The following is a 123,531-nucleotide window of genomic DNA, read 5'->3' on the forward strand; positions in this document are numbered from 1 at the left end:
CATTACTTATTTACTAGGAAACCACATTACTTACTTACCAAACTCCAGTTTACGAGTAATACTAGAACAATGAATTTGGTGGTGCCGATACATTCATCCGCCTACTATGGACAATCAATGTTTGTGAGAGGCATTGTTTACTGGAATAGTTTATCTACACCTTTAAAATCAACTGAAAATGTCGTTAGCTTCCGAAAGGGTTTACTTGGGGAACTTGATCGCATGCAATGAAATAATAAAATAAATTGTAAAATGTAACGTAAAATCGATTCAGAAACTTGTAGTTATATACAGATATAAAATTAAACTTCCTCCATTGTGTAACAATTAAAAAAGGAAGATTCCTTAAGTTACATGAATTATAAATAAATAAATAAATAAATAAATAAAAAATAACGGTGAGTGTCTTGTCATTTCTCTAATGTATAGGTTCGCTACTTATCCCGAAAATGCATTTTGGCACATCGTGCAAAAGAGAGTGAGAGAATTCAAAAGGACTTTAGGTATAGGCAAACTCTCCGTGTTGTCATCTCTGCTGGTGCTTATTCTTGCCATTTCAGAGAAACGCCATCATCGGCATTTTTAACTTCTTTCAAACATTCTGCTTAAGAATAACAGTGCAAAATTTGAGGTTTTTGCAATAAATCAATTTCCTTGCCACTTTCGAAATCATTTGGGAAAACGTGTGTCAACTGAATCTATTCATTATAAGAAAACAAACTTGGGGGATGACATTTTAAGAACTTTTTAAAACATGAAGTTATCTCTTCGATGTCGAGCTACCTTTTAAAGTTTTGATTATCTTTAGTGTCATAATGGAGTGAAAGCACTTGAATAATAATTATTGTTAAACAATGCAGGGCATTTGAAGCAACTCAAAATAGCGGTGGACAGTAAAAGGTAAGCAATCAAAACTGAATGAAAAAACTTGCCAGTGTTAGGCGTGGAAGGTCAGGGCCGCTTATAACGTGACGACAGTTTCCCTGCCCCAAAAGAATATTCCCGAATGTAATGCATACTTTGAGATGTAGTATGTTTTTGCTGCTTGTGCCGGTCAGCCCCTACAGGATAATTCTTTATTTCAATTCATCTGCCATAAGTGTTTTGCCTTTCAATGTGAAAATGGTTGAAGATGTCAAGAGTTGAAGAGGTGAAAATGCCTGTCGGCGTTATTTGTCGCTTTACGCATGAAATTCATTGCATTGTATCTGGTGAATCAATTCTTTTTGTTAGTAGGTATATAAGATACATTATTAAATGCCCTGTAACTATAAATCTTCATAGTTCAGTTCTAATGGTGGTTTTAATGTCAACTTAAAAAAAATGAATTTTTTTTAAAGCTATTTGCTAAAAATCAGCATCCGTTCGGCCTAGTGAACGTTTCCAGATTAGTTGCAATGGAAATATGCAACCTTTTGTCATTTTGGCCAAACCTTAAATGTATATTCACTTTCATGAATCAGGTCGTTTGAAAACATCATTCAATCATTAAAAATAAACAAAAACATTAGATTTGTTCAAAACATTTTGCATATAACTATGACTCTGGTTTTATTCAAATGCATTCGGTTTCGCGAATAACTTCTGCGACAACAAGGTTCGCTATTGGCTGTTTCGGTTACTGATGATTTTTAGGGATGCACGAGCCATTTACGATTTTTATGTATATGACACATATTCTAATATTTATCTCTGTCAATTTATTCCTTGTACTACTTTTTCGTTATGCGTTTCACGCATTCGTTGTGCGAAGTCAGAGCAATTTTTGTGCGAATTGAAGAACACATTGAATGATTAAAGCTTGAACTTTTGCGTGCTGTAGCTCGCGGTTCATACGCTTGCACCACTCCCCGCTTTTGATTTGTACTCCACTAAATATTGTCCACAACTTTCCGTTCGAATGCAGCCAGTGCGCGTATGTTCTCCGTGAGCAGCGTTACGGTTTCAAGGACATAGAAAACTACTGGTTTAATTAAGGTTTTGTAAATCGTCAGTTTCGTGCGACTGCGTCACCCTAATAGACAGTCATTTGTATGAAAAAAAAGTGACCAGAAAATTTCAAGGAAAAACTCTATACAAAATGTTTACCAGCTTAAAAAACACCATGTGCAAAATTTCAGCTCAATTAGACTTGATTGAGTTTGACCTTTAGAAATCCGAAAAATCACCGAAGGGTTTTTTTTTTCAGATGACACCAGGTCTCGACATTCAAGCTATCTGACAAAAAAAAAAAAATCGAAGCCCGATATTTCATGGTGTTACCGGGTCTCTCCCTTTCATATATTTGGTTTTCGACGCATTTATTTTTATGCCAACTCTTATAGCCTCCGCTTTGAGACTGGCGTAAGTTGTAAAGTTTTTTTTGTAACAACGTTGAGGTCACCTGCGAAGCCTATGAGTTGACTACCTTTCCTGAAAATTGTACTTACCTTACCAAACAGTCCTAACTCGTGGTGTAGCCTTTGCTGTACGTAAGAGTCGTCTTCTTTCCACTCGGTCCATGACTTTAGTTCACCAGCTCGTCTTGCATCTGATCGAGCCACCTTTCCCGCTGTGCACTTGACGGATTGGTTTCAAGAACCATTTTTACCGGACTGGCGTCCGACATCCTTACGACATGCCTAATCCATCGCAACCTTTTGCAGGTCATGGTTCATTCACCTACTCCACGCTCCGTTCTTCATCTGCAGTCCACCGAAGATGGTACGCAACACTTTCCGCTCGAAGACTGCAAGGGCGTGTTGGTATTGTGATTGTCCTTGTCTCACGGCCGTAGAGGACTACCGTTATGATCAGTGTCCTGTAGATGGTCAACTTGGTGCGGCAACGAATTCTACTCGATCGGAGTGACCTCCGGAGACCAAAGTATGCGTGATTCCCTGCCATAATGCGCCGATAAATTTCTCTGCTGGCATCGTTGTCGGCAGTTACCAATGAGCCCAGGTACATGAACTCGTCAACCACTCCGACTTTATCACCACCAACTTGAACTCGAAGTGGGAGGTGAGCACTGTCTTCTCTTAAACCCCTTCCTTTCATGTACCTCGTTTTTGATGCATTAATGGCCAGCCAAATCCGTTTGGCTTCGGCCTATTCGCCATCTCCACAAAGGTCCGAACTACAATGTCGATATCGTCGGGAAGCCAAGCAGTTGGGCCGACTTTTGGAATATCGTGCCACTGCCAAGGCCAAGGCAATATTGAAGAGTAGGCACGAGAGACCATCACCTTGCCCTAAACCACTTCGAGTTTGGAAGAGGCTCGAGAGTGTCCCCGATACTCAAACTACACACATCATTCGATCCATCGTCGCTTTGACCAACCGCGTTAGTTTGTCCAGAAATTTGCAGTCGTGCATAATTTGCCATAGCTGGGTTCGATAGATTTTGCCGTATGCCAATTATAAATTGACGTATTCGCAGATTTTCTGCATAACCTTCCGAACCGCGAATACCTGATCCGTGGGGGCGCGGGCACCAATCGTCTATTTGTTTGGGAGAGTGTCTTGTAGGGGGCGTTCAGCAAAGTGATTACCTGCACTCCAGCTTGTCGCCCTTTTTTGTAGATGGAACACCCAAAACCTTCCATCCACTCCTCCGGTATTTGCTAAAAATCGTACCCCTCGTTTCGATGCCCGCTCGTCGGACTACACTCTCAAGAGCAATGTTGAACAGCCTGCAGAATAGCCTATCGCCATGTCTCAACCCTCTGCGTGCTTCAAAAACAAAGCTTGGGTTCTAACATTTCGCTGTCGATACTTGATCTTTCTGTTTATTGGACACAGACTTTGCAGCCAACTAATAATATCAAGGACAAATGTGGGTCCAGCGCTACGTAAAATCGTACCTGATACTGTTCTAACAGTCTCTCCGAGCTGGGATTCGAACATACGACGACTGGTTTGTTATGCCAGTATCGTACCTCGAGGTCAGCTAGGAGGGTACAAAAAACTATAGTCGTGTATTATTTGCCATAGCTGACCTCGATCGACTGTATCATATACCGCCTTGAAATCCACGAAGACATAATGTGTGGGCACATTGTACTCCTGACATTCCTGAAGGATCCTTCGGAGAGTGAAGAATTGATTCGTAGTAGCGCGTGTTTGCGTGAAGCCCGCTTAACACTGCCCTGCGTATCCTCTTGCTAAAGGCGGAGCAGAATCTGGCGGAGACATTTGTGGACAGCGTTTCTTTCTCCTGAAGATCATGATCAATTTGTTTCGAGCTCGTTGATGTTTGGCCGCGTTCTCGATGCTAAGATAGGCCAACCTCTTTTTTCTCTCCATTGCTTGCTAGCACTCTCCGTCAAACAAGCAATTTTGTTGACCCAACGTTACCTCACCTGATGCCGCGCTGTCTCTATCAACATAGGCGTTTATAGCTTCGATGATGATCTTGAAGTCCCGTGGTGAGCAGCTGCCGTAGGTTACTTCAAACTGCGCATAGAACGATTCCTCCTGGTCGTCCGGTCTGTCTTCGTGCAGGCAGTGCATATAGATGGTGTTGTAGTTGAAGAAACGCTTTTTAGTCCTCTGCAAACACATCCTCTCGTAGATCACCTTCCAGTTGATCACGCGACCCGGCCTTCTTCCCATCAAACAAAAACTTCTTCCCTGCTCGAGAATATTTTCTGGCTGCAGGAATGGTTGCTGATCATCGGTTGTGCAGGTTTTTAGTGAACATATATTCCTCGATTTAAAAAGTTCACGGTGAGTAGCATTTTTCTAACAACTCTCGATAGTTACTTCGGTCAATTAAGTATTTTTTAGGTAATTTCCATCAATCTGCAGAGCAACGTGGAAGCTCTGCAGGTTTATGGATCCATAGCTTATCAATCGTTCCTAACATCAACTTAAAAACCTCATTATATAAAAAAAAAGCTTTCAGTAATGGCACAGTTTTACTTCAAAGATAAGCACTTTCGGAAATCGTCGTTACATCAGCGTCAATTTGTGAAGATACTTGTTCTCAAGATTAATGCCCAAATTACTCTCAGAGGATACTATGCTCTCAAAGTTCAAGGATGTTGGATGGATTATGCCCTTAATAAATATCCTGAAGCTTTACATATGAAGATCCACATGTGATTAGGTACCTTTAAAGTTTTGAAAAAATAGGTCGGGAAAAAAGCGAAAAAAGAACTTTGCGGACTTTGTAAATAGCTACCAATTCACGGGAGGGTTGGGCGAAAATGCAGAAAAATCAAGCATAATGTGTCAATCATACTATTTACATATCTACAAACGGCGTTCCTTGGCTTGGCCATACACGGCAATATGGCACTACAGTTCGGAATCGTCGTTGCTGCTCGTGTATTAAGCCGAATGTTTTTGCTAAAGAGTGTAGCAAAAGGCGAAAGGAGCGATCTATACATGTTTATAGCCTAACATACCTCACATGGTTTCCGTTGGAAGCGTAGTGTCAGTGTTTTATTCGTTTGTAGTTTTATTTATTTCGTGTTTTAGCATCTCGTTCTCTACTATCCTTTCCCATCAAGCTAACTAGTGTAATTTAGTATGTCGAAACAAAAACATGACCGTGCTGCAATGGCTGAGCGAAAGTATAATGAAGCAATCTTTGGATAGTGTCCATGCTCAGTTTAGCTTCCTGCACAAATCATATAAGGAGTGACCCATTCGCCGCAGCATATTACATCGCTGTCAGTGAACCGCGAACTGTAAGCTGCAGCTGAGCCGAGATAAGTGACCGTTATGTGAAAAGATTCGATGCTACGGAAGAATCGGAGTTTGGCTGATCTGAAGGGGTTCGTATTTAGTTTATAGATCAAGTGTTGTCTGTTGTTATATAATTACTGAAAAATTTACATCGATTTTTATCCTTTCTGCCTACTCGTGTGTGCGTGGGGGTGGCTGGACTAAAATTCCAGCAGACATTTCGAATTATATACGAATGAAACACGCGAAGAAAATCTGTGATGTTTTTGTTTATAAGCGTCAGTTGTTGGATTTGTCACGCCTATGTTTTACAACACAAATAAAAAAATATGGGAATGCGGTTAGAGAATAAATGCGGCAAAATTGATATAATCGGTGCCTGAACGTTGATTTACATTCATGTTCAATCATCATAACAAAACTGTAAGAAAATAAAAGTCATGATGCAAAGGAAATAGTTTTTATTTGATTAAGTGAGTTATTAACAGTAACAATAACAACAGTAATAAAATCATGCAAGGACGCCGTTATCATAAGTAGCAGAACCAATTTAAAAAAGGGACTACGACGATTTGGGTGATTTGTGAAACTACTAATCGACAACAACAAAAATAGAAGCCATTGACTAGTATTTATATTTCTGCTTAACTAGGTATGTTGTGTTTATAAAAGCGTTACAGGATAGGGAAAACTAAAAACGCATGTATAGTCAAAAATCCATTACTGTGCTAAGTACTGAAAATCGTTTCAAGATGTTTTCTGTTATGAAAGCAACGATTAATAACTTTGGAAACGTTACGAAACATCTTTCACGTGTGCAAATAGAGTTACCTTCTGAGATAAATGTTTGTTAAATTGGTTGGAATTGCTTCTCAAATTTCCTATACCTATTCACATAACGCCGATAAAAATGTAATAAGGCAAAACATGAGACAGCTGCGATCAGCTGATTTCAGTTTGTTTACAAGTTTTGACACCCATTGGAATATTCAGACGGTCGCAATTTGGATACAATCCGGATTGGAAAAGTATGAAGAACAAATGTTGTTCGATCGGTTGCTCTAATATCGCGAGTGGCAATCCTCACAACAACAGAATATCACTTGGTCGGCGTGCAACCAGACCGAACCAAGCGCCAAAAACATTATTTCGAGTAATCGGCGATCGAAGTTTACTCACCCCGTATGCTTACTTCAAGCTGTTGCAGAGAACCTTTGTTATAATACCATTTTAAACTGTTCAAATGATTTCGTTTTTTTTTTATGAAAGATAGATTATCAATTTTACCATCCACTAGTGTTAAAAACTCAATTTTCAAAAAAATGGCGCTTGGTTCGGTTTGGTCGCACGCCGACCACTTTTGGTTCAAACAATCGTATAAACCGTGAAACGTTACGTATCAGGTGTGCAACAAAGTTCTCACTATTTGTCAACAGATGTCGCCAGTAGTAAGTGCTGGTCGATTTTCACATATTCAAATAGCATTGGGCGATGCGACGGAGAGTATCGATACTTCAGTATCGATACCCGAAGAACCAAAAGCATCGAGATACTTAAAATATCGGTCAAAAAGTATCGATACCAGAAGTATCGATACTATAGCTGAGATCATTTTTTGAATTTTTGATAAATACATTTACTCAGGGTGGCCACTTTACCGGAAAAACGGGAAAAGCGGGAAAAAGCCGGGAATTTTAAATCACCGGGAAAAAAATACGGGAAAATCGGTAAATTAGGCTTCACGCCGGGAAAATCATCCTCCTTCATGTCTGCCGCTTTATTTGTTCAACAGTTTCTGAGGAAATGTCAACATGAGATCTGTTTTTTATTATATTTACCTAACTGGCATAATTCTGCCGGATAGGGGAAAGCTGGTTGTTGGTTTCAGTTAAAGTCGACAGCGGCTTCGCAGCAAGATCTGCGTCAAATAAAATCAGGCTTGATCAGGTGGATAAATTTACTGTTCCGTAACATATATTATCAGATTTTAAAGAAGTCAAAAAGTTATCAGCGTCGCGGGAGGCGTATTGAAACTTCTTGTGAATAGTGTTCGACATCGCATCGGGGAGAATCCGGTCAAAAGTCAAATAGGACCGGAAACTTCGAGTCTCGATTTTATTTCGAACCGGACCGGAACGGAGCTACCCGGTTTGTACTTCCCGATTTTTGGTATGATTTTAACCACAAGCAGCAAAAAGCAGCAAAAAAAATTTTTCATTCTGTGTTGGACCTTTTGACTACTTGATTTTGTTGGGGAAAGACGCCACCTTGAAGAGCTATTTGTTAAAGATTTCTCAGATTTTTTCTATATCAAAAACAAAAAGTAGCTAAAATATTTTTTTTTTTCAAATTGTTTATTCAGAGTGTCAGTTGAATTTATTTTACGGACCATGAGAAAATTTCTTATACATTACATTGACCCCAGCTCGAAAATTTTAAAGTCCCAGGATCGAAGTTTTTCGAAAAAAAAATTGTTTTGAAATAACAGATCTCAACGTTTCATGCATTTTGCAAAATGCATCTAGAAAGTTTCATGTGCATTTTTTTTATTGGTCACTCTGAGGCTCTTCCTCCCAAAGTCCGCTTGAAGTTTTGCCTGAGGACATTTTTCTAGAAGACAAAAACTCTATGCCCCAACTCTTGAATTTATCCCACGCATTTCATTGGCATCCTGATACAGAAGCACTGCAAGCTCGAGAGAAGGTTGACAGAGAAAGATGCAGAAGGAAGCAAAAAAGCGCGAGAAGGCAAAGATTGTCAACGATTTGGAGATAAAGAGGGCGTAAATTGTGCAGCAGATCACCATGAAGGTACTTGCTAAAGTCGACAAACAGCTAAACACGATGAAGGAGGAATGTTTTTCATAGTTTTGTAACACTATTTTTGCAAGGCACAAATAAGCATGTGAAAATTGATTTTTTTCTCATATGTTTTAAAAATAAAACACCGGGAAATTTCACTAAATATCATCGGGAAAACCGGGAAAAAACCGGGAAATTGAAAATTGATATTGAGTGGCCACCCTGAATTTACTGAAAACCAGTAATCGATTCAGTGATTCGCGAAAATACAGCAAAACTATTTGCTGAACAGAAAACAGTAAATGAATGGTTGCTGGAATCCAGCAAAAGAATTGATATGTCAAAAAATTTACGTCAAGCTGTCATTAGTGAAACGCGCCAAATCGCTGTGCAGCTGGTACGGGATCATCGCTAAGCTCCTGATAGCGAATATGGGACCATAGCTAAGTCCTTGTTGGGCTAGAACTTAAAAGTTGAAATGATAATCATACATCTCTAGTTCAACAGTAATTTGCCTATGATCCGATGGGCGGATGGAATCTGGTTCCTGACGAAAACATGGTTCCCTTGAATTAACTGGTTAACCAGCAAATTGATTTATGCTTTGCTGAATGAACAGCAAACTGTCATAGCTGACAACCAGCAAGTTGTATTTTGTTTTACCGAACATGCAGCAAACGACCTGTCACTTTTATGCAATTGAGCATTACCGAATAATTAGCAAATTTCATTTTGCTGAACAGATTGCTGGAAGCACAGCACACCAAAAATCAGCAATATTTTGGTGGTTTCCAGCAATAAAAATTTGATGTGCCGACTTTTTGTTGTTTTTCTGGTATCTATCCGCATTCTCTAGAGCAGCATGAATCAAATGACTTCACAAACAAATACATACAGGTAATGCAGAAATTCTGAGCTTTGGCAAACAAATGAATTAAACAACTTATATCTTCAAGATTTGTATTCACTGGCCCAATGGGCTGTGAAGCTCCCGTCTTATTTGTACAAATTATTGACACACTTCCATATTAATTGATGAGGAAGTTGATGACATAAAAAAGTTATATATGTCAGCGAAAATAAGATAGTGAAGTCTACCGCTTAATTTTTCTAACTAATAAATATTGCAATTTTTTTTTTCACTTGTACTCTAACTTGTGTCGACGGAAAGCATGAGTTAGTTTCCGCTTGCAAATATTCGATCTGAACAGTGTAACCAGAAAACTTATATTTGTTTTTAAAATACAGTCAAATTTCGCTCGTTGGGCTGTGTTTAGTTGGGCTACGTTTTAGTTGGGCTCCCGCTCGTTGGGTTATAGCCCAACTAAATCGAAGCCAAACATCATTTCTGATAACGTTGAATTTCGTTTGAGGGGTTTGTGGATGCATTTTAACGCAGAAAGTAGAATTAATTGAAATAAAAACAAATGAAGCTGAGTATAAATGTAAACAAACAATATTTTAATCAATTGTCAGAGAAACAATATAAGTTTTGTGCCTTAATAATGCAACGTAGAGCTATGCCTATTTTTGAAAGTATTTGAGAACACGTTATTATTGAGCACTCCTTTTTGGCTTTAAATGTGTGGCTTAAGTAAAACAAATTTCGAATTTGGCCCTATGCTGCGTTTGGCTCAGATTTTGACAGTTCGTTTGGCTCACAACATTCTCTCTATCTATTTCTCCATCTAAAGCCTGTAGTACACTCTTTGTCTAATGATCAAATTTTTGACCTTCTGACATAATGGTCAAATTTATTTGACATCATGGTTGTTGTTTGCCCGTGTTTGCCTCATGTTAAAATTGGAGAGTGACAAATAATTATCTTCGACCAAATTTTTATCTGTCAAAAAGTGCCAAATATTTGACGCTTGGTCAAAGAGTGTAATACAGGCTTAAGTTTTGCTAGTGCAAATAGACTTGTGCGATACTTATACTGACAGTGGCAGCTTTTCAGTGGTTCCAGCTCGTATCAACTAGCTAGCATCTCCATCAGATTTGCTTTGCTTTATCGCAGCCAACATCGCAGCGGTTCTACGATGTGTGGGCTCCACTGACGCTGACAGACAGCATAACATAGCGTATCAAAAGTGGCGGTGATCTCGTGTACACATTGAGATGTTAGCCCTTGTAACATGTCAGCTAGCTGGTCCGTATGCATAAAAGAATATCGATACAAATATCGCGGTTTTCAGTATCGATACGGTCGAGTATCGGACGCTTGTGTATCGATCCAAAAAATCGAATATAGTCTCAAAAGTATCGATATTTCCGATACCGATACAATATCGCCCATTGCTATATTCAAAACGTGATGAACAAAGCTGTGATAGATGGTAAACAAACCGCTTTGACACCTTATTGATTTATTGCATTGCCGTATATTTTTAGTTGCGAGAAAATGCCTGAATTAGTGCCATCATATATGTATTATTTCTACCATTCCAAAGAAAACGGTGGCTGAAGCTCATCGAGAGTTAAAAAAGTTTATGGAAATTCTACTTTAATTAAACGTGCCATGATTTGTTATGTCGCTTCTAAGAGGCGAAATTAGAGGAATTGCTTGCTTTGGTATTAGAAGTTACTCTCCAAGCCATTGTCCAAAATAGCTTCAGTGGTGAGAAAGGAAGGGTTTTCTTCATTGCATCGTCGGTTCGGTCGAATACATACGTTGCAAAGGTTATGCTGAATGTTTGGTGGGACCAGGTCGGTATTATCCAGAATGAGCTGTTAAAACCTACCGAAACCATCACTGGAGAACGGTATCGACTTTGAATGATGCAACTAGAACGAAAAACAGAAGAGTTGATTGCAAATCCACGATCGCAAGGTTGACGTAGAACTACAAAAGGTTGTTTGTAACATTACTTGCATTGTTGTTATCGAGAGTGATCAATCACAATAACTTTAATCCAACACTAATGCAATAATTCTCTAGAAATAATGTTCTTGGATAGCCAAAGATGGCCAAAGACCAGCTTATATGAGTATTGCCTGAACCAGGAGGATATTATGGGCCGTAAATCGATTTCAGTTGCCATTTTAATTTTTTTCCAGGGCCATTACATTATTTCAAGAGATTTAAACCATATAAACTTAGTGTATATCATTCAAAGAATTGGCTTTCACTCCTAAATGCAAGTGTTGCAATAAATTGGTACTGCTGAAACCCGCAGCTGCTTACTTAGGACCCTCCTAGTGGCCATCAACTAGTAAAATGATTGGTTTGAACAGAAGCAGGCTTATATATGGCTCAAAGAGTGCATTAACGGTTTACTAGGTATCAAATTTGTCGATCATGCTAGAGAGAGCAAACATCAAGCGACCAATCAAAGGTCGAAATCAGCGTTGGCTTGACAATTTTCAATAGTACAATAGTTCGAATAATTAAACTACAATTTTCTGCATTTTGGCGGATGCATTGATGATTTTCCAATCTTTTGCTGCAATAACAAAAAAATGCATTTATAACTGATCGACTTATTAGCATTTGAAATTGGGCATCCCGTGTTCCCTTTTTCCGTTTTGAGATTTTTATTTTACGTCTGTATAGTCGACTTTCTCGAGAGCCGTAGTTCTTCGCCAGAATGGCCAATATGATTAGGGGCAGAAAAAAACAGAGTTCTATTGCATGACAAAGCTCGGCCTCATACTGTCAAAGTCATTAAAACTCATACAAAAACGCTCAAACGGGTAGTCACCGGCCTTACTTACTTTTATGGCGACAGATCATTAAGATCCTATGCCGAATCCAGAATACGTCTCCACAAAACTCGGTCTAGGGCTGCTACTCTCCAGTCTCCCCTTACACCCGCTGCTCTGGCATCCCCGTCGACAGCACACATCCAGCGCGTGCGTGGTCTGCCTCGAAGTCGTCGGCCTCTATCCGGTTCTCTACTAAATATTATCTTTGCCGGTCGCTCATCCGCCATCCGTGCTACATGACCAGCCCACTGTAACCTGCCGTGTTTCATCAGCTTGACAATATCAGCGTTTTTGTATACTTCGTACAGCTCGTGATTCATGCGCCTGCGCCACACCCCGTTCTCTAGTTTGCCTCCGAGTATTGATCGCAGGATTCTACGCTCGAAGACCCCAAGCGCTCGTCGATCGGCCTCCTTCCACGTCCACGATTCATGTCCGTAGAGCGCCACCGGGAGGATCAGAGTCCTATAGAGCGCAAATTTCGTACGGACCTGTAGGCTACGGGACCTAAGCTGGCTACGCAATCTGTAATAAGCCCTATTCGCCGCCGCAATCCGCCTCTTCACCTCGCGGCTCACCTCGTTGTCACATGTCACGAGAGTACCAAGATAAATAAATTCGTCGACCACTTCGAAAGTGGTCCGCAGCACCAACACCCGTAGAACTACTACGCTCTCTGCCAGCCACCATGTACTTTATTTTGGCAGTGTTTATGGTGAGTCCAATTCTTGCAGCTTCCCTTTTGAGAGCCGTAAAGGCCTCCTCAACTGCTCTACGGTTAACACCAATTATATCAATGTCGTCCGCAAAGCCCAGAAGCATGTGAGACTTAGTGATGATGGTGCCGCTCCTCTGCACACCTGCCCATCGTATCGCACCTTCCAAAGCTATGTTGAACAGCAAGTTCGAGAGCCCGTCACCTTGCTTCAGACCATCTAACGTCACAAACGCGTCCGAAAATTCGCCCGCTGTTCTGACGCATGATGTGAAACCGTCGAGCGTCGCACGTATCAGTTTAATCAGTTTAGTTGGGAAACCATGTTCTAGCATTATTTGCCACAGCTCGTTGCGTTTCACTGTATCGTACGCCTCTCGAAAGTCTATAAACAGATGATGTGTCTGCAGGTTGTGCTCTCGAAACTTGTCGAGGATCTGTCTCAAGGTGAACATCTGGTCCGTTGTAGATCGCCCCACTCGAAAACCGCATTGGTATTCTCCAACAAAGGCTTCTGCAACGGCCTCAGTCGCTGGAACAGGATACGGGAGAGAATTTTGTAAGCGGAATTGAGGAGGGTTATGCCTCGATAATTACTACACTCGACTACAGTCACCGGCCATATTCTCCATATGTTGCACCGTCCGATTATTACTTGTTCCGTTCGATGGTTGATAAGCAGTTCTTCTCATATGAAGACATCGAAAAATGCCTTGATTCGTGGATAACCTAAAAAGACGAACACTTTTATCGTAACGATAATCGAGCTCTGCTAGAAAGATGGAACAAAACTGTATCTACCGATGGGTCGAGGCCCAAGCACAATTGATACGTTGCGGCTTCATTTGCCGCTATTTGACAGTTAGCTCATACCATTCCATATTTGGAGTAATTTTATGTACAATTGCTTCAAATTGTAAGAATCTGTTCGAATATTAATGAAATTTCTCAGTTTTGAAACCTTTCCCCGGAAAATCGAATTCCGAATCTTTCGGGGCACCGTTAATACTGATTTCAAAGTAGATAAGTTGCAGAATCTCTTGGTGCTAAAACTATCGAAATCGTATGAAAATTGCAAAAGTTACAAGAATTTAAATTTTTGAGTGCCCCATCAAGCACGTAAGGGAAAAAATCAAGTATTCCCTATATTCCCTATATTTAAAGAACGTTACATATAAAAAAATGTTATCAGAAATTTTCTACTGATAAATTCTGTCACAGATTTCTGTCACTATCGATTGTGGTTAACTATGAAAATTCACCTTATAAAAACTAAAAAGGTAACCGTGAGCACATAATGGGGCCGTTCCTAAACCACGTGGTCATATTTTGATCACTTTTTATACCTCCCTACACCCCCGTGGTCTTTCGTGGTGTTTTGGCCAACCAACCCCTCCCACCCTTGCGACTTTAATCACGTGGTCTTTTCTTTTGTCAAGTGCCAAAAATTCGCTTAAATTTTTTACATTTCTATTATTAAACTTTCAATACATTCTAGATTTCTATAATGCAAAAAGTTCATTTATGAATTGGTGGCAACAATAAATTAGAAGTCAGGAAAAAAGACCACGTGGTCATTTCGTTAACCCTCCCACCCCCGTGCGTGGTCTTTCATGGTCTTTCTACAAACCTCCCCGTCCCCCTCTTTATGACCACGTGGTTTAGGAACGGCCCCTTGAAGGTTAAAAACAGCAAAAACTTAGTTGCGTACCTAATAATTAAAAGAAAAAGAAAAGCAACGTTTCCCAGGTGGTCTCGAGGTACGATGCTGGCCTAACAAGCCAGTCGTCGTAGGTACGAGTCTCGGCTCGGGAGAGACTGTTAGTGTCAGTAGAATCGTAGCGCTAGCCCCGCAATTGTCCTGTACACTAAACAATCGGCTGCGAAGTCTTTGTGTAAATAAACAGAAGGTCAAGTTCCGAATCGGAATGTAGCACCAAGGCTTTGCTTTCTTTGCTAAAGCAACGGTTAATGATGGTGAATTGCATTTTATTTTTTTTTTAAATTCGATTTAAAGCTGCTATTTTAACTATTCAAAATCGGCAAAGCAAGTAACTGTAAGCCGTATTACTGTTGCCCTAAAGCTCAAAATAGTTGCTTTTGAGAGAATGTAGCTTTTCAACCATTCATGTGAATTTTGGTGACCCTTGTGTATGCAGAAGTGCGTCAAAAGGTTGCAGAGTTATCACTCGCCGGGATCGTTGCTTCTACGTTTGCTAAGTTTCTGAAAAAGTTATCTTTCCTAGCTGTACCAAAATTCACAGGAATTATTGAAAAGCTCTAATCAATCATTTTTTCCAGTTTGAGTCATAGGGCAAAACCTGTGTTTACCAGATAGAACAAAAAGATAAAGCACAGACAAACAGACGTGCCTCTTCGAAGAAAAATCTTCGTCCTTATTCGAAACGATACACTCATGCGTCACCATGTGAGCTTATTGCCTACTATCTTATTTTCGTAAAACGGTTTTTGTCTTTACTAATAGGTGTGCACGCTTGCTTAAATAAGCACCTGCGGTTTTACTGACGGTTTTTGTCTTTGATAATGAATGTGCACGCTTGCTTATAGCGACACTAGCGGCATTACTGCCCACTAAGCAAAATTTCAAAATAATCGTTATTTTTCGGGTCGATGAAATCGTCATCGAGTGGTACGCCTGGTTGTCTCTGGATAAAGTTTCGACAGCGAAAAAAATGTTAGTGGGTTTGCTTTTAATTACTTTTTCTATAGGTTGCATTTAAATTATTTGTTGTTTGTGAATGGCCAAGTTATTATTACCTGTGCCATTTTTTGCCTTTCTCCTAGAAAGGTATAGCAATCACTGAAAAAACTAAAGGTATAAAAGTGCTCAAAAGGGCCGAATGTCGTATATCACTCAACTCAGTTCGACGAGCTGAGCATTTTCTGTATGTGTGTGTGTGTGTGTGTGTGTGTGTGTGTGTGTGTGTGTGTGTGTGTGTGTGTGTGTGTGTGTGTGTGTGTGTGTGTGTGTAACGCTCTCCCAATCTCACTCGATTTTCTCAGAGATGGCTGATCCGATTTCAATGAAACTTATTGCAATTGAAAGGTCTAGTTGCCCCATAAGACCCTATTGAATTTTATTGTAATCGGATTTTTAGTTTAGAGGTTATGTATCAAAATGTAAAAATCACGAAACATCAATATCTCAGAAACTACACAACCGATTTGAACAAAGTTAATTTCAAATGAACGGGCTACCTAAAAAACCCTTAACTTTTGAATTTTATGAAGATTGAACTTGTGGTTCAGAAGTAATAGAAAGAAACGTGTTCTGAAGACTATTTAATCTCACTTATGTTTCTCAGAGATGGCTGGACCGGTTTTCATGAAATCAGTGTCATATGGAAGGTCTTGTTGCCCCATAAGACCCTATTGATTTTTTTTGGAAACGGATTATTACTTTGCCTGTTATGTTTAAAAATGTGAAATCCAGCTATGAAAAGAAACATATTCCGAAGACTACATAAACTCACTCACTTTCCTCAGAGATGGTTGAACCGATTTCTACAAAATCAGTGTCAAATGAAAGGTCTAGCTGCCTCATAACACCCTATTGAATTTTGCTGTAATCGGACTGTAACTTCGTCTGTAATGTATTGAAATGTGAAAATCACGAAACTTCATTATCTTAGAAACTACACAACCGATCTGAACAATATTGATAACAGATGAACGGGCTAGTGAGGGATTAACTGATGAATTATGATTGAACACGTGATTTCAAAGTTTGATTGCTCTATACGTTCTCATTTCATTTGATTATAATCGAACTTAAGCAACCGTTATGTATTAGATTGTTTAATATAACAACGAAAGTATATTATCTCAAGTATTAAACGACTTATTTGAACATAACTAGTGTCAAACAACTGAGTCATCTCTCAAACTTACAAATAACAAACTTCATAACAATTTGATATGTGGTTCAAAAGTTTTGGAAAGAAAAGAAATTCAAAGACTATTTAAAACTATACCTGCTTTGATCAATATATATGGCCTCAACATCATTTAAATGTGGTATCGTACTATTTGAACGTCCCCGGTATCGCTCATGATTAAATTGTTCGAAATTGAGAGTCATTTCTATTGCTTCGCTATTTCTTAAGCAGTAACATTACGTCAAATTTCATATTTTATACTCCAATTACTACATCAATATTTTAGAACCCAAAGAGTGAATATACCTTCATTGGATTTTGGCATTCATGTAAATCTATTTTTACAAATAACAAGTTTGAATGAGAAAGGCTGAGTCTGACCGCTAGGTGGATTAACTAAGGCTTTAATGTAGAATTCATTTTTGCGGTGCAACTACCCCGGAGCTACACGGTCTACACCCGAAAAAAGGCGGTTATAGTTCGGACAATCAAAGCATAACTACAAGTGTTGTCTAATGTCATATAAAATCATGACAGTTACACCCTAATGCACATTCATCATTTCGGAGTACGTAAGGTTTTAGTGTAGCACCGTTGCAAAATCAAGTTAGGCACAAGTTTGAAGCCTGGATAATGAATGTGTCTCAGCAAAACCGTCGTAAATATCTCTTTCTTCTATATGCTGGAGACGAAGGAAGGGTAAAGTGATTTGAGATGTATATGGAACGTAGGATCAATGAGATTTGAAATTAACCGAACCACTTTTAGTTGATAACGTTAATTTATGGTTACATGGAAAAAGACAGGTTGTCCAGTGATAGCATGTGGCAGTCCCCGTTACATATCATAAACGGTAGATTATAAAAATGTCAAGAACATGACTGATTATCACTTCAAAAGCTGAAACCGGAAAAAATAAAAGGTTGTAGCTATTCAACCATTCATGTGAATTTTGGTGCAACCGTTACCGTTTTTTTTTTTCAGAGACTTAAATGAGTTTCCTCGTAAACCTAACGTTGAAGCGACGAACCCGGCGAGCAATTTCTATACGGCACTCTCACGTAAATTGACGCGTTTTGGTAATGGCTAGGGGCACCGAAATTCCAAATGGTTGAATAGCTATAATCTTTCGTTTTTTCCGGTTTGAGCTTTTGGAATGTACTTTTTTTCTATTTGTCAACCATTGTCATTCAATACGCAGTTAAGTATATTATGGGGAACCGCTCCTATATTCATATAAACACCTATATTCATATCATCGCTTTCATTTGTCCAGTTTACCATCAAATTTTTCTATTTTTCCGAAGTAAAAGTAACTATGATTTTACTTCTCGATTTAGTCGAGTGGTCGGAGGTTTTAGAAATAAAAAATGGAAGAAATAGTAAAATTAATAAATTGGACAAATAAGAGCAATAAGATGAATGTAGTTGTTGAAATGAATATAGGAGCGGTTCCCCTATACGTACTGTGCTTCAACTTAACTCTTTCACTTATACTTCGATATTTATGCTGTGCAGAAAATCGATAATGCTTTTGCCGATACGTGAAAAATTAGCAGTCAAAACGACGTAACTAAAGTATTTGTCCTCATTTAAAAAATATTATTTAAAATCTGATCGGGTTTTCTCGAACTGTCTGTTCAGGCATAAAAGACATGGGTACTCAGTTAGTTTTGAACGTTTGAGTGCTCTCTTGTGAGGGCAATTCTCAGTGCACTTTCCCGCACAAGAGATCTTGTTTTACCCAAATTTGCCTTTATACTTTTTGAAAATTGTTACCTGCTTTTTTCTGAATCACATTCATTTGGAATTATTCTGTAAGCTTCACTTGAAACATATCAAGTTCAGTTTTTGACCTACACCAATCAGAACAAAGGATTTGAGATCAGTAGTTGAGTATAAAACCAGAGTGCGTGCTATATATTGCCAAGCTAGTAAGTTTTATGATCCAAAATGCATTTTACAAGTAGTCAACCATAACTGGCCAGTTAGTATATAAACATGTATAAACAACTAAGCTGATAAACAAACGTGCTTACTCGTCACTAAAATATAGATTGCTTTGTTTACTATTTCAGATCACCTCGCAAAGGCATTGGACGAGGAATTCCCGGACGTGGAGGAATTGTTGCCGCAGAATGTGCCAGACTAGATATCGAAGGGTGAGTTACGAATCTGATCAAATTCAAACTTGAACTGTTTTGTTTTAACTCAAATAGTTTTAGTTTAGCTGTATTACATAGTTGAATTATTTAAACATAATTTGTCAATATTACAAAAGCGACCAAACTCTAGACCACCTGTGTTCGACGATTATGGGTTGTTTGTCTTATCTTGTACCAACAGGTACCACAGGCTGTCACACTAGTGGTTAATTGAAACAGGTGTTCAAAAACTGGAAAGCGTCATAATGTGGAACCCTCTTATCTATAGAGTGTAAAAGGTGTCAGTATCAATTGATTCCATATAGTCCTATTCGCGATTTCGTGGTCCACAGAAGAATAGTGGATTTTTAATAACGTTTATAATAACAGTTATTTGTCATGAGAAGCAGTTTATACGAGATGTTTGTGCTCCTTCAGCATTTGTAAGTTTTGAAAACTTTTTCTTCCATTCTCGCAAGTTTATGTTTCACTCGTAAAAGTTGCCAAGCTGGTTCAACTAAATGTTTATCGGTTTAACTAAATGGACGGGTTGAACGAAATAAATAAACTTATTTTACTCTAACTTCTACTGCTGATAGAAATGATTTTTGATTATTTTGGAATGTCATATCTAAACAAATGCATTCAATTTAGCTTTGGCCTGGTTTGAATGCGCAAAAAATAAAAGATCGCAGCTAACTTCATCAAAATTGACGTATAGTTTAAACAGCTTATCTACTAACAAAATAACTTTCTATTTAAGCTATATAGGCCATTTGAAGATATATGGAATACCAGAAAAGTACTTTTCCATAAACAAACCGTGAGCCACCATGTTGCTCCTTCATGATGGAAAGAAATCAATATGCGCTGTGTGACGCGCTGAGATGTTTTTGCGTGATTGATAAATGAAACTCATTGCCTAATAGAGAGCGCATGAATTTAGTAAGTTGAAATCTCCTAAATGTTTAAAAATTGTCTTATACTCCATGATCAAAACTAATTGGAATACACATAGTCAACTTTAAACATTGAATTTACCTTTTTTGAGTTTTAATTGTGAAGGTATTGGTAATTGCTGGTTGGGTCTTTTTAATTTTCGTATTACTTTTTATATTACTACAACTTGTTGTAATGGATCTAATTTTTCTAATTTTCTATTAGCATAGAAGAAGTTATTTCAACTGTTCTATAGCACAGTGTGCAGACTGCAGCGCCTTAGTTCATATTGGGTTGGTTTTTATTACTCATTGCAGACTAGTTTGTTAATCGTTTTTGCTGTTTAGTAATTTCGTGGTTATCGACATACATAATACATATGTAATCGATGGCATAGGCGCTTAAGTCAGTTGAGTCAGCAATGAACACACCTCCATATCCACTTATAAATCATAGCTAATCCAAAGTCAGCTGTTCGCGAGAGTACGACTGGTTCGAGCGCACGAACACAGACGCGCATAGCAACGGGTTCACTACTATCGAGTAGAGAGATCAGCAAAAAAGGGAGTATGTAAACTTTAAAACTCATCTGACTGCTTATAAGGTGGTTGTAATTATAATGCTCGTGTATCTTATCGCGTTCTACAGCTGGCCTGTAATTGACGCGGTCTGTCCAACAGCAACGCTAATGTTGATAGTCAGGCGTGCTCGCGTTCTGTAGGGTGTCTGAAAATTGAAACGTAATTGAGAGCTAAAATTTAAAAAAATTATCTTGAAAACAAATAAATGCAAAGTAAAATAATTTTCAATTAGCTTTATAATTTGTATTCAGTTTTGATATCACTGAGGATCTGGAGTCACCAGTTCTCGACTAACATCTTAAATTAGTTCCATTGATCACAAAAAAACGTTCTGTTGTTTAATGACATTGTTGTAGAAAAGATTTACATTGTGCCAAACATTTGCTTTCTAGTTTTAGGCCTTGTAATTTTAACCGTGCAAAATGGCGGCTTCCCAATTTTTATGGATAAATTTACTTTTTCCCAACAACTCTTCTTGTAAGGTCATCCTAACGCGAATAGTGTGAAGTCAATGCTCAAATTCTGCAACATCTGATGAAGGTGTATGTGTGAGAGAGTGCGTTTGCTGAACGGGAAGGAAACTTCAATTGAAATTCGCATAAATTTACTCGCAGCAGTATCGTATCGCGTCCCATCATATAAAATGCGTTTTCATTCGCGCTGACGTTGTTCCTCCGGTGATATTTTTGCTCACAATTCGTTCGTGAAATGGAAAAAACGTTAACCGCTGCCTGGCTGGTGAATGAACATTATATTTCCTTCACCTTCATTTTCCTGTATCACACAACTCGCACTATGATTTTCTCTCAATCTTAAGCCCGTGTGTTTCTCTGCCACAACGTGTCGTGTCGCTTTTCTCTCGCAGTCTGGCGCAGCACCATATTATCATCTATCATGCGGGAAAACATCGATATATCGCGCGGTCTAGTGGAATTTTGCAAAATAAAATCGTAAAGGTAATCGTCGAAAGTGTGTTCTATTTTTTGGCTGAGGTGTAGTTTTTCATGGTTTATGAGGAAAAATGAAAATTTAGTGGGTTATTTTTAGTGCTGAACTCTTTTAAATTCAACCTTAGTGGAAACGATGATGATTTTGTTTGGCTGTACAGATAGTGCTATACTGGAAAGTCTCTACGTGCGGTAGTGTTAGTGTACGGTTTGTGAATGTGTAAATCGATTAATAGATGGATATTTCTTGCTAATTTCGTGAAGGGTTCAATAGTTATACTTTTGGGTTGACATTTCTAATGCTCACGAGTATTGCGAAATCGTGAAATGTTTAATTCCACTCCATTGTATTCCTGACTTTGTCGTTATCAGCTTACTTACATGAACAATGCCTTTATCAAAGTTGATTCCTCTATCGGAACCAGTAGAGTCGAGCGACGATAATCCGAATTAACAATCAATGGTTATTATGAAACCTATTAGAAAGAAACATTCGATATTAAACATTTTTTGTGACATACTATTCTGCATTGATTAATGAGTGACGTGCCGAGTTCATCAATATATACATAATACTTATATTGAACCACGATGTTGCTCTGACTGTGTAAGCCTCAATGAAGTGAACTGACCTTATCAAGAACACGCCGTTTGGTCCCTACCCATTACACAGGAATATTTAAAATATACTTGCAATATTTTCGATCACATAAGACTAGGCCACTTCGTTGACACTTCGAGCAGGTAGTCTATTGTGACAATAATAAGATATTCAGATAACCTTTTTTCTTATATTAACGCATGACCTAATTTCGAGAAGACACACAAAAGAAAAATGGTACATACTTATTTTCGGATATCGGCGATTTTTTCATTCATTGGGTTATTTTTAGTGAGAAGTTCAATAGATTATTTCGACAACTGACAGGAGATAATTTATTTATTATGATATCAACATTATTTCGACGTGTTCTTCAATTGTGTTTTAATAAATTTCATTCATTGAATGAACGATTAAACGTTCTGAAACGGTGCATGTAATAGCCTATAACAGCGAGTAAAACAAACGTTCATCTATTGCAATCGCGTGTCTTTCTCACAAAAGATTTTAAAATGCTCAATCATTTCGTTGGCTTTAGTAGCTTAGCTTTATTGGAACGAAGCATTGCACATAGTTATCGAACACGATTTAAGTAATATTCTGTTGTAAAGACTTTTCATTTCTTATTATATTAACTACTGAATTAGTTTTGACAAAAACAATGAAGAATGATTTGAGACGAGTAAACCTGAATCGGGAATTATACCATATAATTCTTTAGGTATCATTCTATATGTACATTTTTTCTCTTGAGATATTTTCTGTTTGTTTTAAAACAAAACGCGTCGAATTCGTCGCCATACAATTTGTATGACGACGATTTCTGCGGTGAATATGGCACGTTTTGTTTTAAAAGAAACAGACAATATTTATGGACACAACAGAACGTTCGTCCGAAAAATTTTTTAGATCATAAATCGTTCAAATGAGCTCAACTCAACTCAACTCTGAGCTCTGGGGCTTTCAGCAGTAATACGACTTCTCTACAAGTTTTGATAAGAGAAGACTTCGTTGGTAACTTTTTCCTATTACTTTTATTATTGCAACGGATTCAAAATGCCGCAAATTTTAAACGCAAAAACATGTTTCGAATCAAAGTCAAAGGTCAAGGCTTGATATTTGTTTGTTGATGTTTGGGCCTTTGGCACATCTCGGCACATCTCGAGACTCTTGTACGTTTCTGGCTGAACATGAACCAAAGAAATACGGTATTTTTGAATTGCAGCAGCATCAGAGCATTTCGAATAATCCCACTGGCTTGAAGGTTTGCACAGGTGAACTTGATGTGAAATTGATAATGAATATAAAGTATAGGATTACAGACTGTCTAACGGTACACGTCTGTTCCTTATAGCTGTGGCCGCATAGAAAGTGGTTTATCGCATCTTTTGCGAATGTTCGAATCGATGGAACAGTTAAAAGCACGTTTAGCCAACTAAGACAAGGTACAACCCGAAAAATTGTTCACACTACCAAAATAACTATTATTGGCATTTCTACACAGTTTGCCATCCTAACTATCTAATCTTTAGTTACAATTAGTATTAACTCCGGCTTATTATTCCATTTGCCAAAAAAAGAAATTGGAGAAAGTAGTCATGCACTTTCAAAATTTATACTAATGTACGATCATTGTTATGCCCATAATGTTGCAGCGAATATTTCATTCGAAACTAAAATAGTCGTTTGCTATTTCGCGTGTACATATACATACATATTTAGAGATTAAAATGAAAGGTCCGAGAAACTAAGTCGAATGGCGTTTCGAAAGACTAAATTGGCTTTTTACATAGTTTACTGATTGGAGCATATATTTATTTACACAGATAAAGGTAGTGCAGTATGGGTTAGGTTGTGATAAAGTGCTAATTAATCCTAATTTTTGAAGCTCAAGCTGGTCGAAAACACGAAGGACATGTTTATTGAAAATTTACCTATTATGGTGTTTTTTTGAATCCATTGAAAAGTTTTTTTTCCTCAATCCAATACTGATTCCTTTCGTACGACCCCAAGAAATGCAATAGACAGTCACACCGGTTCGTGCTGAGAATTTAATTTCTTGATTATAGTGCAGGGTTGAAACACGCATTATTAATGTAGTGCGTACTGCATCACCACACATGTGCCGGGAGCAATGTGCTATACCCAACCAGTATACTATGAACATCGTACGTGTTACATCGGATTTCAGCCGTACAGCTAAAATGCGTATCCGACTAAAGCAGGAGTGCTATCAATGAACATATGCAAATATTAGATGAACGTTTCTCTTTTTCAAGAATTGCTCCGAAATGCGCACTGATCCCAGCAGCGCTAGTGAAAGAGCCGGAAATGGGCGAAGATGTTGTGGAAAATCAATTATGGACAAGTTGCACTGTGTAGTGCGGGGCACAGTGAGAAGCGGTGTAATTTTTGAAACCAAGCCAATATCGATCGCCGTCTACCGGTAGTGTGGGAGTGCCTTTCATGTACGTTTTCAGTTGGTGACTCCATCAAGGGGTTGCAAAATGGTTTCGTTGTCGGAGGATTCTAACGGGACACAACGAAAATCGAAATTTTTGCCCCAGTTGGTACGTCGGTTGGGAATTGGCAAAAATAAAACTATGAATAACATGCGGAATGATTTGGATGATGAAGTGTGCTTGCGGAAGAAGATGGTGTCGTTTGATTGTAACGATGTGGGTTCGAACAAAGAAGATGGTATGAGTTCATCAAATTACGATCGACCATCTACGTTACCACTAACGATCAAACACAATGAAGCGGTGCAAGAGCAACGTCACGATGGAAGGGAGGAGAAAGCAATAAGTCTGGGCTGTGAGCAGAGCGCCAGATTGACGTCGATATTGAAATCTGGATATCAGGTGAATGGAATAGATAATGAGCGCGAATCGTTAATTAAAGGTAAACCCAATGGACGAATGTCGGAGGAATGCACCAATAGCTCCGGAAATGAGTCTTCTTCGCCCTTCAGGAGAGGTCCTTCATTTCGGCAAAGTTTTAGCTATCTTTTCAAACGAAATAGGTCCAAAACGAAGGACCGTTCGTGTACGAGTGACAGCGACTCTAATGCGGTTATCGAGCTAGATGAAGAAAACAACGATGCCGCACATGTTATGCCATTGTTGGATGCCTTTCTGCCAGAAAGAGTGCCTTCTAAACGTGCTAGCACTGGAGATATATTCGATGATATAGTAATTCAATTTAATGAGGACTTTAATGTCAAAACCAAAAAGATTTTCCATCGACGCACCAATTCTGACTCGTTCTGCATATCACTGGCGATTGTGAATAATGATAGGTGAGTTTATCATTTCTTTTTCTTGTTGTGTCATATTCCGCAATACAGGTGCAAACGACATTGCTTAATTACATTAGCAATTACGGCTGTATTTACCGACGTATGTATGTAATGTCGTTTCATATGTATGAAGAATGTTCTACGTTTTACCTTTGAAATGGCGATTTTGTTTTGACGTTGGATTACGTCGTAGGTACTGAACAGCAGCTCGCGAAATATATAAATTTTGTTATGTGAGCATTGTACCAATAAACATCATATATTTCGTCATCTATTGGCTTTCGGGTAGAGTGTTTTGTCAATTTTAATATTTTTTTAATTTTATTTTTGAAGCGATCGTCACCTCAAAACTGTTTTAGTCGTTGTGTCTCAGAGACGCAGAAGTAGGAAAAAGTAGGAAGTAAATCATACGGGGCAACTACGTCAGAATCCTAATTTTTGTCTCGAATGGAGATAAATCACTCTATGCTGAGCAAAATCGTATTTTTAGTGAAAAACATTCATTTTGTTTAGTTTATTTTTTTGGGGCTGTTTCGTAAATTTGTATTTTAGAACTTAATTCACATTTTCTGGCAAATGAAGCTGTTTTTATTTTGAATTTGGTAGTTTCATCGTATTCCTTGGAAAATTTCACTTAAGGGACACCAATAGCTTTTTCGAAACGGCTTTTTGATATTTTTCTTCCTCGCTGCATCACGTAGAGGGAATGGGAGGTGAACCCGCCCCCCTAAGAAATATGATTCTTTAATAGGATTTGACGGCAAATATTGTTATAATATCTACACAGAATGATTGCCCAGATTTTTTTTTTCAACAAGATATCAAGACTGTCAGTACTTTCAAACTGTTATGTTACAAGAAATAGTGAAGTCTTCAAACTAACATAAAAATAGTAGGAGGGTGGTATTCAAGACACGACCGCATGACGTTGACTACCGTATTCTTATATTTCATTAAAACAAATAGTAGAGGGAATTGCAACGCTTCTTAACAATTCTTCGAGGCACCAAAAGGTACCAGTTGCCGATTATTCTCGTTTATTGGTTAGTCCGTCCAGAATTCCTGTCATTTTAGTATTTTGCAGTAGTCATTTACTACTAACAGCCCCAGCAAAACGGGTGAAACCGGCACGAGATGACCGGTACTATTTTGTTTTTCCTCCTTTTAGCTGCTAACACCTAGCGTCCGTATGTAATCGGTACCATTCGGTAGAGAATGGATTGACAAGGAACGTACTGCAGCCAACCACTACCACCGCCGCTGTCGCCCGCTGCTGATCCACTTCGCCTACTGCCATCGGTATTGATGTCCGCTGCTGCTGCCTGCTGTTAGTAAACTTAACTGATGGGGTGAAATGTTCGAACGGTAGCTTTATACCAAGGCTTCGTCAGTTAGTTAGAAAGAAGGAGGGGCTAAGTAGCTAATGAAATGACAAGGAACGTAAATAAGCATCGGAAACAGAAAGTGACAACAACAATAACAACAAAGTCAGATCGATTGTATCCGTTAGTGTCGACTGTGCTTGGGAAGAGAGGTAGTGATGGGCTGCGCGGTATGATTTAGACAATCGATATTAATTACCAATTTTTCAATAGTGTATCTCAAACAATAGTTTATTTTTGTTACATAAATTTAACCGTAAAAGAATTTCTGATCGATTGATGCCAAAATCTCGAAAACCTGATTATAGATGACTGCAAAATAAGCGCTCAAAACCTGACCACTTTTCCCTGGGTTTCCCTGGTTGAATTACTATATTTTCAAATTCAGGTGTCTAACTTCGATATGGACGTTAGTCAACGTCAAAACGACGTTTGGCAACCGGTACTTAAGTTTGTCCATAAACTTACTCGAATTAACTAAACCAATTCGAATTCGGAAACCGCCAAATGCGAGATATTAGATTTCTTCACGTTACTGTTGAATATGGTTGTTTTCGGTTAGCTGGTTCTGGAGATATTGCCGAAACAAGTTCCGGTGAACATAATGTATAAACATGATTGTCATTCTCCTTAGTATGTGAAAAGAGCGGACTTCTCTTGCAGTATGTGCCTGCGTGTAGCAATTAGGGATGGGAAACTATCAGTAACTACTGATAGTTATCAGTAAGAAAAAATATCATTAACTATTAGTAAAATTCTTCTGTTACTAATATTGTCTGATTTTTTTGTAGGAGAGGTACTCTACAGTCATGTAATTTTCACATAGGCGCAACTAAGAAATTTTTTTAGAGTGGGTGGGGTCTATTTTTCTTAACTTTTCATTGAAAAAATACCGATTGAAAAAAATATCGATTAACGCTTAATACTTTTATGATTAAATATTGTGTAACAAAGTGTTGTAACAAAAAGAACAAATACAATAAAAAAAGATCACTTCAATCGGGATTGAATCTCCGAACTAATAAATTGAAAATCCTCACCACAGTGTCAACGCCAACCTCTTTCAGCACAGCTGATTTAGTATTGAGTAGAGCTAGATATGGGAATCTATTCTGCGTGCTGACCTTACTCAGCCCCGTTTTTAATAGCAGTATTACTGAAAAGCCACTCTCCACAGGTTGAAAAAAATTTGAAATGGACCTATGTTTAATACAAGCTTTCTGTAAAAAATTACGGATGGGAGCTAGAAAATTTCTTGTGTGAGAGCATTCGAAAGCTCTTGTGTCGGAAAGCGAAATAAAACAATTTTTGGCGATTAACTAAACTTTGTTAAAATGAACATTAAAGAAATGGACTAAAAAAACATTTTATTTTCCCAATTTCTCTAATGTAAACCTAAATCACCAAATATATGCAATACCGTCAACAAAAAACAATGTCCAGCCAAGGATGCTTTGACTAAAAGTACAGCTGAATAAAGCAACGCTGACAACAAATGTAGCGTTGATAATTTGCTTAAAACCTAAATGCAAATTACTGATATTTACTGACGTAATCAGTAACAAGTTAGAAATTACCGATAGTTATCCGTAAGAATTTTTAATGATAGTTCCCATCACTAGTAGCAATGCTTTCACCACACTGCTTCTCTCTGCACTCTGAAGTGTCTCTACCATTTAGATAGAGATAAACACACTTCCAGCTCACCCCACATCTGAAAGAAACAAGAGGGGTGAATAGCTACACCGCAAAAACTAATTCGACATAAGTAAACTCGACCGGCACGAGCAATGCAGTCCATTTTGTTTTCTCCCACTACTACCCCATCTCTTTTCCTTTTCTGCCATGCTCAAGAAACAAACTGTAAAAAGCACCACAGATAGCTCTATTGTGCGTAATGTTCATATGTGTGAGAAAGTACACCATAGCTAATTGTCTCTCAAGAGAGAGATTTTAGATTACACCACGGTACATTTTGGAAGCTCGCCAGATACACATGGTCCGTCGTGCTTATCTATCATGTACGTTGTTTTTCTCTCCAGTGTGAGAGCGGTTGTTTTCACAGTGAAAGATATTGTTCTACACACTAGAGATTTCGGAGGAGAAAAGACAAGCCTGTGTATAAACAATGGAAGAATTTAATAGTCGGCAAGATGCGATATCACATTTGAATTCAAAAACTAGTTTCATCGTGGCCACGATCGCATTGACCACATCGGAGCATGTTCCAGATACCACCGCACAGTGGTCCAATAAGACAAAAAGTAGAACTGAATGCCATAGCGCCTTTCACCTTCATTCTAACCTAATAGTGTCTTCAGAACAATTGTTTGTATGAATGACTCGCATAATCGCAAATTATCAGAAGTAATTAAAAGTTTGCTATACTAAAATTAAAAAAACTAACTTTTTTGTGTTAAGAGATAGAGAAATGGTTTATTCAAGAAAGTTATAGAAGATTTAAAAATATGAAACTTTGTTGAAGAAATGAAAATTTTATCTTCATTCGGTACAAAGTTATAAAGTATATTATATGGAACTTACTCAAAATTCAGTTTTTTTCATTTAACTTTTTTTAGTTGCATTTCACATGAAAGTGTTGTTCGAAAGAATTGTTGAGGCACACAAAACACATATTTTCGCCAAATATCGTACATCTCCAAGGCTTTTCCTTACAAAGTTAAATTATACTTTAGCTTATTTTTTCGATAACGAGTGGAATCATGATGTCAATACCTTTCCTTGAAGTTATGCTGAAGTAATATAAACTTTTGTAGGTTCCATTTGTCCCAACCCACCCATATTAGTGTACGGCGAGCAGATGTTATAGTAGGTTTTCATATATTAAATTAATACTAGCTTCTTTGTGTCAAGAGATAGAGGGATGGTCTATTTGGCAAAGTTTTAAAAAGTGTGAAAATATGAAACTTTGCTGAACAAACAAAAATCCTATCTTCATTGGATACAGAGTTACAGAGTATTTCATACAAAAGTTACTCAAAAGTTAGTTTTTGTACTTAACTTTTGTTAGTTATATTTTACAAGAAAACGTTGTTCTAAAGAAGCATTTGAGCATACAAAACACACGTTTTTGTTGAAGACTACACATCTCCAGGACTTTTCTTTGCAAAGTTATAGCATATTTTAGCAAGTTTTTTCGGCTTCGGAAATTAGATTAAAAAAATTGTGACAGGGCAACTTGACAACCTTTATTTGAATTTAATTTAGGAGGGAGCCACGAAAATAGTCGTCAACGGAACACTAAGGACACCCAGCAACCAATAAATAGTCTTTTTAAAACAAATATAGATCTGATTTCAGATGAAAATTCAATTTACAGCATATGATTCAAATTATACGTATAAACATCAAACATGTTTTGAGAAATGCATGCAAAGTTAATGTATTCTTCAGAGCTGCGAAATTTTGAAACCACAAAATGCAATTTCATTCTTTCGAGTAGAAATTGATATTGAATGTCACCCGTGTCATTTCTCAATGAAAATCATGTCCGTGAAAAAAATGATTGGCCAATATTTTTTTTTGTCAATTCATTTTTGAAAATGTTGAAACTATTTGATCTGAGCCGATCCATTGCATAAAGTCGGTGGAATAGATAAGCATCTACATCCTCAAATATATAAGCATCGCTAAAATAACATAGCGCGTGCGAAATCGCAGTAATCAGATTTTTCTTCTTTTTTCTCTGTGTGGACTCATTGCTGCGACCAGAGACATTTAATCTATTGTGATATTGCCCTTTTCTGTATTTCGCACTTAATATTAATGGCACTATTGAAGTAAGTAACACGCTTACTATTTTATATCCGTGATTGTGTGTGTGGTTTTACCTTTTCGTTTCAAGCTCACTGCTGTACTATGCCGAGCGTCTTTTTATTCTACCAATATCGCTGAATTACAATTCCCTGGAGAGGGTTCAATATTTTTCTCTGGCGAGAATTATTCCAAGTGGCACTTGTTATGTCAAGCGCAAGGAGTCTTAACGAAACCTCGTTCTCCTTGCCAATACAGCCAGTTACAATTCTCTGGAAAAGATTAATATGCCTCTGGTCAGTTTTACTATAAGAAGGTCTTATTTTGCGTAGAAGAAGGAATCTTACCGAAACCTCATTCCTCCTGCCAATAGCGCGCACAATCACAATTCCTGAAACATTGCAAGAGGGACCTATTTTTGTTAGGAGGAAAGTTACCAGAGGTATTGTAGAATGCAGTTTGGAGGAAGGATATTCAATGGGGAACCCTTACTAAGCCACAACCAAATGGCCTGATTTTACAAAGCTTCGAACCCATGACCACCCGATTGTCAAAGCAGACATTGCGGCTACGAAGCTTTCTCCACAGATATTTGTGAAGTTTTTTTTTACCCCGTCATGCATTTAGAAATTTTACCATGGGACCTTAAGAACCAGGGCAAATTTATTAGTGTAGACTAGACTAGACAAGACTAAAGAACCGAGGCAAATTCCTGGATTTTGGGGACCATTATCCAAGGCAAATTTTAACAATTGGCAATAAAATCAAACAACATTGATATCATAATTCGTGAATTAATCACGCAAGGAGTTGACTATCCATTATGAGTCCAACTGCCGAGTTGTCCTTGGAATAGCAACTTGGGAGTAGGTTCCCAAACATAATTTACAAAAACCTCGCAATATTTATGTTGAAATTCATGAGATAACTTCAATAGTTGATTCTCCTATGTGTTGATCTGACGAGTTGACTCCGAAATGACCACTCCGGAGCAGGTTTCCGTGAGACCTTATAAGGCTACAAACATGTTGGAATAGAAACCCTAGTAATATGTATATAGAAATTCCGGAAAGAAACTCTAGGGGTTGATTTTTATCCGTTTTGAGTCCACCTGCCGAGTTATCTTTGAAATTGTCACTCCGGAGCAGGCTCCCGCCGGGCCCTACATGGTATGGTCACAATTATGTATGTGTGTGGACTCAAAATGAATGAAAATCAACTCCTGGAGTGATTTCATGAAATTTGATACCAATGTTGTTTGGTTTATTTGACAATTGTTTGGTTCTATTGACACAATGTTGTTTGGTTTTATTGACAATTGTATTGATTTGTCTCTTGAACATGGTCCCGAAGATCTAGATTTACAGGAACTAGATGTTGTCCCCGATTGCTATCTTTTGACGGGGAAAGAACCAAAATCGATCAAGAATTGAGAAAGCTAGAAGCATTTTATTCTGGTAGGCACCACGGTACCCAGCCGAATGCAACTGGAACGCCCTTCGACCTTCCTGTTGCTATGAGCAGTCTTATGATAAAAAATGGTTTATTGCCACTAGTTTGACGCTTTCTGTGTGTTTTGTCTGGCTGAGTTGAGGTTAACCTTCTTTTTTAAAGCAATAAAGTTTGAAAAGGTACCCGGGTTCCTCGCGAAACACATAACGGTTAGTTGCAGCCCTACTTGTGTATATCCTGTAGAAATCTGAAAGAACTTAACTTTCTCAGATTTGAGTGAATTTTTTAAGAGTTTAATATAGATTTTATCAAAATCATCTTCTTTGATGTAATTATTTTTTCTCTGATAGAAAATTAAAACCCTGAAAATGTTACGTAGAACCTGTTCCTGTGGTAGAATTTTGTAAAAATATTTATAATATTTGTAATATTTGAAAATAACCATATTATTAATATTTCAAACTAACGATAAATGATCCTAAAACAATTCTACCAAATTTTTAAAGTCTTGTTTTTTTTTGTTAGGGAATTCTACGTTGTCTATTGATGTGAACTTTTGTAATGTAAAAAGTATTGTTTCAGTTTCCTCTGAAAAAAAGTTTCTCATTACTCATAACAAAATACAAAAAAAATCAAAATTCAAAAACATTCGTGACACTTTGACGTAACTGAAATTTCAATAAACTAACGCAATTCCTATATATCCTTCCTTTGCCTTATATTTTTGAATGACATATTTTTTTATTAAAATTTCGATAACTGAAAAGGGAGCCCTTACACGGTACTTGGCTCTCGGGCTTCCACAATCCTTAATTCGGCCCTGGTGGTAAGAATAAAACTTCCTGGATCGCATCTTTATACTTCATGAAACCTTCGTTATGTCAACCGGTCTGAGATATTCGCTCCAAAGTTTGTCGAAACAATGATCAAAGTTCGTTTTTGTTGGTTTTTGGTTTTAGGAAAAGGTACTTCATTGATGGAAATTACTTGCTTTCAAATTTTAGCAATTAATTTTTAGTTAACGAATCGCCAGTTTCATTAGTCGAATCTCTCTCGGATAGACATTTCAATGAGGACTTCTCCACATATGCATAAGGAGAACTGGTAGTAATGTTTTGGTTTGTTAACCCTGTGTAATCAAAGGTAGAAGAAATGGCGAAATGTTGGCTCGGTATGGGTGTTGTATTTTATTCGTTAAAGTGAGCAAAAAAGCAACGAGTGTACACAGGAACATGAAACATGCTAATAGTAGACTGGCTGCCGTCGTCGTCGTCGTCGTCGCCGTTTCTGTGTCTGTTTGTTGAGCATGCATCTGTAGAGCCACAGCAAAACTGTGGGGCCGTGCTATTGCCCATAGTAGAGGCAGCCGTTAGTTAGCTTTAAATGTGTGTGCGGCATGCCAGCCAGGAGAAACGGTCTTTCGCGGCCGGTGCTCACCTTAGTTCAACGTTGGTTTTGTTGTTCATAACATCTTAATCGGCTTCAGCCGTAACAGAGTTCGTTTTTTCGCTTTTCACTGTTTTTGCTAATTTACCGTTGAACTGGTAGCAAAGTCAGTTTAGTTTTTCGTGTGGAACCGAAAGAGTATCTAAGCGATAAATTACTAAAATATGTGTTTTACACATATATTATGCGTGAGAATGGCGTTTAAAATCGATTTTGTGAAAGTAACTAAGTGTGTTCTACTAAGATTTATATAAGGTTGTAAAAATGTTGGAAGATTTTATTGTCGTTTAGAATACAGTTTGAAGTTTTTCTTGTCTGAGGAATTATGTAGTACCAAAGAAGTGTTCATAATTTATTGTTAGTTTAAATAAAAAAAAAACTTAGCTTTATGGCATAAATGTAAAATTTGCTGATCAAAAACTGTATAATGATCAATAATATCGAAACCAGACTGTTGCAATAAAGTGAAAAAGGCGTTCTAAGTTGTATGAAAGGTACATAGATTGGTGTTGCCTTCAGTGCAGTTACTACCAAACAGAACAACGTGGATATTCTCGAACGAACTTAAACGAGAAACAAGTTCGTGATTTTTCACATCTCTTATCGAAGCTGGTCCTGCTCTTTTTGAACAGTTTAAAAGTGCTTTGTACCATATTCAGGAGAAGGAGCATTGAAGCTAGGTCTTCAAAAACATAAAAGTTTCGGCAATGCTATTGCAACTTTGTGTGTGATGCCAGTATTAATTATAAACGAAGATGCAATCAAATATGTATCAGTTTTCGTTGTTACGGAAAAGTTATCAACAGCTACCTGCACAACAGGTAGATAGTGACTTCATGATGGCAGAAATCCTTCTATCGAATAGCCGTCATTTAAATACATGATATGACATTGATTGTGCGGTTCTATACGGCATTACAATTCTACAACATTGGTTTCCATCACCGACGACTGCTAGCAGCAGTATCACCGGGTGTCTTGTCGTGCAGGAGCAGCGAAAGCGAGTTGAAGAAAAAGCGCACGAAAGGCTCGTTTTATGACTCGTAAAATTTCCACGACTATGCTGTGTCTAGTGCAAGGTATAACCGGAACGGCGACCGGTGACAGAAATAGTAAAATTAATTCCTCGGACGGAGTGTCGGCGGAAAAGCTAGACAGCAGTGGCACCGGAAAATGGGGAATGCTAAGAAAATCTAGGTATTTATGTCTGGTAGTTCTATGTATCATTTCATACTCAATACCGTTTCGAAACAGAACTTGTGATTAGTATTCCATATGGTTATTTTACAGACTTGTTTTTAAATATTAAATATTTCAAAAAACCTCCAGGGGTTTTAAATACGTAAGAATTTTGTTGCACGGTTATAGTCTTGGACAGTCATGTGAGTGATATTTGGTTTTTGTTTTCGTTCACAAATAAGACTGATAGTTGTGCAAGGCAGTGATGTGAGACCATTTATATTTATTTTGTTGATTTTTCAAAAACAACGGGTGTTAGAATGTTTTTGCAATTTGTTTTATGTGATATTTTTATATACTCTGATTACTACAAGGAGAAAATGTTTTACTTTCATGCAATGTTCATTTTCTCTTCCTTTGTTTTTATTATTCGTAGAAAAAGTAAGCCAAGTATTCCATCAGTCAGCATTTTTTCTGATAGTCAAGCAGCACTTAACGCACTAAAAGCCTACACATGTACCTCTAAGCTAGTATGGAAGTGCCTCCTTTCACTGAAAAAACTGGCAGAAAGGAATCAAGTATGGTTATACTGGGTTCCTGGTCACTGCGGAGTGGAAGGCAATGAAAAAGCCGATACGTTAGCTAGACAGGGGTCATGTACCGATTTTATTGGCCCATAACCGTTCTGTGGGGTGTCATCAAGCGCCAAGCGTGAAGAAAAGCCAGCAATTGCTTAGTTTAAATAAAAAGGAAATAAGAACAATTACCGGACTGTTTACAGGACACTGTCCAAGTAAGTATCACCTGAAACAAATTGGTCAGTCAAATGACGAAATTTGTCGTCTCTGCGGGTTCGAATGAGAAACCGCAGAACATTTCCTCTGCCACTGCAGTGCACTAATACAGCGCAGAATAAGAGCCTTTGGAAAATGAACTTTGGAGCCTTTCGAGGTCTGGTCTGCAAATCCTAATAAGGTAATCAATTTCATACGAAATTCAGTGCCAAATTGGGAGAAATGGTGCAACATGACAACGACGATCACTTCCATCAATAGTGATATGTCTGCCACGAGTACCTAGACTAAAGAAGAGGTACACTAAAGTCGTTTTTTACGCGGGGGTGCGTTCCAAATTTGTATGGGCCCGCGAATAAACGACTTTTTTGAGTTGCAAATATACCGAAGAAAACCGTCCTGAAATGTTAAAAACTCGTTTGAATATGATAGTGGCCAATCTAACGACCAAAATTTAATATTTTGAATTTTGAGTATTTACACCAAAAATTGTGTTTTTTTTTTTTAAATGACATATGATCACTCGTGGCCTAAAACGGAAAACGTGATTGAAATGAGGTCGATATCTTGTGCCGTTTTTGAGTAATGGAGGAAAGCAACCCGCGTAAAAAAACCGCGTAAAAAGCGACCTTACTGTAAACCACAAAAGATCAAAATAATGGTCGCAGTGGTCCAAATCTTACAAAAAAACTGGAAGAGGTTGTTTATAAGAAACGACCGCAAACTTAACGTAGAATTACGACAGCCTGTCTTATGTCAATAAAATTTTGCAATAGCTTTGGGAATACACTCGATAAGGGGTAATCATTTTAATGGTGTGAAGCGATATATTTTTCCGTATATGTTTCGTATATTATTTTTGCTTTAATGGAATGGAATGGGGTAGCTGGAAAAATAGGTGTGACTAAATTATTTCCACGTATACCATTCTACAACGTTAAAAAAAATACGTCTCATTCGTTCTGGTTCAGAGCGATCATTCGATAAGCTCCACCTTTATTTTTAGTTTTAAAGTTTTTCCTCAGTTCCGTAGCACGGATGTACAAAAATGATTTCTTGTGGACATTCTATCGAGCCGGACCGATAGCACTCTCATGAAGGCAACAAAATAACATGTATTGTGTAGTGTTCCGCGGTTTGGAAGGAAAAAATGTTTCCTTCCCCGTGTCGCATGACAATTAGTACGGTAGACATTAGTATGAAGCTGGAAGTTCAGCTGTGATGTCAAGCAATAACCGTCTTCTTCAAGACGTTACATCCTTGTTAATTAAGTGTTATGAATTTTCTAAAACGGACTCAGCACCGTGAGCAGAACTTGCTGAACTTTTCTGTTTGAAATCGGATTTGTTTCGCTTATACCCCTTGTGATGCACAGTATCAATGAATCGTAATATACATCACACTGCTGCGCAATTGCAGCAGCATCAAACTGCAATCAAAGTTGCAGTTTTGTAATAACCATTCATTATGCTCTTACAAATACATTTAGTAGCCTTGAGAAAGGCTGGTTGCTGCAGTTGCAAATTTTAATTCAACTATCGCATAATTGCTTCATGGTCCAGATAGCGCGCGATATCTGCTCTGACAAAGATTTTTCGACGTTGTGGAATGGTACAACTGGAAGAATAGGTATGACTAAAGTCGCAACCAACGTCCGTGTGGTATCGGCACAATCATGGAATGAATTATACATAAAACACAAAGCGCGCATTCTTAAGCAACTAGGTATATTCTGTCGACCTTGTTAGAAATTATTGAAAAAAATGTCAACCTGTAAGCAGATATTCTTGGTTTTTATACATCGGACCAAAAAATATATAACAACGAGAAGGAAAAAAAAGCAGTTTAAATAAAAAGTCTGTATGAATGTAAATTAATGTTGAAAAAAAATTAGTGATAATAACGTAAAGGCTCGATTTTTTTCCTGGATGACATACGTTTTGGAAACAAACTATCACACGCAGCTAAAGGTCTCCTACAAAGCCAAAAAAAACTATGTGTTTCAAATTGTACTTGAAACAAGTTGGTTCACACTTATAGTTGGATTTTATTTCCAAAATAACTATACGTAGACAAATGACAACAAAATGAAATATTTGAAGCCCTATTGTTGAAAATGTTTTATGATTCGATATAAGGTACAATTCGATATAAAGTACAACTTGAAAATCGAAATGTACCTTATATCGAAGTTTGCCTGTATCAACAATGTGAGTACATTTGGGAACGTTTTCCTTCGCATTAGGCCTAGCAGAGCCATATGGCAGTGACCGAGGTGTTTCTACGAAGTTTAAACATTCGGCTACGGTGCTTTCACGAAAGTAAAGCCCTCGTTTCCGGTGTTTGCCGAAGCTTGAGGCACCAGTGCCGATCGTATAACACTGCCACTGGCTTTGGTGTTTCAAGTTTCGCCCTTCGTGCCGTCTGTCTTACACCAACACTGAGTGGCAATTGCTAAGCAAGCCGTTTCGTGTTTTAAATATATCACCATGTTTTTAAGAAAAGAGTACCTGATTATTTAATTGTGACGCTGCAACAAAATTCAAAGCAAACTTTGTATGTCATAATATCAGTCTTCTGCAATACAATAAGTCAATCTATCAAAAATTTAATTCTATTACTCTCTTTGATTATATATTGAGATTTGGCGCTAAACACGAACAGCATTCTAGTTTATTTTCAAAAAACATTAGTGTCGTATAAAAACGCACCTTTTATCGGAATATTGATTAATAATTGATTACTTCATTTGAATGTTAGGAGAACTAATGCAAATTTCCAACTATTTCGTAAAAATATGCCGAATTGCAGTCAACTGTGGATTTGAATGATTATTCCCGAAAAAAAAAATGTTTCAAAACACTTCAAATAAAATATTATCCTGGAGAGGAAAAAAAGATGTCACTTTTTGATGTTTTCTACCAATCTGATTACTACGCTAAGACAAAAAGTAAAATAATTGAAGAAAATATAAATTTTCGAACATCATGTTTTTATAATATCTTCATTCCCATCTAAACCATATTTATGGGTCATTCAATACGAAGTGACCACGAAAAAGCACAAACTTGGACACGACCATCACAGATTTTGCTCAAAGTTGGGAGAATTATTCATCTACTGTCACTTTGGAAAAATCCCAAACTTGGTGCCGATTGGAATACCCCCCGCTCTGTGGAACTCCCTTGTTTATTGCAAAGTCACGCATTTTTTGTTCAAAATCTCTTTTTTCTTTTTCTTGAAATTCATAGACGTAAGATGTCCGGAAAATACTGATTGATGATTTTTGAAGAAAATAAACCAAGGAATCCAGAAAAAATATAAATTTTGACCGGAAGTGTTGCCAGATAAATTATTTTTGTATTTGAAAACTAAATTTACATTTTTCGGCAAATGCAGCCATTTTGATTTTAAATTTGATAATTTCATCGTGCTCCTTGAAAAATTTCACATAAGAAACAACTATCATCTCGAGGTAATATGAGCCATTCTCGAGATATAACATTTTTACGAAAAAAGTTGCAAACTTCGTAATTATTTTTTTCTACAATTTATAGACGTGAGACACCCGAAAAATAGTGATAGATGAATTTTGGAGGAAATAAACCAAGGAATCCATAAAAAATATTATTTTTGACCTGAAGTGTTGCCAGATAGATTATTTTTGTATTTTAAAACTAAATTTACATTTTTCGGCAAATGCAGCCATTTTTATTTTAATTTTGATAATTTCATCGTATTTCTTGGAAAATTTTACATAGGAAACAACCATCATTCCGAGCCAATTTCGAGATATTTTGCTATGCTATACTTTTACGAAAATAGTTCTGAATTTCGTAATTAATATTTCGTAAAAATGTTATATCTCAAGATTGGCTCATATTATCACGGGGTGGTAAGTGCTTCTTACGTAAAATTTTCCGAGAAATACGATGAAACCATCAAATTTAAAATAAAATTAGCTGCATTGGCCGAAAAATGCAAATTTAGTTTGAAAAAAAAAAACAAAAATAATCTATCTGGCAACACTTCCGGTCAAAAACATTATTTTTTTCTGGATTCCTTGGTTTGTTTTGTGTTTTACGTCTATAAATTATAAAATAAAATAATTACGAAGTTTACAACTTTTTTCGTAAAAATGTTATATCTCGAGATTGGCTCATATTACCTCGGGATGATAGTTGTTTCTTATGTGAAATTTTCCAAGGAACACGATGAAATTGTCAAATTTAAAATCAAAAGGGGCTGCATTTGCCGAAAAATGCAAATTTAGTTTTTAGATACAAAAATAATTTATCTGGCAACACTTTCGGTCAAAACATGTATTTTTCTGGATTCCTTGGTTTATTTTCTTCAAAAATCATCTATCAGTATTTTTCGGACATCTTACTTCTATGAATTGTAAGAAAAAGAAAAAAGAGATTTTGAACAAAAAATGCGTGACTTTGCAATAAACAGGGGGGTCCCACAGAGCGGTGGGTATTCCAATCGGCACCAAGTTTGGGATTTTTCTAGGGTGGTCGGTATTACCGACTTTTTGAAAACCCGGTATTTCGGTATTCATAAAAATAAAAACCGGTAAAACCGGTAAAAAACCGGTATTTTTTTCGGATTAATACAAACCAGGGATGACTCGTGGACTTTGAACCTACTTTTCCCACTACAAAATTCTTAAAATCATAGTTTGGGGAAGTAATGATGATTGTCCGCGAAAAAACGCAAGTCATTCTCTCTGTACTATTTAAAAATAAAACTGAAAAAGAATTCAAGATATAGGGCGTCAACGTCTCCGGTAGTGGTTTTCTTCGGCCGGGTTTCTGCCGTAGTCTTATGCAAAAACCTGCCGAAGTAAACCACTGCCGAAGACGTTACCTACTCAAATTTGGATTTGAAATTTATTTTTTGCTTAGCGTCTCAGGTTGCATCTATGTATGGACGTGTCGCTGCATAATATTGTTTTTGCATTTATGAGTACCTATGCTTTATTACGGTTCAGTTTTTTTTGTGAGATTTGGACCTCTGCGACCTTTGTTTTGATCTCTTGTGGTATATGTTCCACATAAACACTGGATAAATATAACAGTGTTTGAAAAACTTTAATGAATGAATCTAGTGATATGATTACGAAGAACATAATTTCGAATCTCATGTTAACATAATAAAAACATGCAGATTTTATTTAAATTTTCTTTTACATCGCAAAACTTAGTTTCAAATTAGTGAATAACTTTAAAATCTAAGAGAAACAAAGAGAAACTGTTGAGAAGAGTATTTGAATGAAGAATAAAAAAGAAATAAAAAAAATTACGATCAGACCAGAATTTACTTTTTACGAATCCGAAGGAATCGAAGGTTGATACTTATTTATTCTGTTCGATGCTCTTTAAAAAGTTCGTCCAAATTATTTATTATCATAATTATTTTATTAATTCTAGCTCCTGATGGAGAAACGAAAAATGCGGCATATGAACAAGTTTGTAACTGAAATAGAAATAAATATTTGAAATGAGAGGTTGGTCAAAAATATATAAAAATATAGAAAATTATAGAAAAAGCAGAAATTTTAACACGAGCAAACCTGGGAACATTCAGCTAGTTACTAATAAAAGCCCGCTGCGGTATGGGTGACGAAGCTTCAAAGAAACAGTAATTTTTAGGATGAAATATTGCTCATTTCAAGATGGCTTGACAAAGTATATTTTTTTACATCTTTTATTTGTGGTTTCGAAATCTAATTTGTGGTAATTTGTGGTTGAGTAATTTCTGAGAAATTTTCAGAAAACTGAGTCAAGCCATCTCTGAAAATGATTTCGCTTCAAATGAATCGGACAACGATGATATATACATCAATCGAAAGCTCTTAATTTGTGGTTCACGAAAATGTAGTTTTTGTAGGCATACTTCATAATAAAATAATTAAACAACTATTATTTAAATTTTTGAACATTTCTTACCTCTTGTTGTCAACACCGACCGTACGCGGAGCTGGTAGACCATCAAGATGATTTTTTCTCAGAAAGCTTTCGTGTAGCGATGAGTATGGTGAAACTAGAGATACTCAGAGGGAGAGATATGCGGTGAGCCAAACGAACCGTCAAAATTGGAGCCAAACGAACAAGAAAGGTAACACCACATTGAGAGGTATTGCAATCAGGTACAAAAAAGAACGTGTTTATTTCTATACGATTTTTTGTCCTATTGCCAATGAATGAATTAAGAATGCTGTGAGTGATTTTTATCCGGAGTTCAACAAACCTTGTGTATAGGTAACAAAATAAGTGAAGGTGTATAAAATTAAACATAAACATGAAATATATCACCTTAACAGTTTTTGCGAAGCACTTCACTATTCTTAAGGACCTTCACCGTCACCACCGATTATACAAGTCGAATGTTAGTCAACATTGCGCTTTGAGAAGAGATCTGGCACCTCTGACATATATAACCCAGTTGCCGAATTGGCGATTTTTTTTCACCGCGAATCTCTTCCTCTGAGTATTTCTAGGTGAAACAGTTTGTAAACAGCAGGGATACTATATGTGCAGATTTGCTGCGAAATGCAAATGTTGATCAATTAGCAGATATTTGTAGTTGACAAGCCTCCGTGTGTTTACGTAAATTTTCTCAAAATAAGTGAAGTTTTACGTAGACATGCGAGCGTAATTTTCTCGATCTTCGGTCGAATCATTTCCGGAAATGTAGTTTTGCCGTTTACCGATTGTTTAAAAAAAAACCTAAATTAATACACCTAGGGGTGTGATCTGGTCTTTCTCATACAAAATCTATTATATGTTAAAATCTATTAGCACATACATTTTAACTCTTGGAATAAATTACAGCCTGATAATAATAAAGAACAGTTTTTTGTTTCGATAAATAAAATAATATTTTGGTAACCAACTACGCAACTGTATTTGACTGTTGGGTATTTCAGAAACCGGAATGACGCCTGAAGGTTGGGAATGGGCCTTAGAACTGTGGGGAACGGTTAAAACGCATGGTAAATGCCCAAAGCTGTGAGTCCTGACTAGAATTAAAATTCGATATTTTCTCGTCTCAGGAATATGCTACTACAACTACCCCCTGATATATAAAACGAAAAAGCTTTCAACGGCAGCGACAACTGTATGTCGTATACAGTAAGGTCGCTTTTTACGCATTTTTTTACGCGGGTTGCTTTCCTCCATTACTCAAAAACAGTACAAGATATCGACCTCATTTCAATCACGTTTTCCGTTTTAGGCCACGAGTGATCATATATCAGTTTGTAAAAAAAATCACAATTTTTGGTGTAAATACTCAAAATTTAAAATATTGAATTTTGGTCTCTAGATTGGCCACTATCATATTCAAACGAGGTTTTAACGTTTTAGGACGGTTTTCTTTGTTATATTTGCAACTCAAAAAAGTCGTTTTTTACGCGGGCCCATACAAATATGGAACGCATCCCCCGCGTAAAAACGACCTTAGTGTATATGAACGACTGTCGATATGTTCTAGATGACCCACTAGCACTAACATCGGCAGGTGCCAGTACTATGCTCATCCAACGCCGCGTACGGTCGGTGTTGACAACAAGAGGAGACCATGTTAAAGATCTTGGAGTTATTCTCGACGCTAAAATCACATTTGAGCAACATGTCTCCTTCATCGTTGCGAAAGCTTCCAGGCAGTTGGGACTGATTATTCGAATGACACGCGACTTCAGGAACATTCACTGCTTGGTTTCTCTTTACATTTCACTGGTTCGGTCCTGTCTGGAATACTGCTGTCCAGTTTGGGTCCCTCATTACAACAACGCAATTCATCGCATCGAAAGCATCCAGCATCGGTTTATTCGCTATGCCCTCCGTTTGCTCCCTTGGAGACAGCCTATGCGGAATACTCGGTACGAAGACCGTTGTCAGTTCCTTCATATTGACACACTTCAACTGCGCCGAGAAACAGCACGCGCCATGGTGGTTTCCGACGCCCTCACCGCTAGGATTGATTGCCCTACAATTCTCCGTCAGATCAATTTAAACGCACCCTCAAGAGAATTACGCAGAGTTTCATTGCTTCACATTCCATTCCGCCGCACCAACTACAGCGCAAACAGTGCCATTATTGGCCATCAAAAAGCGTTCAATCGTGTTTCACAAGTGTTCGATTTTCATCTGTCTGCTCGCGTCATCAGGTCTAAATTTGTTTCAATGTTTCGTAGTTTATTGTATTGATGTATTAGTTTATTAATGCTTTAGTAACCACTAGGGCTATTTCTGCCTGTTGGTAATTTGTAAATAAATAAATAAATAAAAGGTAAACAATGTTCAAAAGTTTAAATGATAGTTTTTTAATTATTTTAATATGAACTATGCCTACAAAAACTTCATTTTCGTGAACCACAAATTAAGAGCTTTCGATTGATGTATATATCATCGTTGTCCGATTCATATGAAGCGAAATCATTTTCAGAGATGGCTTGACTCAGTTTTTTGAAAATTTCTCAGAAATTACTCAACCACAAATTACCACAAATTGGATTTCGAAACCACAAATTAACCACTAAATATTGGTGCTAGAAGAATTAAAAAAAAAACTTTGTCAAGCCGTCTTGAAATGAGCTGAAATATTGGCTGATTATTTCATCCTGTAAACACTTTGTATCAACAAAAAATAAATTCTTAATCCAAATTTATATATATTTATTATTTCTCTAGTTTTACTTTTAAATAGCACAAAACGAATAATGACTTGCGTTTTTTCGCTGACATGATTGTGATTACTGACTAGTTTGATTTTCATAATTTGTAGTTAAACTGGTAGGTTCAAAACCCACGAGTTGCCTCTGTGAGTATGAGTGTGTGAAGAGATTAGCTGTTCCACTTAAAAAATAAATGTTTTGTTTTATTGATATGAAGCTTTTGACATATTATCGATACACATAAACACATCGTCTGAATCCATGCAGAACAAGCAAAAAGATAACAAAAATTGATAAATAGGTGAGGGTAAATCAATATTCAATGTTGCTTCTGTCTAAATGTATTTATTATATACATCGTCATGTGATTTTTAACGCCTACCTAAGTGGGTAGCATTCATTAGCCTTACAATGATTTATGAATATTGTGACAAGTTTTTTTTTTATTAGAAGAAAAATACCGAAAATACCGGTTTTTTCGCTTCTCCAATACCGGTATTTCGGTATTAAAAAAAATATCGGTTTTACCGGTTTTTGTTTTACCGGTAAACCACCCTAGATTTTTCCAAAGAGACAGTAGATGAATAATCCCCCCAACTTTGAGCAAAATCTGTGATGGTCGTGTCCAAGTGGTATGTACACTTCGTATGGAATGACCCTTATACAAACCATTTCTTACAAACTAATTCTACTTTATATTAGTTGAATATACATATGTTAACTTATAAGAAGAGTTTAAATCTAATCAAAGTGATCATGTATCGTTGTGTGTCAAAATTATACCCAACAAGCTACGCAAGATTGCTAAGAATCAGAATTTTCCTATTCCTACTGAATTTGTCTGAACTTAGAGATATCAAACATTTAAATTGATCTTACTATTGGTATCTTAAGACTTTTTGGTTGAACAGACCACCATCTTGTTTACTGGTAGCACCTCGATGAGTTTTGCTGTCCTGCTTCATGTTCGTGATTGTTAGTTAAGCTGACTGTTATCTCATTTGTCAATAATTTTCGTCATCATTAGACATCTCAAGACGCTCAAAAAGGTTAGACTTCTTCTGAGCAATTTTAGAGCATTTCTTGTTGAAATGGACAGGATTTTGGCATGCCTTGTACTGCTGGTTTTAGCGGGAAATAAAAGTTAACTCATTGTAAATCCTTATGTAAGGCGAGATCGGCTTGTGGGATAACCATTCCGATCGTTCTCGCATCATTCCGTTTCCCCTTCAGGATGCCAAATTCCGCAGCATTTCATCGAACGTTCACGTTAACTCTTTCATCTTTCATAACGAGTCTAGCGGTAAAGTCTTGATCACGTGTTTCTTGTCGTGGACAGTGACATGAACTTGTGCAAGATTCGGAGCTTCAACTACATGAATGTTACACTTCGGCTGTAAGGATGTCACATGATTGTGGATAATCTGAAACTTAGTTTCTAGAGAAATTCATAATTTCGATATCTCTTTTGTTGGGGCACAGGAGAGAAGTCGCTAATGATCTTTTTTTTTGCTAAATTTATTGTAAGTTATTAATATTATCATGGTCACTCAACTCAACAGTATTGTTTGGAAAAGAACAAAGTCAATTGAGTTTTCTTGATAGATCTTGGAGCTTAAACACATAACATAAGATCGCACTGAACGCTGAAATAGTGAGCATAATTAAATATTGAACTACTTCGTCAGCAGTATTCTTCGACATGTCTTTTACAGCCTTTCAATGCAAAACTTGCCGAAGAAAACCGTTGCTGAAATAATCCGATACCTTACGTAAACGATGCGATCATTTGATACGAGTTTCTTGTTTTCAGAAGAACGTGAGTTGTTATTTTAAAATATATTTTAAGAAATCGAATAGATGCTACTTTTATGTCGAATAAAACAAAGTCCACACGTGTTGTTATATGTGCTGACCTCTAGGCAACTTTGCTTGGTTTTAATTACTATGAACAACGGGAACCTCAAAATAATCTAGAATTTTTCTCAATCATGTCATGTTTTTTTGTTTGTTTTCACACACATACTTAGCTCCGTTTGGCTTAGGTAGACTGCCCCTAGGTGCACTACATGCTTGGTCGAACCAATAAAATTGCAAAATGAATTAGATGAATACTTGGGACTAGCATTACATTCCCATTGTGAAATTTTCACTGGTTCATAATACTTTTGCCAGTAACCAAGAACGACGCCGGCCACGATCAGCAGGCGGTACTACTCGGGAAGGAAAAATGTTCTGCGGTTTCATAGTAGAACCCGCAGAGACGACAAATTTCGTCATTCGACTAACCAATTTGTTTTAGTTGATGCTTACTTGAAAGTGTCCTGTAAACAATCAAGTAACTGTTCTTAGTCCCTTTTTATTTAAACTAAGCAATTGCTGGCTTTTCTTCGCGCTTGGTTATATAAAGCGTTTCGACTGGCGTATCCCTATTGTGCATATCCAGTTCTCCTGTATTGTCCATGGGAAAATGATAGATTTTACAAAAAAATATTATAAAGTGACGAAACAAAAGTAATTCAACTCAGACAGAACAGATAGCCGACATCATGTTAGACTTCCCAGAAATAGCGAGGAATAGTTTCAGTAATACCAGTCTTTTTTGCAAATTCTTTACCATGCGAAAGAAGTTTTTCTGGTAGTACAAGCACGGTATTTACAATCAATCAGACGGTTCCGGCTTGTTTTAGTCGTCGACTCAATTCGAGTTTCGTTTTGATGGCTATAGATGTGAGGAATGTAGCAGCTCAATCATTAATATTTTTATCTAGAAAAAGCTATGTTCAATTGTTTTAAAACAATATCGAGTACCGTAAACTGAGGTGACTTTGATCAGCGGGGTGACTTTGATCACTCTACCCCTTTTTTGAATTTGTGAGAAAAATCGTTCGAAGAGCTTGATATTTGTCGTAACCTTCACTGATTATGTTTAGATATGTGATTATGTTTATATATGTCTATATCCATACTATCCATGCATTTCCTGCTATTAAAAGAGGGCTGCTAATGCTAAAATATTAATTTGAAAATAAAGTGGAGCGACTTTCATTGCATACAAACAATCGGTTGAAGCAGGTACAAAACAACAAGCTGCGATACGTTATGTTTGTTTATTTTGTGCCCAGATTAGTTCTTAAGAAGAAAATATCATTACTAAGATTTTTATTATTGTTTTTATAGTTTTTTTCCTCAAAGGAAATGTTGAGTCCCAATAATCTCAATAGTGTATTACATGTTTTCTTCTTATCGACAACTCAAGACTTTGGGTAATATGCAACTTTGGACTATTGGGTAAACCATATTCCACGTGGGCTAGTTTGTGGTGATTTTAGATCCCCTTTCCTTCTCGTGGACAGTCGTTAATGTATATTCTAAAATTTTGCATGAGTCTTGGACATTCGCCAATAAAAACTGTTGACATGGAATGTGAATAGCCCCTGAATTGTTTTTCATATTTATAAACACATTTAAGTCGTTTTTAATTGCAGTTTTCAGATATGCTCTAAAATTTTTACATCAATCATCATTCCGGAGTGATATTGATCACTTCATTGTTTTGATGAATTTGGAGTGAAATTTGACCAGTCTAAAACGACAAAATCATACAAAATTTTTGGAAAATATATGAACGATTGACCACTGAGAGAAAAGGGGGTTTAAAACCACCAATAACTAAAATACATAAATAGTCTTAACTTGAATATTACGAGATGTTTGAGTTAGCATTGAGAAGCAAGAAATGCATGAATAGTAGGAATGTAGACATATCTAAACACAATTATTGAAGATTACGACAAATCCCAAGCTCTACGAGTGTTTTTTACCACAAATTCAAAAAAGTGGTAGGGTATTCAAAGTTCCCCGCTGATCAAGGCACTCCGGTTTACGGTCCATATATTTTTTGTTTAAACTGTTAAAATTTAGTGGTCAGCATCGTTTCTGAACGAGCAATGAATGTGTAACGGTTGAACGGAAACTACGAATTAATTTTGCCAAAATTCTAACAATGATTTCCCATACGCAATGTGACTGGATTTAGGTGCCTGCAGTCCTAAATATAAACGTTATTTTTTGATCTTCTATTCCATCTTTTTTTGATCATTTCAATTTTCTAAAATTGTTGATGAACTATGTGTAAACGGTGATAAACGGTTGAAAAGCTAACTATGAGATTGTTATTTCAGCCATTTAGTTTTAAGAAACATCGTTGTGTATTGAACACTGGAATTTTACTCTTGAAAATATTATGGTGAATATTTGATAATTTTTAAACTAGTGGCTTAACCCTCTAGTGCCCAAATTAATTTCTAGACGGGCTTCGGTCAAATCATTATGAATCATTATAAACACTTTTTAAATATTTATTGAAGCTTTTTAGAGGTTTGATTGAAGCCCGCCAAAAAGCGATATTGGGCACTAGAGGGTTAAGGATGACACTTGATAAGCATTTGATTTTTTTTCGTTGAATCTGCGGATATTGAAGTCGAGCTTATCCAGTTGAGAAATCGTATTCACACCCCCTTTCCCCCCCAAACTTCAAAATCGTAATTTGAAATGTCATGTTTTTTATTGCGGATAGAAAAATTATAAATTTAATATGGTTCTGTGTGATTAAGTTGAGCTAGTAAAACCTAAAATCATGGCAAATAACGAAATTCTCTCCTAAATTGCAGGCGCTATTGTATTTCTCCTGGCAACAAGTGCCATAATATTGCAAACTTCTGTATGATTCATCAGGCACAAAACTCACATTTTTTATCTCTGTGTAGTACCAGCTTTGGGGGAAGTTATACTTGAATTGCTTATATCGGTTTTTTTTTTTTTTTTTTAAGGAGGGATTTGTTAGTAGCTTAAGTATTTATGATAAATATTAGTAAATAATGAGTATGTGTGTCCAATCACAAATGGTGACTTCTCAACACTGTTAGAAATTTGTAATTTTAATTGTTAGGATTTGTTTGCTTTCGCAATTAGGACTTATCATTCGTAGGGATTTAAACCTACTTGTCAGAAAAGGGGAAGTAAACTTACAACTAACTTAATTGCTAACTTATTGGCTATAAAGAGAGCTTATCGTAGCAATTGAGGATTGCAACGATTTTTGTCGAAAATTGTTAATAATTTTATTTGACATAGCTTCTAATGGTTCAACACCAGTAAGTCTATGTAATTCGAGTGTACCAAACCAAGGAGGACGCTTCAAAATCATTTTCAGAATTTTATTCTGAATCCTTTGGAGCGTTTTCTTCCTTGTTGAACAGCAACTTGACCAGATCGGTACAGCATAAAGCATTGCTGGTCTAAAAATTTGTTTGTAAATCAAAAGTTTGTTCTTTAAACAAAGTTTAGAATTTCTGTTAATGAGAGGATATAAACATCTCGTATATTTGATGCACTTGGCTTGTATACTCTCAATGTGCTCTTTGAAAATAAGTTTTTTATCATAAATTAGTCCCAAGTACTTAACCTTGTCGGACCAACTTAAAATAACCCCATTCATCGTGACAACGTTATAATTGTTTGGCTTGAGGAAAGAAGCCCTAGGCTTATGCGGAAAAATTATCATTTGAGTTTTAGAAGCATTGGGAGAGATTTTCCACTTTTGCAAGTAGGAAGAAAAAATATTTAAACTTTTCTGCAATCGACTGCATATGACACGAAGACTTTTTCCTTTTACGGAAATGCTTGTGTCATCGCAGAACAATGACTTTGTGCATCCTGGAGGCAAATCAGGAAGATCTGAAGTGAATATGTTGTACAGGACTGGACCCAAGACTGAACCTTGAGGTACACCTGCTCTGACAGGAAATCTATCAGATTTTGAATACTGATAGACAACCTGCAGAGTTCGATCAGTAAGATAATTTTTTAAAATTTTGATTAGGAAAATTGGAAAATTAAAAGTTTGCAATTTCGCAATCAAACCTTTATGCCAAACACTGTCGAATGCTTTTTCTATGTCTAAAAGAGCAGCTCCAGTGGAATAACCTTCAGATTTGTTAGCTCGTATCATATTAGTAACTCTGAGCAATTGATGAGTTGTGGAATGCCCATGGCGAAATCCAAACTGTTCATTTGCAAAAATTGAATTTTCGTTGATGTGTGACATCATTCTGTTAAGAATAATTCTCTCAAACAGTTTACTTATTGAAGAAAGCAAACTGATTGGTCGATAACTTGAAACTTCAGCTGGGTTCTTATCCGGTTTTAAAATGGGAGTAATTTTTGCATTTTTCCATAATTTGGGAAAATATGCAATTTTGAAGCAGCAATTGAAAATTTTCACTAAAAATTCCATTGTGCTCTCAGGGAGATGTTTGATTAGTATATTAAAGATTCCATCGTCACCAGGTGCTTTCATATTTTTGAAATTTTTAATAATTGATTTAATCTCATTCAAGTTAGTTTCAATTATTTCTGCAGGTAAAAAATTCTGGGAAGAAATTAAATCAAATTGACGTGTGACTTCATTTTCAATTGGACTCACAAAATTCAAATTTGAGTTATGAACACTCTCAAACTGCTGAGCAAGTCTTTGAGCCTTTTGTTCATTGGATACAAGAAAACGTTCACCATCTTTTAAAACTGGAATTGGCTTTGAAGGTTTCTTAAGAATCTTCGACAGCTTCCAAAATGGTTTTGAATATGGTTTCAATTTTTCAACTTTAGTCTCAAAATTTTGATTTCTCAGAAGAGTAAATCTATGTTTAATCTCTTTCTGTAAATCTTTGTAAATAGTTTTAAAAACAGGGTCACGAGAACGTTGATATTGACGTCTGCGGACATTTTTCAAACGAATTAGAAGTTGAAGATTTTCGTCAATTATTGATGAAACAAATTTCACTTGAGCCTTTGGAACAGAATTATTCCTGGCATCAACAATTGCACATTTTAATGCTTCCAAAGCGGAATCAATATTCACTTCGTTTTGCAAATCAAGCTCATTATTGAAATTTCTCTCAATATGAGTTTTGTATCTTTCCCAATTAGCCTTGTTATAATTAAAAACAGAGCTCATAGGGTTTAAAACTGATTCATGTGATAAAGAAAAAGTTATTGGAAGATGGTCAGAATCAAAGTCAGCATGTGTGATTAAATCACTACATACATGACTTTGATCTGTTAGCACCAAATCAATTGTTGAAGGGTTTCTTACAGAAGAAAAGCATGTAGGACTATTCGGAGACAAAATAGAATAGTATCCTGAAGAACAATCATTGAATAAAATTTTGCCATTGGAATTACTTTGAGAATTATTCCATGAACGATGTTTAGCGTTAAAATCGCCGATTATGAAAAATTTCGAACGATTTCTGGTGAGTTTTTGTAAATCACCTTTAAAATAATTTTTGTGCTCGCGTGTGCATTGAAATGGTAAATATGCTGCGGCAATAAATAAAATCCCAAGTACAGTTTGAACTTCAATTCCCAAAGTTTCAATAACTTTCGTCTCAAGATGGGGAAGAGCACGATGTTTGATTCGGCGATGAATAACAATTGCAACTCCACCGCCGGAACCCTGAATCCTATCATATCTATGAACCACGTAATTGGGATCATATTTTAATTTTATGTTAGGTTTCAAAAATGTTTCAGTAATAATTGCAATATGCACATTATTTACTGTTAAAAAATTAAATAGCTCATTCTCATTGGCCTTCAATGAGCGAGCATTCCAATTTAATATTTTAATTGTTTTATTTAAAATCATTGCTAAATTTTAAATTAGAAACAATTTTAATAGTAGAATTTGTGCCTATTTGAATGGCTTCAAACATTGATTTTGCCTGCAACATGGCGTTCATAAGATCGAACATTGCCTGTTGCAAAAAAGAAAGTTCACCTGCCGTAATAGGCCCCAGGCAGTTGACATTAGAAAAAATATTTTCGGCAGCAATATTAGCTGGAGTAATAGGTGTACAATTATTTTCTAGCGTGTTTTGCTTACCCATATTAACGGTCATTTTCGAACTACCAACACTAGGCGGTATAATGTTCGAACTACCTGTAACCTGTGCATAAGTTAAACGGGTATGCAAAGGAGTAGGTAGACTATGCGTCACTGGTACGCTTGGAGAATTTTGTTTTGAAGTTGGTTTTAATTGAGAAATTGAATTTTGTTTACCTTGCCTTGCCTTAACAATTGCTAAACGGACTGGGCATTGATAAAAATTTGACATATGGTTGCCGTTACAATTCGCACAGCGAAAATTTTTACTCTCTTTCACAGGACATGTGTCCTTTTTGTGAGAAGAGTCTCCACAATTAAGACATTTTTGGTCCATGTTACAGAATTTGGAACCATGGCCATAACGTTGGCAAGTACGGCATTGGGTGATATGCTTTTCACCTCCGCCATACTTCCTATAAATTTCCCACTTTACACGCACATTATACAAAGCATGTGCTTTTTCAAAAAATTTTAAGTTGTTAACCTCATTGCGGTTAAAATGAATTAAATAATTAACAAGGGAAATTCCAGTTCTCTGACTGTTTTCGCCTCGTGATTTTTGTTTCATTAAAATTACTTGGGTAGGGGCTATGCCAAGTAAATCTGTTAAAGTAAGTTTGATCTCATCAACGTTTTGATCGTTGGTGAGACCTTTCAAGACAACCTTGAACGGCTTGGCGTTCTTGGTGTCATATGTAAAAAATTTGTACATCTTGTCAGTTAAATACTGAACAAGACGATCACGACCCTTTACTGAGTCGGCTAATAAGCGACATTCACCTCTACGGCCAATTTGATAGGTAACTTTAACGTCAGAAACAAACGTTGAAAGTTCCTTTTTGAATATATTAAATTCAGAAGAAATAGTTACCACAATAGGTGGAACTTTCTCCTTTTTTAAAGATTTTATATTTTGTATAGTTTCATTATTGGTAACTTCCATTTCACCAGCTTCATGCTCAAGCAAAATATCAAAAGGATTGTCACTACAGACACTCGAAGTGTCAGAAAGAGATGCCTCTCTTTTCCTCCCCGCAGCGATGCGAGGTTTCTTTTTCCGTCCAGCCATTTCAGGTGATACGAAAAAAGTTAAAACAAATGTTAAATTCAAAAGTAGGTAGTCTTGAGAAAGACTGATGGGAAATAACTTTCAGGTAGTCTTTAAAAGACACACTGACAAAACACAAACTTTGAAGCTATAGGCAGTCAAAGACCAGTCCACAAGCAACCGAAAAAACGTCTGATCTGTAGGATAGTTCAAGACGCACTGATTGCTTATATCGGTGATTTTCTATTATCTTTGTGATGCAATAGTAGACAGGTGTTATTTCGAAGAGTTTTTTAGGTCGATCCCAAATATATTAATCATCTAGATAGCATTCGAACAGCATGGTATACATAATAGGGTGGGGAATCGTTATACGAAAAAAAACGAAACTTGATAGCAGAAAGCCAGAGCCAAGTTTATTTTGTTCTATTTGGAGCCCCAAACAATCCTAAATTTATCGGAAGCCGATTGGTTTGGTCTCCGCTTGGCGCATTGCATTTCAAATTTATATGGAAAAACCAACTTTTATGCATTTTCCATTCTAAAGAGCTCAAAGTGACTCAAACCATAGGTGTTATGACTTCAAATGGTAGTTTTTTTGATGCCTAAAAACTTCGCCGAAGACGTCAAAGAGCTAGGGTGTCCCAAAAAAATACTGGAGCTGTTCAAATTTGAGTATGTCGAAACTAATGTTGCAAATCATTTTTTCTGCCAACACTGCCAGTGTACCGGCGTTAGTCAGATTTCCATCAGAAGTAAACTCTGAAACACGTTGTAGATTCTACCTACGACTAGAATATTGACCTGACTTTGTTTGTTTAATCCAGCTGACTGTGTAAACTCGTTACGACAGGTCATTTATGATGGGAATCCTGCTCAACTTTGAACAGCTATAGCTCTTCTTAGGAACATCCTAGCTCTTCATTGTCTTCTGCAAAGTTGTAAGGCATCTAAAATACTATACTTTTACATAATGTAGTGCATTATTAGATCACAATTGAGCTCCCTCGGAAGGTAAATGCAAAAAAGTAGGTTTTCCCATATAAATTTTCATACAAATTTGAAATGCAATGCGCCAAGCGGAGACAAAACCAATCGACTTTCGGTAAGTTTAGGCTTGTTTGGGGCCCCAAAAGGAACCAAAAAAACTTGGTTCTGGAAAATCAATCACTTTTTCCCCCCCTAATTCATAACTTGTGAAAAAATGAAATAGCATTATGTACCTGAATTGGGTTGTTTAACTATAGAGCAATTTCACAAGAAAACGGGTATCCTATTCAATCGACAATTCAATTTTTGATTTAGATAAAACTTTGCATAGATATTTCTATGGGAAAAAGAGGCCGTTTTGTGCTATTGGTTTTATTTTTTTTTCAAATACGACTCATTTTTGAGAAGCTATTAAAAATGCTATTTTGGGGAGGTATTGATAATTACAAATATTTTCATAGCTAAAGCGGTTTGTTCGATCGCTGTGATGTCTTCGGCAAAGTTATAGATAATATTTTGTCTTATAAAAAAATTTACACTCTGAATAAAATTGTTTTTTAAAAAGTTAATAATAATAAGTTAATAAGTTAATAAAAAACTGCAAAAGATTACTTAAACATTGGGAACTGTGTGTTCATGGGGAAATCAGGAACATAAAAGTTATCATATTTTGAATTTTTTTTCTAAATATTTTTCTAGAAGGGCAATAACAAACAACATCGCACGGGGGGGCTAATAGCGGTTTCGATCAACTAGATGAGAGAATCCGTTATTGATATTGTTTTTGGCATATTTTGCATGTTGTAGGATAAGTACAACGATACATCGTGCCCCAGTGCTCCCAGTGCTGAGTCAAGAAAATTTCCAGCTCGAAAAGATCCTCGACCTGATCGGGAATCGAACCCGATATCCGATATGTGCGTGTTAAAAAAAATGGTGCTTATAACGGAAGTCGACGAAGAGACGAGACGTTGAAAAGCGATACACTGAATAAACATCCCTTGCTCAGAAGAATATTAGATTCATAACCCTCTTTTCAAACATTTAGACTACTAATGCCGCCAAAAATGACATCAGCCTTGTTTTCACTTGGTTTTCTTTTCAGATCTACAAGTAGCGTAGGTGCCGGATTTCGCCCGCTACCTATCTCTTCGACCATAGAGCTGCTGAGTTCCTCCGATGTCCAGAGCCAAAATAGTAGTCAGCTGTCACGTAGTCCGAGTCATAATACGTCTGTGAAAAGTGATCAGAAGTAAGTAACAGTTCTAAAAATCAGCTATTGTTTACTAGTGCTAACTAAGCGTTATTGCAATAATAACGATGTTTAATTTTAATCAAAATTGGTTGTTTTGTTTCCGTTTGACAGTACTTTCAGTGAACCTAGATAAAAATGAATAAATGAATTTACTATAACATGAACGTTTTTACAACAGAAAAGCTGGCAGCCCTAAATTTAAACAAGACTTTATTGCACATCAGTCAGATTTGTGTACATTGTTTGCTTGTGTATATTTCACAAACGTATGCATTTGTCTTGTTGCGATCTAACGTGCCAAGGTCGACAAAATACTTTACATGTTTATTAGAAATGCGGTCTTGATCTGTACACAAACTACGGTTGTTGGATGATAGGTAATAAACACCAATGTTTCATTCTCGTACTAGCAAGAAACAACAAAAAATTCTGCCAGGTGTGCAGTATGTGCTCTTATTCTTATCATGGTGCCAATCGGGTCTCTTCACAAGTGGTACCATATAGAGCTTCCCGCAGTAAACAGAATTGCTGATAAGTAGGCTGTTTCAGATGGGTAATTTATTTCCAGATGTTCCCAGCTGCAATCGTTGGGGTGTGCTTCTTTTCAAATTCATCGGTCCAATCACAGATTAAGCTATTCTCTGGCTGTCTACGTTACGGGTGATGTACACTGGAGTGAGACCAGTTGATAAGCTCTATCTTATCAGTCAAGGGGAACTTCCTGGTCACATTTCGGGTGCCGTATAGTGCATTGTTGAACCTTTCATTTACAACTTTAGAGTAACGCTAGTAGTGACTGTCATTTGCGTTACTACTGTGATGGCATGTGGTTTATTGTTACCGGCTGTCCACATGAACGTTGCTCGCGAGTGTTTGCATCCTTCTCCTGTGAATTGGTGCAATGAAACAGCAAACAAGTGACGATTAATACAAAAGCGTACAAAGTATCATGTGATGAGTGCGTATATACTAGACAGAATGTTTATTTCGGAATAGAAGTGCTGAAGGGCAATGAAAATAAACACATGTGGGAAAACGTTCCTGGTTAATGTGATTAGAAGAATTCGGATGAGTTGATTGAAAAAATCAGCGGACAAACAAGATACAAGATGCGTGGTTCGGGGAACTGTTTAGAAGCTATAAATAACAATCCGAGAATCGCAGTATGGAAACTGTTTGTTAGTTTCAGTTTAGAGGTTAATGAATACATGTAGTGCAAAACATGTTTGGTTTGGAAATGTTCGGTGAAAGATAATGTTTGGACTGTTGAGCAAACACGAATTGATTCTACATTTGTAGAGTAGAATAACTCTATCGAATTATTTCATTATTGGCATTAACGAAACAACAGTTTCGAACACTTTTGCTCCATGCTTTTCAGTGGACTTTGGTCATGATCGATCAAATTCTTAGCTATGTACTAGTATTAAGATAAGAAATCATTTCTTATGATTTCTTTAAAATTAAATGCTAGAGAAGCCTTGGGCAAATATCTAATTGATTAACAAACTTTAACAGTATTTTTAGTCGATGTACGAATGCTAATTGTTAAAGAACCAGATATTTAGCTTTGGCATCCTAAAACCGTCAATCTGGAGCTTAACGAGCGGTGTATTCTTTCTAGTGATGGGAAACTTATCGATACTTATCGATAATATCGATAAATGCTGGTCATCGATATTATCGTTAATTTTTTGACGTTAACGATAATTATCGATATTATAAGGGTGAGCACAAGTCAGTGCGGCTGGTTACTGGAGGAGACCCAAAAGAAGGAGACCTCACCTACCCTACCCCAGGAGTTGCTTTTGCCGCTAGGTATTTGTTGGGTGCTGCTATTCGACAAGATTTAGCATTGTTGGGGGTGGTGTAACGGTTCGCCCCGGATGTCACTGAGTTTCTGAGAAATATAGGTAACTAAAAAGGTATTGATAGTTTTTAGTTTCCTAAGAACAGATGAATTCGACAACTTAGTACTGGAGAACTATGAAAAAATATCCAAACTTTTTGCACTATCTCATAAAAAGCAATGATACGAAATTGTAATAAAATGCATTTTCTTTGGCTCGCCAACTCTTATAATATGATGGACATGCATAGCGGCAGTCTATTGGTAATTGTTTAGTTTAACTTGGAACTGTTTAAGTTTAAAGTATCTGTTACCCAACAAACAATTTTTAGTTCCACTAAAAATCCAAATCAACGAAATTGTTGCGCCAAAAAAGTATCCTGATGTATACAGGAGGTAGACAAAATAATTGAGATAAATAGAATTCTCTCGGATTTTAAATGGCCAGAACTTTACGAAAAATGAATCAATTTTGATAACTGGTTTCATTTCACTGGAAAACAGTATTATATTAGTATTACTTGGGAACTTGGTGTGACCTACCTACACCGAAAATGTTTCGGATTTCAAGAGTGTTAGTCAAAGTGTACATTTTTGCAACGCATAGAGCGTTTTAGGCAACTAAATTGTCTATCTAAAATACTTCATTCAAAAAAATCTGAGATCACCGATATTTTCTAAAATCCTTTCTTGTTCTTAAAATTATATTTTTTTCAGAGTAGGATCTTAAACTCATTTTTTTATATTTTCGAAGGAAAGTTCAGATAATTTTTACTAAGATATATTGATTCATAAGAAAAAGGTTCAAATACAGTTAGGTTTTTTACGCGGGGGATACATGCCTCGTGAAAAAACCATGTTAATTCAAAAATCCGCTTGATAAACCGCTTTAATTCAAAAATTCGCGTAAAAACCACGTTAATTTGAAAATCTGCATAAATAACCTTTTAGAGAAAATCCGTGTGAAAATAATCTGATCTATTTAAATGTTAATCCAGATAAATTGCTCCATGACCTACACACCCACAATGTTCGATTGAATTCTGCTAGAGTGCTGCAAGCTCAAAGAAAATTAGTACCCAACAGGGAAAAAACCGCCAGAATCAACACCCATACTTGATAAATTCATACCTCGATGATTCCTTGGCGAATTTCCAATCTTTGGCTACCAATGAACCCGAAATAAATTCTTATTTATTGACAACATATAAACCTAAGTGAAACAGAATATCATAAAAAGTTCTACGCGTTGCAAAAATGTACACTTTGGCACACACTCCGGAAATCCGAAACATTTCCAGTGAACCTTGGTCACGTCCAGTTCTCAAGTAACACTAGGAAACTAGGACAGTTTTCCAGTAAAATGAAACCTGTTTTGTCAGAATTGATTCATTTTTCGTGTAGTTTTGGCCATTTAAAAATTGACAGAATTTTGCCTGCTTCAATTATTTCCCTTATTATACAACCTTCAAAATAAACTTCGGCTTGAAACTACTCCGTAGAAAGCACTCTCGGCGTAAAACCCGAAGACTTCCCAAAACAAACTGTTTAACTCGTCCGGTTGTTTGAATTTTCATTTGCAGTATCGTAAGATTTGTCATTCAAGGCCTTAACACAATGGATACGTTGCGGCTGCGTTTGCGGCAATTTGACAGTTAGCCCATACATTTACTGTCACATTGACGTCAACGCAACGCAACGTATCCATTCTGTTTGGGCCATCACTGTCTCTGTTTTTAACAAATTTATATAGCAAAATTGCATCTGTCGAATAACGTTTGCGGTAAAAAAAAAATCAATCATAGTAACCCATGAGTTAGAAAAAAAAATTGACAGCCCTATCAGTCAAACTCTAACTGTGATGGCGAAAAAAGTGAAGCTACTCGGTACCCCGCCGCGTCAAAAACGGACATCGTGCGGCACTTTGTGGACCCCGGGTATGTCGGTTTTGGCATCTACAACATCTTGACACTATTGGACAACGATCAGAGCATCGAAAGAAAGCCCGATTCCGGACGGCCAACGACCCTGAGCGACAAGAAGCTTCCAAGGATGCTGAAGAGGAAGACCGAGGGAAAAGTGGCTAAATCGCTGCGTGCACTTGGCAGAGAGATTGGTGCGTGCACTTGGCAGAGAGATTGGTGCGTGCTCTAAAACAGTGAAAAAGCATCTGGAGAACATGGACATACATGTAGGAAGCGGCAGTCCCGTCCACTGGTCTTGGAGCTGCAGGCAATGACGCAGCGACAGCGGTTGAAGATGGTCAAGTCAATTTTCCCGGCGAATCGCGACGCGGCAGTGGTATTGGACGACTAGACCTATCTCACCCTGGATGGCAACGACGGCTCTCCGTATTTTACCTCCCCCACGAAAGAAGTGAGCATCGAGGTAAGGTTTATTTCACAGACCAAGTTTCCCAAGAAGGTGCGGCTGTTGCTGTCAATCAGCGAGAAAGGGATGTCAAAATTGCTCTTCTTTCGCTCCGGGCTGGCCGTGAACGGGGAAATTTATAGTACGAACAGGGTTGCCACATTTAAATCTGCGTTTTCCCTTGAAAAAATCTGAACATCTGTATCTGGAACAAAAATATCTGTAAAAAAATCTGTGTTGTTTAAACACAAAGAACTTTGTATTTTTTGAGTTTTTATGGTACATAAACGAAATTTTTAGCTTAAAACGTGTGAGGAGTTGAAAATATGTTCAATTTGCTCAATATTTAATGAAATAAAATTTGGATTGTTTTTTAAAATTAATGTCAATTTCGAAAAATCTGTAAATCTGTACTTTTCGACGAAAATCTGTATATCTGTATATACAGATTCTGTACCGTTACTTCGGCCAAAAATCTGTAAAATACAGATTAATCTGTACATGTGGCATCCCTGAGTACGAAGTGCCTGACAGAAGTTGCGTCGTTCATCAAGAAATACCATAAGCGCGAAGACACGGTGTTCTGGCCAGATTTGACGTCGGCCAACTATTCGTAGCGATCGTTGGAGAAGATGGAGCGGCTGAATATTGATGTGGTACCGAAGTCGGCAAATCCGCTCAATGTCCCCCAGCTGCTTCCCATCGAGAATTTCTGGGCAAGTTTGAAGCGCCAGATCTATTCCAACAATTTTGTCTCGAAAACGGAGGAGGAATTAAAAAAAACGAAGAAAGAGCTTAAAAACATGGCTACACGCATGTTTTCGTCCGCCATGGCGAATGTTCCGGTTAACTGTCGAAAGGCTGCACGCAAGGACGTAATATTTTTTGTGAGGAAGCTAACATGACAACCTTCCATGGGAAATTTATCCAACTCAACTATCTATCATAGTTTTTTTTTCATCGCCATCTGAAATAGTTTTTTTTCATCATCTCAAAAAAAAAATTTTTCACCGCAAACGTTAGCTGTCAAATTATCGATACTTATCGATAATATCGATAAAGTCCCGGAATTATCGATTGTTATCGATGTCCGTTCTGGGCGATATTTCCCATCACTAATTCTTTCACTATAGATTTCCAGATGTTCTGAGAAATTTCGTGGATACTAAATCGTTTGCTGATGTAATTCCGCTTCCTGCACAGAACAGTTACATAACTGCTCTGGTTGTATTATTCTGTACATTGCAGCCAGAGCCAAAAAGATTAGAGAATCATAATGCAATCCATAGCAAAACAGCAAAACATATTTTAGTTTGGTGGAACTACTACGTCACTTTAAGAAGGTTAACCGAAGGTTCGTCCACTTTTTGCTCATGCGTGATGCTTCCGCTCCGTAACTAGCACTCGGTGCTGATAGTAATCGTAATAATATAACAACTGCACTGTCCCGATGAGTTCTTCCTGTACAATACTGTATAGATTCCACACCGTGTTGCAGTGGTGGTTGACTTGTGTAATGTAATCACATAATAGTTAACTCAATAGGTCACAACAATATGGCTTCATGAAGCATTCTACTTGCTTCACACATTGCCATGTAATCTTCTACAGGTCAGAGTTCTGAATCTAGTATCAATTCTTCGAAAGTTCATGTTGTTAAGCTAGTGATTTATTGAGAAATGATTTATTTCCTTGTCGAAGACTATTGGCACACTTTTTTCGAATTTTGACAAGTTTTAGTACCAATAATCGATATCTATATTCGTGTGACAGAAATGTTATAATACGTTATCTTAATTTCGACAAAACATTTTGGTCGGAAATGTTAGTTCTCATGTGCTCGTATCTCGAAAAGTATACTGAGAAGAGTGAAATACTGGTGAACATGGTGGCCGCGGGATTGCGACTGATATTATTTTTGTCAGACGTGTTAGTGACCCATTGTAATACTCTGTACTTGACAGCAACGTTATATTGTCCGGAATATGAGGCATTATGAATTGGTTCGAGATAGCGACTGCTATCCTGATGCATGATATGAAACTGTCAAGGATAACATGAGTCATTTCAATCAGATTTGGCAACTGTCTTTGTGCATTTGTTAAACTTGCTAAACTGAACCATAGGCTGTCTTGCAAGCTCGCCTGCTACAGACACAGGTCTGTTCGAAATAACCCCTCAATTAATTAGTTCAACCAACTTCAAACGCTTTTCGAAGCTGTCACAGGCGGCTCGCATGTATTCCGTGGGTATTTGCTCGGCGTGCGACCAGACTGAACCGATTTCATCCTAGATTTCTGGATAACCACATTGAGCTGTTCCAAGTTGGAGATTTTATAATCAGCATGCTTCGACATCATGTAAGACTAGACAAAAAAGTCCATTGGGTGTGAGGAGCTTAGCGGTTATTCATTTTTATCCAGTAGGGTAAATTAACCTACAGTGGACCACTTTTCTATAGTGGACCACCTGCCAGATTAGCTCAATTTCGAGAGATTTTCAGAAAACATTCATCGGGAAACATCTTATCCAGCCAATCCGCATCACAGACAGTTAAAAATTCCGATTTATGTTAAAAGATATCGAGTTAATCTTACGGGTTGTCCACTATATTAACCTATAGTGGACCACCCGTAAGATTAAGTCGAAAGTAAAGGGGTCCACTATTGATTAATTTACTCTCAATCTGTCAAATCCCTACACCAGCCTTGAACCCAGTGCGCAGTATTCGCTGGTGCACCGCCTTGCTAGAACACATAGTGATCATCTCCGAAGACTTCTCGAAGACTCGGAGCAACAGTTTTCTCCAAAACTGCTGTTTTTTTAGTAAACAGCGTTAACTTTGAAACCCGTTGCACTCCCCACAACTTTAACAATTTGCGGTGTCCTAGGGTCCTCCAAAGACGACCCAACCAACAGTTTGGCTGAATAAAACAGCTAATAACTTCAAAATAGCTGAATAAAATCTGCATACAGGTGAAACGGATTGCTACAACGCTCAGGTTGATTTATCAGCTGAACAAGCAAAAAAAAAAATGGTTTAAAAAAACTTGTGAAATAGTCCGCGCCATTTGATTGTTGGCTGGTTAAGCGCTATTTCAACTTAAAAAATAGCTATTAGACAATATCAACTGAACGCTGAACAAACTGGTTAAATAAACGCTTCTTGATACTTCTCAAGAAACATTTCTTGACTAAATAAGTGCTAAATCTAATTCAGCTGACGTCTAAACATAGGTGGAATAATGTATTTCTAAGTGTTTAATCAGCCTTTAATCAATCATTTTGGAGAACTAAATCAGCTACTAGTTACATTCGGCTTCCTATATAGCTGAACAAGGGCTTAAAAAGAAATAGCTCAGCCATTTGAACAACTGTTATACATGCTGATCGATTCTGTGGAAATAATTATTCATTCTTTGTACAACTTGTGAAACAGCCAACAGTAGCTGGCTTATATTCTAAATATGACAATTCCATGGCTAAAATTGTACATTCTGTCTTTCTGAAAAAGTACTTTTTCAGCTTTAATACAGCTACGATAAATATAATTCAAAATATATATTCGTCTTAATTGGACTATCTTTTTCTATTGTTTAGGCGATTAGAACACATCTAAATCTTTTGATTTGTTGCACTTTTGTTTGTATTTTTCATCGTTTATTCTTATAATAGTGTTAGTGAAAAAAAAATACATTTTTAGTATTCAATTACTTTATTGCCAGTCTCGAATCTCGAACTCATGCTCATGAGGTTGCTGGTAGAACGAGTTGCCGATTCGTCTATCTTGACATACATGCATACGTATCGATTTAACCGGTATTTCTTTTTCCAGTTTAATTCATAAACAATTTTACATTGGCTGTATATAAACTGAGTTGTAACTGAACAAGCGCTTCAGCATTTTGTACAAATGCTAAAGCGCTTGTTCAGCTGCATTTGTACAAAATGCTGAAACGCTTGTTCAGCTACATTTGAACAAAATGCTGAAGCGCTTGGTCAGCTACAATTCAGTTTATATACAGCCAATGTGAAATTGTTTATGAAATAAACTCGAAATAGATGTCCGGGTTAAATCGATACGATACTGGCAGTAAAGTAATTGGGTACTAAAAAGATAATTTTCACTAACAATAATATTAAAATAAAGGATGAAAACACACACAAAAGTGCAAAAAATCAAAAAAATTATATGTGTTCGAATTGCCTAAACAAAAAAAAATTGTTGTAGCTACTGTTGGCTGTAAAAGAGTTTTTCTACAAGCTGTACAAAGAATGAATTATCGTTTCTACAGAATCGATCAGCATGTTTGAATGGCTGAGCTATTTCTTATTAAGCCCTTGTTCGGTTATTTAGGAAGCCAAATGTAACAAGTAGCTGATTTAGTTCTCCAAAACCGACTGATTAAAAGCTGATTAAACACTTAGAAATATATTATTCGACCTATGTTCAGCCATCAGCTGAATAAGATTAGTTATAAAAACGTTTATTTATCCAAAAAATGTTTCTTGGGGATGTCCCCTTGTACCTTTTAAAGCTGTTATTAACGACATCTCGCATAGCTCCACACGTTTTCAGGCATTTGAATGTTGTGCAAGGGCCAAAAACTGCTTTACTACGTCTTCCCAAAATTGTTCATCGGGCATCAAAAACATAATACAACTTACATTCCACTGTTAGTTCGTCTTCGGTTCACATTCTCAAATTAAGCCGCATTACAGTTTTGGTTTTTTTCATCACGTTTAATCCTGCTTTTCGTTGTTAGCTCTAGGATCCGCCGTTCAGCAGTAAATGTCTTCTTTCTGCCGTTAAAAATAGCAGCAATTGGTGTAGTGCGGTGGTGCTACATTCCGATTCGGAGCTTTACCTTCTGTTTGTTATACACAAACTTCGCAGCCAACTGTTTAGTGTACAGGACAATTGCGGGGCTAGCGCTACGATCCTACTGACACTAACAGTCTCTCCCGAGCCGAGACTCGAACCTACGACGACTGGCGTGTTAGGTCAGCATCGTACCTCTAGACCATCTGGGAGAAATTATTAGAAAATTAGATTCAATTATACCAAACATATTCGATACCGCGTACAAATAATCTTCCAAATCGCGTAAAAATAATCCGCATAATTGTAAAAAATCGCGTTTTCAAAAACGCATAAAAATTAACCTCGTTGAAAAGACCTCAGTGTAATTTAGTAGTTAATTGGTATGCAAACCAAAATAAAAACACAACGGCTCAGTGATAAATATTCCCGTAGCAACATATGGCAAGTTTATTCACTTCTTTTATTGAGTTTATCTGTTTTTCTACTACTACTAAGTGAAGAACAAATGCAGTCCCAGACATTCTTGAAGTGCACCTAAAAGATTTTAGGGTTTCAAGTGCCTCTCCTCGATCCAAGATAATGTGAATGTTGACATGTAATTTATTTTAAAGCTTGCTTCATTTAGACTCTGGAAGTATTGGCAATTGGAGAATAACGACCCTAGTGGTTGAATTTGAAATGTTTTGACAGCTATTTGTTTAGAAAATATTCGTCTTTTAGTGCTGAAAAGAAGACCTTTGAATTTTTTTTCATCTGTCCGTCCGTCGGTCTGGCCCTGTGATTAGGTATCCCTAAAGGACAGCGTTTTTTTACTGTCTTCTCAGAATACTTTTTCTTTTGCTGTTTGCTCGTGATACCTTTCGTGTATGGGGAACTAGACGGCAACGTTATAGTCGCAAACAAATTTTTGTCAGCTGTCTTTATTTTGCCGATACCACTACTGCCATAGAGGAACGCTGTCGAATGTCATCAAAAAACTGTCATCGCTTGGTACCTTTTTTACCCCTGACGGTGACTTATTGACTAACGGACCGGTGCCAACGCCTTAATTTGCTCGTGTGATAGCTGATGCTTTTGGCACAGAAAATTTGGCTGCAGCTAGAATTCAACCTGATTGGTTATTTGGGCATCAATCATAGTTCCTTTTCCATAGTTGTTCAGAGGTCATTATCGATTGCAACAACTATTCGATGTTTTTTTTTTTAATTTTTGCAATAGAATATAATTTTAACTCTTCGAACACTGCGTTCTCTCTTTGCTAATTCTGAGCAAGAGGATTTATTCACTATGTATAAAACATCATAGTTCGATCTCGTCTCCATCCAGTGACTTGGTCAGCATGCACGACCATACATGAAAGTCCAGAGGATTGAGCTCCGGGGAGCTGGGAGAATACAAAGTCTTATCGAGAAAACCAGTCAAGTTCTCCCGATACCACGCTTCGACGATATTCGACGTGTGGTCCGTCATTTTAAATGACGTAATGATCCTTCTCGTAGAAGTAACGAAGTGCTGGGTCCACAACCTTCTCCAGAACCTCGATATTATAGTACGCGGTGTTGATTTCGGTATCTCGATAAACACCAGTGGAAGTTTCCCACGCTTGGATACCAACGCGGTGCTTTAAAACTTCGGGATGTTTATGTGGAACGGAAAAATGCTGACAAACGTGAGCGCCCACAGCCGACCATTTTGGACATTGTGCGGTTGTTGCAAAACAGAGTTTCTCATCATAAACCACGAACTTCTGATCTGTGTGTCGCGAAAGTATCAGTTTGGCTTTGTCCAGCCTCCTCTTCGTTGTAGCCTCAGTTACCCTGTGAACCCTGTGTTTCTTGTACGGCTTGTATCCCAAATTCTTCGTCCTGATGGTGTGGGCAGTTCCGATCAACCATGTCAGTAGCGGTCTCCCGATTCGAGCTGATCTTTTTTCGACAAACCCGTTCGCTCACCACCTGCTGGCGTCCTCGCCGAAAACGGCCGCCTGAATCTCGCGCGGTCTTTGGCCGAGTCCGTCTTCCGGTAGCGATAGTATGGATGAAATTTCTAAATAACTTTACTACAACTTCGCGGCACTACTTCATCGAGCGCGTTAAAACAATATCGCACGCTTAGCCTTGGGGCTAATAGCGGTCTCGATCAACTAGATTAGTTGAGAGAATTCGTTATCGATATTGTTTTTGGCACATTTTTGCATGTTTAGGATAAGTACAACGATACACCGTGCTCCAGTGCTGAGTCGAGAAAATTTTCAGCTCGAAAAGATCCTCGACTCGATCGGGAATCGAACCCGATATCACAACCGTGTGGGAGAGCTAGCCGACAGACATCGCTAACCACAGAACCACGGGGAACACGATCGAGCGCGTTAAACAAACAACAAATGACAGCAAACAACCGGCACCGTGCTCGTCGGTTGGCCTATACAGAACTAACTGACACCTTCTCTGTATCGTTCCAATTTAAGTATATGTCCAGCCGAAGCTAGGACTGTAGAGCTTCGGAGTCGCGGGGTTACAGAGTCCGCTTGTATGGGAATGTATGGGTTTATTGTCAGGCTCTTCCACACAAAACTTCCTCCAGACTTATTAACTGGTCTAAAGCTTCGATAATATCATAGACTATAGCACATTATACACCAAAGACAAAAGCATTATAACACGGAGCTGGTTACTTCTCAATAAGTAATACTGCAAAAAAAAAAAGGGAAAACAAAAAAATATGCGAACAATAAATACGTCCGGACAATGCCACAAAAGGTCAAACAACTGCTGGTCGCAGTGGAGTCCACAAAAAGAGAAGACTGACACCAATACCAAAACACGGAATGCGCATGGTGCGCACCTACACAGCGATCAAAAGTTGTATTCGAACTTATTGAATACCCTGTAGTATTTGGGACTATACAGTAGTAAAAAGTAGAAAGTTTATAGTTCCTGCTTCACTGCACTAATCTGCGCATTTAATATCATAATAATACAGATCTTAACCAAATCAACAAACATTTAATTGGGTAAATACAACCCATAAATTTAAAATAAATTCAATGCGATTGAATTTTAGTCGCAGCGTTTTTTTTCTGGAACCTAAACCTAAGCCTCATATTCTTGTAAGTGCGCAGCTTGGCAATTTCGTTTAGTCATTCTCCCGTATTTGCTTATCGAATGGCATGGTGGTTTAGATTCTGGATTATACAATGTTTACGGAGTAGTGATGAGTGAGCAGTATTTGGCTTCAATGATAGATATCACTGAAATACATTTTATTCGCACTGCCTGAATGGGTAATTACTGGTCTAGTGGCGATACTGAATCTTCGAGCAACGTTTACGTGAAGTGAAAACCGACAGTAAATCTGCTGTAAAGCTTTTTACAAATGTGTAAAGTGTAATGTAAAGAATAGATATATTGAAAAATGTTCGTGCATCAACAATAATGATTTGATGGTACAATTCAGTCCTTTTTGTTTGAATTGTAACTTTCAACAAAAAATCTAATGAAACTGGTCTAGCTCAGAAATTAAGAAAAAAAGTGTTACTTTTATGGAATTTGTTGCATACAAGTATCGATTATCGATACTTCAATTTTACCTAAAATATATAGGAACCAAATTATAGTGCTGTTCGGATTCGAGCAACTGTGTCAAAAGAGATTTTAATAAATGCGAACGACGTGAAGTTGAGCGTCAGTTCTTTTCCAGCATCCAAACAGTTAAGTTGGTTTATTTGTATCTAAAAAGCAACTAAAAGAAACCCCCACGGAAGGTATTAAGTGGCTGAACCACATAATATATTATAAGATAGAATCTTCAAACTTTGGTCGTTCTAAATTACTTCTCTGGAATTGAAAACCAGACGTTTATCGGGTTTTCCGGATTGATATTAATAGTTAAAGAAGGATAATAAAGAATTGAATACTGATTTTATTATTGAATCTACCAACAGATAAGAAATCATAAGTCACGATAGTTTTGTGTATGTTCAAGTTATTATGAAATATATACCCACAATTGTGTGTTGATTGGATTCCTGCTCTTAGTGCCTGATTTATAGACATTACAGTTAAAGTTTTATGTGAAGAAAAAAAAAAAATTACAGTTAAAGTTTAAAAAACAAACAAAAAAGTGCTCCTAAAATTCTACAATGCCAATGACACCAGCTTTTTCTACGCCGAATATGGCGGCGTTGAATTCCAGTGATGAAGATGGTGTAGTATTCCGGCGGAAGGATTCCGTTTTTTACTATGGGTGAGTTGATTAGTCTGAACTCTTCAAATCTATCACTCTGGTGTTGTTTGGTTGGAATCGAACAACACAAAAGTGATAAATTTTGCGCTTAAACATTTGATTAGCTCAATTGAACTGACGGAAAACAATAAATAGTGTGACACTTGCACAGTGTAAGGGGAACTTCTAGGATTATCAATTGATTACTGGTTTTTGTTGAAAGCTGCGGTTTGATGAGAGATAGATGTTAAGCTAATTTCACTGTCATGTTTTTGCTATATAATGGGTCAACGATGCGAGCGTTTTAGTTTACCTCATTCATTATCGTTGAAGACGTTAATAAAATACTCAAATTGACAGATAAATTTTATCGCTACTTTCGATTAGTGTACGAACCTTGAACGACCCAACTGCTATAGATCATGGAAAAGCTTTTGTTTACAAATTATAATTTTGTTTTTAATTTTAAGCGAGTTTAGAGTTTACAAATCTAATTTTCTTTCAACAGCTCGAGCCTTAGCAAGGTATGAAAAGAATTAATAAATGGAAAACGAGCTAAGCCAAAATACACGTAACAACAAACACAATATATTGATTTTTTCGATATTTTCAAGTGACATACTAAAACAATCGAAGATAAAGTGTTAATTAAACCAGTCGCATCAATAATAAAAAAATTAAACATCGTAAATTATAAAAATAGTAAAATTTTTGAATTAGAGTCATGCTCTTTTCTTGGATAATCATTTTTTGTGTTCTTTTAAATTGCATAAGTCCCATTTCACACGAAAACAAAAAATATCTAGCAAGAGAGGTAAATAAAATGACAAAAAATAGGATAAGTTGAAAAATTCTCAATAAATAAATCAAATGAACCCCGTTCCCGTTAGGCGAAAGTAAACAGTAGAAATTAAATCAGTTATGTCTCTGGCAACAGTTTTTAGTGTCTTTGTACTCTTTAACTTATGTCGCTGTATTTCGCATTGTCACACGTTTTTCATTTCGATAATCGATTTAGAATCAATTACATTTTATAGCCTTACCGGCACTATCGTTAGCACATGTCGAACGAAAAACGTGTCCGTAATTGCCATCGGTGTGGGAAAATGATATAACCAGAAACTAGCGTATCATTGCAAATTCACTTGACCTTGTCGACACTGCAGTTGTGTCTATCAATGTAATATTTATGGCTATGCAGTTACTATTGAGTCATCTGCTCGATTCTCATACTTTTACCATTGACCATTGTCGTTTCAGATCTCTGAAATCTCTAACGTCTTCTCCACTGTCGGTACCACCAAACATAAGAAGCTCCAGTCCCTATCCACTAAAAGTAGCGGCCAGAAATGAGGGGTACGAAAAGCCCGAGAAGCCAGAGAAAGAGAAGAAGAAAAAGGAGTTCAACAGTTCCCGGCAGAAGAAGTTTTCCCGGCACTTCACACAAGTGGAGGATGAAAAAGTGTTGAACTGTAAGTAGAATCTAGTTATTGTTCAGTTTGGGAATTTTCTCATCTTACTATCCTTTTGTGGGTAATAGTCACAGCACAGACTAACAGACATAACACTTGGAACAAGTTTTTAATACAATCATCGTTCGGATGATACCAGTACTTTACGTTAGTTACACTAGCACCATCTGCTGCCGAATTCGCGCTGCTTCTTGTATTTCAAAATAAGCGCTAGCGTACGCGCATATGTCAATTTGGGAAACACAAAATATGTATGAGATTGCATGGCAGCGCCACAGACGGTGTCTGAGGCGCTGTCAGGTAATCTGATATTTGATTGGAAATTTGGAATGATCGTTTTTTTGTGACGAAGGAGCTAGCTTCTAATGTTACGTCTGTTAGTCTGTGGCCACAGTAATGGCGCTGTGAACATTGTTTTCCGACAACATTGTGCTGGCTAATGGAAAATTAACTTTTAGCTTAACATTCTTTGATTTTGGTTATCTTTTAGAAAATAAATTGTTGTCGATAAACTTTGATACTTTGCTAGTACGCTCAAAAGTTAGAATTTTTTTTGAAGTAGAAAGTGTACATTTTATAAATACGAAAATGATAATCCAATATTTACTTGTATACCAGTTCGGAAGCTATCCTAAGGATATGAATGATGATTATAAAAACCTGTGACTTTGACACTTTGGAGTCAATTCCAGTAGGCCGAAAATTTTCGTGGTCAGAAATATGTCTAACTAGCTGACCCGGCAAACTTCGTCTCGCCCATTTTTGTGTTTAATTTAATAATTTTAAACATTCCAAATTCATTAATTCCTTTCGATTTGTTTTTAGTCTCAAAATGCACGACGAATCGGCCATAGGATATGATCAAAGTCAAAGGGCAAATCGTTTGAAAAAAAGCAAAGCAAAGCCTTGGTGCTACATTCCGACGCGGAACTGGACCTTCTGTTTATTCATACACAGACTTCGCAGCCGACTGTTTAGTGTACAGGACAATTGCGGGGCTAGCGCTACGATCCTACTGACACTAACAGTCCCTCCCGAGCCGAGACTCGAACCTACGACGACTGGCTTGTTAGGCCAGCATCGTACCTCGAGACCATCTGGGAGACAAATCGTTTGAAATGAATGGTTTAATCGAATGACAACATCCTCGACTTTTGGCTTCTGTACATCGACTCTATTCTGAAAATATTCATATTGAGTGGTATTCGATCATTTTCAGCTGTTTTTCTGGCATCAATCTGATTCCGCAAATAGCCTTATTGGGTGGTGTTCAGTAATTTTGTTGTTTTCCAGAAACTAAAAGTGGTCATCTATGAATTCTAAATAGTATCCAGGGTCAACGCTTGGCTTCTATGCATCATCTCGATTACGGAAATATTTATATTAAGCAATATTCGGTCTTTTTCGGTAGTTTTTTCGAATCCGGAGGTCGCTATATTGGATGTCAAAATGGCATTTGGAGACAAATTCTGGCCCCTGAGCTTCATTCTGGTTTAAGAAACACCCATATTGGGTGTTATTTGGTCTTTTTCGGCTGTTTTACAGAAACCAAAAGTCGCCATCTTACAATTCATAATGGTGTATGTGGTAAATTTTTAGCTTCTGATTCCGGAGATACTCATAGTGGGTAATATTTGGTCATTTTCGGCTGTTTTCCAGAAATCGGAAGTCGCCATCTTGGATTTCAAAATGGCATTTGAAGAAAATTTCTGGCCTCTGAACGTCATACTGGTTAAAGAAACACTCATATTGGGCGGTTTTTGGTCATTTTCGGCTGTTTTTCAGACATCGGAAGTCGCCATCTTAAAATTCTAAATGGTGTATGTGATCGACTTCTAGTTTCTGTGCATCATTCTGGTTCCGGAGGTACTCATATTTGATGGAAATCAGCCATTTTCGGCTGTTTTCCAAAAACCGGAAGTTGCCATCTTACAATTCAAAATATTGTCTGAGGTCGACTTGTGGCTTCAGAGCACCATTGAGATTCCGGAAATACCCATATTAGAAACCGGAAGTTTCCATCTTAAATTTATAAATGGCGTATGGAGTCAAGTTTTGACTCCTGTGCATCGACCCGATCATTGTAGGCCGTTTTCAGGAAAACCTGGTTGAAATATCTGTTAAGCTTGTATGGGAGACCTGCCTCTCCTTCCAAAGTACGGAGGAGTATCAAAGCACAATAGAAATTTATGTTTGATTTGTATAAAAGCCCTCCCATCCAGAAGTGGAAGAGATGTTGAACCACCTTTAATATATTTTTTGCCCCCAAAAACCTCCACATGCTAAATTTGGTTTCATTTACTCTAATCGCAAAAAAAGTTCTGGAGTTGTGAAAAAATTTGAGTTTCATTTGTAAGAAACCCTATCCTTCCAGAAGAAGAAGGGGTGTCAATTTATTATGGACATATTTGTTACACATCCCTGTCACAAACGTCATCCCCATACATTTCGCTTGAAGCTGTTTTTCTTTGGCTCTCTGGCTCGATTATACGTCAAAAGGCTGTCAGTGCTTGCGAAACAGCCGATTAAGCACCGTCCATGCGAGATCAACTGTTGCTGCAAATGGTGTGAAGAAATGCAGAAAGCGAAAAACGATTGTTTTGTCTTGAACGTTTTATGGATTTTGTGCAGGATATAAATAGTCACGTTCAAACATGTTTCAACACGTTCCGGATAGCCCTACATTCAATGTAGATAGAAGCACTCAAAAAATTCGCACAGTAACACATGCGGCACAATGAACGGAGCTTATGACCATATTTCCAACAGTAGCGCCATCATCATCGGCGGCGGCTTCAGGAAACTGTTGCCATGACATCGGTCTGATTTGTTACCCCTTAATATATTCACCTGCCAAAGTTGTGCGAAATCTGTGTTCCATTTGTATGGGACCCCTCCCTTCCAGAAAAGGGAAGGGTCTCGAAGTATCTTAGTCACCTTTCTCGGCCCCCAAAAGCCTTATTATACAAAATTTCACGTCGATCGGTTCGGTTTCCAAGCCTATATGGATCAGACAGACAGACAAAGCTGCATTTTTATATGTTTAGATAGTTGAACCGATCACCGTGACGGTAGCCACCAGTCGAGCGTGCTTCTATTTGTATTTATTTTTCGGTGGTAGCTTTTAAAAGATGATTTCAAAATATCTGTCGAGAGTCACCTATTTTAAATTGCTGTCATATTATTGTTGTTCATTGCGCCTTCTGCGATCTCATTTCTTCGTTGTCTGGAAATTCTATTTTCGTGAATTCCACCATTTTCCTGTAAATTTTCCTAGTTTTCTCGCCGTATCAATTTGCCTTGGATATAGACGAACACAACAAAACAAAGCCAGCTCGAATCAGACACTCCGTCGTAATGTTATGGGCGGTCGCACATATATTAACTTTATTTTATATATAAGAAGATATTTCAATGATTCAATGTACGAAATTCACCTTGAAACGACAAAGTTTAGGGCCTTTCAAGTGATTAGCATCGGATGATAACCGGAATACTTCCAATTTTGTGCTATTATCTGTTCCCCAAAAACACAAAAATTAAAGTTTTGCATTAGCAACAACTTTATTACCATAAAAGTGCGTATTACTTTTACTTACTTTTTTATGCTTGTTTGTAATCTAAGATTTTTTATAAATAGTCCTGCAGTTCCAGGTGTCACAAAAAGTTGGTTTTTGTATTCCTTAAGCATTCAGTAGGTATATGATTAGAAGTACTCGGCGTTGATCAGAGTTTAATTTACCTAGTATAATACTAATAATCAATTAATCTCTAAATGTTGATAGACAACTTGTTCGATCAATTAACTCATGTGGATAAAATTATTCTTTACAGATTTCTCTTGTGCGTTAGTTAGCGACATTTTGCTACAAGGGCATCTCTATATTACGCAGAATTATTTCGCATTCTACTCTAATGTATTCGGTTACGTAACAAAGGTGCGCTTCACTATTTATTCACTTTCCCACACTCTCTAAACTTGCGCCTGTTTTGCAGCTTTTAATCCCAACAGTTTCCGTGATAAAGATTTCCAAGGAGAAGACAGCCAAAATGTTTCCGAATGCGGTTGGTGTGCAGACCTGTGACGATCGGCACGTGTTTGGTAGCTTCATGAGCCGTGAGGCTGCGTACCGATTAATGTGCAGTGTGTGGCGCTCGGTTGCACCGCCTGAAGTAGAAGAACCAATCGCACAGAAGGCCCCGGACGTTGAAGCGTCCGAATGTTCGGCGGAGGATGATAGTAGCTGCTCAATTAGTGGTAACGAAAGTTCTTCCCATGTGAAAGATAAAAAGTCTGACGTAGTAGATTCGGGTGACTCTATTAACGATAAGCTTACTGTAATAGATGGCTCTAAGCGATCCCTAGACGGTGAGTACAGTGAGTCATTCGCCTTTATCGTAATTTCAATGAAATATTTCTCTCTTTTGTAGCTTCTAAAAGTATTAAATCGGTGCAAAAAGAAATTATTATTAAGCCACCAGTCGCATTAATAGCATCTGCAGCAATTCTGAAGACATCGGGCAACGCTCTCAAAGAGATTCCCCGTTCTAGTGATATCCCCCATCAAACTAGTAGTGATAGTGGTAATATTAATAATAGCAACTATAGCATGCTGACAAGACTTAGGACTAGGCTACAACAAATCTTTCCCTCCGATTTTGGCGTTATACATGTAGGGATAATTTTGGCAATAGTGCTAGCACTGTTTTCCTGTTTTCTCATGTACAAAATACACTACCTGCAGTCACGCATATATAATTTTAACAATTTTCGATGGGTAAGCTTTACTAATCTGACTATCTTCAAGTCAAGTCGAATATTCGTTTCGCTTCGTTACAGGGAGAAGAAGATAACATGGATGTGTATGCAGAAGTGCTCAAGTGGCAAAAACAAATGCAGGATAAAAGTACGGTAGAGGCTCAAATAGTTCTAAACTCTAATCTCGAACAAATTGCAAAGGTAGGTGTTTCCACCATCCTTTAACTTCATCAGAAATAAAACAATCTTGTTCTCTTTTAGGTTCGAAAAAGCTTGGAAACCTTGTCTATACTGCTGCACGATTCCACTAAACGATTCGGAATGACTATGTCTGGTACGGATCCTGGCGACGCATCGGTGTCTGCCGACAGTTCACTCCTGGAAGCGCCCTCAATTGTCGCGACGTAGCTAGCGAGCAGTTTATTTTTTTTTTGTTCGCAGTCTGTAGGTTCCCATGTAATCTTTTCTTATTCATCATCGTGATATTCGATTTAAGTTATTTATTTCCCGACGTTTAATTCATAGTTTTCATAGTAGAAAAAAGATTAAATTTGAAACAATGCCAATGTAGAGCACGCTGGTTTAACCTAGCGGCAAAAGAAATTTTTTCAGCATGCATAAAAAGACCGTAAAATTTAAATTGTTGAATTATTAGTTGTTTGTACATTGAAACACGTTGAACCCTGCAAGAAGGTTTTTTTGATATAAATAACCAAGAAAAATATAGTTTGTTCCAGCCTAGCTGATCATTATCAACGGTTTTTACGTTTTCCTGCAGGATACTCAATCAATTAAAGAACAAAATATAAACTAGTCAAAATGAGGATACTAACTTGTTGCTGAACAAATTGGCGTTATTTTCCAATAAAAAATTGGGCGGAAGAAAATATTTAGGAGAGAAGGAATATTTTTTGTTTTACCATCTCCACTCTGTGTTCGACTACATGTAGTGCTACTGAGTTCACAAAGCTATGTTTCGTGATCCCGTGTATTCAATCCCGTTTCTTTCAGTAAGCCTTCATAACACGGTTTATTTTAGTAATTTTGTTAAATAAGTATTTGCAAATTTGTAAGGTTTTATAAAAATAGCCTTGTCATATTTAGTTATTACCTACAGATATTGTACAGTTTTTGTTAGGGGCATTAGTTTTTTAACAAAGTCAATAAAAAAAAGAAGTGTATACATTTCAATTTTCTGAGATTGTCCATAGTTGATTAATTCACTTAATCTTTACCTTACTACTTTCCGCTTCTTATAGTTATAATATTTTGTCTCTTTTGTATGTGGCAGTTATTTTACATGTTTGTTAGAGAACATTCATTCGTACAGGGTTGAGTTTTTTAGTTTTGAATAAGAGATGCTATATGCATCTAAAAGGACTGCTTGCATTTACTATAATTTGAGCTATAAGTTGCAAATATTGTGTCCACATTGCACATGTGCGTGTCTGTGATAGAAATAATACGATCATTGAGGATAGAAATCAAGAGTTTTTTTTTAACAATTCTTGTAAAATCGTCAATATTTGCGAACAAACGATAAAATTCGCTGCTGGAATTCTCTTCCGGCAGTAAAGATTGCAGTAGCAAATAAACTCTGGTGGAATATGAACAGAAAAATATCTTACCTATCCATATAAATAACTGAAACAGAAGCAATTGAAATCTATAGGGTTGTATGGCAAAGGGCAAGGAGCAATGAGTTATTTTACTCTGGATTCACATTAGGACTTTACTTTGTTATCCCCTGAATTAATTTTGTTTTGTTATTTCAAATAGGTTTAGGAAATACAATAGATTGGAATGAATGTAATCAGAATTACCCAATTACGATTTGGTGTTTTTTTATCCGAAGGCCTAATGCAGTCATGTGCGATTTGACAAATGTAATAAAATCACTGCATTTTTCACACAAATTAAGGATACGCATTTACATCCGACACATGGTACTTACTTTACTTTTACTTTTGCGGCGTCAAACCGATTATCGATCCAGTGCCGAATACAGAATACGTCGCCATGTCACTCGGTCTTGACGATAACTATCAGGTACGCGAGAAGTGTGTCTGTAATGTAAAGATAACGTGCGCTAAGCCTGTGAAACTTTGCGACTATTGAATCTTTTACTATTCTCTCGCTAAACCTCCTAAACCGATAACGACAATTGTTACGTTTCCTAATCTATCTTGCCAAAAACCATTCCGAGAAAATTACGCGCACCATTTGTATTAGACATTACGAGATAAAACAAAAAATTGGAATGATAACGAAATCTTATACCTACACGTGTCTCTTCTCGCTGACAGTAACATACAGAAATCTTGCCTTCAAAAAATATGATGTCTCGATGTGCTTTTTCAGCCCTCTAGTGCCCAATGCCGCCTTTTGGCGGGCTTCAGTCAAACCTCTAAAGTGGCAATTCCTAAACCACGTGGTCATAAAGAGGGGGACGAAGGGGTTTGCCAAAAGACCACGAAAGACCACGCATGGGAGGTTAACGAAATGACCACGTGGTATTTTTTCCTGACTCATAATTTATTGTTGCCACCAAGTTAAGAATGAAGCTTTTACATTTTACAAATATAGAATGTACTGAAAGTTTAATAATAAAAATGTAAAAAAATAAACGAATTTTTAACTCTTGACAATTGAAAAGACCACGTGGTCAAAGTCACAAGGGGGGCGGGGGGGTGGTTGGCCAAAAGACCACAAAAGACTACGGGGGGTATAAAAAGTGATCAAACTATGACCACGTGGCTTAGGAACGGCCCAAAAAAGCTTCTATGAATACTTAAAAAGCGTTTATAATGATCCATAGTGATTTTAAGGGATTAAGGGATACGGCTAAGCAAGCAGACCATATGTTGCTTTAGGAATTCTAACAGCATCATCCTAGCGTAATAACGATCCCGAGGCTGAGGTGTCGGTAGTTGTGGAGTGGTGAAGTTCCCGCATTGATTTTCAATCCTTATTAGTTCCTGCACATTTGAAGGGACAACAATTTATAGGATCTCGCCTAGAACGGATAGTTAGTGGGTCGTTTGTTTAGTGTTCCGGGCCGAGTCGCTCCATCAGGCATCGATGTTTGCTAAGTGAAACAAGGTCGAAGAGGCAAAGGGATCGAGTCGATTCTAATAGACTTTTGTAATAGGTCCCCAAGAGAGGATAAATTATTGACATTAAGTCATTTTGACAGTGAAAACCGTTACACGAAAGAAATCTTTCGAAATGATTGAACACTTTCACAACACAAACCACGTGGAGAATTTCTCATCTACGAAAACCAAAAACATAATGAACGTATGGGGTTTTATATTTTTCGATAAGTAACCTCAATAGGATCTATACGATTCGAAATAAATTAACTGTCATTTTTATTTTTCTGCGACCACCCGTGGTTCGATTCAAAGATTCCAGTAAGAGATAATTTCTTTTCCGAAAGAGCAAGCAACTTTGGTTGGGATATACAGGAAACATTATTGTCTGAGAAGAGCTGCTGGCTGTAGAGTATGTATTTATAGCTTAACGGTCGATTCTATACGATTTTATAGCGTAATACTGTCTGCTCAAAATAATCGGTTTTGAAGTACTACGGCGCGTTCAACGGTCTACATTCTTTTGCACGTTGCAAATGAGAACCGTAAAAATACTCAATAATAAATATTTGCTAATGATTTTTGGCGGGTATGACGAGTAAAATTTGAATAAAAAAAAAACTGCAGCATAATTTTGCGTTGCCCTCTCTGCTGAGCACTGATGCAGAATTGTAATATTCGTTTACTTGATTCTGTCACAGATGGCGTTGGTGTACTCGGAACATTTGGCTTTACCACCAAGATCGCCGGTGAGATACTTAGCTTCTTTGATTGTTTCAAAGCAAGCGTTCTGAATTTTATCGGCATGCTGATTCAATTCCATATGCCTCAACATCATCACCGCCGATAGCAGTAGAGCAGTTGGATTGGCGAGATCTTTGCCGGCGATATCAGGTGCAGTACCGTGAACAGATTCGAACAGGGCTCCGTTGAGACCCATGTTTCCAGATGGCGTTAGACCAAGACCACCGACAAGACCAGCGCACATGTCCGATAAAATATCACCGTACAAGTTAGGCATAACCTGCGAAAAAATTGTTTTGAAGACCCGCTGTAAAAATAGGATTTTTTTGCATTTTTCTCACCAGAACATCAAATTTGCTTGGATCCTGCACCATATTCAAGCACACTGTGTCCAAGTACTTCTCTTCGAACTTGATCTCAGGATATTTTTTGGACATCTCCCGACAACAGCGCAAAAACAACCCGTCCGACATTCGCATGATGTTGGCTTTGTGAACTACGGTAACCTTCTTTCGGTGGTTGTCCTTAGCATACTTGAATGCATACTCAGCCACGCGACTAGAGGCTTCCTCGGTGATCAGCTTGATACTTTGCACAACTCCGTCGACAATTTCATGTTCAATACCGGAATACTCACCCTCAGTGTTTTCGCGAATGGTGACAACATCGACGTTGTCGTACAGTGTTTTGTAGCTGGTAATTGAATATTTTGCTAATCGATTAAACAAGCGGAAATTTATTTTTTTACACGCTTACCCTTCCAAGCTTCGACAAGGACGCACGTTCGCATATAAGTTGAATTCCTTCCTGAGAGCCAAATTAAGTGATCGATGTCCTTTACCCACAGGAGTCATTAAAGGTCCCTTCAGACCAACTTTATTACGGTTAACAGATTCTATGGCACTTTGTGGAATTCCAAACTTTCCATCTGGATTCTGCAATTTCGTAGAAAACCAAAAAGTTTATTGCGTGTTTTGGAATGGGTGAGTTTACTATTTACCCTGACAGGAGTTACATCAACCGCCTCCCACTCAATTGGAACATTGGCAGATTGAAAAATTTTCTGAACAGCAGCAGAAATCTCCGGACCAATTCCATCTCCAGGAATTAGCGTAACCTTACGAACTCCAGAAGCATAGCCCCGGTTACCAAGGGATGTAGAAGTCTGTAAAATAAGAAAATAAAAAAAAGGACCGTAACATGCTTTGTAAATGTCAAAGATAAAATGTTACGTAATTTGAGTTTTGTTTGAAGAAATGGATAACACTCAGCAGGACGCTTATTAATTGACTAGACTGAATGGCTTATTGTGAGTGAAAAGTTAATATTATTTAAAAATAATGTGTGTATTTACTTGAACAATTGGTTTTACTTCAAAATGCTTAGAATTCGAAGAAGGCAAGGTTATGTAAATTTTGACCCAGTTGTCCTTCACTTTTTTCGAAAATTTCTTCCAATGGGATGAAAAATTGTTTCCTAACTAAAACGGAATTACAGTCGACGTGCATTAAAAACAAAACAGGTTGCAACAAAAATTATGGCTTATCATTTTAGGCGAAATTATACAAATTTCGTATTTTGAACTGGGGTGCGAAAATTTAAAACACGAAATATTTTAAATTGAAAACAGTGTCTAGCTTACAATTTTTCTTATGAAATGGGCTGCCATTCTTAGCAAAAACTGTTAAACTAATTGCACGCAATCTAAGCAAACTAATTTTTAGAAATGCGATCCGGAGTTCTGACGGATGAAGACTAAAGATTGCAAGAAAAGCCGAGCTAATGAAAAACAACAATAAATGAAACAACAAGGAAAGCAGAAACTGTCAATGTCACAGCTGAAGGCGTTGTTCACTTCCTGCGCTGTGATGCAATGTTAAAATATAAAGGTGTGCAACAAATTCTTCGGTTTATGCTAGAGGTGTTAAGGGGTAATACCCACAAAAAAAAAATTTTTTAGTCAATTTTTTTTATTGGCCTAAATCATGCTAAAACCAGCGTTGCAAATCGAACGAAAGGCAGAACCTTTCTTCTCCTTTCTGCTTGAGAACGAGACATATGCTACGCTTCTCAAGTCTTTTGCACACACGCTTTGGAGATACTCTTTCTTCTTCATGCATTCCCCTGAGTGGCAACAAGCACGCACCGACACGAACAAACTCTTTCGTATTGCTTCTCAGCTACCGTAAAAGAGTACGCGAGTTCCTGCTAGTGAGTAGGAGTACTCGACTAAAATTGCTTGACTAGGAGGAGTGCATGAAAAATTATGCTCGAAAACGAAAATGCTTTCTTCCCGACATGCACAGACAGCTGACAGTGGGCCAACGTGTAGTGTATCGGACTTTTTTTTCTTCATAAATAGGGTATCGGACTGCTTCGATAAGTTTTTTACAGCAGTCTAATGCAAAACCAGCCGAAGCGAACCGCTGCCGAAGTAGTCCGATACCCTATCATTTTTTTCCCTCTGCAACCATCGCAAAGCATCTTGAATCAATTGTCTTCGGCTGGTCGTTCTCGCGAGCTGGGGAGTAGGTATACACGAGTACACACGAGAAAAGTAGACGGGAGTGTGTGCATATGATCGCGGGAGTAAGAAAAAAAGCAGGAAAGAACGAGAAATAGCTTGAATGGAGAATTCTCTACTGTGTAAAAGCGGCGACATCGAGAACCTCACATGAGGTGTTGTATGCTGCTTACGAGCGAGACTAACAACACTGGCTAAAACTATTCTAGAATCGAAATCTACATTGCCCAAGTACTAATCTACACTCAAAGTTCGTTTAAATCAATTTTTTACCGAACAACTTTTATGCTACGAAATTGCATTTTACGTTTATTTTGGCGATGCTCATTTTTATTTTAATTTCGAGGCTTTGTTTACTAGTAGAAGTTACCTATTATCGATATCGTGTTTCGAATATGAAGTACAAAGGTCGCTTCATCTAGTTTCGACCGTTGCAGCCTCTCTACAGCACGTATTTACTCACAATTTCCCTTTGTTTGTCGAACAGCCGTTCTCTTTTTAATTGTGAGTTATATTCAAAAGTACCTCAATATGAGTTTCAAGTTTGAGTTTTGCGTGGGATCGGACGCCAACCGCATCAAAGTCGCTGAGCATCAAAGCAAAAAAAAGCAAAGCCCTGGTGCTACATTCCGATTCGAAACCTGACCTTCGGTTTATCATACACAGACTTCGCAGCCAGTTGTTAGGTGTACAGGACAATTGCGGGGCTAGCGCTACAATCCTATGGGATCGTATGGGGTAAATGATGTCCTAGAGCGTTAATTTCTTGCACGATGGTTCTTCATAATGCAGAGTACATCTCTGCCAAATATTAGTTCTTTATGACTTCATTAACTCCCCGGACGATAATAGGTAAAACCTGACGATAATAGAGACGATACCCTAATTACCGGAAAAGTTATGTGAATATTTTCCACTGTCATTTTCACGTAGATTGTACGTGATTGTCATTTGAGTTCATCATGAACTGGTGAGATGATTCATCCTGTGAATCTTATTCAGTAAACATATGCATTTCATGTGAGTTTCACATTGAATTCAACTACCGATAAAGTGAAAAGCATTGAATTATCTGATAGCTACTACGTTTTATACAACGTATAATTTTCAATTGTGGTTTCCAAAATTCTTGAAAGACTGGATACAGTTTTCAAATATATTGCTTCATGAGTCGCACGGGCATGCAAAATCGCCAATTCGTAAATGACATAAATGACACACGAAATGACAAAATGATATTGCGACATCCACCGGCGATAAGTACTGTTAGCTGCAACTGTTCATGTTCAGGTAATTCCTCGCCATTTGAACTGAACATGTGTGAAATCTGTGAGCTCAAGATTAGATGTCGGATTCTTATAGTTTTTCTAAAGCTCAGTTATTGGGAAGTTATCAAGAAATTTCTTTTCATGTTCAGAGACTGAATCAGACAACAGCTTCGCCATTTTGATTCCTGTGTATTTCCGCACGGAAAGTTCGCGCGATACTTAATTCTTTTTGACGTTGCCCAGATGCTACGTGATGAAACATAGTATGCATGTGATTTTCACGTAGATGTTATGTTTGTCACATAAATCATGCAAAATGAAAGAAAATGAATAAGTACAAGAAATTTCACGTAACAATAAAGTGAAAAATATTTTGAGTGTACACTCAAAACAGAAAACACGCACATGCGTCGTTTTTTGATAGCGTGTAACCATCTCCTTTCTGTAACCTCTGTAACCTAACGCAAGCATGACTCAAACGAAGTTTCAAGTAACATCAGGAACACTGAATGTGCAAATTTGTCTGTAGAACACAAATTTTTCGAGTCTGTGTTTTTTCAACTTGCCGTTGTGTAAAAGTTTCTTCAGAGGTTTGAGTTTATAGATATTTGCGCAGACTTTCTAACAACGTGAACGAGAGCGTAACCTGTGAGATATACACTGAAACTATAAATCATGTGTAATTCATCTGAAAAGGCATATAGTTTTCCATATAGTTTTCCACATGAACCTTATTTGGAAATCACATAACGTTTCACAAATTAAATTGGATTAGATTCATTGGAATATTCACATGATTTTTATGTGAGAGTTTGATGAAAGTCATTATCGTAGAGACATAACTATAATGTGATTTTTAACAGTTGTTTTAAAATGGCTTATTTTTTTGTAATCAAATTAAACATTCCAGTAACAAGTAACAATGTGTGATTTTATTTATTGTATGCTATATACATAAAATTAAAAATATTTCATTAATCAATAAAACTAGGTTTTAAACAAAAGTAAAATAGCTCTTCAATTCTGTGTAACATTATTGGTGGATTCTTAATTTCTTCAATATCTATGATTTCATAAGTTGGGATTGATTCTATTGCCTCGAAGCCCATATAATGCTCGTCGAAGTGACCCACTTTCCAGTTTTGAGTTATTAAAAAGTAACCACAATTCTGGTGAACGATTTCCACTACTACTACTGCTTAAACCATTTTTACCATCTAACGCCCAGAAACTTCCAGATTTATAAACAGTACCTTTATAGTTAATCTTTTTAGACATCATGACATCAAAACCATTGTTTAAGATAGTTAACTGGGCAATATCTTCGAAGTAATAGCGCAAACGAATATCAGTAATTTCAAAATTTAGGAAATCTATAACGAGCGTCTTAGCAGAGTGATTGAGAAATCAAAGAAATAGTTATCGGTTTCCGTTATACTCTACTAATTTTTTTGGAAATAAATATTGAAATTCAGTCCGCAAATATATATTTCGACTGTGACGTACAGTCTTCCTCAGTGCCAGACCAGTCCACATAAGCACTGAGGAAGACTGTACGTCACAGTCGAAATATATATTTGCGGACTGAATTTCAATATTTATTTCCAAAAAAAATAGTAGAGTATAACGGAAACCGATAGCTATTTCTTCAATTTCAAAATTGTTATTCAACTCAACCTTTAAAAAATTCTCGTTTAGTAAATCGTAAGCAAACTTCATAAATGCTTTAACGCATAAAGTGTAACAAATGCTCTTGCGTGACGACATGATGTGAGCGTATTGTTTGAAATTCTTATGATTTGCGTCGTTTCGAAAACACATCATCTGCTCTACAGAGCCTGAAGTTCGAATTACAGAAGGGTAGTGAACGACAAAATGGTGCTTCGGTTTTAAATCCTTATTAAATAATTTTTTGTACAGCTCGTGATGCATGGTGATAGCTTCCTGAAGCTTATCGATTTCTGTTTCCGTGAATGATCGTTTTAGACACATTTCAACTAGTTTTACTAACGCCACACGATAGGTCCAAACTTTATCTCCTCTTGGAATAAATCGACCCGTAATTAAAGGAAAGTAATGAATCAAGGAACGCATTTCACTAGATGTCAATTTCAACAATACAGTTTTCCTCTTGTCTTCGCTGCTGAAATGACTTGAAATGTCAGGCATTCTTTGCAATCCGCTATCCAAGCAGTTTTTACTAATTTTTTTTCTCTGGTTATTGAAATCTTGTATGGTGAAATATTGTTTTTCATATATGTAAAAATTTAATATTTCTACCAATCCGTATTTGCAAATCCCGTTACTGAAAAGATTGTGCATTGCGTCGACACTTTTATTCTCAGTAACGTGAAAAGACGGTAGCTGATTAAAACTAGATTTTCCAGCGACGCCTGTTTCGCTCTGTTTGTTTTCTTCAACATTCTCGTCGTAATCTAGCCTTCTGCGTAAACAGTCTGCATGCTCCTTGATATCTGATTTTGACAACTCTTTTGGTCTACGGCAAAAGCGACAGTAAAATGTAGCATTAAATCCACTAGAAAACTGCAATAAAGTGTGTATACCCAAGTTATCGCCCTGAAGTGAACCTAAAACGATTCTTACATTTTCTAACTTTCCATCAATATTTAATTGTATTCCTTTTTCTTCGAATGATTTAAAGTCATTTAATAAAACAGTGATAAGTTTGTTAATACAGTTATGTTTCATATCAGTTTTTTTTTAACCATACCGGCTACAAATATGTAGCAAAGCTTTAACCTGAACTCGGATGGAAATGTGGGAAAATTATAATAAATGCCACAAACAGAATGTCTGTTAGAGTGGGAACTTTGAGAGTCAATAATCTCAAACTCGTCTGCATAAAGCCAAAGAGGAATGACTGAATCTCCCTGATATTTTTGACGTACTTGTTTCCATTTAGAGCCATTTACAAAATTGCAATTTTTTCCGGAGCTTTCTAGTTTTTCTGCGTTTTCTAACATTATACTGAATGTTTTTTTAGATTCTAATAATGATTTAATTTGAAATTTAAGGGGCATTTTAATCATGTAACTTTTATTTATTTCAGTATCTGTATTACATTCCATATCTATCTCTTTCGATTCCAGCTCTTCTTTGTTATTTTTGATTGTAATAGATGGTAACTCAAAGCGGTTTGTTTTTTCAAATGATTAAAAAGCTTAAAATCAGAACTTACGGAATTAAAAACATTTTTTAGATTTGAAATATAATTTTCATAATAAAAATTTGCTTCTGTATCAGGTGGTATCATTTGAAGCTCGTGTAATTGATTTGCCGTCTCTTCGAACATTAACTTTATTTTTCTCTGGATATCGTATACGTCTTTTCTACTCATGTTAGCTTTCGCGTGTAAACTTAAAGTTAATGCTAGTGCTGATTTGTCGATTCTATTTAGTCTGTCTGTCGATTCGACTACTGGACTACTTATGTCCTAAGACAAGACGTTCAGACGTGTCCTAAGACAAGACAGACATTCAACCAATTTGAACCGGCTGCTGATTGGCTGAACTCGATAACGCAATCGTCACGTAGAAAATACAACGAGGTTACTTTTCACTGTAAAGCAGTGATGCTGGAGAGTCATAATTCAGCTATTATAATTGTTCATAAATAATGATGCAAAAGTATGCAAGGTACATGATATTACCGAGTAATGTATTTCACTGTTATAACTTTAAAAATGCATTGATTAATCGTTTATTACTATTTCGGTTGAAGTCCAAGAAACTTAGAAAGAAAAAATTTGGGTACCAAGAAAATTAGGAAGAAAAAATTTGATAGTAGAAGTATGCTTTATTGAACATAAAATAATAAATAAGAATTGAGTGTTATTCGCCTATATATATATTTATATATTAGTTATTGCGCCTATATATATATATATATATATATATTAGTTATTGCAATTTCAATTTGTTTTATTTTCATTGACCTGCAGAAGTTGTTAAAAATAATCAGTCTGGCATCAACGGTATGGAACTTTCAAAAAAATTTCGACGGGGATGACGGCCGTTACGAAAAGAAAAATAAGAAGCCAGCTGTCGCGTCTTGTCTTAGCTTATGTCTACTTCGGTTATTTTCTGTTTTCAAAATCATTACTCTCATTAGCAACTGATACTAACGGACGATCGACGTGCAATGGTATTTGATTGCATTCTTGACTGATTTGTTCCTCGTGGCGAAATATGTGTTTTTTGAACGGATATTGTTTGGAAACAGTTTGTCTGCATGAAGGAACGGTGCATCTGTAGTGATGATTTACGGGAACTCTATGGAAATCTCTCAAATGTGTAATATATTCAGCGGCTTTGAAAGATGTGTTACAGTATTCGAATATACATCTAAACATTCTCGGTAGAGGTGCTTTCCACTAGAGCGATAAAATTATTGAGCCTGCTAACACTGGCGTAGGATGTTCAATGTTGTAAGCGAAGGAACTTATGAAATGTCAAACGAGTTTTGATATCTTCGAGTACTTTAAACCAAATGTGTGTGTGGTTTTGATCAGCACGTCGATGGCCCTTGTAGCCGTTGGTAACTCGAAGCAGGAACCGGATGATGCACATAAAATCTTCCGGTTAGAGTGTCCAATCCTGTTCCGACAGCAACTAGCTTGGGCGAAATCGGAAGCTTTTTATACGCATATAATTTATAGGTGGATTTCAACTTCGTAGTAATTTGGTCACTAGAATCTATTAATATTATCGAATCCTCCTGAGCCTCGTAAATCGTTGGCTTGAACTTTGTATAAACAATGTTTGGTGGGAGAACAGTACTCAGTCCAAGTTAAAGTGCACACAGCTTGGTATCTAAAACGAAAAAATAAGCAACATTTAAAACAAAACATAAAATGTAACATTCATCACCTTGGTTAATGTCGCAGTTGGTTAAATATTTCAATAATCCTACAGCTGACGGATCGGCGGCTTTTTTTGCGATGAATGAAGAAATAGCGGCTGTTGCAGATTCCAACTTCTGCACTCCATTGGGTGCACCGATGTTTAGAAATTTGTAGTCAATATCAATCTAATAAAAAAAAAGATAAACATAAAAGAAACAAATTTAGGGTAAGGGAGGGCAAGATAGGTCACCTAAGCCAAATTTTCAATATCGCGTAACTAAAGATAGTTTCGGTCTACCTTTCAGATGATTATTTTGAAGTTATATTTTGAGGTATATTTTATTAAATTATGCTAGAAAATAACAAAAATCAAGTGTTGGTTCGCTTTTACAGAATTTTTAGAAGAGGTTGTTTTTTTTTGCCCTGTTATACCGCCGAAGGGGTTAAATTTTTCTCGACGATTGCTTTCTGCAGCATTTTGTAGAACTTCTCTACTGTCGGCTTATTAAAACAATGAAAGTTTTTTCTGTAGTGACAACACCTTTTACGTCGAATCTAGCCTTAAAACTGAAACGTTAACATTGAAAAATCAGCTGTCGATGCAAACTATACTGCCTTGTCTTTGGTGACCCATGCTGCCCCAATCATTAATTTAGTTCACGATTGTGATATTCATGATTATTTTACATTTATTTATGCTAAAAAGCATATTATTAAGTACATCATGAGTTTTTTCAAAAGTGTGAATCGCTTAAGAAACTTAGCGAAAAAAATATTTTATTTATTAAAAACAAGCAATATGCAAATATGAACTATGAACACGTGACACATAGTCGAAAGCACGTTACACATCCTGCAAAATTAGTTTCATCACCAAAAAAGTTATTTCAAGCTCAGAAACGGCACTGACCCATCTTGCCCTGTGACCCATCTTGCCCCACCTTACTCTACTGTCCGAATTATACTTACGAGCTGGTATCCATGGTAAAGCTTGTAATGAGGGTAAGATGAAAAAAGTATGGGTATTAAACTGCCACTTCCAAGATATAGCTGTCTAACACTAAAGCTTAATGGCCACTTTTCCAGCACAACAGACCATGGTTCCTTGTTTAGTATCAACCAATCTGCCGCTTCAATGGAAGCCGGATCAAAGGATGGATCAACTGGACCGCGCACGTTTAGTTGTTTCAGATGTTCCTTTTCTTTTTTCACTTTTTCTTTTCTTTTGTTTAAGGTTCGAAAATTTGTTGGGAATCCTACCGCCGTGATTCCGTCGTTCACCTCCTCTGCAGATGAAATAGTTTTCCTATAAAGTTTACCAATTGAATTTACAGAATGTATTAAAATAACGCTGACATTACCTTCCGCTCAGACTTGAAGAGACTCGTAACAGCTAACACACCAAATTTTTATTGCTGGAAACCAGCAAAATTTTGCTGATTTTTGGTGTGCTGTGTTTCCAGCAATCTGTTCAGCAAAATGAAATTTGCTGATTATTCAGTAATGCTCAATTGCATAAAAGTGACAGATCGTTTGCTGCATGTTCAGTAAAACAAAATACAACTTGCTGGTTGTCAGCTATGACAATTTGCTGTACATTCAGCAAAGCATAAATCAATTTACTGGTTAACCAGTTAGTTCAAGGGAACCATGTTTCCCTCAGGTACCAGCTGCCATTCGCCCATCGGATCATAGCCAAATTACTGTTGAACTAGAGATGTATGATTATCATTTCAACCTTTAAGTTCATCTGGCCCAACAGTGACTTAGCTATGGTCCCATATCCGCTATCAGGAGCTTAGCGATGATCCCGTACTAGCTGCACAGCGATTTGGTGCGTTTTACTAATGACAGTTTGACGTAAAATATTTTGACATATCAATTCTTTCGCTGGATTCCAGCAAACATTCATTTACTGTTTCCTGTTCAGCAAATAGATTTGCTTTGCAAATAGAGTTGCTTTGATAGCAAATAGAAGCAAATAGATTTGCTTTGATATTATCGCGAATCACTGAATCGATTACTGGTTTTCAGTAAATTTATCGATGAAATACTGGTTTACAGCAAAAATAAAATTACTGAACGAAATTCAGTAAATTGTAGAACTGAATTACAGTAAACTTTTGAAAAAAAATGCTGTGATTCAGTAAACAAGTGATTTGCTGATACACTTTCAGCAATGTACTTTGCTGAACCATAAAGAGAAATTTTGGTGTGAACGAATAGTTTTCTAGATCCTCCGTGTGCATTTTTTTTTCTTTCCAGGTGAAATCTCGCAATCGCTCCCGCAAGTTGAAGTTGCTTTTAGTCAGAGAGCTCTCCTATTTGTGCATGCTTTATAATAGCTTTACCTTCTTCCGTAGCTTCAAGAAGTGATTGCAGGAAGCTCGGCGTAAGAATGGTTTCGCGTTGCTTTATTTGTGATCCGCTGGCACCATCGACAACATCCGGTTGGATTTCTGTTGGGTGTTTGTCTTCGCTGCTTTGCTTAATGTTTCCGCCGTCAAAATCTTCGTCGCTTGCTGAGCTGTCGGTATTCGCGTCTGATGGCAATTGGTCTTTATCTGTTTCGATTTGGCCACTAATTTGACTTGCTTAGCCACTGTTAACTGCAACAGGTATCTCCGGAGCCGCCAGATCACTTAAAAACACTTTCGATATTGTTAATTTCTGTGGAGAATAATAAAGATGATTGTATATAAAGTAGCAGTAAGTTTTCGTATTGGGATTAGAATCAGTAAATATTATAAGAAACGAAAAGCTTACATTCCGTGTTCTCCACGCCTGCACGAAGTCGTAAAAAGCTTCGCAGCTCCAAGCAACATTAGTCTGGTTAAGATTTTTTTCTAAAATCGTCCGCCGTATACACCAGCAGCTCGTAGAAGTGAATTCCGCAGCCTAGAATTAGAAAAGATTAGTATTTTCAGCACTACAACATTTGTTATTAATAATTATGGCTCAAAATTTCGAGAGATTCTTCCGAAAAAACCTAGATCAGAAAGCAATTCTTCTTTTGTAGACGCCATCTTGAAGCACTGTGACAGGGGAGACAGCAATGAAAGTTTCACATCTGCAAATCACATAACTTTCAATTGTCAAAACGCGTATTGTTGAATCACATACAGTTTATCGTTTTGACAGATGAGTGTTATCGTAAGGACGCAATAACATGTATGTGTTTTTCACATGATATTTATCGTTTACATATGAAAGGTATGTGATTTGCGTTAGTGAAAAATTATATGCTGTATTTGATGAATAGTATGTGATTTCTCTGTTCAGTGTAGGTTTTTCGAGGTTTCATGCAGTTGCAAAAATTTTACAATCCTACATCTCACTATTTTGTTAAACGAGAGTCAACATTCGACCGCGAAGAAGTGTGTTCAAAATTGTAACCAAAGCCTTAAATCCAAAAAAGCGCTAATATGATTATTACTTGAAGCTTATGAAATTTATTATTTTACGTAAAAATAAACCAAAATATTTTGTAAAACGACAATGAATACAATTGATATTTTGCCAAGCAACGCGGTACCTTTCAATAATAACAATACTCATTACAAAAAATGCTTCTTTTCCCTTGGTTCAAATTGACGGTCAATGACAGCTTATTTTGGTTCATCCGTTTCTCCCCCCTAGGGTAAAACTATATTTTTGCGCCCGATGTTTTCAGTTTCCATACGATTTCATATGAGAAAATCCACGTTTTCAAAACTTATTCTCTAGAGATACCCATTTGGCGCCTAAAAATCTATCAATACAAGATATTCGTAGGAAATTTTTCTGGTAAAATCATTTCTGAAGACCATAATGTGCAATGAACTGGTTACATGACCGATTTTTACAAATTTTTTGAAACCGGACGAAGCCGTATTGAATTTAAATGTCAGCGGACGTCGCTTCTTGTTCACTTTGGTTGCGTACTAATACTCAGAGGTTTTTTAGCAGATTATTCGAATTTTTCAAGCTTTTCAACGTCCATAATTTAAATATAGTGACGAAAATTATGTTCCTCTGGACATCAGCTTTCGATTTCTAGAAAACCGAATTATTCTAGAAGGTTCCCATAGCGCACGAAAAATTTTAATTTTCATATCAATTAAGGCCCCGTTCTTCAGGGGTTGCCTTTTTCTTTTTACAACATTCGTATGACCACATCTTTTGTACACAGAACACGTATGCCAAATTTGATGAAAATCGCTACAGGCATTCAAAACTTATGGTGCAACATACAAACATACAAATCTTGACTAATACCTATATAAAATGATTTATAGATTCCTTCTGAGCATGAGGTTTAGATACTTGGATTGAGAATTCAAATATAGGAGAACTATCATCCTCACATTTTGCTTCAAGTATTAAACCACTTCCGATTTTTGCCGAAAACCGGGTGTCACCATTTTGGATTCAAAAAACGGGGGTCAACCTCATGTTTCGGTCTCTAGACATCAACTGCTTAAAAATCGATAGTACCCGTAATACCCGTAATACCCGATAACTCCTGACTTCTTAAGAATTGAGCCAGAAGAGGTTATCCATTTCCCTTTTCAATACGTCTTTGACTACCCAACAAGCAATTTTGTTGATTTACAGCTTAATAAGCTATTATTCAGTGGATTTCGGTTGAACTATAGTTCAACAAGCCGTTATCCAACAAAATTGTTTGTTGGGTACTTCCTCTGTAAATAGAACTCGTATACCAAATTTGGCGGAAATCGGTTCAGGCAGTCAAGATTTATGCTGGAAAAACATACAAAACTTGTCTTTTACATAGACAAGACATAGACAAATAGATAGATAGATATACCAATTTTTTATTAATAATTTGTTTTTATATTATATAAATCCTTATTGAATAAATTTGTTCTTTATAAAAATATATGGCTAAAAAAATAACTAGGGCATGTGTTACTTTTATTGCGGGTAAAACTTTGAAAAGATTCTGTCCATTATCGGTTGGATAGTCGTTCTGACCATTATCCGTTGGATATTCATCGTAAGTGGAATACTGCGCGTAGAGCGCTGTCTGTAACGGAACAAATTAAATTGTATTTCACTTTACGTATAATTTTTCAAATATTACAAATAGATTATAAATACAACAAAATGTTAATATCTTTCTACATATCATTCTGATATGGCAAGCGGAACTGAACTATACACAGTATGTTCAGGGCCATATATCATCGTGAATATTTTCATTCGCATCACTTCGTACCTTGAAATCAAAATTACACTGGCTGATAATTGAAAAATGATCACTAATGGGATATGAATGTTAACGAGTAGGCAGTACTCATTGTACGATTCACTGTCACTAAGCTTGACCAGTAGTATATTTTATAGGTTAGTCCAAGGAACTGATATATAAAAATAATATAACATGAAATATAACAACAATAAAAAAAACAACAATGTTATTTCATCGACTTGTAACAAAGACTATAATAAATACTGTAGACAATGAGATTTCGTATTAAAATACTTCTTAATGTGTTGTTTTGTAAGATGTGTTGGGGAAGTTGTTTGCAAAGAATGTTGACTAATATTCAGCAATCTATGCTGCCTGATGATACTAGGCATACAAAGGCAATAAGCTCAAGGGACGAAAGTGTGATTAGTTTAATGAATCGTTTTCTGAAAGTTGGTATAGTCGAATTCAGACCATTTACAATAATTCATGAGCTGCATGGAAGCTGGATTTATTCTGGATTGGAAGTGACATTTGTTCGGACGATTGCTGAACGGTTAAACATTACGGTTCAGTTTTACCAGCCACCTGGTGGTGAAAAGTGGGGAAAGCTGGCAGAAGACAACTGCACCGGGTTGATGCGAATGATCCAGTCGCATGAGGTAGATTTTGGTATAGGATCTGTTGATCGCTCGCTGTTGCGGAATACGATACTACAGGCTGGTGTTGCTCTTGTGAATGATGTAGTAGTATTTGCGGTTCCATCTGGCTCTATGGTTCCGTCGCTGAAGAGGTTGATGAGACCATTTTCTACGCGTGCATGGATTGTGATTGTTTTAGTAGCATTTCTAATGTCTTTGATCATGGGACTCCATGTCATTGTGCTTCCGAATCGAGTGAAGTTAAACAGAATAAAAGGACCTGCCCTGGATGTTTGGCAATTATTATTGGGGGGAGTGCTTTCCAGTACACCAAAATCAAATTTTCGCAGATTAATAGTGACTGGATGGATCTTTGCAACGATGATTCTAAGGACCTGCTATCAAGCAGTTTATTTCCAGCATCTTCGCAGTGGTGCTGATTTCAAACCTTTATTGTCACTGGAAGATATTGATGACGCTGGCTTGCATTATTATATGTATGATATCTTAAGAAGACTATTTGGGTGCTGTCCGCATATTTTGGAAATGTAAGTTTCGGTTTTATTCAAAATTGTGTTTTTATCCCTTCCTTCGACTGTATCGTTTTAGGTCTAGGACTATCCCGGAATCGACCAATGGACATGAAGTACTGGCTCAAATAGCGGATAATAAACTAAAAGCAGTAGTTCCGTTGCCCTATTTATACATTTCCTACTACAGCAATCATAGACAAGGAAAGGACCCAGTCTATATGAGCAAATACGTGATTCAGAGTTATGGCGTTGGCATTTATTATCCGAAGAATTCAACTCTACCGTCGATTTTTAATGCGACCATTTTACAAATTCATGCAGCAGGGCTGAGTCAGTTGTGGAGTAAACAATACGGAGATTTTAATTACTTTCACGATGTACAGCATAAAGCTTTGGGTATTCAAGCTCTATTTGGAGCATTTAAAATTTATTTACTGCTATGCGGATGTTCGATTATTGTTTTTGCTATGGAGAAGTTTTTCAGCTGTAGATAATTCATTCGATGTTTTAGGGATGCAGTGTGTATAGTTTTTCGTTTAGATAAGCTTGAATGGAGTCCAACTCAGCTTTCTACCATTTGACTTTACAATAGGCTAGTTCGACTGTCAAGTTCAAAAATGTCAAGTTCATACGAATTTATATAATAAGTTACACCAAAAATAAAAATTGACTTATGTCTGAAGGCAAAAACATAAATATTAAGTTTTTATGATATTTTGTAATATTTGTAAAACCATTATCTCTGGCGCTATACAGTAAAGCATTTATGCTTTAGAATAAAAAGTGCGGTTTGCGTAAAAATAAAAATATCTATTTTGAATCAATTTGTTACCATTTAGATATTATTATAATTTTAGTATGGTTAGCAAAAATTTTCATAGCATTTTTTTGTAATTTTACTCATAACCGTTGAAACACAACTATTTTTATTAGTACTAGTTTAACCAGTTACAAAACGAACTAACGAAACTACCTTGATAATTTAAACAGTACCCACACAGTTTAAAGATAAAGTTTATGCATCTGAATCGAAGAAGCTGAAGTACAAAATTCACATAAACTTCAGAGGAAACTTCAAAGGTAATTTCTTTTAAGAGTAATCAGAAACCAACTACCACAACTGAAATATCTTGATATCCCAGCCTTTGTATCCTTGTTCTAGGATCACGAAGAATCATGTGTGAAATGGCGAGCACTTATACAACATGAATGTTGAAATAAAAATTTATTTATTATGAACAAAATTATCAGCTCCAATCGTCATATTGCAAAATCAGTCTATCAACCGGTAACAAGACATCCTATTTTGGTTTAAATGTTTAATCCATGATTTGGTTTTTACTCGCTGCGATTCACAGTGGAGCACTTAGAATATCAAACCTAGTCAAAATTATTTTGAAGGATTTTTGGAACGGAAACGTATCATGAATCGAAAATATAGTATATTAAATAGTTGTGACTGAAAATTTTCATGGAATAATCTACCTTTAAGTGATTTGTTACTTTTCTGATGATGAAGTTCGGATTCAATGGTAGTTTCTTTTCTACAATGAATGACTGAGTCTTTATGAATGCAATATAACTATTTTTTTAGATCAGTTAGTTCCGGGGTTAACACTGTTTTGTTTATTAATCAACCTGAGCACTTACTCTGAATCTGAAGAATCACTAGTATTATCATCATCGTCCGTGTACGAACATTTCACTTGCAACATTTGCATTGCTTCGGACGAAAAAGTTTGAACGTTTTTCTTTGATTTTGGCCTAGAACTCGTAATTTAAGGGTCCGAATCCAATTGACCGGTACAGACGAAAATGTTTATTTCTCGCCTCTGCAGCTTCTTTAGAAACAAGTCCAATAGGAAAAAGCGTTCTCAATTACAAAAGCTCCATGAATTAATACTTTATGTAAAGTAGCAGTCGTTGGATGCCAAGGATAAAGAAAAGAGTGTAATCTGCGAACTTTGATGTATCTACGTCTTAAAACTAAGGCAACAACACTGCCGGAAGCTGAAAAGTTAAAAATTCTGAAATGATTTTCACAATGATGTAACTCATGAGTTTGGTTGGTTCGGATGATCTAATACCACCAGTTTGACCAGAAATATACAGGCTTGCATTTGCAATTGACTGTTGACATTGGAATTTATTGATGGTTAATCTACTTCATATAATATTACAAATAAAACATCTCATTTAAAGCATTTTTGTGTTTATTGAAATGTTCCCTGGCAATATCCAGACTATTTATAAGTCTTCTAAGTTTACAGGTTGATTTAACTAACCTCCTTTGACAATATCCATAGTTGGTTTGATGACAAATCACTACGTTGCACTTAATTGTTTTGAACAGTGAACGGTACGGGAGCATAGAATGCAACAACAGAAAGCTAAAATTTTATCGATTTCAACCAGCTGTAACGAAGGTGAACAATACTTCCGGATGCTCATGAGCTGTTAAAAGATTCAGTAGGGTTCACACTTCAAAATGAGACTATGCAGAACATGGTTAATAAATTTTTGCTTTTTTGACTTTTGATCAGGTTTTTACCCAACTTACTCCTATGTGCGATTATCGTTCGTCATCGTTTATCGTTTTAGATTTCACCGTGAATATACATTCAATTAACACTTATGAGTATTTCGGCTCACTGTCTGTATCTTCATCTGATCAAAATAGTCTCATCAGAATCACCGGATACGGATACGTCCGTTCCGGCATCTACAACATCTTGTCGCTATTGGACAATAATCAGAGCAATGAAAGTTTGAAGTTTGAAGGTCGAAATCGCTGCGTACGCTTGGCCAGGAGGTCGGTACAACCGGACAATCTGTGAAAAAGTACATGGCGAACATGGAAAAACATGTCAGGAAGCGGAAGTCCCGTCCAGTAGTCTCGGAGATGCAGGCAATGACGCAGCGGCAGCAGCTGAATAAGATGATCAAGTCAATTTTCCGGCAAATCACGACCTGGCGGTGGTGATGGACGATGAAACCTGCCTCACCCTGGATGGAAACGACTGGCAGGGCACTTAGTATTTAACTTCCGCCACGAAGGAAGTAAGCACCGAGGTTAAGTTTATTTTACACACCAAGTTTCCCAAGAAGGTGCTGCTATGGCTGACAATCAGCGAATAGGGGATGTCAAAACTGCTCTACTTTCGCTTCGGACTGGTCGGGGAAATTGCGTCGTTCATTAAGAAATACCATAAGGCCGAAGACGCGGTGATTTGGCCGGCTCTGTTGTCGGCCCACTACTTGAAGCGATCATTGGAAAAGATGGAGCGACTGAATATCGATGTGGTACCCAAGCTGGCGAATCCGCCCCTGAAATCCACGATGGGACGCAAGTTGCGTTCCCATCGAGGGCAAGCCGTAAATCTAGCGTAAGATCTACTCCAACAATTTTATCATGAAAACTGAGGAGAAATTGATAAATAAAACGAAGAAAGAAATTGAAAACATACCTACACGCTGCTTTATTTTAACTCTAATCTGATTAGGTTCTACTCAGTTTGGTATTCTTATGCAAAATGTCAAAAAGAGAGTAATCGAGTACTGGACAATTGAGTAACATTAACCCAAATTTTCATAACTACCATGTTTACTCACTTTTGAGTTATTATCCATGATGTTTACTCACCCCTGAGTATATGTATATGTCAAAAGTTTTCAACAGCAATATTATCGGTTTCCGAAGAACAATTGGTGTCGTTTTTTATTCGTTGGCTAGCAGTAAGTATCTGATCTGTCATCAAATCAATAATTTCTTAATCAATTAATAATTTCAGCCCAACATCAGTATTGCAGAGGATTTGAAAACTCCTAAAAGATCTCTTCAAAATGAACAACCGCATGTTGTATGTTCTACGATGCCGTTTAAAGCCGGACTTTTATTCGTGATAACAAACGGAAACATTTGTATTGATGTACAGTGCTCAACAATCGATGCAATTTAAATCATTCGCAGTATTAGGTGACGAATGATGACGGATTATCGGGCACAAAAAAGTAAGTCACAGTTCACGGGCAAATGTCAACCGGTTGGGTGCCGCATTCAATGAAGACACGGGAATGATTTAGTAAATTTTCTAATGTTTCGATGAAAAATAAATCTGTGTTTTTGATTGTTCTGGATTTATTTTATTTATTGAGTGAGATTTACAAAAAATTAAATTTCCGTATTTAAGCAAACTGGGTAACTTGTACTCGTTTTCGTTAATTTCTGGTTTGCATGAACAGAGTAGATTCTACTCAGTTTTTGACGTATGACGCCCTTACTCAGAAGTGAGTAACCGTAAAAGTACCCTAATTAGGGTACCTCCATAACAAAAAATGAGCGTGTACACACATGTTGCTCGCAAGGGCGTAGTTTTTTTTTGCGAGTAAGCTAACATAATTACCTTCCATGGGAAATTTATAAAACTCAATTATCTGTCTTAGTTATTTTTTTTTTTCCACCATCCGAAAAAGTCCATCTTGGTACCGCATATCTTATGTCCTGATGGAATCACGACGTCTATGTTTTCCGATCGTTGAAATCATTAAACGTTTAACGATTTTCGAAGCATTTGGTTGAAGTGTCGCATGGCGAGAAAAATAAAAAGCACATCATGTCAGATTCATGTGTGCCTTCTAATGCAGTGAGAAGGTCCATGCTGCCATCAGTGTGCAGAGAATGTACAAGAGGAATACTGTTAAGGGTCATATTTGAATGGACTTTGAAAAAGGGCTTATCTCCAGGTATGGTGTATTTTAGCGATACTAGAATTCCTTAATCGCGAAATACTGACGAGTCGCTTTAGCATCATTCATTCTCCGGTCAAATATACTCCAATTGTCACATTAGAACGATTATTAAAAAATGTTGTACTGATATTAGCCATGAGTACGAATTACTATTAGGAATAATAAACTGGATAGCCGGCTGTTGAAAATAAGTGGGTGCTCTACTACTGTCACAAACAGCAGTTGTTCTTCGCCTATAATGCAGTATACTGTTTTAGTTTCACTTTGGCTTGTGTACTCGATGGTAGTGTTTTGAAAACTTGAGTTTATACTAATTGATATTAATTTACTTAAAACTAACGCAGATCTACCAAGGAGTCACCGTGGCATTGTTTATTCCATTTCAAAGGCAAAGACTCAATAATAACAGGGCCAAGAATATTGCTGCGGTCGAAAATTTCATTTGTCACTGGTACAGAATTCCGGAAGTGGAATATTATGACGATGCAGACATAAATTATTTGGGAGTTGTCAGCTATAATACACTCTGCTGGTGGAAGCGATATAATGGTGAAGAAACACCTTTTGTCGATTATTGGCAACAGTTGGAATATTATGACTTCCTAGTGCAGAACCAGAATTGGTGGAACAATTGTTTTGCCTTTCTCCTAGAAAGGTATAGCAATCACTTGCAAAACCGAAAGTATAAAAGTGCTCCAAAGGGCCGAATGGCATATATCACTCGACTCAGCTCGACGAGCTGAGCATTTTCTGTATGTATGTGTGTGTGTGTGTGTGTGTGTGTGTGTGTGTGTGTGTGTGTGTGTGTATGTGTGTGTGTGTGTGTGTTTGTGTGTGTTTGTGTGTATGTGCAGATTTCTATTCTCACTTACTTTTCTCAGAGATGGCTGGACCGATTTTCATGAAATTAATTGCAAATGAAAGGTCTCATTGTCTCATAAGACCCTATTAAATTTCATTGTAATCGGATTTTTAGTTTAGAGGTTATGTATCCAAATGTGAAAATCATGAAACATCAATATCTCAAAAACTACACATCCGATTTGAACAAAATTGGTTTCGGGATACCTGAAATACCCTTAACTTTCGAATTTCATAAAGGTTAACCTTGTGGTTCAAAAGTTATGACAAGAAACGTGTTTTGAAGACTACTTAATCTCACTCATGTTTCTCAGAGATAGCTGGACCGATTTTCATAAAATCAGTGTTAAATGGAAGGTCTAGTTGCCCCATAAGACCCTATTGATTTGTTTTGCAATCAGACTATTACTTTGCCTGTTATGTTTAAAAATGTGAAATCCTGCTATGAAATGGAACATATTCCGAAGACTACTTGAACTCACTCACTTTTCTCAGAGATGGCTGACCCGATTTCCACAAAATTAGTGTCAACTAATAAGTCTAGCTGCCTCGTAACACCCCATTGAATTTTACTGTAATCAGACTGTAACTTCGTCTGTGAAGTACCAAATTGTGAAAATCACGAAACTTCATTATCTCAGAAACTACAAAACCGATTTGATCAATATTATTATCAGATGAGCGGGCTAGTTAAGGGTTAACTGATGAATTATGATTGAACACGTGGTTTCAAAGTTTGGCTGCCCTATACGTTCACCCAACGCAAACGGGGGACATTTTATTACTTTAGGGCAATTTTTTATTACTTATTGTGTCTTATGACTGCGCATTATACACAAATAGTAATAACCGAAAAGTAACAAAAATTATGACGGGTACTCGCTTGCATGCGTTTCTGTAGGAGAACATACAGGCAAGCACCGCAATGCATGTGTTAGCAAGACTTCACTCGCTGCATTTGTATTGATGCAACGATCAGATTCATTTTTGCCCCCTTCATCCACACATAATGAGAATCTCACCCGTCAATCTCAAATGTCTAATTAGAAACACTTTCGTTTCGTCCCCCAGTGTTTACTTGAAATGAAAATATGTTATACTGTCTGAACAGAGTTGTCGAAGTTGTGAATATTGTTCTGGATGGGCACGAGTTTTGTATTTTCAAACAGGTGCAAATGAGTTTTCATGAACCAATGAGTATGTGTTTTGGATAGCTTGCAAGAAAGCGAATGTTTTTATATTTCTCTAACGCAGTTTACAGATCGTGATGTCATTTAAAGACGCATTTCAAGTCTTTGAAATCATCAACGTTTGCATACTCTATGACGGGGAAAATGCTGCTTGGCAGCTCTTGTCATATTCTTCCTCTACTCCGTATGCATACAACGAGCGAACTAATACACGCTCACCGGATGAATTGGAGACTGAAGAAACTTGTAACATGTGCAACACATGCGACGGTGTGTGATTTTTTTTTTTTTTACTTGAGATGGAAAGGGGGCAGTTTTTGACAGAAAAAAAATCTTGCATGTGGTTGAAACGTAGATAGTCGTACTCCCGTAACACGTGCTTAATATATGACAGTATTTGTTGTTACTTGACTGGGGAAGATTTTAATTGCCTTTTAAGTAAAAGGTTTGTTACCTAAAAGGCAATTCTGCGCTATTGCTTCTAAAGTAATAAGGAAAAGTTTTGCGTGTTCCCATTTCATTTGATTATAATTGAACTTAAGCCACCGTTATGTATAAAATTGTTGATAAAACAACGAAAGTCTATTATTTCAAAGATCACATGACTTATTTGAACATAACTAGTGTCATACGAACGAGTCATCTCTCAAACTTACGAATAACAAACTTCATAACAATTTGATATGTGGCTCAAAAGTTATGGAAAGAAAAGAAATTTAAAGGCTATTTAAAACTATACCTGCTTTGATTGATATATGTAGTCTCAACATAATTAAAATGTGGTTTTGTACTATTTGAACGTTCCAAATTCATTGATTCCTTGCGATGTGTTTAAAGTCTGCAAATACACGACGAATCGGTTATAGGATATGATCAGGGTCAAATAACAAATCGTATGAAATGATTGGTTTTATCGAAATGACAATATCCTCGACTTCTGGCTTCTGTACATCGCCCTAATTCTGAATATATTCATATTGGGTTGTATTCAGTCATTTTCAGCAAATTTTCTGGCATCAATCTGACACCGGAAATACTCATATTGGGAGGTGTTTAGTTATTTTGGTTGTTTTCCAGAAACTAACAGTGGTCGTCTTTAAATTCAAAATGGTGTCAAGGGTCAATGTTTGGTTTCTATGCATCATCTCGATTACGGAAATATCCATGTTAAGTATTATTTAGTCATTTTCGGCTGGTTCCTATATGTTGCCATTTAGCATTTCAAAATGGTGCCTGAGGTCAATTGTTAACTCATTGCATCATTCTGGTTCCAGAGATGCTCATATTGGATGGTATTTGGTTATTTTAGGCTGTTTTTCACAAACCGGAAGTCGCGCGATCTTGGATTTCAAAATGGTATTTGAGATAATTTCTGGCCTCTGAGCGTCGTTCTGGTTGAAGAAACACCCATGTTGGGTGTAACTCGATCATTTTCCGCTGTTTCCCAGGAACCGGAAGTCGCCAACCTAGAATCCAAAATGGGGTCTGTGATCGATTACAACATCAATATTTTAGAACCTAAAGAGTGAATATACATTTATTGGTTTTAAGCGTTCATGTAAATCTATTTTTACAAATAAAAGTTTGAATGAGAAAGGCTGGGTCTGACCGCTAGGTGGATTAATTGAGGTTTTATAATTGCCACCGTTGGAGGCGCCACCGGATGCCCCCGAGAACAGAGTATAGCTACGTTGAACAGTTGGAGCGTCAATATGGGTATAATGAATATTATTTTAAATTTTATATTTGAGATGGGTCAATAAATTAACTATTGTATCATACATTGCGAAGTGAAATAGAAATCTTATCTTTATTTTGATAGTATTAGCCTCTAGTGGACCCTTCCTTTATTACAGTGGTCCTCAACGTTTTTCTGGTTTCGCAATCACCCGAGGTTATGGTTGTCAGTGTTATGTCGTCCTGTACGTCTAATCTGTTTCATGAACTTAATTTGCAGAAGCATTCAAAATCCGTTCTCACAGAGGTATATATCAGTTTCCCACCTTCCTTATCGGCCGCGGACCCACGATTGGGACGCACTGCTTTAAGTATCATTTCGAAGTTCAACAAATGAAGGCCAAGAAAAGCAGAGCAGACCTTAAGTACGCAGCTCACCACCCATCGGGTTTCCTGCCTAATTGAGAAAGCAAGTGAAATTTGGAAGGTTGTCAAAGTCGATCAGAGGTGGCGAAAAAGCGATCGGCAATCATCTACGACGGGTCGAGGACACGTCTGACGAAGAGGAATGACCTTGACAAATGGGCAAAGCATACGTTAGACATCAATCCAAGCGGCACAGTTATTCGGAATCTGCTGAGCTCACCATGAAAATTTGAGAAGCGTTGAAAACTCAAGTGTCAACGGATAATAACGTGACCCAAACACAAGTAAGCGTCAGAACCCCGCGGATTTGGAAAGTAAATACACAAACAAGTAATCAACATACCGATTTCCGACCCAGTTATACCTTAAAGAAAGGAGTTGGCGGCGAAAGTCGCACGAAAACACATCGGAATGGCAAGAGTGAAACGTGGAGGTGGTGTGGAACGGAAAACCGAGTATCGGCAATTTACAGGGTGTTCATTATGTTCGAATACAACCTTTCAGCAGGGACTTCTACAAGAAGGATCACTACGTCCTTCAATAGGAAGGTTCACCGGTCCACACGGCAAATATTGTCCAAGCGTGGTGTCTGGAGAGTTTAAATTATTTTTTCGGTAATACTTCATGGCCTCCAAGCTCCTGGGACCTTTACCTCCTGGATTTTATGCATAGTCGTACATGATGGCCAAGCAGAGCAAACATTAAGTGAGCACTTGGAAACAATTTGAAAAGCTTATTTCCATGATCTGGAACGAGATCCCGATGGGCCAGGTTCGTGGCACGGTCGATTTTTTTTTTTTAAAACATGTGCTCCAAGTTAATATATCGTCAGGGTTCTCAATAAATACTTTTTCAATAAAAAATGCTTCAGGAGAATATTACATGTATTTTCATTTTTCTACACATTTTTAATGTGTATTTTAACTTATTGAACACCCTGTACAAAGAAAAGGAGAAACAGTAGCAAATGCCACAAGCTGTGTCTACAACATGTTTTACAACACAAAAATCTATGGATAAATTCCATCTGTTTACGTGATTATGTGCAAAAGAAAGATACTAAAGACCTAAGACAAGACGCGACAGCTGGCTTCTTATTTTTCTTTTCGTAACGGCCGTCATCCCCGTCGAAATTTTTTTGAACGTTACATACCGTTGATGCCAGAATGATTATTTTAAACAACTTCTGCAGGTCAATGAAAATAAAACAAATTAAAATTGCAATATATAGGCGAATAATACTCAATTCTTATTTATTATTTTATGTTCAATAAAGCATACTTCTATTATCAAATTTTTTCTTCCTAAGTTTCTTGGTACCCAAATTTTTTCTTTCTAAGTTTCTTGGACTTCAACCGAAATAGTAATAAACGATTAATCGATGCATTTTTAAAGTTATAACAGTGAAATACATTACACGTTAATATCATGTACCTTGCATACTTTTGCATCATTATTTATGAACAATTATAATAGCTAAATTATAACTCTCCAGCATCACTGCTTTACAGTGAAAAGTAACCTCGTTGTATTTTCTACGTGACGATTGCGTTATTGAATTCAGCCAATCAGCAGCCGGTTCAAATTGGTTGAATGTAACGGTGACCAGCTGTCACGTCTTGTCTTAGCTAAAGACTATTTGAAGAATATACAACAGGGAAAAATGATCACCAAAAACTCATTTCAAGTCTAAAATTCTCGTGGAATGCAAAATTGATTTCTTCAACCTCTTCTACTAGACTGAATGCACATGCTTAAACTTAACTACCCATCAAATCTTGTAGGGTAAACAGGTATAATACGCCTCCCCTAAGAACAACGTCAATATTGTTTCTATGTTCATTACAAACAACAAATCTTTCATGCAGTTGGATACACTATTTAGTTGGTAATACACTGCTATTATTTTGTTTTGTAATTACTGTTACACAAAAACGCCATTATTTTATAAAAAAATATGATTAAATCATAAGCTTTTCAATCTACCGGGGCAAAACGCCCCAGATGCAGCTTCATATGCCAGCAAAACACGCGAAGTGAAACAGCGCTTGAAGTCTCAGAAGCAAACGCTAAAGCAATGAACATATCAGCCCGGCTAGCGGAGGGGCATATTGCCCGGAGCTGTAGTGTAGCAGAAAACATTTAATATTTAAGCGAAGAGGTTCATTTGTGATATATAAGTGAAAATACCAGGTAATAAACTTAATACACTGAAAAAAAAAACAGGCAATAAACTTTATACGTGAAAAAACGTTACGGGAACAATGCAAGAAATTAGATATGAAGCAGCTCAAATCAAAATTAATTTTTGGAGTGCGTCTTGAGCTGCCCGACAGATCAGACGTATTTTCGGTTGCTTGTGGACTGGTCTTTGACTGCCTATAGCTTCAAAGTTTGTGTTTTGTCAGTGTGTCTTTTAAAGATTACCTGGAAGTTAACTTACATCAGTCTTTCTCAAGACTACCTATTTCTTTCTTTCTCAATACTTGCAATTTGATATTATTTTTGAACTTTTTTCGTATCACCTGAAATGGCAGGACGAAAAAAGAAACCACGCATCGCTACGGGGAGGAAAAGAGAGGCATCTCTTTCTGAAACTAGCTTATGCAGTGAAAATTTATATGATATTCTGCCTGAGCAAGAAGCCGGCGAAATTGAAATGTTCGAAAGTAAAACTATTCAAAGTGAAATTTCTGTAAAAACCTAAATTAATCCACCTAGCGGTCAGACCCAGCCTTTCTCATTCAAACTTTTATTTGTAAAAATAGATTTACATGAACGCTTAAATCCAATAAATGTATATTCACTCTTTAGGTTCTAAAATATTGATGTTGTAATCTATACATATAAAAATGTAGTCCGGTCTGTCTGTCTGTTTGATCCATATAGGCTCGAAAACGACCGAACCGATCGACGTGAAAATTTGTATGTAGGGGTTTTTGGTCCCGATAAAGGTTCCTATGATAGTTTGAGGCCCCTCCCTCTTCTGGAAAGAAGGGGTCCAATACAAATGAAACATACATTTCTGCACAATTCAGGAACAAACCAAGCAAATGAAACCGAATTTGGCATGTGGATGTTTTAAAGGGTAATAAATATGTCCATAATAGTTCGACGTCCCTCCCTCTTCTGTAAGCACATGTTTCTGCACAAATTTTTGCACATCTCGCGAACTAATCAACTAAATGGGACCTTATTTGGTGGGTGAATGTTTTCAGTGGTAACAAATATGTTCCATAATCGACCTCAGGCAACATTTTGGGTTGGAAGATGTCAACTTCCGGTTTCGGAAAACAGCCAAAAATGGACAATTTCCACCCAATAATATACGGATAAAGAAAGATACACAGGAGCTAAATTCAACCACAGATACCATTTTGATTTCTAAGATGGCGACTTCCGGTTTCGGAAAAACAGCGGCGAACGACCAAATACCACCCAATATGGGTATTTTCGGAATCGTAATGATGCACTGGAGCCACAAATCGACTTCAAACACCATTATGAATTGTAGGATGGCAACTTGTGGTTTCTGGAAAACAGCCAAAAATGGCCGATTTCCGTCTAACATGAGTATCTCCGAATCTAGAATGATACACAGCAGCTGAATTCGACCACAGACCCCATTTTGGATTCTAGGTTGGCGACTTCCGGTTCCTGGGAAACAGCGGAAAATGATCGAGTTACACCCAATATGGGTGTTTCTTCAACCAGAACGACGCTCAGAGGCCAGAAATCATCTCAAATACCATTTTGAAATCCAAGATTCCGGTTTGTGAAAAACAGCCTAAAATAACCAAATACCATCCAATATGAGTATCTCTGGAACCAGAATGATGCAATGTGTTAACAATTGACCTCAGGCACCATTTTGAAATGCTAAATGGCAACATATAGGAACCAGCCGAAAATGACCAAATAATACTCAACAAGGATATTTCCGTAATCGAGATGATGCATAGAAACCAAACATTGACCCTTGACACCATTTTGAATTTAAAGACGACCACTGTTAGTTTCTGGAAAACAACCAAAATAACTAAATACCTCCCAATATGAGTATTTCCGGTGTCAGATTGATGCCAGAAAATTTGCTGAAAATGACTGAATACCACCCAATATGAATATATTCAGAATTTGGGCGATGTACAGAAGCCAGAAGTCGAGGATATTGTCATTTCGATAAAACCAATCATTTCAAACGATTTGTTATTTGACTTTGATCATATCCTATGACCGATTCGTCGTGTATTTGCAGACTTTAAACACATCGCAAGGAATCAATGAATTTGGAACGTTCAAATAGTACAAAACCACATTTAAATTATGTTGAGACTACATATATCAATCAAAGCAGGTATAGTTTTAAATAGCCTTTAAATTTTTTTTCTTTCCATAACTTTTGAGCCACATATCAAATTGTTATGAAGTTTGTTATTCGTAAGTTTGAGAGATGACTCGTTCGTATGACACTAGTTATGTTCAAATAAGTCATGTGATCTTTGAAATAATAGACTTTCGTTGTTTTATCAACAATTTTATACATAACGGTGGCTTAAGTTCAATTATAATCAAATGAAATGGGAACGTATAGGGCAGCCAAACTTTGAAACCACGTGTTCAATCATAATTCATCAGTTAACCCTTAACCAGCCCGCTCATCTGATAATAATATTGATCAAATCGGTTTTGTAGTTTCTGAGATAATGAAGTTTCGTGATTTTCACAATTTGGTACTTCACAGACGAAGTTACAGTCCGATTACAGTAAAATTCAATAGGGTGTTACGAGGCAGCTAGACTTATTAGTTGACACTAATTTTGTGGAAAGCGGGTCAGCCATCTCTGAGAAAAGTGAGTGAGTTCAAGTAGTCTTCGGAATATGTTCCATTTCATAGCTGGATTTCACATTTTTAAACATAACAGGTAAAGTAATAGTCTGATTGCAAAACAAATCAATAGGGTCTTATGGACAACTAGACCTTCCATTTGACACTGATTTTATGAAAATCGGTCCAGTCATCTCTGAGAAACATGAGTGAGATTAAGTAGTCTTCAAAACACGTTTCTTGTCATAACTTTTGAACCACAAGGTTAACCTTTATGAAATTCGAAAGTTAAGGGTATTTCAGGTAGCCCGAAACCAATTTTGTTCAAATCGGATGTGTAGTTTTTGAGATATTAATGTTTCATGATTTTCACATTTGGATACATAACCTCTAAACTAAAAATCCGATTACAATGAAATTTAATAGGGTCTTATGAGACAATGAGACCTTTCATTTGCAATTAATTTTATGAAAATCGGTCCAGCCATCTCTGAGAAAAGTGAGTGAGCATAGAAATCTGCACATACACACACACACATACACACACACACGCACATACAGAAAATGCTCAGCTCGTCAAGCTGAGTCGAGTGATATATGCCATTCGGCCCTTTGGAGCACTTTCATACTTTCGGTTTTGCAAGTGATTGCTATACCTTTCTAGGAGAAACTCAAAAAGGAGAAAGTTCCACCTATTGTGGTAACTATTGCTTCTGAATTTAATATTTTTAAAAGAAAACTTTCTACGTTTCTCTCCGACGTCAAAGTTACTTATCAAATTGGCCGAAGAGGCGAATGCCGTTTACTGGCCCAAACATTGAAAGATTGGAATCGTCTTATTCAGTATTTAACTGAAAAGATGTATAAATTTTTTAACATATGATACGAAGAGCGCCAAGCCGTTCAAGGTCGTATTGAAAGTTCTCACCAACGATCAAACCGTTGATGAGATCAAAATTACTTTGACAGAATTACTTGGTATAGCCCCTACTCAAGTAATTCTGATGAAACAATAATCACGAGGCGAAATCAGTCAGCGAACTGGAATTTCCCTTGTAAATCATTTAATTCATTTTAACCGCAGTGAGGTTAATAACTTATTTTTTTTTGAAAATGCACATGCTCTATATAACGTGCGTGTAAAATGGGAATTATATCGAAAGTTTGGCGGAGGTGGAAAGCATATCACCCAATGCCGTGTTTGCCAACGTTAGGGCCATGGTTCAAAGTTTTGTAACATGGACCAAAAATGCCTCATTTGTGGAGACTCTTCTCACAAAAAGGACACATGTCCTGTGAAAGAGAGTAAAAATTTTCGCTGTGCGAATTGTAACGGCAACCATATGTCGAATTTTTATCAATGCCCAGTCCGTTTAGCAATTGTTAAGGCAAGGCAAGGTAAACAAAATTCAAAACAAACTTCAAAACAAAATTCTCCAAGCGTACCAGTGACGCATAGTTTACCTACTCCTTTGCATACCCGTTTAACTTATGCACAGGTTACAGGTAGTTCGGACATTATACCGCCTAGTGTTGGTAGTTCGAAAATGACCGTTAATTTGGGAAAGAAAAACACGCTAGAAAATAATTGTACACCTATTACTCCAGCTAATATTGCTGCCGAAAATATTTTTTCCAACGTCAACTGCCTGTGGCCTATTACGGCAGGTAAACTTTCTTTTTTGCAACAGGCAATGTTCAATCTTATGAACGCCATGTTGCAGGCAAAATCAATGTTTGAAGCCATTCAGATAGGCACAAATTTTACTATTAAAATTGTTTCTAATTTAAAATTTAGCAATGATTTTAAATAAAATAAAACAATTAAAATATTAAATTGGAATGCTCGCTCATTGAAGGCCAATGAGAATGAGCTTTTTAAATTTTTAACAGTAAATAATGTGCATATTGCAATTATTACTGAAACATTTTTGAAACCTAACATAAAATTAAAATATGATCCCAATTACGTGGTTCATAGATATGATAGGATTCGGGGTTCCGGCGGTGGAGTTGCAATTGTTATTCATCGCCGAATCAAACATCGTGCTCTTCCCCATCTTGAGACGAAAGTTATTGAAACTTTGGGAATTGAAGTTCAAACTGAACTTGGGATTTTATTTATTGCCGCAGCATAGTCACCATTTCAATGCACACGCGAGCACAAAAATTATTTTAAAGGTGATTTACAAAAACTCACCAGAAATCGTTCGAAATTTTTTATAATCGGCGATTTTAACGCTAAACATCGTTCATGGAATAATTCTCAAAGTAATTCCAATGGCAAAATTTTATTCAATGATTGTTCTTCAGGATACTATTCTATTTTGTCTCCGAATAGTCCTACATGCTTTTCTTCTGCAAGAAACCCTTCAACAATTGATTTGGTGCTTATAGATCAAAGTCATGTATGTAGTGATTTGATCACACATGCTGACTTTGATTCTGACCATCTTCCAATAACTTTTTCTTTATCACATGAATCAGTTTTAAACCCTATGAGCTCTGTTTTTACTTATAACAAGGCTAATTGGGAAAGATACAAAACTTAATTGAGAGAAATTTCAATATTGAGCTTGATTTGCAAAACGAAGTGAATATTGATTCCGCTTTGGAAGCATTAAAATGTGCAATTGTTGATGCCAGGAATTATTCTGTTCCAAAGGCTCAAATGAAATTTGATTCACCAATAATTGACGAAAATCTTCAACTTCTAATTCGTTTGAAAAATGTCCGCAGACGTCAATATCAACGTTCTCGTGACCCTGTTTTTAAAACTATTTATAAAGATTTACAGAAAGAGATTAAACATAGATTTATTCTTCTGAGAAATCAAAATTTTGAGACTAAAGTTGAAAAATTGAAACCATATTCAAAACCTTTTTGGAAGCTGTCGAAGATTCTTAAGAAACCTTCAAAGCCTATTCCAGTTTTAAAAGATTGTGAACGTTTTCTTGTATCCAATGAACCAAAGGCTCAAAGACTTGCTCAGCAGTTTGAGAGTGTTCATAACTCAAATTTAAATTTTGTGAGTCCAATTGAAAATGAAGTCACTCGTCAATTTGATTTAATTTCTTCCCAGAATTTTTTACCTGCAGAAATAATTGAAACTAACTTGAATGAGATTAAATCAATTATTAAAAATTTCAAAAATATGAAAGCACCTGGTGACGATGGAATCTTTAATATACTAATCAAACATCTCCCTGAGAGCACAATGGAATTTTTAGTGAAAATTTTCAATTGCTGCTTCAAAACTGCATATTTTCCCAAATTATGGAAAAATGCAAAAATTACTCCAATTTTAAAACCGGATAAGAACCCAACTGAAGTTTCAAGTTATCGACCAGTTTGCTTTCTTCAATAAGTAAACTGTTTGAGAGAATTATTCTTAACAGAATGATGTCACACATCAACGAAAATTCAATTTTTGCAAATGAACAGTTTGGATTTCGCCATGCGCATTCCACAACTCATCAATTGCTCAGAGTTACTAATATGATACGAGCTAACAAATCTGAAGGTTATTCCACTGGAGCTGCTCTTTTAGACATAGAAAAAGCATTCGACAGTGTTTGGCATAAAGGTTTGATTGCGAAATTGCAAACTTTTAATTTTCCAATTTTCCTAATCAAAATTTTAAAAAATTATCTTACTGATCAAACTCTGCAGGTTGTCTATCAGAATTCAAAATCTGATAGATTTCCTGTCAGAGCAGGTGTACCTCAAGGTTCAGTCTTGGGCCCAGTCCTGTACAACATATTCACTTCAGATCTTCCTGATTTGCCTCCAGGATGCACAAAGTCATTGTTCTGCGATGACACAAGCATTTCCATAAAAGGAAAAAGTCTTCGTGTCATATGCAGTCGATTGCAGAAAAGTTTAGATATTTTTTCTTCCTACTTGCAAAAGTGGAAAATCTCTCCCAATGCTTCTAAAACTCAAATGATAATTTTTCCGCATAAGCCTAGGGCTTCTTTCCTCAAGCCAAACAATAATCACGTTGTCAAGATGAATGGGGTTATTTTAAGTTGGTCCGGCAAGGTTAAGTACTTGGGACTAATTTATGATAAAAAATTTATTTTCAAAGAGCACATTGAGAGTATACAAGCCAAGTGCATCAAATATACGAGATGTTTATATCCTCTCATTAACAAGAATTCTAAACTTTGTTTAATGAACAAACTTTTGATTTACAAACAAATTTTTAGACCAGCAATGCTTTATGCTGTACCGATCTGGTCAAGTTGCTGTTCAACAAGGAAGAAAACGCTCCAAAGGATTCAGAATAAAATTATGAAAATGATTTTGAAGCGTCCTCCTTGGTTTGGTACACTCGAATTACATAGACTTACTGGTGTTGAACCATTAGAAGCTATGTCAAATAAAATTATTAACAATTTTCGACAAAATTCGTTGCAATCCTCAATTGCTACGATAAGCTCTCTTTATAGCCAACAAGTTAGCAATTAGGTTAGTTTTAAGTTTACTTCCCTTTTTCCGACAAGTAGGTTTAAATCCCTACGAATGATAAGTCCTAACTGCGAAAGCAAACAAATCCTAACAATTAAAATTACAAATTTCTAACAGTGTTGAGAAGTCACCATTTGTGATTGGCCACACATACTCATTATTTACTAATATTTATCATAAATACTTAAGCTATTAACAAATCCCCCCTAAAAAAAAATAAATTTTTGTTTATTTTTTGCTGCTAGTGACAGTTATCAAACTTGCACAGAAGGTTGGTCCTATGAGAAGAGTGGCCAAGTGGCTTCTTTCTCTTCTTCTTTGCATCCCAGGTTGAACATTATTTTCGTCTGCTTTACGCAAAATCCAGTGCAGCCAGAAACATTTATTTATTTGATATTTTTATTTTTAACAAAAAAAAACAACAATGAAAATTAGATTACAAACAACCTATAAAACAATACAACCTAATTTCGTTTACATTAATATCATCATACTTCTATTGTCAAACTTCTTTCTTGTTTTTCTCACTTTTGCGGACTTTATTCGAAACAAAATAAAAGAACACAATGGAAAATACTCGGCAAAAACTCAATTCCTTTTGCCAAATCAAGGGTAAGTTGTTTGTTTGTGGAGAAAACCATGATTTCACGTTATAACGAACAACCAAATAAACAATATAAAAATGAAAAAAAAAAAGCTACATTGCATATTCGACTATTCCGTGAGATTTTCAAATTTGGAATATCTTTTTCAGGTTCCACGCATATTTTTAGCCTCTGTCGATAAGCTTCTGCATCCTTGGGAAATCGACAAAATTCAATGCCCAGGCCAGAACCACAGTAGTTTTTACAACCAAACACTTGGCAGTTCATTCAAATTCTTTTTTGCTTTTGTTCGCCGCAACCAAAACAAAATTGTGTCCACGATATTTCACTTTCACTTACGCAATGATTAGTTAAAGCACCAGCTGTTTAGCAACACGGCATCTGAACCCCTTTTGAACATTATCACACACGCGTGCTGTCAAAATCAGCCAATCACAAACAAAAAACCTGGAGCAAACCGGGGTATCATCTTGGGCACTCTTCTCTTAGCTATGGCCCGCTACGGATTCCCAATAGCCTCATATATTATTTTTTATGTGTTTCTGAATAAATGGACGTTATGCCCCGGGGGGCGTTTTATACATGCTTATCCTACGACACTTGCACCATTTTTCTTAGACACCTTGATTCACTCTTTCTCGATTTCCTGGTCTTTTTGATGACCTTTGTTAACTGTTTGTTGTTGTTTGTTGTTTTCTATGGGTGAAGTATGGCGAATTTGCCCCCGTCGGCTCAAAAACAAAATGATCCGGCCTAACCAGAGTGTCAGGGCGGAGGCCTAGCGTGGTTGGTAACGTTTCCGCCAACCACGCTCGTCGCCTGGGTTCAAATCCCAACTCACAACCAACCCAGCTGGTCTAGATTCAATCCTAGCCGACACCGGGAGATTTTCTGAGGCGAAAAACCTCACGTCTTCCGTCGCATGAGGAAGTAAAGCCGTTGGTGCCGGTCCGTTAATCAACGGGTCGTAAGTTAGGGTCCTGGGTGGAGTCGCCACCCCGGACGTCAGTGATTGGCACAACAACAGTGGCGGAAATAGACCGAAGGAAAATAAGCGAGAATAACAAAAAAACCATAGTGTCACTTTCGCGGGACTGAGGGACGGCAGTAGGCATTTCAGGAGGTATTCTTCTTTTGATATTTGATCATTGATGGTGCAGGTTACGCACGGTTTGCAGGATTTTCCGAACCCACAAATTACGTGCCACACTAAATACTTCTTGGTAAAGTTGTCGGCCTTCTTCTCCCGGAACATCCAGGCGAGTCTTGCCGACGAAAAACTTCAGGCCGGTGTTCCGCTTGGCTTTCGGCTACACCAACCACTCTTGGTACACCTTCCTTGCGCTGAACTTGGTCTGCTGGACGAACTAGATGGAAGAATTGACCACATTGGCCCCGTCCCGAATTGAAAAGTTCAAATCACGCTTGAATCTCTCGTCTTTTTTGTCTTCACGGGATCGGTCGTCTTCGATATTTTCCGTTGTCAGCTCGTCACTTTTTTGTTTTGCCTTTTCAAAGCAATGTATAGCTCGATACGCGGTGAATGGAGCAGTTGTTTTACTTCTATAATCTTTCTTTAACTTTTTTACTTCATTGAAACCTTGACAGCTAAAAAGGGGTTATCTTTGAATAAAGCTCTGAGTAAAACAAAATACTCTACGAGTATTGTAAAAAGCGAAGCACATTGATAAGGCTTTTTAGTGTGTGTATTCAATTTGATGAAATTTTGGCTAAAATTAATTAAATACTGGATAAGGAAGACAAACTCGCTAAAAAGTTGTTGGTTTGGCAGGTGGGTGTAAGATAGGCACCATCAACGGGTAAATCAGTCGGGACGCCTGCCTCTAAAAGTATCATATAGTAGATGAATTATTGAATTAAACTCGAAGTCAAAGGTTTCTTTCTAACGGATTATGGCACGCGCAATTATATAGTTCTTCAGTAAAAATCGCCGAATGATGAAGAAACCATCATTTTCATTGACTGAAATTCCTATATAAAATGCTGCTTTTTGATCAATGGAAATAACAACTCCAAAAAGGTTTGAAAATTAACTGTTCATGTGTAAGAAGTTTTGATTTAATATTGGTACCTACTTCATCAGTTAACCGTAGTATTTTCGTTTCACCCTAAAAGTTCAACTGCGGTTCAACTCAATCTTGCATCCGCCCGCATTCAAACTGCCTTCTGATTCTCGTCATTTTCCATGGTGAATTGGCAAGCATGACCAGAAGAGTATTTTCTAGTGCTAAATAAAATATTATTCGGCAGTAGAAACTGGATTTGCTATATTTTGCATCGTGCAATAGCACAGCGAATACATTTGCAATAAAATGAGCGAAGCGGCTCTGATACCATTCGAGCAAACAGAGTTTTGAGCAAATATTTGTTATAGTGTAATAGCGTAACAAATATATGTATCCGAAGAAAAATTTTGCGGAATAATTTGCATACCAAATATTGCAAATATTTGCCTCGTCTAATGTTTGCTTAACTGGCGTTCTGCGGCAAACTAAGTGACCAAGAAGGCTGCACAAAACTTTATGGAAGGAGTCAAGAGAAAGGTTCGGCAATTCTTACTTCGGAAACGTAGATAGATATGTTTTAGGTTGTCTAAAAATTTTATAGTCTAGATAATTTACATAAATAAATTTTTGAACCATTTCTCGAAGCATCGAAAAAGGTAGTTTACAATGCAGCTTCAGTTAAGTGCGCATATTGTTTCAACCATTATATTTTATTTATTAACACCATTATTGTACAGATTCTTTATCGAAATCAATCGTAATCTTATATAGAGAGTATAGGAGTACGGGAAAATTTTAAATGATTAGTTCAGATCGATTCACGAAGTTGCGTAAAATGCTTTTGCAATTAATTTATTACACAATATGCAACATGAATGTTAATTGAGTTTGAAGGCCCCCGAAAGTATTGTTCGGTAAAATATATTGCGGATTTTTGCAGCCTTGTTACCGAACAATCGGAAAATTATGAAGCTGTAAATTGGCAAATTTGCACCAGAACGGTCGTAAAATGTACTTCCTCAATTTGCAGTACGAACGTAGTGGACTAATTTAAAACTCGTTTACCTATGGTTAGTTTTTCATTGATTTAAATCCTTGACTCGCGCAACACTCTGGCAGTTTTGATTTGTGATTGAATTTGATGAAATGGATTTTGCGATTGTTATTTGGTCTGTGTTCTACATTTTGTATTTGATGCAAGCAGTGGTTTGCCAAGAGGATAATTATGAATATGAATATTATTATGAAGATGAGGTCGGTGTAACTGTTATTCCTAGTACTAGTAAGTTACTCTTATAAAGTTTGTATTCAATGTGGTGCGCACCTCCCAGCTGGTCTCGAGGTACGATGCTGGCCTAACAAGCCAGTTGTCGTAGGTTCGAGTCTCGGCTCGGGAGAGACTGTTAGTGTTAGTAGGATCGTAGCGCTGGCCCCGCAATTGTCCTGTACACTTAACAGTAGGGGTGTGCGAAACTGGCTTTTCTGGTGTCGAAACGAAACTAAATTAACCCTTAATTTCGGTTTCGCCAAATTAGTCGAAACGAAATCAAGGTGGATTTCGAGTTCTCGAGACGAAACGAAATTGGGCTCTAAATTTCGCGAAATTTCGAAAAATAAAATAAATGTTTCTGAAACATAGCATTACAATCATTTGTAACGTTGGAGCGTACGCTAACGAAGTACGAAGAGTAACGTAGGTATTCAGATATCGATAAACCGATAATGACGAGAAAATCAAAAATGTTAAAACTAAAATCATGATGCATTCATTTATACAGATTATATTGCAGGTAATAGCACCTCGATAGATACAAATGATATAAAGGTCAAACTCGAAATGTCTTCGTAAATAATAATTTAATAAACTTCTGAACTGATTCTTTTGGTTTGAATGCAACTATGTTTAAAATAGTAATCCTTCTTTCATAGCACTTTCATCATTCAAAATCCAAGTTTTGTCCTAGAGCTCGAACTGGAAAACATGAGAGATGGGCCCTATGCAAACGTAAAAGCGACGAATCCGATAAGCAATTCCTCGGCGGCCTTCTGATGCATTTATGCATTCTCTAAAAGCAGCAAAATTCACACGAATGGTTAAAAAGCTGTAAAACCTTTGGAGGGCAACTTTTTTGTCGCTTTTGTCGACCAGTGTTATTGAATTTTTTTTTAACACCGTTTAGTCAGACTAGACTAAGTGACATCTTTATCAATTCGAGGAAAACAAAATTTAAGTTAATTATTCTGTAAACTTTGAAGTTTTCAATATTTTTGCACATTTTTCAATATAACTTAAAATTACTTTTTAACTGAGCAGTTCCACAAAAATGTCCCAGTTTCAATATTTTTTGTCATTTTAGATTTGGCCTAAACTTTGCATAAACGTTTCTATAGGCTAAGAAGCTATTTAAAATGCTTTTTTGGGAGGGTTATTGTGATTATAAATATTTTCAGAGCCAAAAGTTTTTTGATCAGTGTGACGTCTCTGGAAAAGTTTCAGACAGTAATTTTATCTTTCCGATAAAAAAAACTCTAAAAAAATCATTTTTTTAATGTAAAAGAAACATTAAAATTAAAGCTTATTTTTCAAAAACCTTTTTTGTTTGTATAAAAATTACAAAAAAATTATCGAAGCGATGAAGGAGTCGAAAAAAAGTTATATTTAAAAAAAATTTACAACATGTTTATTTTTGGAAGGACAATATTATTATCTACAACTTTGCCAAAGGCACTATGCCAATCAAACCAACTGTTTCGATTATAAAAATATTTTAATTGCCCACAGAGTGTCCAATTGGAGATTAAAATTATTTTTCCAGCTAAATCGGTTTGTTTGCCTGGTATAACTAGTGTCTCTGGTAAGGTTGTAGAAAATAATTTTGTCCTAAAAAAATATGCCCTGTGAGTTTCTGCGAGACCAAAAATAATAAAATGCATTTGGGACCATTCCTAAACTACGTGGTCATATTTTGATCCCTTTTATACCCCCCTACTCCCCCGTGGTCTTTCGTGGTCTTTTGTTTTGTGATCTTATTCTGCAAATATATGTACAATAAAGTATGAAAAATTTATTAAAAAAATTAAGGTTCAAGAAAACTGTAATTTTAAATATGTTTTTCTGTTGGGTATATTCAAAATGATTTTTAATTTGTTGTTGAGTATCAAAATAAATAAAATTTGTTTAAGTAGATTGATCATCTACGATAAATTTTTCGCTTATAGTTATGGTAAATTGTATACTCATCTAGAAATCATCAAGAAAAATATTTAGTTGATAATAAGTGAAACCTTACTTTTAGTGATTTTCAGATATCGGATTTGTAACTTAGTTTTTTTTAATAAATTACAAAGTTTTTGAATGTCGAACAAAAGATTAACATCTTTCTTTCTTCCTTCAGTTCACGAACATCCAGGTCCTATATATTGGTTTTAAGACCAAAACGTTGATTTGTTTTACCGGTCGTTGAGTATAGAACTATTAGTCTAAAGAAGTAAATGCCATATAACACAAAGCCTGTTTAAAACAAAAAAAAAAAATTCTTCGTTCGGATAACTTTGAAATATGTTTCAAAAATTTGATTACAGTTAATTGCTGACAACTCTCAAACTTTCCGTGACACTTATTAATTAGTCGTGTCAAATAAATTTATTAATTAAAATATTGCGGAAGCTTCGTCTTGACTTAGTGGCAATAAAAAATTATAAGTCAGAAAAAAGACTACGTGGTCTATTCGTTAACCCCCACAACCCCCACGTGATTTTTCGTGGTCTTTTGATAACCCCCCCGTCTCCCTATATATGACTACGTGGTTTGGGAACGGCCTCTTTGAAACAAACCAAAAAATATTTTTCTTTCAACCAATCAACAGTTAGAATGGAATGTTGTAATGCAACAAACAAATAGTTTTCTCTTTACTCAATTAAGTTATTCGTAATTATCTTCGTTCTCTTATTTCTCGTTCTTTCTAACCTTTCTTTTCTTCTACCTTGTATATTCGTCAAGTGCAAAGTCAGAATCACTTTTATGCTGTAATCTGAACTTTTGACATTGTAAAATTTTGTGTCCCCTAAAACAAAAGTAACATTTCTCAGTTATGTGTTCAACGAGAGCGAACCATGTACTTTTTATTCATTCATTGATAAAGTATTCTTTTTTGGTAACACGTTTAAAATATTTTTGATAAGGTACCTGGCAATTTTGAAACCTATGCTGACTTTGAAGTCAGAGTGTTTTGAAACAATACTAAAAATTCAGGCAATTACAACTTTTTCTGCTTGACACATCGATCACTAAGTCTGCACACTATAAGGCATGATATCCCGTCAGCCTAATGATAGCAATGAACTATCTGAAAAAAACACATTTAACACACAGAGAAATCCAAAAAAACGCTTGAAAATTTTTACAAGTCGAGTAGCATAGAACATTTGGCCTGTAAGATAGAGCTTCAGATTTAGTTTTGACAGAAATTGCTATGCCCTCCTAAACGAAAGACTAAAAGTGACCTCTTTAACCTTGTGGGCTGCAAATATAACCACATTTTGATGTACGTAAAAGATGCGTAAAATTTATTCCTACAAACAAATTACTAGATACCTTGTAGCGCATTTGGACGGCTTTATATTCCTCGAATATGATTTCAGTGTTGACATGAATTTTATGCTCTGCGTGAATAAAAAATACCTCCCGCATGATGTTACGGTTTTGTCTTTAAAAACAAAAATTACCGGCTGAGAGTTTATTCTTCTATGTCTGACTTAGTATACCAGATATCTGTTGAGATATATTCAATTTAATTTATAGTCGCAATGAGCACAAACCAAAATAATGTTATAATGTGCATCGAAAATTTGGTCCGAAATTTCGCGAAATTTCGTAATCGTCGAAATTGGAAGTTTGATTTCGCGAAATTTTAGGCGAAATTCAACGAAATTTGTCGGCAATTTCGCGAAATCGAAATTTCGGGAAATTTCGAGTTTTGCGAAATTATACGAAATCATTCGAAATCTCGCACAGCCTTACTGAACAGTTGGCTGCGAAGTCTGTGTATAATAAACAGAAGGTCGAGTTCCGAATCGGAATGTAGCACCAAGGCTTTGCTCTGCTTTTTTTGGTGCGCAAGAATTGTCTGAAAAAGATTTTAAATGAATCAAATTTTCAATCGTCACTGTTTGGAAAATGCTTTAAGAATGGCCACTTGTTAAAAAAAAGTATCGGTTATGGTGTATCATTTGGTAAACTATTTAATATTTGTATAATTTTTTTCAACAGCTACAACAACAAGAAGAACAACTACTACTACGAGAAAAAGAGGTAATTTAAGGAGTACCATAAAACCGCGATGTAATTCAAGGTCGTGTGCAAGCTTTCGTAAGTTCAGTTCAGCATCCAATTTATTATAATAATGTCGTTATACGATAATATTCAGAGGAATATGGTGTACCAAACATGATTGTCAATATTATTGCGGACATGTATGATTTGCAAAGTATGATACCGATTAACCAACGTATCGGCCTCAATTACAATTATGGACCCGCATATTCTGCAAAGTATGGTCAACCATTACAGTATTGGTATGGAATACAACAGGGTACGTAAGCCACCTTTGAAGCAGAATTCGTGTCCTATTTCTTCTTGAAATTCCAGTTCCCAGAATAGTGAGAAGAGGCAGCCCTGTTGTTATTGACTACGGTACTGAGTACAGCGACAACAATCCTAACACTTTGTATACGGATTACTATGATAACTATAACGGACGTAGAACACAAGCCAACACAAGAAAAGCTCAATCTAATCGGGCCATGTTTAACTTTATTTTACGCGCCCTTGATTAGGTAAGAAGTAATTTAATTTTGTCAATTTTATCGTAATCGTATGTACATCAACATTTACACATACAAATATATTCTTACGATACGAGTATCGTCCTTGAAAATATTCGAGTATAAGTTCAGTACTGGTTTTGAATTTCTTGTCCCCTTTAATGCAGTTCGTTGATTTCTGATGTCGCCTCAAATGCAAGTCGTTCTGCTTCACGTTCTGCTGCTATTCTGGCGTGTTCTTGAGCGATTTTCTCATAAAGAGAAAAATGTCTATCCTTTGCCTTAGATACAGCTACCGTATCCTGTGGTAGTGTTGGTTCCTGGGGATGCGAGAAATGATAAAGTGGGTGTTAAACACCACAATCAATGTTTAAAAAGAACTACAACCTGATGATAATGTGGATTGGCTCGTTCTTCTGCGATTTTGGCATATAACGCTAAATGTTTTTGAGCTGCTTTTTCAACAGCCGCAGTCTGCTTAGGATATTTTGGAGGATGACTTAATCGCGGATAAAATCCATGGGCATCTGCAACGTACTCGACGGTTCGCACTTGATTCCTGGGATCTACGTAGGAAAATGAGCCTTGAACAGTGCCGCTGCCATCCGATGACTCGCTGTGTGTACGATCTACGTGTCCCGGAGAACGACCTGCTACATAACTGAAAGCGTAGGGTCTAGGAGGAGGCGGAAGTGTAGTGATATCCTCTTCAACCACAATTTCTCTAAGCACATGAGACACATCGCAGTGCACCTGCGCCAGCGAGAATGTCGCTAAAACCTGATGCGATTTAATAGTAAAATGATCAATCGATTGCGTCACTCAAACACCGAAATGCGAACTTACGAGGCTTAAAAACAGCAACTGCATGCTGATGAACGTAAGTTGAATGAAACACACAGTCTGTCACTTCTTTACAGCTCAAGCTTTTCAAAACTACTGGTTGGCTAGAAAGCAGAAACAACTGTTGGAAGGCCAAGATATACAACAAACATCGTGTGTGGATAGGCTCGTTGTGAGCAATCTTATAGGTAATACGAAATAAGCCGATGCTAAGTTGTTTGGCCGAGCGCACGATTGCATAGCTTATTTTTTACTTTTGCACAGAATCAACTTGTTGCTGTTCTTTACTATAAAAGCTTGCTTACCATACCATTGTTGTTTCGGATGTTCTTCTGGATTTTATAGTTCAGTAATGCGTAATAATTAATACCTTATAACAGGTTACATACAACTAAAATTTGTGAGTTTCTTTCTACTGGTAAATGTACTAAAAGAGGAACTTTTTTCTCCCATGAAGATACATTCTCTACACTGGTTGACAAAAGTGAAAAAAAGGTTTCCCTAAAGCTTAAAAAAGTTGCTCCAAAAAGATTATAGCTTTTTACCCATCATGTGAATTTTGGTGCTCCTAGTTTATGCAGAAGTGCGTCGAAAGGTCGCCGGGTTCGTCGCTTTTTCATTTGCTTACGAGAAAACTCATTTATAAGTCTTTGAAAATGTTACCTTTGCTAGGGGCGCCGAAATTCACAGCAATAGTTAAAAGCTAAGGTCTTTTTTTCCAGTTTGAGCTCTAAGGCAAAACCAGTGTTTACCAGTGTGTTATTAACAAAAAAGAATTGATGAACGTTTGAGGAAGGTCCACAGTCGACTTTCCGATGAAGAGTTTTCATGATGCCGGGACAAGAGCGGCGTACGGTCTTTAACTAAACTGATTCTATCAATCAACTGTTTGTAGTTCGTTGCTTTTGAGTTAGTTTTGTACATCAAGAAACCTAAAATCCCAAGGAAATCTTCGATTGGGTGACACTGGGGTAAATTCATTTGGGTGCGTATTTAGGATTCAAATGGGGTCGAGCGGTTGTGAACGTTAGTGTTTTCTAGTGAAATCTTTAGTTGGCCAAAACACATACACCTTCTACCGGCATGGTGTTTTTGAAGGAATGGATTGGAAATTTTCTCCAAACATTTGTTCTGATACACATCTGAACCCTCTAGTGCTCAAATTAATTTTCAGACGGACTTCGGAAAAATCACTTTGAATTTTTATAAACATCTTTTAAGTATTGATTGAAGCTTTTTAGAGGTGTAACTGAAGAGCTAAAGGCGGCACTGGGCACTAGAGGGTTAATTGATAGCCATACTACTGCACAGTGGTCGGAAGCTGGAAAAATCCTGGAATTTTCTTGTCAATATTTTTGATGTTCAATATTTTTCGAGGTTTCTTACACTCTTAACAACCTTTTCCCAAAGAATCGGTTAATATATCGTTTTTTGGCAGCAGTTTGAATGATGCTGTATCAGGCAATTTCGATTGTTTTTTATGTTCGTAAATAACCGTTTTAAGTTTAACTTCAAATGCCTGAAACTCTCTCAATTTTGATCCGATTTTGGATCAACAACTTACATTTTGAAGGAAAATTTATGACATTTTTTTGTCATTTTTCAACATTTGCCAAAACTACAACCAATTTTTGAATCAAGTTCAAAACATATTTTCAGAAGGCCAAAAACATGTATTCCAGAATTCATGTGTACAGTCTTGTGAAACAGTTCGGAACGATTGGATAATTAACAGCCAATGGGAAATTTACCATACTTTTCGAATTTTTAGGTTCCGGTTTGCACATAGTTGCTCTAAAAGCTGAATAAAGGTTAATTTTAAATCGGTCAAACGGCTCAACAGTTACATTGTTTTGTAAAATAGATTATCTATTGTTGGACAACCCTAGTTCAAAAAAGAGCACCCTAAGTGCCAAAAAAATAATAATAAGGGTCTAAAGTTTTTCGATAACGAACAAGTATATCCATGTTGAGCATGATATGAACAAAAAAGGAATCTGTCAATAAAAAAGGTCAAACGGCATTTTGGGTGAATAACATTTTCTGATATCAGAAATGAACTCAGCACCCCGAAACTGGCACTGTATTTCATTTTCAAACGTTTCAGAAAAACATCAGGTTTTTTCCGACTTTTGTTCAGAGACCTGCCACTGTGCACCATGACTTAGACAAGAAAAATGAAGTCCTCTAGTCCATTTTTTTGAAGAGGGGGATTTGTTAGTAGCTTAAGTATTTTAATAAATATTAGTAAATAATGAGTATGTGTGTCCAATTACAAATGGCCCTCTAGTCCATTATTTTGGCTGGTCTTCCACTACCTTCCTAGCGAATTCCTATTGTTGAGATTTGTTGGAAATTATACACAGTCGAAACCGGATGATTTTCGTTTTTTGAAAAACTGTAC

At 36.8% G+C, this 123,531-nt stretch overlaps 5 protein-coding genes across 7 annotated transcripts; 2 read left to right on the forward strand and 3 right to left on the reverse strand.

Moving 5' to 3' along the window:
- Positions 1-21,049: 21,049 nt before the first annotated feature.
- LOC129731523 (GRAM domain-containing protein 2B-like) lies at positions 21,050-76,589 on the forward strand. 3 transcript variants are annotated; one of them, XM_055691602.1, is made up of 9 exons: positions 21,050-21,416; positions 24,078-25,309; positions 55,114-55,260; positions 69,792-70,003; positions 73,838-73,941; positions 74,000-74,372; positions 74,435-74,781; positions 74,844-74,963; positions 75,024-76,589. In XM_055691602.1, exons 2-9 carry the CDS (start codon positions 24,516-24,518, stop codon positions 75,168-75,170), a joined length of 2,244 nt encoding a protein of 747 aa, XP_055547577.1. In that variant the 5' UTR covers positions 21,050-21,416; positions 24,078-24,515; the 3' UTR covers positions 75,171-76,589. The 3 variants fall into 3 exon arrangements, with proteins under 3 accessions (XP_055547577.1, XP_055547578.1, XP_055547576.1); XM_055691603.1 differs by having other exon boundaries at positions 24,288-25,309; XM_055691601.1 differs by lacking the exon at positions 21,050-21,416 and having other exon boundaries at positions 22,533-25,309.
- Positions 76,590-78,054: 1,465 nt separating this feature from the next.
- Positions 78,055-80,403, reverse strand: LOC129731526 (probable isocitrate dehydrogenase [NAD] subunit alpha, mitochondrial). Its single transcript, XM_055691606.1, has 5 exons — positions 80,244-80,403; positions 79,602-79,766; positions 79,358-79,536; positions 78,943-79,294; positions 78,055-78,881 (listed from the first exon to the last, which is right to left on the reverse strand). Exons 1-5 carry the CDS (start codon positions 80,268-80,270, stop codon positions 78,540-78,542), a joined length of 1,065 nt encoding a protein of 354 aa, XP_055547581.1. The 5' UTR covers positions 80,271-80,403; the 3' UTR covers positions 78,055-78,539.
- Positions 80,404-86,688: 6,285 nt separating this feature from the next.
- Positions 86,689-90,082, reverse strand: LOC129728896 (uncharacterized). The gene is made up of 5 exons (XM_055687371.1): positions 90,024-90,082; positions 89,609-89,838; positions 88,227-88,543; positions 87,283-87,442; positions 86,689-87,225 (listed from the first exon to the last, which is right to left on the reverse strand). Exons 1-5 carry the CDS (start codon positions 90,080-90,082, stop codon positions 87,203-87,205), a joined length of 789 nt encoding a protein of 262 aa, XP_055543346.1. The 3' UTR covers positions 86,689-87,202.
- Positions 90,083-92,795: 2,713 nt separating this feature from the next.
- LOC129728898 (uncharacterized) lies at positions 92,796-94,271 on the forward strand. The gene is made up of 2 exons (XM_055687372.1): positions 92,796-93,640; positions 93,702-94,271. The coding sequence occupies exons 1-2, from the start codon at positions 92,796-92,798 to the stop codon at positions 94,117-94,119; spliced, it is 1,263 nt and encodes a 420-aa protein (XP_055543347.1). The 3' UTR covers positions 94,120-94,271.
- A 25,982-nt stretch (positions 94,272-120,253) lies between these two features.
- Positions 120,254-121,250, reverse strand: LOC129729701 (uncharacterized). Its single transcript, XM_055688465.1, has 3 exons — positions 121,131-121,250; positions 120,672-121,064; positions 120,254-120,604 (listed from the first exon to the last, which is right to left on the reverse strand). Exons 1-3 carry the CDS (start codon positions 121,152-121,154, stop codon positions 120,443-120,445), a joined length of 579 nt encoding a protein of 192 aa, XP_055544440.1. The 5' UTR covers positions 121,155-121,250; the 3' UTR covers positions 120,254-120,442.
- Between the last annotated feature and the right edge of the window lie 2,281 nt (positions 121,251-123,531).

The sequence above is a fragment of the Wyeomyia smithii genome, chromosome 3, assembly GCF_029784165.1.
Source record: "Wyeomyia smithii strain HCP4-BCI-WySm-NY-G18 chromosome 3, ASM2978416v1, whole genome shotgun sequence".
Classification (NCBI taxonomy): Eukaryota; Metazoa; Arthropoda; class Insecta; order Diptera; family Culicidae; genus Wyeomyia; species Wyeomyia smithii.

Bases quoted from the DNA above. Each gene is read 5' to 3' on its own strand.
- LOC129731523 (XM_055691602.1), top strand. From the start codon at position 24,516: ATGGTTTCGTTGTCGGAGGATTCTAACGGGACACAACGAAAATCGAAA. The intron at 70,004-73,837 runs GTAAGTAGAATC...TATTCTTTACAG, and splicing joins GGATGAAAAAGTGTTGAACT to ATTTCTCTTGTGCGTTAGTT. The intron at 73,942-73,999 runs GTGCGCTTCACT...CCTGTTTTGCAG, and splicing joins TATTCGGTTACGTAACAAAG to CTTTTAATCCCAACAGTTTC.
- LOC129728898 (XM_055687372.1), top strand. From the start codon at position 92,796: ATGTTGACTAATATTCAGCAATCTATGCTGCCTGATGATACTAGGCAT. The intron at 93,641-93,701 runs GTAAGTTTCGGT...GTATCGTTTTAG, and splicing joins TGTCCGCATATTTTGGAAAT to GTCTAGGACTATCCCGGAAT.
- LOC129729701 (XM_055688465.1), bottom strand. From the start codon at position 121,154: ATGCAGTTGCTGTTTTTAAGCCTC. The intron at 121,065-121,130 runs GTAAGTTCGCAT...AAATCGCATCAG, and splicing joins AGTTGCTGTTTTTAAGCCTC to GTTTTAGCGACATTCTCGCT. The intron at 120,605-120,671 runs GTTGTAGTTCTT...TCGCATCCCCAG, and splicing joins CCAATCCACATTATCATCAG to GAACCAACACTACCACAGGA.
- LOC129731526 (XM_055691606.1), bottom strand. From the start codon at position 80,270: ATGGCAGCCCATTTCATAAGAAAAATT. The intron at 79,767-80,243 runs GTAAGCTAGACA...CTTATTTTACAG, and splicing joins CCCATTTCATAAGAAAAATT to ACTTCTACATCCCTTGGTAA. The intron at 79,537-79,601 runs GTAAATAGTAAA...ACGAAATTGCAG, and splicing joins TTGATGTAACTCCTGTCAGG to AATCCAGATGGAAAGTTTGG.
- LOC129728896 (XM_055687371.1), bottom strand. From the start codon at position 90,082: ATGTTGCTTGGAGCTGCGAAGCTTTTTACGACTTCGTGCAGGCGTGGA. The intron at 88,544-89,608 runs GTAAAGCTATTA...TTTCATCTGCAG, and splicing joins TCTTGAAGCTACGGAAGAAG to AGGAGGTGAACGACGGAATC. The intron at 87,226-87,282 runs GTGATGAATGTT...TTTTCGTTTTAG, and splicing joins CAACTGCGACATTAACCAAG to ATACCAAGCTGTGTGCACTT.